The sequence below is a fragment of the Peromyscus leucopus genome, chromosome 14 (genome assembly GCF_004664715.2).
Source record: "Peromyscus leucopus breed LL Stock chromosome 14, UCI_PerLeu_2.1, whole genome shotgun sequence".
Lineage (NCBI taxonomy): Eukaryota > Metazoa > Chordata > Mammalia > Rodentia > Cricetidae > Peromyscus > Peromyscus leucopus.
The window spans coordinates 21522391-21666569 of record NC_051075.1 but is presented as its reverse complement, the minus strand read 5'-3'; the positions used below and the strand labels follow the sequence as shown (position 1 = coordinate 21666569).

Sequence of the window (144179 nt, the reverse complement as noted above, 5' to 3'; positions counted from 1 at the left end):
CCAGAACCCCCATACCTATCAGGATCTCAGAATTACGTACCAGACAACACACAGCCACCAGAAGGGGCAACAGAAACCAAGGAACAAGACACACACAGAACAAAGACAAGACCAGAGATCATCATCTAAAATTACTAACCCAGATGCCTACATACCAGCATAAAAACACAATCAATAACAGCCAGGACAATATTTCTACCACAGTAGACCCTGTGTGTCGTAACATAGCTGAAATACAAGACAAGGACTTAAATGGCCTTTATGAATAGGATAGAAGTCCTTAAAGAGGACATTAATAAATCCCTTAAAGAAATCTATGAAAACTCAAACAGTGGGAAGAAATGAATAAAATAGTGCAAGACCTGAAAGTGGAAATAAAATCAATAAAGAAGACCCAACCTGAGGCAAATCTGGAAATGAAAACTTTAGGAACTTGAACAGAAACCTCAGAGGCAAGCCTCAACAATAGAATGCAAGAGATGGAAGAGAGACTCTCAGTCAGTGAAGACACATTAGAAGAAATGAATACTTCGAACAAAGAAAATGTTACAACTAAAAAACTCCTGGCATCAAACATCCAGGAAATCTGGGACACTATGAAAAGACCAAATCTAAGAATAATAGGAATAGAAGAATGTAGTCAGACTTTCCTTTGGGCCGTCAGCTCAAAAAAATGACACAGAGACTTATTATTAATTATGAATGCAAAGTCTTAGATTAGGCTCGTTCCTAACTAGTTCTTATAACTTAAATTAACCCATATCTTTTAATCTATGTTCTTTTACGTGGCTTGGTTACTTTTACTCTGCACTGCCCATCCTGCTTCCTCTGCACCCTGCTGGCCACTCTGCTCTCTTCTTCCCAGAGCTCTCTGTCCAGAAGTCCCTGCTACATATACCTCCTGCCGAGCTATTGGCCATTTAGCTTCTTATTAAACCAATCAGAGTGACATAACTTTGCACAGTGTAACCCAATACCTTGCAACAGAGGAAGGAGAAGAAAGTCAGGTCAAAGGCCCAGAAAATATTTTCAACAAAATCATAGAAGGAAATTTCACTAACCTAAAGGAGATACTTATCAAGGTACAAGAAGCACACAGAACACCAGTAAACTAGACCAGAAAAGGAATTCACATATGCATATAATAATCAAAACACTAAACATACAGAACAAAGAAAGAATATTAAAAAGCTACAAGGGAAAAAAATTAGAATAACATCTGATTTCTCAGTGGAGACTCTAAAAGCCAAAAAAGACTGGAATAAAGTTCTACAGACTCTAAGAGACCACAGATACCAGTCCAGACTATTATAACCAGCAAAACTTTTAATCACAATAGACAGAGAAAAGCAGACATTCCATGAAAAAAAATGAATTTAAGCAATATCTATCAACAAATCTAGCCCTATAGAAGGCAAACTCCATCTTAAAGAGGTTAATGACATCCAAGAAAAAAAATAACCCAGAGCAGCAAATCATAAGAGGGAAAATACACACACGCACGCACGCACACACGCACGCACACACGCACACACACACACCACAAAAGCAAAAAAAAAAAAAAAATAGGAATTAACAAACATTCTCATTGATACTCTCAGAATCAGTGGTCTCAATTCCTGCCCCCCCACACACACCCAATAGACACTGATTAACAGAATGGATGCAAAAACAGGATTCATCCTTCTACTGCATAGAAACACACCTTAATATCAAGGGTAGACATCACTTCAAGAAAAAGAATGGAAAAAGATTTTCCAAGCAGATGGACCTAAGAAGTAAGCTGATGTAGCCATTTTAGTATCTGACAAAATAGACTTCAAACCAAAACTAATCAGAAGAGATGGAGGACACTACATACTCAAAGGAAAAATCCACCAAGATGACATTTTAATTCTTAACATCTGTGCATCAAACACAAGGACACCCAACTTTGTAGAAGAGACATTACTACAGCTTAAATCACATGTTGACCCTTATACATCGATAGTGGAAAACTTCAGTACCCCACTCTCAGCAATGGACAGGTCATCCAGACAAAAACTAAACAAGAGAAATGCTGGAGCTAACTGATGTTATAAACCTAATTCACCTAACAGATATTTACAGAATATTTCACCCAAACACAAAAAAATATACCTTTTTCTCAGTACCTCGTGGAACTTTCTCCAAAATTAACCATGTACTGTACTCTGACAAAAAGCATGTCTCAACAGATAAATTGAAATTTTCTGATGAGCAGAAAATGGAAATAATACCCTGTATCCTATCTGACCACTATGGATTAAAGCTGGATGTCAACATCAGAAAGCTTACAAACTCATAGAAATCAAACAACTCTTCACTGAGTGAAAAATAGGTCAAGATAGAAATTAAGAAAGAAATCAAAGACTTTCTAGAGCAGAATGAAAATGAATACACAACATACTCGAACAAAGCCCTCTAAATCAATGCGATTGATGCACATATGAACTCCTGGAGACTGAGGTAGCATGCACAGGGCATACACAGATCTGCACCAGCTAGGGTTCTATAAAGGGAGGAGTCGACACAAGCCCATCCTTAACCCAGAGGCAATCTCCACTTGCTAACCACTTGCAAATGAAAATTTCATTTTCTCCAAGGGAGCCTCACTGGGGAAGCAAACTACTCCTAAGGATAGGCTGCTTGCCCAGCAGTAGATGGCCGAGAGAACACACACTTAACAGTATCTTTGGAGGGTCTCAGTCTCATAATGTTGCATCAGGGCTCTTGCTTTTCTTTTAAATTTATCTTTTTTTATTTTATTTTACTTATTTATTTTTTATCCTCTCTCTCTCTCTTCTTTATATATATATATATTATATATATATATATATATATATATCATTATTATATATCTTCTTTACAGGTCCTTCCCATATATAATATGGCTTCTAGCTTAGTGTTTTCATGGGATTCCTGAGTGTGCGAATGAGTGCATCTCTGCTTCTTGTGTATTTTCTTGGGCTCTTTTCCTGCTGTGTGGGAGCCCACAAAAGCTTCCTAATGAGATCTGAGCTTGCTTTACACAGCAGAGCTGCATTAGGGGATGGCTGGACCACATGCATAGTCACCAGGTACCTGGGATGGTCTGCACTTGGCTGTGCTGTGGCAGGTCTTTTGCTCCACCCCTTGGCATGCCTTTTAAAGCCCTTTAGTAGAGACAGAAGGGGCTGGTGGGTTTTGATCCAGGGCCTCTCGGGGCTATCCTGGGTTTCTATCTGTCTCTCTCCTCTATATTTCTATCTACATATTCCTCATTTCTCCCTGCTCATGAGTACCCTGGGGGGAAAAGAGGGAGCAGGTTTCCCTCACTTCTGTTTGTTTTATCCAATTCCAATGTGTTAGTTTTTGTTTTATTATATTATATTATACTATATTATATTTATTATTGTCTCTTAGAATCCTATTTTCTAATAAGAGACAGAAATTGAGTTGATCTTTGTGGAAGGGGAGGTGGGGAAGAGCTGGGAGAGTAGAGGGAGGAGAAACCATAATCAAGATACATTATATATGAGGAAAACAATCTATTTTTCAATAAAAGGGGTGGGGAGAATACTTTCAAAACTAGAACAACTTCTGAAAATTTTCTAGATCCTTATTTTCAAGGATGTGCTGGCCAGTTTTGTCACCTTGACACAAGCTAGAGTCATCAGAGAGGAGGGAGCCTCAATTGAGAAAGTGTCCCCATAAGGTCAGGCTGTAGGCAACCCTGAAGGGCTTTTTCTTAATTAGCGATTGACAGCAGAGGGCCTGGCCCAGCCCATTGTGGGTAGGGGCCCCCCTGGGCTGGTGGTCCTTGTGAAAGAACCCCCAGAGGAGATCTTCCTTCAGGAGAGACCCCAAACCCAAGGAACACACCGAAACCACCGATCAGATGCAAAAGCAAGAGGGTTTATTAGATACACGGGTACCCGGGGCGAAGTCTCTCGGAGGACTTGCGCCCCTTCCTAGGGCAAAGGGGACTTTTTATGGGATTCCAGGGCAGAGGCGCGGTTACAGAAGCAAGAAGCATAGTTACAGGGTCCCTATTGGTTGTTTCAAAGAAGGCCAGGGTGAACTTGGGGTCGTATGTGTGTGGCTGATCTGGCCTTGCCCAGGCCAGCTGCTTATTCCTCAAGGCCAGGGGCCCGCCATAAAATATCCTAATTTAACTCAACTGTCTTTCTCCCAAGGCCGCTGACCACAGTTATCTCTCTCAAGGCCGGATGGCTGGCCATAGTTATCTCTCTCAAGGCCGGGTGGCTGGCTACGGCTGTGAACTCCTGTTTTTCTGATTCCTTCAGAATGGCGTTTCTTAGGCTAAGTTATTGGGGGGGACATTTCATCGGCCCAACGCCCCATGTCCTCATAATGGAGCGGGGGTCTTTCACTTGGTTCTATAAGAAAGCAGGCTGAGCAGGCCATGGGGAGCAAACCAGTAAGCAGCATTCCTCCATGGCCTCTGTATCAGTTCCTTCCTCTAGGTCCCTGCCCTGCTTGAGTTCCTGTCCTCACTGCGTTTAAAGATGTTGATATGGAACTGTGAGTGAAATAAACCCTTTCCTCCCAAGTTGCCTTTGGTCATGATGTTTCATCACAGCCATAGTAACCCTAACTAAGATAAAAGAATTATAGGAGTATTTACTTATATATCTCATAAACTGAGAATAGATCATAATTCAGGAGATTTAGAATCTAAATAATTTAAATCAACGAGAATGGGGTTCCTTTAGGATATTTCACAGCCTAAGTTAGTAGCATGACCTGGTTTTAGGAAAGTATTACATGTTCACCAAGAGGCAAATACCTTTCTGAATGATAAAAATGCACACATAAAGTCCCAAAATTGCAGTCAAAGGTGAAGAATTAGGGCTGGAGAGATGGCTCAGCAGTTAAGAGCACTGACTGCTCATGTGTGGGGGCCCACAGAGGCCCCCTAGTAAGGCCTTACTCAAGGTCAGAGAATCTGAGCTTGCTTTACCTAGCTGGGCTGCATAATAGGATGATTTGGCCAGGGGTGTGGTTACCAGGTGTTTTGAAGGGTCTACACTTGGCTGTATATTGTGGGTTGATCTTTGTGGAAGTCCCTTTGCCTCCCCCTTGGCAGCGTATAAAAAGCCCATTAGAATAAATCTCTAGGCGGCTGGTTGGTTTTTGACCCAGGGCCCTCCTGAAGCTATCCTGTATCTGTCTTTTCTCTCTATCTCCACCTGTATTTCTATCTAATACTTCCTCATTCCTCTCTTCCCACACAGAACCCTTTGACAGGTCAGAGCTGGACTCCCACACTTTCACAGGACCTGGGTTCAATTCCCAGCACCTTCATGGCAGGTCACAACTGTCTGTAACTCCAGTTCCAGGGGACCCGACATTCTTACACAGACATATACACAAACAAACCACCAATGCACATGAAATAAAAGTAAATTTAAAAAATTTTTTTTTTAAAAAAAGGTGAAGAGTAAACAGAAGCCCCTAAACTTAGCAACTCTGGTATCTTAGAGGTCCTTGCTAGTGAGCATAACATCCCTACCTGATTGAGTCTGAAGCAGATGAAAGTCATAGAAAGGTAAGTTTTCCTCAAGGATTTTACACAACAGGGACTATATCTCTAAAAATCATTAGTCATAGAGTTTACTCAATAAATCGTAACAACAAATTCCCAGTTATTACTATCAACAGTGAAGACTGATTCAACAGTCACAAAACAAACTGTAAATTAACAGAGAATACGTAAATGATAAAGTCATCAAATTTCTATTGTCATTTAGAAACGAAGAAAAATATGTCTGAGCTTTAATTAGAACAGAAACTGTACTTTCTCTGATTAAAAATATACTCTGTTTTGTTAGCTGAATCCACTGGGAAACTCAGTGGAAGAACTCTGAATTTATATAAAACTATTTCTTAATTAAAAACATGCCTCTTGTGTGGATCAATAAAATGCATCAGAGATTTTATGTTATATATTAATCAAAAGAGACACATGGTAGGTGTTACAGCCGATTCAAAGGAGACCATTTTAGAATTATGTAGACTAAAGGAACGTTGAGATGGAGGTGCGAGGAGGTGACGGCGAAACCAGCTTCTTTCAGGGAGGTCAGCTGAAGGTCAGGCCGGCATCTAGAGGTCCATAAAGAATACGACTTCGTATTGCTGTAATTTACCTTCAACTTACATAGTTGTAAAACAGCTCCCGTGGAGTTGGAATTAGATATCACATTCCAGACAAGGAAGCTTCCCACCCACGCATTTTCCACACACAAGGGTCACCTCTCCTCTGAAACAAGAAAGAGGGGGAACGGTGAGTTTATGCACAAGATAGTCTAGCGTAACTCCAAGAAATTAAAGGTGTTCGTCTCTGGCGGCTTCCCCCAATCCTCCGGCACCTTCAGTGAAACATTTGCTACGAATTAAGGGAACTGCTTACTATGAGAAAACTCTACACACAAAAAATATCTCACACTAGTGTCAAAGGAAAAACACAGCTCTCAGCTCAAGGGATTGAAGACGGAGTCAAGAGCCAAACATGAGTGGCCATGGCCCAGGAGTACAAATTCAGGTTCCGAAAATTATGTTCCAAAATGGCCATTGTTTTATCAAGTTTTTACACTAACAGAATAAAGACAGCCATAAATCAAGGCATTTAAAAACCTTCTTATTTTTTTACTCTTGTGTATGTTCACAGTGTGTGTGGCCACCACGCCGGTACTGAGAGCTGAACTTGGGTCCTCTGAAAGGGCAGCAAGTGCTCTTAACTACTCAGCCATCCCTCTCTAGACCCTAAAAGTAGCTTTTAAAAACACAGATCATCTGGGAGATATACTGGATCATTCTTTGAATGACTACAATAGATCAAACCTCTAGAAGCTGTCAGAAATTGAGTCAAGGACTCTATTACTAGGCAAGTTTGGGAAGTGGTCCTCCAGCATGTTTTAGTTTATGGAATTAGACACCAGAAATTAAATAAATTGGTATACCTTAAAAAAAAAAAAAAAAAAAAAAAAAACCTTATAGTTCTTTCCAGGAGTCCTTCATGACCACTGGAGTCTTCTCAAATATGGCCATAAAGAGGGAGGGGAGGAGGAAAGGAAAGGCAGAGGAATGGGCTTGGTGGAGAATTCAAGACAAGCCAGACCTGCTACACAGTGCATCTGAAAGAAGAGAGGAGAGAAAGAAAGATCATTGCCAGATGCAAGCAAACCTTACAGAGGCTGAGAGTTCCAGGAGAACCCACGACTACGCAAAAAGACCTCACAGAAACTCGCGACCCACGCGGGACAAGGAAATCAGAACCTCCACAGGCTGCCTCCTGCACTGGTGTGTCCAAAGTTCCCACGGCTACAACCCGGAACCCAGGTTGAGCACCTGTCTCCCAGCTTGAGCTCCTCCATTTCACCCCGAGTTGTCAGAGGCGCGGCGATTTCAAGGGACTCAACTCTCCCTGCTAAAGAGGACGTGAGAATTGGGGTTGAATTCCTTCTCTCTTAAACGAGAACAAAATTCCTGGGCAGGAAATACCTTGTGCTGGATGTTAGGTTTTCGTGGTCGTTGTTTATAAAGAGTGTCAACTCACAGAACGTCCTTTTCCGTTTAAGAAAAACAGCAAAATGGACTTTCTAGATCAGTGGGTACTCTGCTGCTGTGGCTGGAGGAAGGCTCAGAAGTCCGGCTGTAAAATGATAGGTGTACAGTCTTTCCCCTCCTGGGTAACCTACTGGAGAAAGTATTGACTTACTGACGCTCAGTGGTGCGGAGGAAGAGAAGCGGAGCTGGCCTCAAACATTGACAGGATCAGTATCAATATTGTTCAGGGAACGTAGAATACATCTCATTAGATCCAAAAGGTCATTGATTCCAAGATGTACCACAGTTTGGTTAAATTACCCACTAAGCTAAATAGTTTCAAGTAGCTGTTTTTTGGTTTGGTTTGGTTTTTCGAGACAGGGTTTCTCTGTGTAGCTTTGGTGCCTGTCCTGATCTCACTCTGTAGCCCAGGCTGGCTTGAACTCACAGAGATCCACCTGCCTCTGCCTCCCAAGTGCTGGGATTAAAGGCGTGAGCTGCCGCCGCCGCCACCACCACCACTGCCGCTCAGCTTAAGTAGCTATTTTTCAGTAAAACAACAGAATTACTGTTTATGTGAACAATTAAGATTATTACAACAATAATATTTACTAACAATAGAGTCCAAATGTTCCAGAATACAAAAATAAAATGTTTCCTTATTTTAAAAAAAAAATCTGATCTGAGAAAATCCTTCAAATAAATGTCTGCTAAAGCTAAATTGTTAATCACACCTATTAAACTTACCATTCTCACAAAAGCAAATCTTAACTCAAGATTACAGTCACTTTAAAAGACGCCTACCGCATCGCTTTCCTAAATGTGATTAAAAGATTTGATTAAAAAACAAAACAGCTGTGGTGTGCCTGCCTTTAATCCCAGCACTCGGGAGGCAGAGCCAGGAGGATCTCTATGAGTTGGAGGCCAGCCTGGTCTACAGGCTGAGTTCCAGGACCAGCGTCAAAACTACATGGAGAAACTGTCTTGAAGAAAAACAAAAACAGTATTTCCCTCCCAAAAGATTGGAGATTCACATATACTTAATCAAGGGTGAAAGAACAAGATTTTTAAAATTAAAACCTTAATGTGGGAACTTAAATGTCTTGAGTTTAGCAGGAGTTAAGTGTCTGAGTGTTGCAAATGTGCAGTGTAAGAGATGAGCATAATATATAATAACAAAAGCCCGAGATGAACTAAGTAAACATGTTGAGTTAGTCATGTGTGCGGTGTAGACAGGAGTGCGGGATGGGGAAGAGAAATCGAAAAAGACCATAGGGAAAGTCAAGAGCCTTGGAAAACAACCACAAAGGCAGCCGTGTAACGGGACAGAAGGGAAGGAAATCCCAGACGTGGAGTTTGACCCCGGCAGATTCGCTCACTGGGTGAGTCTTTCAGTAAACGTATAGACTGACCGGAAACAACGTGTGGAAAATATCCAGGCAAGAATCACTCCAGCGGAGGGTAGGGAGGGGAAGACAGGCTGTTTCTGCTTGTCCACTGGAGCCTACAAAAGTCTACACTGCTGGCTGTAGGGCGGCAGCCCTGGAGACCAGGACTCAGAACCAGCACTGCAGGGCTCCAGAAGAACCGTTCGGCGAGGAAACACAACTTCAACCTTGCCTGAGGAAGATGATTTGTTAGCTCAGGGAACTGCACTTTGGAAAACACCTGGATAAGGAATCCAGTGATCCAGAGACTCCGAATCAACGCTCCTTTTGTCCTTTTCTTTGCCTTTCTTCCTCTTAATTCTCTCGCAGGAAGCACAGAGGTTGACCATCAGAGAGCATCCTTACTAACTCATGAACCAAGGGTTAAATACAACCATACCCCCAGGCCGTCTACCTGGGAAATGTTCTTTAGTGCCTAAAACCATTAGGTGGAAGGTTTGGAAAGGCTTGAGACTGGAGGTGTCAGGATGCTGCCGATGTCACACTTCCTTATTCACATGTCAGCATCACATGCTCCTGTCGAGATGCACGACCAAGTACACGCCCGACCATCACTACTGCATACAAAATTTAAACATAAAAGTCATCAGAATCTCCGCCTCTATGCCTCACTATACATTTTCAAGAAACAGGGCGAATAAAGCAAATAAGCAGCATACACTATGGACCAAATCCGTAACACCACCATGGGCCGCGTCTGGGGCATACCCACAACAAGGCATTTCCTCAGTAAGTCCACAGCCTAAAAAGAAACGAATAATGACCACTGGAAAACAGAAATCCCAGCGCATCGTCATCAGACACTATGCGAGCCTAGGTTAGCCCTTGATGGCAGTAGGCGACATAAAGGACTGCTAGTAACATTTCCATATTTCCTAATGGTCGGGTAGTTGGGCATGGTTTTGTTCCCTGGTGTCTGTTTTCGAAGTTCTCATCACCGGAACTTTCAAGCGGCGAAACCACCACGCACTGGTGAGAGAGCTGTGCGGTCCGAGGCTAGCCCCTCCGCGGCTCAGTGCTCGGGAGGCTAAACTGCGCGCGATCCCGGCATGCCCCGCGGGCAGAGAGCGGAGAACTCACTGCGCTACTTAAGCGAAGAGGGCTCGCCGGCCTCTTACCCGACGTGCACCGGGCGCTCATTTGCATGTCACCAGAGGTAACCCACAAGGGTCCACGCTGCCACGACCTGCGTTCAATAGAGGTCACGAACCTGAACACGCGATTCTGGTGAAAAAACTTCCTTTTCACTCTCTCAGAGCCCGCGAACACGCGCGGATAAAGTCACCCTAACTGAAAAATTTATAAGTCGTTAGCCTTTATATAGCCCGCGGAGAGACCACATAGTCGTGCTCGCTTCGGCAGCACATATACTAAAATTGGAACGATACAGAGAAGATTAGCATGGCCCCTGCGCAAGGATGACACGCAAATTCGTGAAGCGTTCCATATTTTGCACTCTGGACTTCAATTACTAGTCTGTGGTCTTAAAGTACTTTGTTTTTGCGCTCAAGGTTGAAATTGTCTACGGCCGTTATAAAATGGGCATGAATTTCACCCGAACTGGGAACACTGCAAGTGAAAAGAATGCAACAATGTACCTTTCCTTAAATTCGGAAACCGACTTCGAATTTTCCTTCCTTAACCCAAACCCGGAGGCCCCGGGAAGTTTAACATTTTCACTTAGAAGACTTCCTGGCTTATGAATCTTTTCTGGATTTCCACTGATGCCTGGGTGAGGCCCCACAGGGAAGCATCCCGACACTCCCTCCTGGTTTTGCAGCCCAGAGTGTGCAGCAGCTACCAAGCAGCCAGCCAGCCAGCCGTTGGGATCTGTTTTCCCAAGGCCTCCCTCCGTCTCGGCATGCAGCCTGGAGGGAACTCGAGCCAGGGCTGCTCAGCGGACGGCAGCAAGCACTCGGGTCCAAATCCACGAATAAATCCGGGCATTTCAGAGTGGCGTGCTTGTGTTGCCCTGGGGATGCGGGAGGCTGTGACGGGAGGAGACGCTGCAAAAGGAAGAGGTCAAGGGTTGTGCAGTTCTTACTTCGGTCAATCTCCCTGTTTGTAAAATAGTGTAGCAGCTGCTGCAAAATATGGAACGCTTCACGAATTTGCGTGTCATCCTTGCGCAGGGGCCATGCTAATCTTCTCTGTATCGTTCCAATTTTAGTATATGTGCTGCCGAAGCGAGCACGACTTCCAGTTCTCTCTGCGGGCTATATAAGGGCCAAGGACTTAAGAATTTTACAGTTAGGGTGACTTTACCCTCCCCCCCCCCCCCCGTGTGTTCCCGGGCTCTGAGAAAGCGGAAAGGAAGTTTTTCACCAGAATCATATGTATTTTAGGCTCGTGACCTGGGCTACCGAACAGAAGTCGCGCTGGCAGCGTGGATCCGTGGGATATTAACCTCTAGGGATATGCAAATGACGCCCGGTGCACGTCGGGTAAGAGGCCTCCTCCGGAGTCCTAGGTTGGGCGGTGGGTTCTCCGCTCTCCGGGCCCGCTGGGAGGGAGGCTCGCTCTCCTCTGACTCCCGTGGGGAGCTTGGGGAACGCGTGGCGGCTGAGTCTCTAATGATCGCCTCTCCCTCCCCGCAAAAAATACGGAACGTGTGACCAACATCCCACTGTGACGTGGGAGCCCCGGGCCGGCCAGGGGATGCCTCCTCCCGAGCGCAGCCCAGCGCCCTCGGCGCGGTCCTGGAGGGAGGGACGGAGCCCGGGCTCCACGGCACCGCGACCGTGGGATGCCGTCTAGTCCCAGCAGCCCGGCTGGGCGACCACGCCCTCCCACTCTCTCCCGGCGGCCGGTCGGCCCGGTCTGCGCAGGCGCCGCTTAGGGCCAGCACCCAGGCTCTGGGACCCAGGGCCGCACCCCTTCGCAGGTGTCTGGCCGGCGCTTGCCTGTTGCCTGGCAACCAAACATCCGGAACGCAGATGGAGGGGCGGAAGCCCACCTCCTCGGCCTGAGAGGGGAATTGGGAGCATGTACAACTGTGCACTTCGAACAGCCCAATCGCTCTTGTACTTCCTTCCTTCTCTCTTCCCGCACATTAAATGACATGTGCTCTCAATATGTTAGGCCTGTGACGACGCCAATGGGTAAAACATACCTACTGGCCGGAAATAGTTACTGTAATTTTAAGCAGCAGCAAAGCCTGTGCAAGTCGTAACTGTGCGAGCTGTAAAACGAGGAAACAAAGGTCGGAGCCTCTGATAGTTGGTGGTTTCGGGATTTCTCAGAATGAAGTCGGGGCAAAGGTTCTCCTGCGCGCTTCGAAGGAGCGCCGTTCGTCGGCTGTGGCGTGGCACATACCTGTCATCCCAGGACTTGGGAGGTAACCACAGAAGAATCAAGGCCAGAGTGCCCTGCACAGCGAATGCAAGCCCAGCCCGGGCTAGGGCAGCTAAAATTCCTTCCAAGCGGAAGAATGATTCCTCCAGGGTTCACTCTGGGGAACCGGGGAGTTGGGCTGCCTTACTAAGACCCCGATGAGTTGCTCACAGGGTCACAGGTGCACATGCCCCAGAAGGCTGCAGCTGGAAAGCCTTTAGCCAGCAGGGAGGAAGACTTCCTTCCCCACAGCCGGACCGACGGAACCCCACTCTCTTGGTCTTCCCAGCCTGCAGATTCCAGCCCCTCCCCACCGCGAGGCCGCTCGTAGTTATGGATAGAGAGAGCTGCACACAACAGTGTAGGGTAGGGTGGATACTCAGGGAAGGGTCTTGCGACCTCCTCACCCCTTTAGGAGCAGGTGCAAACAGCCAAGGAGCGCAGCTGAGGTGACCTTTTGGAAGTAGGCACAACTGAATGTAGCACGATGGATTTTGTTTGGTTCACAGGATAGTCCTGCACAAAACCTCTGCAAGCTGTCTCCAAGATATAATTAATTAATTAAATGCACTATTAATGAGGAAGGAGGCATGTTATTTAATGTGACTGGAGTTTCACACCTCCCTCCTCATCATCCCACCTTTCCTCTAACTTGACACGTGAAGTAATTTTGAGAATTGTTTCATGGGCAGCCAGTTTTCCGATGCACAAAAAGGAAATCGCGTGAAGTCATATAGACATTCTGCACTGCGGAGACAAAGGCAGAGCTCAGAAAGTCCGCATGGGCGACTGGTAAGCGCAGCTTGCTTTCTCTGTGTGTAGCGCTGAGATTGTGTTCTTTCACAACTTTTGAAAAGTAATAAAAAACACTGTTCTTTCACCAAAGGAAAAAAAAGAGTGAAAAATGACGTGTCTGTTGAGTTAAATCATCCATCAGAAGCTTTTAAAAAAGGTTTTGATATACTTCTACTGCCGGTCTTTCCAACAGGCTATTTCTGGTCTCAAAGCTGTTAAGAAGTAATAAATTGATGTTCAATTTTGTGATTTGAATAAATGTATCAAAACCCTTTCATGTTCTCACACGCCTAAAAACTTTACAACTAAATGGTCTCTCATACAGAAGCACAGAACAGTTAGAAGGATGGTCAGTTACGAGGTCATGACCTTCATGTTCCTCCATGTTGTTCATTCCTTCAGAGTCAAGCTACACTCCCCAAAGATCACTTATAAACCCTTCATATTCTGAAGAGACAAGAAATGTTTACTGTATACAGGAAGAAAAACATTTAGGTTAACATCAAATCTATTGAGCAGAGAATCTTTCCAAATGTGTACAGTTAGGGTGAGCGGAAGCCCTGAGTGAATGTGTATCGTTAACATGGGCACAGCCATGTCAGACCCAAAACCTCAGACCCGTGGGAATGGCGAAGGCTTCCTCGGGTGAGGCTCAGAGGAGTGCCAGCATTAATTTATTAATTAACTTATTGCAGTAGATGACGTTTGGGGCCCAGTTCCTACTGAAAAGACTTAGCACAAAATAATGTATGAAATAATTTAAGAAAATCAAACCTCTAACTTTAAAACTGCCAGTGAAGAATCCTGGCAGTAATACCAACATGCCGCTTGGTAAATCTTTAAAGCTATAGTGCTTAATTCAAATTGGAGTTAACAACACAATTGAAGTAAAACAGGCATCGTGGCTGGTGCCTCTAGTCCCGGCGCTGGGCAGGCAGAGCCAGCTTGGATCTACACAGTGAATTCAGAGCAGCCAAAGCTATGGTGTGAGACCCTATCTCAAAAAGCCAAAATAAAAACGAATAAGTAAATAAATAAATAGCACCTACTACTGAAGTCAATGTATAACTTCAGTATTTCTGTATTTCATCTTGTAACTCTTTGTTCACTCCAAGGTTGCAAAAATACTTTCCTATGTTTTCTTCCATAATCTCTATTTCAAGTTAATGGTTCACTAGACAGAAAAGATAACTAAATTGTACCCACATGCTGTGGAGTTCTCAGGAGTCTGAAACTGAGGAGATGGTTCAGTGGGTAGAGCTGCTTGCCACGAAGCCTAATGACCTGAGTTCGATCCCCGGAACCTGCTCCATGGAGGGCTGGCTCTAACTCTCGCAAACTCTCCTCTGACCACCACATACGCACATGCCACATCCGCCCACACACGTGCACACAAAATAAATAAATAAATAAATAATGCAATAAAAATATTAAACCAAAGTACCCAAGCTCCATGTTACCTCATGAGGAAGGTTGCAGGTTGCAGGTTGCAATGAAAAAGATTAGCTTGCCGGGCGGTGGTGGCGCACGCCTTTAATCCCAGCACTCGGGAGGCAGAGCCAGGCGGATCTCTGTGAGTTCGAGGCCAGCCTGGGCTACCAAGTGAGTTCCAGGAAAGGCGCAAAGCTACGCAGAGAAACCCTGTCTCGAAAAACCAAAAAAAAGAAAAGAAGAAAAGAAAAGAAAAAGATTAGCTTAAGACAAGTTCCTGCACCAAAACATAAAGCTGGCTTGATTAAGCATTCATTCAAACAACTGAACGCCGAGGCAAGTCTGAATCACTTGTGTTCATACACCATAACATGGGAATAAATGACCCGGTTTGGGTCATTTTATTATTTTATTTATAGCTTTGAGTTTTTCCTGTGTTCTTTCATAACAGTCATAATAATATGATTATGATCATATTATTACATTTTGTTTCATTCACAAACTTAAGTAGTCTAAGCAAGGTAGCCCAAAAAAAAACATTTGAAAAACTAAAATAATCTAGAGTGAGATGGAAAATTTTTTCTTTATAAGCTACAAATTAAACAAGCAACCTTGACTGGAGTTTTTATTCCTACAATGTTCCATATATTGACGATCCAAGAACTTCATAATAGTGCATAATGATTTTCATCTCAATATTAACTTGATAAACCATATTTCAGCGGGCAGTGTTTTTAACTGGGTGCACTTGTTAGGCTAGAGTGTCCTACTGTGTAGACAAAGCATGGTCAGTGTCTGCTACTGTACTTATACGGAATTTTTTGTCTATGGAGGCAAAACTTCTTCTTTCTATAGTATACATATGGATAACATTTTCAGTGACCCAGACCTTTATTTTCTTGTGTTTGTGATAAACCGCATCATGGAAATGATACGCCTCTGAGTAGTGTGGTGCTCCGCAGGTGTTAATGAGAAACACACAGGCAGATAAAACAATGCCAATAATGTGTTTGCACCGAGCAAAAGCCCAATGATTTCAGATCGGGCTGCACACATAAAAGTTTAACATTAATTTGAATAACCCAAACTGAAACAGAACGGAAGCAATAATCATAAGATTTAGTCTATGATTGCTTTTGAAACGTTGTAAAAGAGTAACTTTCAGTATCTACTAACTGCCTTCCTGAAATCCTACCTTCTCAAGCTTCATGCATAGCAGACCAGAAAACAGAACACAACACGGTCCCCTCCCCCAACAAAACCCCCAAATAACAAAAACCAGAACCACCGGAGAGATCCCGTCCTCAGGCGGCTTTCCCTTCACAAACCTGTCTGCCTTGTTTTGTGGAGAAAGAGAGCATTTCCGAGGACACAGCCCAGGAATTCGTTTCTCTCTTGAAACAGTTGCTGAAATAATGGGCAAACTGAGAAATGTGGCTTCTTCCTTGTTTTCAGCAGTCCAAGACTCTGAAAAACTTGTTAATCTGGTCTTTATCAACACAGAGCCAAACTGTAATACAAGACAAAAACTGAAGAAAATAATAAGAGTTCATTATCAGAAATGTATCACGAATAAGTCAAGATGGGGCTGGAAAGAAGGCTCAGCAGTGAAGAGCATTGGCTACTCTTCCAGAGGACCCAGGTTCATTCCCAGCATCCACGGATGGCTCACAATCATCTGTAACTCCAGTTCCAGGGGATCTACCTCCTCTTCTGACTTCTGAAGGCACCAAGCATGTGGTGCACAGACAGACAGACATGCAGACAAAACACACATACACATAGAATAAAACAAATCTAAAATATGTTAAATAATAAATCAAGAGATGTTTCTACATTCCAACATTAAAAATATGTCAAAATATGGGCAAAGGGTTTGAACAAACACTTCACAAAAATATACATAAATGAAAATCAAAATAAGACAAGAACAAAAAAATGAAAAAAAAAGACATACAAATGGCTAACAAGCAAATGAAAACAAATTAAACACCATTAATCATCAGAAAATTACTAATGTCTACTGAATACCATTGCACAGTCCTGAAATGGCAAAAACGAAGAATAACCAACACCGAACTCTGGCAACCACGCAGAGCAACTGCAGCTCTTAGGTGACATTCTTGGGGCCAAGTGGTACATTTTTGAAGAATTGTTTAGCTTTTCCTATGTTCGTGCTAATTGTCAACTTGGCAGAATCTAGAATCTTCCGGAAGGTGGGCCTCTGGGGGGACTCCTGTGGGGAATCATCCTGATGATATTAGTTGATGTGAGATCCATTTTCATTGTGGGTGCAACGGTTCCCTGGGCAGAGATTCGGACTGTGTAGGGGGGATTCCTGTGGGGAATCATCTTAGTGATATTAGTTGATGTGAGATCCATTTTCATTGTGGGTGCAATGGTTCCCTGGGCAGAGATTCGGACTGTGTAGGGGGGACTCCTGTGGGGAATCATCTTAGTGATATTAGTTGATATGAGATCCATTTTCATTGTGGGTACAACCATTCCCTGGGCAGAGATTCAGAGTGTGTAAAATGGAGAAAGCAGACTGAGCAATTCACTGCTGTTCCTCATTGTGGATGTGACGTGACCGGCTACTTCAGGCTCCAGCTCTCCGCACTTACCTTCGATGGGCCTTGAACTGCGAACTGAAATAAACCCTTTCTCCTTAAATTACTTTCACCAGAATATTTTATCAGAGCAATAAGAAACTGAGATATCTTTATCTTACAAAGAAAGGCATATTGTGACCCAGTAGTTTCCAAATATTTATACAGGAAAAATTAAGACTTAAGTCCACAAGGATTCATACAACAAGGGGAAAGACTGTGACATATTAACACAATGGAATGCTATTCAGCAGTAAGAAGAAACACACTGCTGATAGGAACAGAATGGACAGATTTCACAGGCCTGGTGCACAGAAGAAGGCGATTGAAAGAGGTTGTGGATCATGACTCCATTCACACACATCTATGAACAAGGCCAGTCAGCTGCCTCAGTGACTAAAGGCACTTACTTGCCACCCAGCCTGACAGCCTGAGCTCTGTCTCTGGGATCTACGTGACAGAAGGAGACAACCAGTTCTGACTCCACACGAGGCCATGCCGGGCATTCCCCTCTTCCCACCCACATGCATAAATAAACGCAAATCATGCTGAAATCTATAAATAAGCAAAGATAATCTAATAGCAATAGAAATTGAAATAGACTGGGTAGAGGGAGGAAGGGTGTCTGGACTACAAAGAGTTATAGGGAGGGGAACTTTCTAGAAGGATTTAAAATTATTCATCTCCAACAGCCTGTAGTTTGTCAGAGCATTTCAACTGTACACTTGGACTCTAAACATCGACGTGGTCACTTACACTGCCCAAATACTATGCTTAGGTAAAGAAAAAGATTCAAACTCAAAACTGCTGCTCCGGTCTATAACCCAGGCGTTCTCTGTTCCAAACAGTTAAACCATGGTTTCTGGGACTTTAGGTCTATCCTCTCACTACATACATATCGATTCCACACAGCTGGTAGACATCTTGACTGTGGACATTTCAGTCAAGTTGAGTTGAAAAATATCTCTGTTGGTGTTGTTAACTGAGTACTTTGTAACTAGTGTTAATTACTTTGTTTACCAAGTACCTATGTGTGGACAATGTTCTTGGCCCCAGGGTACAGCAATGATCAAGTCCCTATACCTCTCGCCTCACAGAGTGAGTAGAAGAAACAAAGAATGAAGAGATATGCAAATGAAAGAGTAGATAACTCCAGATGTCCAAGAACACAGTGAAGATGAAACATTTCAAGAATGAACGACGTGACTGGGTTTTACTCCTGGCTGAGGCAGGGTATGTGAGTCACATGTGTGTGCATGTCAGATTATCCTATGTTTAGCTCCCTCGTGAGCACAAAGCCCAACTCTTAGAGTCTTTTATTCTCACTGTGCTGTGAAAAACGCTGTTTCACAACTCGAAGCCATGTTTCGCTTGTGCAAGTTTATTTCCTCACAGTCTTTGAGAAAGGACAAATTGACGGTTCCTCAGATCATTAAACAAAAGCTTAAAGCACAGGAGTTTGTATTGAGAGAGAAAGCACAGGATATCATGCAGATCCACCGTGTCCATTTTACCGAAACTTCCAATTCTCCTCTGGGTTTAAAGATCTAAGGAGTGACTCTAGTCAAAAACGTAGGAATTTCTAAATCTGTTAGTTCGAAGTGCCCGTGGAGATGAGACCACACACCAACTTCGTGCACCACATCAGACATAGGACAGGGGGTAAACATTTCAGGCTCTAAAACTCCGATAGCCCTCCGACACTGGAGTGGTTTCAGTCTTTCCGGTGATCCACAGATCACCAATTTTTAAGCACCTGTTATATATGGCTATGATAGCATTGTTGCTTTTAATCTCTTTATTTATTTTGGTCTTCATCAAGAAAGGGACAGAGGATTCAGCCCCTTAGAGGTTTAGCTATGCTGGACACCAGGGAAAAGGCAAAAATTGTGGTAATCTCAGGTAAGATTGCAAAGCATGTACAGACCCAGTTTTGTTCTTATTCAAAGCCAACGACTGTACAAACTAAGACAGGTGAAATTATCTCCTGTGCTTGTGCTTTCTACAGTGGACTCAGGAATACAGAAAAATATCCAGAAAAATAGCACTGCTTTTCTTTCTAGAACTCTGGCAGTTTGGGAAGGACAGTGAGCATCTTTAGTCACTGTCTGCTCGGAAGCAGAGCCCTGCAGAGGACAAACACAATCTGTCTGGTGCTTTCCTCACTGTAAGAATGGAAACCAAAGCAGGAAACCTGGGTTGTCCTTTCTGGGCTCATCTTCTAGCATTTCCTCTGAACCAAACAATGCACGTGGGAGAGACGCCAGTGCTGATTGTCAGCTGATTCGTCCTAGACAAAAGACTACACTTGTGTTCGTTTGCCTTAGGAAATGGCCACAGAGGTGACAGTAACTCTTGAGAAACTGTGAGGCAGGGATGTAATGAATGCCAGGAATTGACTTGAGGCAGACAACTGTGCATTCTTGACACTTGAACAGAACAGAAACTGGGGGGTCTTTATGTAAAAGATTATTTACATCAATATTAATAGTTAAGAAAAAAGTAGACAGGGGTAAGTTACACAGACAGAAGAGGAGGGGGAGGAAGAGAAGGAAAAGGTCTCTTTCTCCTCCATACTCTGAGACAAGATTAATAAGTGTCTCCTGGGCTGGAGCTCCTTGATGGAGTGCCTGCCTCACATGTGGGAGGCCTGTATTCAATCCTCCGCACTCTAAAGGCCAAAAACTCTTCTCTGTCGATTACATGATTCTTAATCTGTAGGGTTGTTAGGAACACAGGCTTGCGGCTGGATGTGTCAGAATTTGAGGCTTGGCTCTGCCATTAGATGGTGGTATCCAGCAGTCTATGGTTCCTGGAGTTGAGAATAAACCAACTCATAATGCTGTTGTAAGGTTAAAGTGAGACCATGCACGCAGTGTGCCTGGCTCACAAAAGATACTCAAATAACTGTTGTTTCATTTGCTCTCTCCTTTCTGTATGGTTCTTATCACCCAGTGCTTTGTATAGCAAGGGACCTGGGTGTGTCTTATCTTTTCTCCTCATTGGACTTTAACCTCTGTAATGATAGAGACACCAGCTTACTCATTTCTGTTCCTCTGAACATCGTCCTTAGACAGAGAAGGCTCTTGACAAACTATATGTTAAATGTTACTTTTTATAACCCAGCAGCACTCAGCCTTTTAATGAATAAAATCATCCCCAAATTCCCAGTCAGCTCCCTCTTCATTAGGTGGGAAGCTTTTATTTATTTTTTTAAATGTATGTATGTATGTATGTATGATGGATGGATGGATGGATGGATGTTTTCTGAGACAGGGTTTCTCTGTGTAACAACCCTGGCTGTCCTGGAACTCGATCTGTAGACCAGGATGGCCTCAAACTCACAGAGATCTGCTTATCTCTGCCTCCCAAGTGCTGTGATCAAATGTTTGGCCACTACACCCAGCTAGGAAGCTTTTTGTCTTTCTGGACTGTTTGATTAAATCAGTAGCCTTTCTACTTCAGAGGATTTAGCAGTCCGTTTTCATGATTCAGCTGAGGCTTATTTCTGTCCTGATTAGCTTGTGATATGCACCTTTACCCTATCCTGAGAAATACAGAAGCAATCCTTTCTTCTTGTCACCAGAACACCCATGATCTGCAGTGACAGACTTTTAGCATGGTTGCCCACAGACGCTACCCGGTCACATGCTACACAACATTTGCCAGAGAGACCCATACACAGCAAGGGTCTCACAAGATTATAAAGTGCCTGGATCAGGGACATAGAGCTGGAGATGCGAAGAGAAAAGGAATGAGCAGGAGAATTAAAAGTAACCCCAGGAAAACTCACAGTTGACGGGGTTAGGAGAAGCTTTGCAGACCTCAATGAACCCTTTAAAAAGTGAAAATGGGACTGGCAAGATGGCTCAGTGGGTAAAGCAGCTTGCGGCCAATCCTGAATGCTGCCAATCCTGAACGCCTGAGTTTATCCCCACACTGGGAAAGGAAAGAACACCTACAAGCTGTCCTCTGACCTCCACACGTGCATGCGTGAACACACCACACACACAAATGAATGAAATTATAATTGTGTAAAAATGTAGAAAATATGGAGCCGACCGTGAAACATCTTCAATAGCGAGAACACTCAGCACCGCACTACCTACTTAGAAGCAAACCTGGAATGGAAAGAAACATGATCCCAAGAGAACCACAAAAGACAGATTTCTGAAATGGCACCTCCTCACAAAAAGCCCCAGGCACACCCTTCGGGGAATGTTACGGAAGATCTTGTCATCCAGGAAATGAAAACTCCATTTGTGTTGCTGCTTGAACCTTTCAGCAGGGCAACATGTGGGGGTGGAAGTCGGTGATACAGATCATCCCTGCTTTAAATAAGCCGAGGCTAATCTGTGTGTTTGTTTCTTCAAAAAAAAATGTTTTTAAATCATAACTTCTTTATTGGTTTTTGGGATTTTCACATCATGCACCCTAATTTTACTCACCTCCCAGTCCCTCCATGTCCGCCCCTCACCCCTGCAGCGCACCCCCCAAAGGAAAATAAAAAAATTAAACCAAAGCAAAACAAAGCAAGAAACAAACAAAAATAAGAATAAAACAAAACAAAATAAAAACCCCTCTTCGCTTCTTCATCTTTCCTGCCTCTCCAATTCCTCTTCATTCCTCCTGGTGGCATTGGGAGCCACGGTGTGTCACACAGTCTACCCTTTTGTCCAACCAGCTTTACTAGCAAGTGTTCATTGCGGTGAGTCACTGGTCTGGTTCAAGGCCTCTGGTTTCTGGTTCACTATCATCACTGGATCCCCACCATCAAACTCCTCTGGGAGTTTCCGAGGCTACCCCTAGTTGTCACGGAGATCCTGCAGGTATCTTCCACAGGACCCTTCGCGAGCTCCAGCAGGTCCTAGACGGGGTAGATGTTAGGGTGGGCCAACCCCAGGCTCGGGTTGTAACTAAGCTGTTCAGTCCAGGCCACTGGGACCACCGGCCTGGGGCGAGGGGCGGAGCCAGCTCCCCTATGCCCATGCCTTCTAGGTCAGTTCTCCCTCACCTGCGGTGGGGGGTGGGGCCATCTCTCTGGCTGCAGTGTCCATCAAGAAGCAGGACCAGCTTTCCCAGGGCCAGTGAAGGGCAGGGCCAGCTCAGCATGGCCCTCTGATTTCATCACACGTGGTTCCTATGGCCTCCTGGGGTGACATGGGCCACAGACTTCAACATAGACCCCAGCTACATCAGGACCATGGACCCAGACATAGCCTCGGCAGCAGCTCGGGCTCTGACAATATCGTGGCTCCCGGTGGAAGGGCAGGCCACTCAGATCAGGGTGCTCTGGCTGTGGCATGACCCCGGGACACCATCAGGACACAAGTTGCTGCCCCAACCCGGGCTTCCGTGAGACCTTTGGTGGCAGTACAGACCTCAGACCTCAATCCAGGCCACAGCAGCAGTAGGACCATGGACCAGACCTGGCAGCAGCCGAGGCTGGACGAAAAAAGTATTTTATTAATTATGATAGAAAAGGTCTATAGAGTCGTGATATATTGAAAGAAAGGATGTTTTATACAACATGAATATGTTTTAAGATTTCTTTTATTATTTATGTGTACTTGTATGCAGCTCTGCGTGTTTATGCACACACGTGTGTATGGATGCCCACAGAGGCCAGCCCAAACAATCCATATATTGGAAACTAAGCATTTTTCAAAGAGTCCAAAGTTTTTAAAATGCAAAAGTTTATAAAGTAAAAATAAAAATTATAAAAGTAGGCCTAGAGCAGTTAAGAGTGTACTACTCTTGCAGAGGATCTGAATTTGGTTCCCAACACTCACATCAGACAAGCCCATAATCACCTGTAACTTCAGCTACAGGGGATGCAACGCCCTCTTCTGGCCTCCTCAGCACCTGCACTCACCATACACACACACACACACACACACACACACACACACACACACACACACAAACACACGTAACAAATAATTTTCAAAAATCAAAACTTTTTTTTTTCTTTTTTGGTTTTTTGAGACGGGTTTCTTTGTGTAGTTTTGCGCCTTTCCTGGAACTCACTTGGTAGCCCAGGCTGGCCTGGAACTCACAGAGATCCGCCTGGCTCTGCCTCCCGAGTGCTGGGATTATTAAAGGTGTGTGCCACCAACGCCCGGCTTTCAAAACTTTTTTTTCAATTAAGAAGGCAAAAGTACTTTGCTATTAAAGAAAAATGTAAACAAATGTAGTGTGGTCGGAGTGAAAAGTCTACACAGGACACAGGAGTGACCTCAACCTTCACATCCACTCATGTGCTCAGTGACTCAGCTAGAGAAACTCTGACTCCTACAAGCTCCATTTATGGGAGCACCCTGCACAGGTAAGCCATGTTTGACCTTTTACACTCTGTACCTTTTCTGTGTGTGGATGCACACATGTACAGATACTAACCCTCATGTTTTACTTACCTATGGTATTCAGAAAAAGAGCATGCCGTATAGATTCTCAGAATAGATGCCGTCGCCTATACAATATAGCCTAGATGTATTGTTATCCAGGCTTATAGAAGTAAGTACACGCCACAAAGTCACAACTGTATTGTTTCTCAAAAAAAAAAAAATCCCTTTTTGTTGGAAAGGTGTATAGGAGTCTGTCTCATTAATTCTGCTGGAGTGTGTAGGTTTGTTCAATCCCTCTGAAAACTGTCACGATCTGTTAGAAAGGAACACACACACACTGGTCCAGCAATACCACACCTATGTCTTTACAACCAAATACTGCATTGTGTCAGAATCTTGAAAACAAAACACTGATCAAAAGAGGCCAAACAGAAATAGATATTTCTTTTGTTAAATAGCCTGTTCTGCTTTTGTGACTTCTCAAAAAGAGGGAAATTTTTACTCGGGATGGCCATTGTCTCTGAAGAAGAATGTCGGGGAAAGACAAGACACGGAGAGACTACGGAACTATTCGGTTCTGTTGCCCGGGTGCTGTATACAACGGCACATTCATTTTTCAATAAATAGACCACACACTTCTCATTTGTGTACTTTCATATGCTTTGTACTTCAGTAAAGTATTCATTGTTAAAAAAAAAAAAGACCAGCTAACTACTTGTAATAAATAGCATCTCATCCTTTTTCATGCACATACACGTTTCTATTTTTCTATTTACTTTATTCCGTTTTCAGGCACTTCTCCACTCTTTTCCTGGTTGGAAGTGTGAGGTTAGAAGCTGAGTGTTATTTGTTCTTTGGTTTCCTGATAATAAATACTGCATTGAAATGAAAAAGTAGTATATTAAAAAGCTTTACAAGAAATTGTAAGCAAAGCTATTACCAAACAATTACTTCTGACTCACCTTTGCCTACCAACAATACCCTCTTCATCATGTTTTTATTATATTCATGAGATAAATATTCAAAAGCTGTGAGGATCCCATCACTGTTGCTGTAGAAAACAACTCTTTTTACACGAGTTTCTCTGAATATTAGAATTTGTTTCTGGATTCCTCCAATTTAGCTGTGTGAAGATGTTAAAGGCAGCAAGGCAATGTTTTAATGATCAAGATATGAAATTTGCATCCGGCTACCCTACCGACGACGTCTGCTCCCTAGAATAAGCATCCTCTCTCCTTCGGTGATGTCTACGTTTCCGTCCACACAACTCATGGAGGGTCGGCCCTCGGCTGCTTTGTACAGTAAGGGCGGGAATGGATTCCATCCACCCATCTCTCTCTTGCCGAGGCCTGTGGCTGTCATCTGCTAACTTGGATTCCTGGGAGTCTGCTCAGAAGAGGAATAGCTTTTGTGACCACATGCCATGGATAAGATAAGCTTCTGTAGAAAGGAACACGTGAGCTTGCTCCTAACGCTTAGTCACGCCAGCCAACTGACCAAAGGTTTGGTTAATCATTTCACTGATGACAGCCCTTGTGTGCACACACACAAGGCTTCAGAGTGCTCCTCCTCTACAGGAATCTGGGCAGAGGCTCTTCCATGAGCTTTCTCGACTCCAGGCAAACCCTTTCCTGTAGAAACCACCTCTTCAAAGTACTGCCTCTGAAATTCTGAGGACCTTGAGGACCAAGTCTCTTCATTTTTTTTTTAAAAAAAGAAAATCCATTTTATAACATATTACCTAGAATAAAGTTAACACAGAAACAAAATTATGTACTTGAATAAGGAATTAATTATAGACTCAGCCTATCATATTCTTAATTAAACAAGGCTTTGTACCAGGATATGAATTATGAATACACAAATCTGAATTAGTGGTTAAAGTCAAACAGTACAATTAAATTGGGCATCTCAGAAGCATAACATGAAAGTATTGATAAGACTCAATTCCGTTTCTAGTAATATGAGAAGAAGATGCCTCAAGGAAGTCTATCAGTGCAAAGTACTAAGGAGGAGAGAGGGAGAGAGAGAGGAAGGGAGAGGGAGGGAGGAAAGGAGCTCAAGAAGGAAGGAAGGCGGGCGTTGGTGGCGCACGCCTTTAATCCAGCATCGGAGGCAGAGCAGGCGGATCTCTGTGAGTTCGAGGCAGCCTGGCTACAAGTGAGCTCAGGAAAGGCGCAAAGCTACACAGAGAAACCTGTCTCGAAAAAAAAAAAAAAAAAAAAAAAAAAAAAAAAAAGAAGGAAGGAAGGAAGGAAGGAAGGAAGGAAGGAAGGAAGGAAGGAAGGAAGGAAAGTGGGTAAAAAAAATCTGTAAACACACAGCTGGAAGACTGCCAAGACAATCACTTCCACAGAGATAATGAGAATTGGGGATGAGAAACAGTCTTTGGAAGACTCGGGCTGTTTGTTTGTTTGTTTGTTTTTCTGAGACAGGGTTTCTCTGTGTAGCTTTGGTGCCTGTCCTAGAACTCACTCTGTAGCCCAGGCTGGCCTTGAACTCCCAGAGATCTGCCTGCCTCTGCCTCCCGAGTGCTGAGATTAAAGGTGCGCGCCACCACCACCCGGCCAGACTTGATGGTTTTAACTGACAGTGCTTGAGTTAGGAGAGAGAACCTGGACCTGCTTACAATGAGAAGTCCAAGGAATATTAAAATGTTGGCATAAGTTGAGACACTGAAAGGTACCATTCTAACGGGAGGATGAACTTTGAAGAAACTCCTAACACACAGAGTGACATGCCTGTCTCAGCCATATTTAGAAGAGAGTTGGGAAATTTTTCTCACAAGACAATGTGTGCAGAAAATGCCCACCATAGCATTTTCCCCCTGGATATTTACAGCTTGAGGACTTCTCTTCTATAGAGACAGCCTGTTGTAGAATATTATTTTAACATGTGTTGCAGTTGTTTATACTGTGGAACATTTGTGTAATGATGCAAAGATGTGGTGCATTCTTTTATGTTACATTTGTTTAATTCTGTGAAACTTGTAGCCAGAAGTTTCTCGATCCGCCTGGCCCTGTGGTCCTGCAGCTGTTTATAAAATAATTACTCAGAGGCTTATATTAATTACAAACTGTATGGCCTATGGCTTCAGCTTTTTGCTAGCTAGCTCTTTCATCTTAAATTAACCCATTCCTATTAATCTATATATTGCCACGCGGCCGTGGCATTACCGGTCTGCTGGCATCTTGTTGCTCCTTTGGCAGCTGGTGTCTCTCTTGACTCTGCCCTTCTCTCTGTATCTCTGCTTGGATTTCCCACCTGACTGGAAGCTTTCTTGTCATAGGCCAAAACAGCTTTATTTATTATCCAACGGGAGCCGCACATATTCACAGCATACAGAAGGACATACCACTGCAAAGCTGTGTTACTTTGCCTGTCTAAAACACCTGATGGTCTAATAAAGAAGTGAATGGCCAATAGTGAAGCAGGAGAAAGGACAGGCAGGGCTGGCAGGCAGAGGGAATATATAGAAGGAGAAATCTGGGAGGAAAAAGGAAGTACCAGAGAAGGAGGAAGACCTAGGGGCCAGCCACCCAGCTACACAGCAAGTCACAGAGTAAGAAACAAAGAAAGGTATACAGGAATAGAAAAGGAAAAGCCCAGAGGCAAAAGGTAGACAGGGATAATTTAAAATTAAGAAAAACTGGCTAGAAATAAGCTAAGCTAAGGCCGGGCATTCTTAAGAAAGAATAAGTTTCTGTGTGTGGTTTATTTGGGAGCTGGATGGCGGGCCCCACAAAAGAGCAAAAACAACCAACAACAACTGCCTCTGTCAAGATTAGCTGGGCCCACCTCCTCCATCCACTGTATGCCATAAACTGTATGTCCAGCTGTGTGCAATAACCCCAACTTTCTGCTCAACCGTCTATCATAACAAAGACATTGAGCTTCCAGGGGGCTGCTGTTTCTCCATCAGAGAGCCTGGTCCCCCTGCCCTCCGCTCTTCTACCTCTTCTTCATCCCATTGCCTCTCCAGTCAGGCCCAGTCCCTGGAGCTGAGCAAGAACTCAACCTGACTGTTTAAAAAACAAGAAGATCTCAAGAATATACTCAAGGAACAAAGGAGACAATACGAAAAATAATGATCAGGAAACAGAATCAAAGCAAACATAGAAATAAAAAGTGTAACTGAGATTAAAAATTCAAAGATCAAGTCACGTATCAGATTAATCATAAAGAAGAATTGCTAAAATGGAAATAAAATAGAAAAGACACATAACATAGGATGAAGATATTAAAACCTAGACGGAGGGGCTAAGATAATGGGAAATAAGTGAAGGGATCTATAATGTACTCTTTTCCAAATAGAGAGAGACTACTCTGCTAAGATAAAACACCAAAGGTTTGTTTCTTTCTGGCAGAAATTTTTTCTCTTTGTTCTGCAAATTAGAGGTCAAGCTTAAGGTTCTGCCTAAGACAGGTTGCTGATGAAGCTCTTCTGTGTGGACAGCCACCTTCTATCTGTGTCTTCACACAACCATTTCTCTGTGTGTGTGAAGGGTGGTAGGTGAGGACACAGAACTCAGGTCTCTCTTGTGAAGACATCAGTTGTGTTGAATGATGCCCCTCCCGAATGTCCTCACTTGACCTTAATTAACTACCTAAAGTCCTTGTGACCAAATATAGGTACACTGTGGTTGGGGATTTTGGGGGGACACGATTCTGTTCACAATAGGCAAGACTAATAGAATAAGAGAGACAATATTTAAACACAGCAACAGAGAACTTAAAAACAGATTTCTAGTTAACTTTAAAATCCAAGGCAATATAAATGAAGAGAATTATGGCCCTGAAATAACAGTATATCAAAGACAAAAATGAGGTTTAGGTCAGATAAAGGGACAGGTTATCTACAAAAGAATCACTATTACACTGATGATGATGGCCAACTTCTCACACTGAAGCAAAAGACAATGGGATGGTATCTTAAATCAACTTAAATCTTAAATCAATAAAAGTATTGAGAACTGAAGCATCGTGATATATTAATCTTCGTGTAATGAGTATTATAGAACATTGCATCCAAGAATCACAGACGTGACATTCCTTCCAAATTTGGTTGGAAATACCAACTGGCTGAAAACTCTCTATGAACTCTATTACAATTAATTTTAAAGGAGCGATATCAGAAAGAATGTGATTTCTAAAAAAGGTAACTAAACTAGCAACCATACAAAAACAACTACTTTTCTGTACCAATAAAAATACATTAGAATATTTCTTACAAGACATAAAAACTAAGAAACACTTCAAAATGATTTAAAACACTGTCAAATTTTATGGAACACAGCCAATGTGTTACTCACGGAGAGGGTCTTTTTCCTCTGCTTTTTGTGTTAGACAGTTTCTCACTGTTACCCAGGCTATTCTTTAACTGGGCTTTGAAACAATGCTCCAGGTCTCAGTCGTCAGAGAAGCGGGAACTAACTCGGCCTCCTTAGCCACCAGGCAATCCACCACTTTAAATGTGTTTTAAAGAAACGAGAGACAGCTGAGTATGGTGACAAAGGTCGATAATCCCAGCACTCTGGATGCTGATACACAGGGGTTCGGGGTTTGGCTACATAGGAAAACTTTGTCTCAAAGGAGAGCAGGGAACAACATCAATAAAACTGGTCAAACTCCAGCAAAGCAAAAATCAAGACAAAAAGAGTAATGATATTTTAGAAGGATAAGGAGGGTATAACAGATAGGGCCACAAAGGGATAATAAAAGCACTGAACAACTTTGTCAATAAACATCAGAACTTACATGAAAGAAACAATTTCATAGGAAAATATTAGCAAACACAGTAGATAAATGTGTCACTAGTATGGGGTAAACTGGAAATTCATTGAGAATTTTCAGCCCACACCAAAGATGGTATCTCCTTCTTTGTCTCAGAAATGTGTTTGAATGGGTTCCTGATCAGTCTCAGGTTTCACACTGAGTGTAAGGGGAGCATCAAAACACCAGCAGAGGGGAGAAGTGAGAGGGTGGGACACCCTGCTGTGGCGGAAGGCTGTACACATCTTGTGAGAGCACCTCCACTGCTCATTTCATCTGTGGGACCCCAGAAACTCAGAATTCCAGCCTTAACTCTGGAGTTGGCCATGTTCCAGCTCGATCTCACCCAGAAGAATACCAGCTTTCAGGCTTACCCCCCCCACACCCTCACCCCCCTGGGCAGTAGGAATTTGTAACACTGTGGACATATTTTCATATGACTCAGTTCTTGCTACCTCTCCACAGTCAACAAGTCAAATAACAGACGTGGAAGAAATGGTGCAAGAACATGGGACTTAACGTCAGAGAAACAAGGACCGCATCTTACGCATCTTGTATTTGCTTAAGATGAGACCATTCACAGACACGCTAAGCTGTGTTCAGAAAGTGGCGGTCCTATATAATGAATACTGAATCCTGCCTTGCTCCTTTTTCCCTGTGACAGAGTCATGTGGTCCAGTGCATCCAACTCACACATGATGAAAATGATTCTCCCAGGATCTGATTTAGGAAATTCAAAGTATTGTATAATTGATAATCATACTTTTAAAACCAATATTGTTCATTTTAAGACATTTGGTGGTGGTTTGCTTGTCCGAGAAGACTTAGTAATACTGTAGTTAGCAATAATATAAAAGAGAATTTCCTGCTGTCTAACTGGCCTCAGAAGACGATAACAGAAGAGGACAGCCCGGGCATCAGCAGAGCAACTGACTGCCCAGCTCCCACGTAGCTTTCCTATGAGCAGTGTCCTCTTCCTGTACACACACACACATGGACAGATACTTTAATGAGCTGACTGGTTTTACCCCCACTTAGCGGGAAATGTAATTTTAGTTTAAGCAACTACCTATGTCTATGTTACTGTGTGCGTGGTATGTGAGGACTGGGTCACAATGTTAGAGGATTTCTTCATCTGGGTCTTGGCCAGGTAAGAATGAAAGCTGCAGCTTCATGTGTGAAGGTCCCGTCAGATGTCCTGCAGCTCGGAGGCCTGAACTACACACATCCTCTACACACTTCACCCCGCACGGTAAAGGCTTCAGTGTTACAGTGTGTACGTTACTTTTGAGGGGCTCAGCCTATGCTAGGTAAGAAAAACGACTTACCAAAGCAACCCATGAATGCCTCCATATCCTCCGACGTGCTTCACAACACTGCAGACCGCGTACAACAGTGCTCTCCACGGGGCCAGGGCGATCATTTTCAGCGTATGAACTGAGAGACTCGCTAATCTGGTGATGTCTTTGGTTAAAACGGTCAAACCTCTAGAACTGGATGCCGTGTCAGTGAAAGGAAGAGGACTTGGAAGATTTCTTCTCTCTCCTCAAAATGAGCCCCACACCTCTGCTCTGGGCAGTCTTCCTCCTCACAGTGGGATAACGGGACCGGGTGACGGGAAGAGCACAGATACTGGATGGATTATGAACCATTTCCCAGATCCACTATGGCTAGTTAGTTCTCCTCACTGCTTGCTACTCCAGAGAAACCCACAGTTTTCTTTCAACACAGATAAAATAAGTGTCTGCGTCAAAAGACGACTGCCTAATACAGGAGATGATCAATTTATACGTAATACCATAAAATACCATTGCATAATGATACTTACAAATATCCTTGTTTGGCTAGGAATATTCTAGACTGACAAAATGAAAACAAAAGTGTCAGGTGTAAAGATCTGAAGTGTTTTTGTGCAAGGAATTATGAAGGTTAAAAAATGATAAAAAGAATAAATAAATAAAGATGACAATCTGCCAAGCCTTCAGTCTGACTTGGGTTTCTTAGAAAGCATATGGTTTAGAGATAGCATGCCTTCTGGTTTCTTACAAGATGGAGAATTCATTCTGATTTCGAACCGCTTCGCCATGATTGATAGAATGGTTTTTTGAACTGTTCTCCTTATAAATGAGAGTGTTAGGATCCAGAATGTATTACTTAAGCTAAGGTCTCAGCCTCCACTCACAGAACAGGCACACTTAACTCTGGGCATATTCAGAAGGAACTATGTTAGCGGTTGCTATTGTGATCTAAACCTAAAGCTGGGTCATATAGCTTTTCCTGCAGGTTCAGTGTTTCCTGCAACTGAGGGATGCGTGAATTTAGAATCACATAATGAATATACAGCGGTTCTGAATAAGGCCAGTTTTAAAAGTCACTCTGACCCAAATGTTCTAGTTTCTGAAAGACACATGTGTAGTGATTGCAAACAGTCCCAGGATCTAAATAACCATGGTGTTTCATTGCCTTTAATTTTTTTTTTGAATTTTTTAAAATTTATTTAACTTTATTTTATGTGCATTGGTGTGAAGATGTCAGATCCCCTGGAACTGGAGTTACAGACAGTTGTGAGCCACCATGTGGGTGCTTGGAATTGAACCCAGGTCCTCCAGAGGAGCCAGTGCTCTTAACCATTGAGACATTCTCCAGCCCCTCATTGCCTTTATTTATTGCTCTGTTATTCATTCTAGGGTCCTGCTTTAGCCTCAGTAACACTCTGGGGTACTTCATGCATCCTCATGAATTTCAGGTCCCATGGTTGTGTCCTTTGTTGAGGTTTATACCCTGCTTGGTCAGCACACAACCCATAACACTTTCCAAGTATGTATCACAACAAGGGGTCTTCCTGTGTTTACTGTGGCTATTAGTAAGTGCTTGCCCAACTCAGCTCAAGTTCCTCACCTGCCGCCTAGCCTTCTCTCCTCTAGGTTAGATGTTTGCCTACTAGAATGCCCCACTGTACTGATTTTCCATGGACTCGGGCTTCTTGGGTTGCAAAACTTTCGATGCTAAAACCAAAAGCCCTGAACAAATCACAAAAACCTGTTTCCTCCTAAGTTTCTATATGAATTTGTACTATCGTTCCAGAACCTCTTCTTGTGCCTCATTTGGATATAAGAATAGGTAAATATTAATGACATGTTTTTATTACCTAAATACATGTATAAGAAGTCATATTTCCTGAGGGGGAAAAAAACAACTCAGGCACAGATATACAAAATTTGGTCATAATAGAAAATTGGAAATTCAGAGTAGGTACATATAAGCCTGACGCCATAGATTAGCCTTTTAAAGTGAAAGTCACGCTACCAACCTGTATGTAGCTTCCATCTCTGCCTCAGGAACCACCATGATCACAGATTCATCATGCCACTTGGTTGTTTGACAGGCTACACAATGATAACTAAATGATGCACCATGTCTATTTACCTTGTGTTGACGCTTTTGGAGATTACTAAATAATAATAAAAAATGATACTTCAGACTCATTTCCATATGTTTATCTCCATGCTTCCAACTAGACCTCCCGATTTTCTAGTCCATTTTCTTGAGGTCCCTGACTATCTAGCCAGGCTATTTACTACTGCACTTAGGTATGTGAATATTGTCACCTCCAGCTACAGACAGTGTTAACCAAGAGTTCTGGGACCATTCTCCCCTACCATTTAAATTTTTTAAAATTAATTATTTAAGAATTTCACACAATATAGTTTTATCATGTACCTCCCCCTCCCAAGCCCAACATCTTCACCTCCTCACCCACCCAACTTTGAGTTTTCTTCTTCCTCAGCCCCCATGAAGTCGTTTTTATTGCCCAACTAATCTTAGGAGGGGCTCTACCTTGGAGTGTGGAGAACCTAGCAGGGGACACATCATTAAAGAAAATTGACTCCTCCTCTCCTATGACCTATCTAACCACAGGTTCCTGGATCTTTTAACATTGCCAGGTATGGGCCATTGATTCAATGAGAAAATGGCTGGTTATTCCCATGACATTCATAGCATTATTGTACTACTTGTTACTGTATTTTTTTATTTTTATTTTTGAGAGTATGATACAATTATATTAAATCTTTCCCTTTCCTCCATCCAAACTCTACTATATACCCATTCTTGCTCTTTCAATTTTGTGGCCTGTTTTCTTTTATTGATTATTGTTGCATACATATATGTATGTATATATGATATTTAATATTCCTAAATATAATCTGTTCAACCCATGTAATATTACTTGTATGTTTTCAGGGCTGACCATTTGGTATTGGATAATCAATTGGGGTGCTCTCCCCTGGTGAAGAGTCTTTCTCCCACTCTCAGCTTTCCTCGGTTGCCCAGAGTTCTTTGTGTAAGGTTGAGGCCACACAGTTTTCCTCCTGTCCATTTTGGCATATCTATTGTTGCTGCCCTTGTTCAGCTTATGTTTAGGCTGTTGTGTTGGTAAGTGTGGTGGTTTGCATAGGTATGGCCTCCATAAACTCACGTCTGAATGCTTGGCCCATAGGTAGTGGCACTATTAAGAGGTATGGCCTTGTAGGAGGAAGTGTGTCACTGTGGAAGCAGGCTTTGAGGCCTCATATGCTCAGGCTACATCCAGTGTGGGACACAGTTCACTTCCTGTTGCATGCAGATCAAGATGTAGAACTCTTAGCTACCTCTCCAGCACCACGTCTGCCAGCACGCTGCCATACTTCCCACCATGATGATAACGGACTAAACCTCTGAAACTGTAAGCCAGCCCCAATTAAATGCTTTCCTGTATGAAAGTTGCCAAGGTCATAGTGTCTCTTCACAGCAATAGAAACCATAAGACAGTGAGACTTTATGGGTATAGCTTCTGACATTACTAGGAGACAATCTCACAGCAAACTTCCTGAATCTTTGACTCTTACAATCTTTCTGCTCCCTCTTCTGGAATGTTCCTGGAGTCTTAAGTATGATACCTGTTTTGTAGATGCATTCATTGAAACTGAGCTCCACAGCTCTCCATTTTTATTGGTTGTGATCTCCTGTAATGGTCTCCATGGGTTACAAAAAGGAGTTTCCTTAATGAGGGTGGGGACTACACTTATCTGTGGGTGTACATAATCCTCAGGCAGGTCAGTTTGAGCTCAGGGTCCTTTGGGCCCTACATCTGAAGGGCATAGTGTCTTCAGCACCTTCCACTTCTGGGGCAACCAAGGTTAGCAGCAGCAATAAGTTGCACGTTTTGGGAGTCTCTTGCACAGTCCTGGCCAACAACTCAAAAGAAGGCTTCTCATGCCTGGTGTTGGGCGCTTTGTTAGGTGGTCTTTGGCTCTTAGAAGCATTGTCAGCCCAGATAAGAAACTTTTATTTAAACTATATATGTATATTGATAGACTTATGTGTACTACAGGTTTTTAAGGTAAATAGTTAATAGTATGATTCCTTATGACTTTTTCAGACATCCTTACTGTTATTTTACGCTGTTCCCTCCCTCTTCAGTATTTATCTCCCTCTCCCCTCATTAATTAGATCCTCTTTTTCCCATTCCTCAATCAGATCACTTGTACACTACTATCCCCTTTCTATTTTTTTCCCATCCCCTATTCTGACATTGGTCGCTTTTTAGCTTCCTGGTTTCTGCAGTTACTCCAAGAGATATGCTCACATCTGAAGATTTGGAGCTAGGAGCCTCTCATGAGAGAGAACATGGGAACTTTGTCGTTCTTGGGCTGGTTAACCTCACTCAATATGATCTTTTCTAGTTCCATCTATACTTACCTGCTGAATTCAAGATTTTATTTTTCTTTACATTTGAAAGGTATTCCATAGTGTACAAGTATCACATTCTCATTATCCATTTGTCAATTAAAGGACATTTAGGATTTTTCCATTCTCTAGCTATTGTGAATAGAGCAGCAAAGAACATGGCTGTGGACTAGAATGTCAAATCCTTTGGGAAAATGCTGGTAGCCCATATACCCAGTGGTACAGTTGGGTATAGCTTTTGAAAATGATACTGATTTCCATGGTGGCGGTGCCAGTTTGCAGTCCTAACAATGGACAGGGGTTCCCTTTTTCTCACACCCCATATAGTTGTTTGCTGTCAGTTGTTCTGCTGAACTTGGCCATTCTGACGTGGGTCAGATGAAACCTCAAAGTCGTTTTCATTTGTGTTAACCTATTTGGTAGGAACAATGAACATTTCTGAGAGATCTACTAGCCATTTTTCTTTGCTTCTTTTGAGAACTCTGTTCAGGTCCCAGCTGCATTTTTCAAATGGGTCACTTTTTTAAAACTGTTTTTTGAGTTCTTTATATATTCTGGATATTAATCCTTTGTCAGATATATAGCTGGCCAAGATCCTCTCCCATTCTGTGGGGTTCCTTCTCGCTCAGTTGTTTCTTTAGCCATGCAGAAGCTTTTTCGTTTTATCAAGTCCCATTTGTCAATTGTTTCCTTAATTCCTGAGTAAACAGAGTCCTTTTCTGGAAGTCCTTTCCTACATCTGTATCATGTAGGGTACTGCCTATCTCTTCTTCTGGCAGTTTCAGGGTTCCAGGTTTCACATTTAAGCCTTTAATTCATTTGGAGTTAGTTTTTATACAAGGTGATAGATATAGGTCTAATTCCATTATTCATGTGGACATGCAGTTTTCCCAGCACAATTTGTTGAAGATGCTTTCTTTCCTCCAGCTTATGTTTTTGGCATCTTTGTCAATTTTGTTTTTGTTTTGTTTTGTTTTCCAAGACAGGGTTTCTCCGTGTAGTTTTGGTGCCTGTCCTGGATTGCACTCTGTAGACCAGGCTGGCCTCAAACTCACAGAGATCCGCCTGGCTCTGCCTCCCAAGTGCTGGGGTTAAAGGTGTGCGCCACCACCACCCGGCCTTTGTCAAATATTAAATGGCTGAAGTTATGTGTACTTACGTTTGAGTCTTTGATTTTATTATATTGGTCTATATGTCTTTTTCTGTGTCGATACCATATTGTTTTTTTTTTTTTTTTTTTTGGTTTTTTCGAGACAGGGTTTCTCTGTGTAGCTTTGCGCTTTCTGAGCTCACTTGGTAGCCAGCTGCCTCGACTCACAGATCCGCTGGCTCTGCTTCCCGAGTGCTGGGATTAAAGGCGTGCGCCACCAACGCCCGGCTACCATATTGTTTTTATTACTATGTCTCTGTAATATATCTTAAGAACTGGAATAGTAATCACTCTAACATTGTTCTTTTTGCCCAGGGCTGTTTGGGCTATCCAGGCTCTTCTGTGCCTCCTTATAAGTTTAGAATAGTTTTTCCTATTTCTATGAAAAATAAGATGGGGATTTTGATTGGGATTGCATTGAATCTGTAAATAGCTTTGGTAAAATAATTTTCACAATATTAATTCTATCAATCCATAAGCATGAGATATCTTTCCGTTTTCTAGTATCTTTGTATGGCTCTTTCTTGAGAGGTTTAAAGTTTTCATTGTAGAGGCCCTTCATTTCCTTGGTTAGGTTTGTTCTGAAATATTTTATTTTCTCTGAGACAGCTGTGAATGGAAATGTGTCCATGATCCTTCTTTGTATGTCTGCTGTTGATTTATAGACACGCTACTGATTTGTGCGAGTTCATTCTGTATCTTATCACATTGCTGAGTTTGTTTAGTTTCCGGTTTTCTGGTAGAACTTTTGGGATCTCGAACATGTGGCAGTACTGTGTCATCTGTAACAGGGATAATTAGACTTCTCTCCCTATCTGTGTCCCTTTGATCTCCTTCTCCTGTCTTATTGCTCCAGCTAGCACTCTGAGCACAGTGTTGAAAAGGAGTGGGGAGGTGGACATCCCTGTCTCATCCCTGACTTCAGAGGGGCTGCTTCCAGCTTTTCTCTACTTAGGATGATGTTAACTGTGGCTTTCATCATATTGAGGTATGTTCCCTCTATCCCTACATTCTCTAGAACTTCTATCGTGAAGGCATGTTAGATTTTGTCAAAGGCTTGTTCTGAATCTATTGAAATGATAATGTAATTTTTGCCTTTTAAGTCCATTTATGTGGTTTATTACATTTATTGACATGCATATGTGGAACCATCCCTGCAATTCAGGGATGAAGTCAATTTGGTCAGGGTATATAATATTTTTTATATGACTCTGTATTTGGTTTGAAAGTATTTTATTGAGCATTTTGGAGTCTGTGTTCATCAGGGATATTGGCTAATGGTTTTTTAGGGTTTTTTGTTTGTTTGTTTGTTTGTTTGTTTGTTTGTTTACTTGGTTTTGGTAATAGTGTGATTCTGGCTTTGTAGGACTTTGGGAATGCTCTTTCTGTTTCTCGTTTCTCTTTTTATTTCTTTAAAAATAGTTTAAGGTTTGGCTGTATATCTTCTTTGAAAGCCTGGTAAAATTTGGCTGTGAATCTCTCTGGTCCTGGAATTTTCTTGGTGTGAAGATTTTTTATTACTATTTTAATCTCATTTGTTACGGGTCCACTTAGGATTTTTACTTCTTGATTTAACTTAGGTAGTGTGGCTAAATCTAGAAAGTCATCCATTCCTTTTAGGTTTCCCAGCTTAATGAAGGACAGGTCTGAAAAATATTCCCTTGTGATATTCTGAATTTCTTTGGTGTGTGTTGATATTTATGGTTGATTGTGAACAGTGTTGTTGATTTTTGGTGTTTTTTGTGTTCAGTGATACATTTGGTTTTTTGTTTTTTGTTTTTTGTTTTTTTTTTGTATGTTTTTTTGAGACAGGGTTTCTCTGTGTAATAGCCCTGGCTGTCCTGGAACTCACTTTGTAGACCAGACTGGCCTTGAACCCACAGAGACCCACCAGCCTCTGCCTCCTAAACACTGGGATTAAAGGCATGCTCCACCACAGCCCAATTGATACTTTGTATTTTAATAATTATGGTTTCTTTCTTTCCAGTCTCTCTGCTATGCTCATTCCTCCCTGAAGTTTGAAATATTGCTTCCTGTATTTTCCTTAGGTTTAGTTTGTTTGATGCAAATATTTTTAGGTTGTTTATATCATAGAAAGTTTTTCTTTCTCCTTCGTTATGGGAGATAGTTTTTTTTTTTTTGGGGGGGGGGTATGTTACTCTAAGCTGGGCATCATAGCCTTTAGAATGCATTGTTCCAGGTTTTCAAAGTTTCCATCAAGAAATAAGTCATTATTTTGATGAGTTTTCCTTTGTATGTGACTTACATTTTTTTTTATCTTGCAGCTTTCAATATACTTTTTAAAAAATGTATAGTTGTGTTTTAATTATCTTTTGCTGGCACAGCCATATCTGAATGGAATGGCAAAAGTCATAAAGCCAGCCCAGCTGCTTGACAAAGGTCCAGCAAAGATGAGGTCACCTTTGGTTTTCATCCCCACCTGCTGCATACTTGGGGCACTTTTAATATTTGTACAGTTTGAGGATATTGGATTGATGGAAAACTCCTTAGGAATCATTCATGCCGTCTTTCAGGAGTACTGCTTCTAAGCTTCCCCAGGACAGTCCTGAACATACCATCCCTCCTGCTTTTAGGGAGATATCCTTCTCTACTTGAAGGTCTTCCTTATGCCCTGGAGGTTGTGACACACATAAAGAAGCCACAGGTCTCTTTATGAGGCTATGAGATATTCTAGAAATATCTGTCCTTGTACTTACTCAGAAATAAGATATTCAAAACAAAGTAAACTTAAAAAGGTCAATAAGATTCAGTGGGCCAGAGGAGTTGGCCACAGATCAGATTGCAAGCCTCTTCCCACTGTAACCTCAGGCAACTAAGTGGCATCTACAGCAACACAGTTAGATTGGCATGAGTTACCTCTGTCCTACACAGGGACTTATTGGTAAACAACGAATGATGTAAAAAGATATAAGAATGAGATGTCAGAACCTCCCTTCCTTAGAAAAGTTAGCTCATACAGAGCCACTGTGATGTCATATGACCAGAATGCCAGAATTAGACATATAAACACATTCTATAAATGTATAAAATGTAAACATTGTATTGTGCCAGAATGTAAATAATAACTGCAGCAGCTTTGGCCTGACCATTAAGAGTTCATACACTGCTTGGGACACGGCAATCTGCCTGGGCTGGCTTGGATATTTTGTTTTGGTCTAGCATTTTTGAAGCCACAAAAGATAGTAGCCTGAGAACAGGCCTCTAGATTCTTAAAAATTGGGTTATGGGGTTAATATGGTTATAAAAGACATCTGTTTATCAATGATGATTAAACTGAGGGAAAATGATTGTAAAAGATAACTCTGTTCTGTCATGGTTTATCAATGATGACTAGAAGATATGCAAAAGGAAGTGAAACATGTCCAAAACCAAAAATGATTTGATCTATGTTTTGGAACAACTTGAATGTATTCCTGCTTACTGAATTCTGTATAAATGAACACTGGCTGCTAGCCAGTCAGGCTGCAAGATTTTCCCGACCATCATGCCTGGCTCACTCCTTCCCTCACTGACCCCCTGCCTCCTTTCTAGGACCTATCTGCTGCTGGGGATGGTTCCTGGCAATTTGCTGTGGGGGATTTTCTTTTCTGGTTTTGTCTATTTGGTGTTTTGTGTACTTCTTATATCTGTATGCGTGTCTTTCCTTGTTTGGGGCGAGTTTTCTTCTATGAGCCTATTGAAAGACCTTGTCTATGCCACTGACTTGGGATTCTTATCCCTCATCCATGCCTATAATTCAAAGGTTTCATTTTTCCCGTGGTGTCCCACATTTCTTGCATGCTCCCCTTTCTGTGCACCTCAAGCCCATATTCCTTGCTTATTTGGTCTAGATCCTGATATTTATCTTCAAGTCCTGATATTCTATCTTCTGTTTGATTCACTGCACTTGTAAAGCTTCCCTTTGAGTTTCCTAGATGCGTTATTGGGTTTTTCAATTGTTCTTTTAAATTGTGTCCTGAGGCTCATCTAGAAAATTCTCGTTTCAATTCTACAGGACTGGTCGATGTTGGAGAGAAGACACTGACTTGATCTATCACACTGTTGGTATTTTTGTGATAAAATTGGACATGTGGACTTCTTTTGTTAGTTCTAAGTCTGATGTGGCAGACTTGGGCCTAGAGGTTGGAAATAGCTTGGGTGGAATGAAGTCAGATGGATAGAAGGGACTGGGCTGGTATACAAGATGTGTCTGCTGATCCAAGCCTGGAGTGTGGGGGGTAGATCTGGCTTGGTGGAAAGGTTGGATACAGTGTGGAAAGAGATTGGTGGGCTAGGAAATAAGTAACAAGGGTCCTGGCAGAGGCCTAGAAATTGGTTGTAGAGCAACTACAGAAGGCCAGACTAGGCAGGGATACTGGATATGGGACCAGGGCTAGAGCTGGCAGGTTGGGGAGACTCACAGGGCTACTCTGGAAGAAGTAGATCTGGTTGTGTAGAGAGGTTGGATGTGTTCTAGAAGGGACCTGTGGGGTGGTAAGTAGGGCTGATCCTGGCAGAAGCCTAGAGGTTGGCTTGGGATCAAGCAGGGATGACCAGCCTGGGCAGGGGCACCAAGTGTGGAACAGGAGCTAGACCTGGCAAGTTGAGATGCTCACCACTGTTTTTAAAGACCACCTGAGGGTTGTTGTTTTTCAGTTCTTTATATGGTCATTCAGATGCAACTAGAAGAGGAAAGACGAGAAACTCAGGAAGACAGTTATCATACTGACAGATCCATGGACAGGAAACACATGGTACACAGGGAAAACACTGGGATGGCCAGGAGGCAAAGACAGGAGCAAGGGGAAAGCATTAGGCTAATGCTTTTATTGGTGTTTAAGAAAACACAAGACAGCCGGGCCTTTAATCCCAGCACTTGGGAGGCAGAGGCAGGCGGATCTCTGTGAGTTCGAGGCCAGCCTGGGCTACCAAGTGAGTTCCAGGACAGGCGCAAAGCTACACAGAGAAACCCTGTCTCGAAAAACCAAAAAAAAAAAAAAAAAAAAAAAAAAAGAAAACACAAGACAAAGTACAGCTTAGGATTGGGTACTCTGTGCAATTTGGAGGCCTCTAAGCTATTGAAGTGGTCTCTTGTCTGATAACTGGGCCCTGGCTTGATTATGGCAGAAGTATATTGTCTCCTGGACTGATTTATCCAACCACAGGCAGTATGCCTCCGAATTAGTTTGGATATCAAAGATATGCTTCTAGTTTATAAATCAAACTTTAAAAAAATTTCTATCTGGTTATACAGGGCCTTTCACACAATCATAGGTGTTAAGTTGTGGGATGGAAAAGGTACAAATGGGATATATATATAGTTTAGTTCTGTTCAGGTGCAATCCCAGATGGACTATCTTCATTTCACAATGGATTACTGCTAGGCTTGCCTATCTGTTTGAGGTCTACAAAACTCATATTGGCAGTTCAAGATGCATGGTTGTCAGGCACTCCTTTGTGTCTAGAAACATTCCAGTAGCTGTCTTCCAGATTATATGGTCTTGTTTCAGAAACTTATTTGCATGTTTCCATGGAACTTTTCATACATTCTTCATTTATATTATCCCTGCCACTGATCTCTCAAAAATGGCCGGCTATATAGTATAGCTCAAGTAAGAGAGCTGTTTGAACACAAACTTGGGTTTTCTGAACAGTTCTCCTTGACTGCTGGGGATCTTTACTTGGGAGTATAGGTCATAGCAGAATTCCAAAGTAGAAATAGACTAGATCTAAACCATGGTTAATTTTGTCTTAGAAAGAACACTAGGAAAAATCTGGAGCCATTTTGGATTTTTACTCTTGTGGTAGATAGTGCTCATAGCATTAGTTCTATTAATGCTCTGGCCTCTGTTAAAGGCCAGAAATGTTGCTAAAGATCTTACAATGCACAAGATGGCTCTCTATACAAATAACCATCTGGTCCAAATGCCAACAGTGCCAAAGCTGAGAGACTCTTGTGTACAATGTTTTGCCTTCAAAGGATGTAAAAAGTCCACCAGATGCTGTACTGTGCTTGTCTGTAGTAAGAGACAAAAGATGCAACACATTTCAAAAGGCCCGTTCTGACTTAGGTCACAGTAATTTACAACTGCATTGTCCTGCTGAACTGAACCTCCTATTATGATCAAATGTCCTGCATATCCAGTGATGCTTTTTGCCTTACATTTGACTATGAGAACAGCATGGCAACAAGAACTGATGGTATTTATATACCCACACAAAATGAAATAAAATGCTTTTTACTTATCGATTGACATAATTGCAAAATTCTCCTTTATTCTGGTTAATTTTTCAAAATTAAGTCAACTCTTAATTGTAATTTTAATGAAATGTTTAAAATATTTGCATTTATGTTAATGAATGAGACTGCCTACAACTATATTCTTGGTGAATTTTGTTATCAAGTTTATGCAGTGCTGATCAAATCAGAATTTAAGTTCCAGTAAAAGACTATTTCTTCTTTGAAGATTTAATAAGACTCACTTGAAAGCCACATGGAGGTGCATCAACTTAGAATTATAAGTTCAATTTAATGTGGCTCAGACTGCTTCTATTTCCTCCTTTTCCCCCAGAGTGGCTGATTTTTTTTTTCTTATATGTACTTCAGACCATGTGAAGCAGCAGTATGCACCTCTTAAAAATATATTGATACAGACAACCCTTTAATCCACAAGGGGTATGAATTGTGCGTATGTGGGTGTGTGTTTGATGGCATTCGGGTAGTGGTCAGATGATAAGTGGTAGTTTTCTCCTTCCTTCCACCCAGTGGGTCCTAGGGTCCAACTTAAGTCATTAGATTTGGCAGCAAGCTCCTTTACTAGCAGAGCCATTTCACCGACCTGAAAGTGCTATATTCAAAGCACATTTTTGTTGGATATTGAATTCTAAATACAGATGTAACTTCACTGTTATGTGTTGGCCCTTGGATTTTGACTGAGAAGGCAAACATGTTTATCCAATTCTAGCTTAGTTTCCAGTCAACTGGTGCCTTATGTCCACAGAAGATGCCTGTAGTCATACAGAATAGCCTTAGACAACAAAGTAGGAGGCATACACAATGTGAATCCCAAGAACTGACATCACTGGAGATTGCTTTTGAAGCCTGGCTATAAGAAGTCTGATTTGTAGTTTAATGCCATTTTCATTCAGTTTGCAAGATTTTCTTCACCTTGGAATTCTGCTGTATGATTTCTGGGTGAAGGTTTTTCCATGGTCAATGCATTCATTTTCCAAGTGTGAATTCTCTGTTCTGCCATCAAGTTTATTTTGCTACGACCAGCAAAGACATAGTTGTGAAGATATATGACCTGGTGATTCCCTCTATATGCAACATAAATTTCTCTACTGATTAGAGATACTGAGGTACAACTCCAGTTTCCTATGATTACATGTATATTCTTCTCCATTTTTAACTGTTCAACGTCCAGTAAAACACACCTCCTGAATGTTCTACTCAATCATCTCTCCCATGATTTCCTACAGTACTGAGTACTGTCTGGTGAGTGAGGTATACATGCTGGAGCTGGAGACCACTCATTAATCATTGCATACCTTTGCAATCATTAGATATGATTTTGATGTTCCGCTATCCAAAAACCTATGCTATAATGGTTACTGTGTTGTCATTATTAATGAATATTATATGGATATGCAATTATCATGCTCAAAAATCTTTAAGTTAGCATTCAGAATATAAATAAAAACCTTTATACACAGCTCTCCTTACTTACTTCCTACAATTGAAAAGACGATTTCCTTTGGAAAAATGGTAAGAAGGTAGTATCATTGTCACCTGTAAAATTCTACTTCAATCTGTGTTAAGAATTAATCATCAATTATTACATAGAGATACAGATTGGAAGCTTTAATTTTACTTTCAATCTATGCCAGTGACCAGTCAACTAAATTCTACTGGACAAATAACTTTACAACACTTATACTCATTTCTATTTTGCTAATGGCTACTCATATACTGAAGTAGTAGAGATAAGTAGTGCTACAGTGATCAATTGGCCTGCAAAGTTTAATGTATTTACCATCTAATTTCCTACAGGGGGAAATTGTTAATTCCTAATCTACACCATGAAAATAGTAATTTTAAGGTAACCCAATAGTCATTCTGTAAGTGAAGTACTAGATAAACCAATTTGCATTTTAAAAGTACACTGGTAGAAAGTTTCCCTTAAAGTACTCCAATTAAAAAATACAAAAACATTCCACAGGCATACATGACTGCCAACAGATGCCAAGTATAGAAGCAAAATTTTTAAGAAGTAAACCTGGGAAGATAACGGTTAGCTTTCTGTTTGTTTTTAAATAATTTGGAGTCCTACAAAAGTAATAATAGTAATACATATTGTTTCTGAACCTAGTTATCATTTTTAAGGAACCAGTGTTCTATTTGCTTCTTGAACACCTACATTTATTTTGGACAAAATGAAATAACAAGAATCAGGAGAAAAAGTAAACTAAGAGCTCCAAATGTAAAACTGGTAAAATATTTTAAGACTTAGAACATACTGACCAAAGAATCCACAATTCAAGTGTACACACACACACACACACACACACACACACACACACACGATCTGATGAGGACATACAGATAATTAAAAAGATTTGGTGAATCAGTCGCTAAATCCGTTATCACTTATATTGAAATAAAATGAATTTTAAACTAAACACCAAACTGTTATGATAGGAAGACCATTACTAAATTACTTACAGCAACTTTACTATTTCAAGAAAACTGAACAGAACATCTGTACTATGGCGATTAACAAGTTTGGTTTTCAACCACACATTCTGACAGCTCCTTACAGATGTATATATACATATGATATATATATGCATATATACATACAAATATATTTGCAAGTTTTAACATTTCTAACAACTGGTAAACAAGGATTGTCAATGTTTTATTAACTTCAAGGACTATAATTCTGTTTAATACTTAAAATATAAAAACATTTTTTACTGCCATTCACTGGCTTTTTAAAATCATTCTGGCTACCACTAAAACTTTCATAAAAGTTAATTCTACATCATTCAACTAGGATGGGAATATGAAATTCTGTAGTTCTTCATATCTCAATCCTCCAGAAGACAGTAACAATAGCAGATTGTCTAAGGAATAACCATGTATATTGGATGAGTCAACTAAGTAGTGAAGATTTCTCTAAGTTCACTGAAGTTAGATTTGAATTGTATTATAAAAACTATTGGTACTTGTAACACAGCAAATCACTGGATATGAGAATATGCGGCAAAAACACACAGATGCTATCACTGTTTATTTTTAAATCCATGTGTATGAGTACGTGCATGTGAGTGCAGTTGCCTGTCAGGACCTGAAGAGGGTGCCAGATCCACTGGAGCCCGAGTCATGGTGGTAGAACAGCCTGACCCGAGTGTGGGGAACTGAACTGGGCTCCTCTGCAAAAGCAGTAATGTTCTTAACCATGGGGCCATCTCAGCAGCCCCAAGAACATGGTTTTGAAGAATGGAGTCTTCCTTAATTAAATATTATTTTTATCTTCAGGTATTTGGTGACTGGAAAAGGCTAAGAATTCAAATCCAAGATATGCACAAAGATTCGACTCAAAGAGAACTCACCAGGTCCACAGAATCTGACAGCATATGCCCATAAAGTTGGGCTTATGTTATTTTTAAGCCATGAGACAGCAAAAACATGTATTTTTCAATATTAATAGCTATGCTATAACTAGAACAGGTTTAAAAATATTTCCAGTGGTTCCAAAGAATGCCTCTCAAAATCTAGACTCATGTGTATGTTTAATCTGTACATTTTTACCTTGTTTTCCTATTTTTTGACCCTTTTTAAGGGCAGGGTCTAATGTGTTCCAGGCTGTATTCACACTCATTATGTAGTAAAGGATGATTCCAAACTTCTGATTCATCTGCCTCTATCTCCTTTGTGGTAGGATTGCAGATATGTACCAGCAGGCTTGGTTTATGTAGTGCTGGGGGCTGAAGCCAGGTCTTCATGCAAGCTAAGCAAGCACTCTCAACTGAGCTACATATCCTCAGTCCCTCCTGTTTTTAAAGACTTAAGTTCACAAATACCCAGAATGAGTTTTTGACTTCCTTTCATGGTATAAGGAAAGTCCAATAAAAAAATCATCCAGTAAAATTTTAATTATATTAATATAAAGTTTTAAATGTTCCTATTTTACCTAAAATTAGTTGATTTTTACCAATAAAATGGTAAAAATAGGCAACTTTAACTTAAAATTGCACAGCTTCTTAATGTTTTATTTAAAGCATTTGTTACATCGGAACTTTACTGATACTTAAATTATTGCAGCATCATCTAGATAAAGCATAAAATTATATTAACTATAAAAAGAAACAAACCACTTTTGATTTTTTAAAATTATATATACATATATTTATATCCAGTTGACAAATAGCATCACAATTATTACACTATTTTAAAAAAACATGAAAATAACAATGGAAGCTAAGGTCTAAGTTTTTTATTTCAAATGTCCCCTTTGTTTATATCTAAGAGATATTAGAAACTAGATTTCAGTACCTCAAAAAAACAAAACAAAACAAAACAAAAAAACAACTAGAAAGTCTTTAATATTTACATCTACTATGGAAAATAAGAGCTGCTTTTTTTGGCTAAGTTAGATTGCTATTACCTACAGTATTTACACTGTAAATGTTAAGGGTGGGGGGAAGTACTACTAAAAATACCACTTTAAACAAATACATTGTGCCTGGACTTTTGTTCTTAAGATATCTGTATACCCTGGACAAGCGCATATCAAACAGAATTTGACTTCTAAAAAAAAAAAATCTACTCAAAGTCTGAAACAGAGACCCCTTTATGCTTCTTTATGTTGTTTATCTAAATACTGTTGAGCCTGATTGTGGTGATATTTTAATTGTGCTGAAATGTGATTTTATTTGTATGTTAATAAATAAAATTTATCTGGAGATCAGAGGTCATAGCGAGCCAGGAACAGAAGTCAGGTGGTGGTAGCCCACGCCCTTAATGCGATCATATGGCAGGCAGGGTCTCTGTGTGGTCAAGGACACAGCCAAGCATGGTGACATGAGCCTTTAATCCCAGTACCAACCATAGAGACCTGAAGGTCTGTACAGACAGGCAGTGATGAGGAAGTCATGTGGCTGGGCTTAGAGCCAATGAGAAGGCAGAACAGGAAAGCAATAAAAGCACAGGTGAGGCAGGAAGCAGCTCTCTTGTGTGGGAAACCACGGCTTGGTGGCAAGCTAAAGGGTAGTCAGTGGTTCTTAACTAATTCTCTGATCTCTTCAGCTATTATCCCTGTATTTGGCTCTCTGTTTCTTATTTACTGTTTAGATATTTGTCTATACCTGATATTGGAATAATAAGCATGAAACTTTAAATGAAACAATGGCAACATGTATAGATGTAATTTTTTTAATATTGTAAAATGTCTTAATGTTGACCCATAATTGTAAGACTATCTACTATTCTTTTAACCCATTAAGTCTCATATACACATGCGTATATGTCTATCCCTAAACAGTGAAATGTTCCAGGGACTTAAAGGAAAAAATGATTCAATTATGTTATTCTCTTCTTAGAATTGCTTTTCTAGTACTTAAAACACATCTATATCCTTGGGCAAAAACAAACACAAGTCAGTGTCACAGACTGAGCTTTAAAGCGCATTTTAATTTCCAGTATCTGTAACCTACTAGTAATGAGCCAGATGTAGAATACTGAAGTGATTCACTATGTAGTAGTGTGTCAAATCAATGATAGAACACATAGAAAAGTAAGAGATCAGTTTTGGGAAAGGTGTTAAGGTGGTTAATGTGGAAACTTCTAAATGCTAACTTTAATAACAAAAATAGTTCTAAATGTAAATGAACGTTAAATTAACACATTATAAAAGAGAAAGGCTTAAATAAACTGGAACTTATATATTACAATAGTAAAGTTAGGACAGAATAAACCAAAGATATGAACAGTTCTGAAAATTCTCTTTTAAGCCTACTTCCAACAGAAATATTCAGGCTTTTTTCCTGTACATAGTTGATGCTTTATCTATACCATTTATAGTAGAAAAATAAATTCTTTAGCAACCTAGAAACAGTTTATAAAACTCTTAAAGTTTAATTTTCTTTGCCAGACATGCCAATGTTAAACTGACAGCTATAAATTAAAGCTATATAGACATAGGTATTAAGTAATATAGAACAAGTTAAGAATACTACATTTACCGGATATTCTTTTTTTTTTTAAAAATTACTGTACTCTTAATTCCTGTGTGCTTTGCAATAGGAATAATAGGGACTTTGTTCTCTTAGAAAAGATAATAACATGTAAGCATATGACACAAATAGGGTAATTTATAATATACATGTACTTCAACAGTAGCCTGGTTCATGTCGACATCTTGGTTGAAATTGGAAGTACAATACCTAAGATATAACAATTGGGAAAGAATATTTATTTTAAGACAAAATGGAGCAAATCAAACTCTTAGGAGCCTTGAATCTCAAAAATCATCGATTTACTATAATACAAATAAGGAAACCTTAACGTTGAAATATAAAGATTACAATATTGACCAAAGAATTCTTCCTTACTACACAAAATATGACCCAGCAGTAAAAAGCAAATCATTTTCCTTTTCCCAGTAAAACAAATGGTATGGTTTGATAATAAAATAATTTTGAATACAGCCCAACTAAATTTACCTATTATCCAGTCAGAAAGTTTTATCATAATTTAGTGTTCTGGTTTAATATTCACTAACAAAATATTTAACCCCTAAAGCAGCAGTCATTTATAGCAACTCTGGTACCAACATCAAAGGGGGAGGGGAACTGGTTTAAAAAATGGTGCAAAAGCCATTCTGGATTGTAGAACAACACATCACAGAAAGAATATGAATACAAGTTTGTGATTTTATATATACATACTCCAAGGAGTCTGTCAGTACCCAAAGTATTTTTATTGCTGTATTAGCAATGGATTTTTTTGGGATATATTCTCAAGGGCCACATAAAAATAGATTCAAGGAACAGATTAAATTGAAGTCCTAGATTAAATGTTTGGTTTAAAGAACTTTCTACAACAAATTTCATGTTTATGTATGAAAAGTTATATAACCTTATATGAAAATGTCATGAAGTATTTTTCTACACTATACTAAATGTATTCCCCAAGAGGGAAAAATTAAAATATCTAAAATATATTAGATTAAGATTACAAGACCATCATAGATCTTTTGAACATGCATCTGTTTACAGAATTAACCGTATACAAAATGTATTTTTCATTATAGATCATAAAGAAATGAGTTGGTGACAACTATCCTTTACACCACATTATCAACTCACTTTAACCACAAGTGTGTCCTTGGTATGTGAGTAAAAGAAACAAGTTCATTCACTCCTCATCAAATCATCCACAGATTTACTTAGAAGATGAAGGTGCAGAAATGTGAAATATGTTACATGTATTTTTTTCTTTCTTTCAAACAACATCCCAAGCACGGCACAGTAGCCTGAAATTATAAAATACTTAACTGGGCTTTAGTTACCTACACAGACTGCTTGAATGTAAATTAAGTTTCCAAATTAGCACATCAAATAACAAAACCAGCCATAAAGCAGGCTGAAAGCATTAAACGTTTCATATATGAGTTTTTAAATCATTTAATTTCTATAGAAAAATTTTATTCACAATATAATGTGACAGAAATCGCCACAGGAATGATATACTGATTGCAATAAGGTTGCATGCAGCAGCAGCTTTGCATTTTTATAACTATTTTTTGTTTATAAAAATTAAACCTCTCCAGTCATGCTTACCATGTTTTTAGAATTCGTAATGTATGTGAACAGGGAATACCATATAGTTCAAAGAGAGAATGTCTCATCATTTTGAATGTGGATTATCTGTATGAAACATGAAATATACTACTAAACCCTGAAACATGCATGTCTAGATTTGCTTTTGTCCAATTTCAGGCCATTTGCAATCACATTCTACTCATATAATACCAAGAGGGTCTGCCTGCAATTGCGGTTGAATTAGCTGAGGTTGCAAGGGTGGTGGTAACTGAAGGGGTACCAGGGATTCCACCAACTGTCCTGGATTTGAAGGTGGGGGAGGAGCCACAGCGTTCGCAGTTTCTACAATTTCTCCATTGTAAAAGAAAAACTGGCACTGTTGAATAAATGTTTCAACGACAGATTGATGGATTTTAGTGGTAGACAGAAACTCTCGATTTTCAAAATCAGGTCTCATCAAAGTCGGCCAAAAACAGATGGATAAGTTGTCTGCTGTCATTAGGTTGATTTTATTTTGCTGACTAACCCTGAAATTATAAAACGGAAGGGAAAAAAGAAATCAGAACTCATTGAAATTACAGAACCCCAAAGCTAGTTTATCATTTATGCTAATTTCAACTTTAAATTTTTTCTTAGCAGCATATATTCAACTATATTCTAAAACAAGAGAGCAATGAATACCTATTCTTTGTGAGAATGCCAGACAGTCTAAAAGATGCTGCACTCTGGGGCTTAAAGGTTTATACATGCAAGTCTTTTCAATTTGAAAAAAAAATCCTTTTCTTCTAGGTTAAGGCCAACTGACCAACATTAATGGCTTTCCAAACAGCAAATTCTAATGTGGATCCAAATTTTTAGACTACTGTGGGAGATTAAGAAATAAATCAAGGCCAGGCAGTGGTAGCACATGCCTTTAATCCCAGCACTTGGGAGGCAGAGGCAGGTGGATCTCTTGAGTTTGAGGCCAGTCTCGTCTACAGAGAGAGTTACAGGACAGCCAGGGTTACACAGAGAACCCAAAAATCAGGGTATGTCATCCCTTTTAAACCAGCTTAGGAAAATTTAGCATAATCTATCTAGCACCTAGCACACTATGAACATCTTTTAAAACAATATTTTGTATACTGTTAAAATTTTATCTTAAAGACAACATTCAATAAATTCTACTTTAAAATGTCTCACAATTTAACATCAATTTACAAATGATTATACAGTATTAAATGATTTTCATCCAGTCCTTTAAATACCTGAGCAAGCACTTCTATCACTATCTCTAGCAAGCAAGACATGTAAGAAGCAAACCTTAGACTATAAACTATAAATTATTACATTACGTTTATTCAACCCTCTTATTCTACACATAAACAAACACTTCGAACTGGGCATAGCAGTATCCACCTGTAATCCCAGTTCTCAGAAGCTGAAGCAGTAGGATAACAGATTACAGGTCAGCCTGAGCTACACAAGAAAAAAGAAAAACTGTCCACAAGTCAGTGGCATAGCAGCAAAATCTTTAAGTTTAAAAAAAATAAATAAAGCAAACAAAAAACACAAACCAAAGAAAACTTCCAGATACAGAAATCACTCACCTAAAGTAAAATATGTAGCCTAACATTGTGTTCTGTGATGAAAAAGTCACTATTTCTAGTAAAAGAGGCTCAACCGAACAGTGAGAATCAAGTCAACCATCTGTTGATACGTAGTAGGTGGCTAGTACGTACAGTGTGGTGTGTCATGTAGCAGTGACGTGCTAGGTTCAGAACTACCTACAAAGTTGGAAGACAGTATGGAGAGTCTGTATCTGTTAAAAATTAGGTTGATCAGGGAAAGCTTCATGGACAAGGTAAAGTTTAAGGTTAAGTCAAAGGTAGTGGATGTGGGAAGAACGGTAGGAAGAAAGGGAAACTGAGTTACAACAGTGGCTATAACATTTGTCAGAACCTTCTGGAGGGCTTGTTAAAACATCTGAAGTTTGTGATTTATTATGTCTGTGGTGAAGTCTAATAGCATAAACTGCTCAGAAATTCTCAGATAGCTGCTGTTTTGGGAACCATACTTTCAAACTATTGGCATGTTAAGATGTGCCACAAACATACTCCTGGATAGCTGCTAGTAAAAGTTTAACACAGCATAACTGCTGTTTATGGGGGAAAGAAAGGAAGTGTAACCACTCAGAACTACTAGTGTTAATCAGTTTAGAGTCTATCCTAAAGAGATAGAGCACTATTTTAATCTTGAAAAATCTTTGGGGCTGGAGTGATGGCCCAGCAGTTAAGAGCACATGTTGCTCTTGCAAAGAACTGGAGTTCAGATCCCAGCACCCACATTGTGGTTCACAACTATCTGGAACTCCGGTTCCAGGGCAACTGTTGCCCACTTAATGACCACCACAGGCATCAGGAACACATGTGGCACACAGACGTGCATTAAGTAAAATATACAAAATAAAAACATGTAAAACAAATCTTTAGCCAAGTTTTTTATTTTTTTATTTTTTAAAGACAGGGTTTCTCTGTGTAGCTTTGGAGCCTGTCCTGGAACTCGCTCTGTGGACTAGGCTGTTTTAGAAAGATCATCTTGACATTAGAATCAGTGGAGGGTAGAAATAAAAGTTGGCAAAGACAACTGTTAACATTAGTAGTTCCTGAATGAGAAATAGTAAATAAAGTTGTGGTAAAGGAAAGAAAATGGAATAATAATTAGAAATATGGACTTGATAATCATTGGATATACAGAGTGGAAGAATATGATCAAATAATCATTCCACGGGATAACTTTACTATCTTGTCAGTCTGTCAAAGAGATGTATGACATGTATTTGTCTTTCTCCTAGAATTCCAGGCCCATCTGTTCACTGCTATATGCCTAGTACTGTGAGAATATGCAATGGTGGGGGATGGGGAGGGGGGTTAGGAGTAGCTTCTAGTTAGCTTCAGTTATCAACCTGACATAGTCTAGAGTTACCTAAGGGAAACTCAATTGGGGTACTGCCTCAAACAGACTGGCCTGTGGGTATGCCTGTAGGCTATTTTCTTGCCTGAAGATTCATGTAGTAGGGCCTAGCCCACTGTGGGTGGTACTGTTGCTAGGCAAGGAATGCTGGGCTGTACAAAAACTTAGCTGAGCAGGAGTTGGGGAACAAAGCCAGCAGGCAGCATTCCTCCACATGGTTTCTGCTTCAGCTCCTGTCCTGCCATCACCTTCAATGATAGACCTGAGAAGCATAAGCCACATAAACCCTTTCTTTGTCTAAGTTGCTTTTGGCCATGGCACTTATCAGAGCAACACAAGAAAAAACTAAAAACTGTGCAGTAGATTGTTCCTTTTCAAACTCAAGTCTGAATAGCTTCTGCTCTATCTCTAGTATTTCTCAGAACCACAAAGAATGCAAATCATATAATGCTTTGTCAATAAAGTAATGTGGTTCTCCTAGCAAAAAAGAGTAATACATATAATAAAAAAGATTTATATATTCTGAAACAAACTTATCATTATAAAGACTAAAAAGCTATAAAACTAGTCCATGAGTCATAATGTGAACAACACTTTTGATATAACCTGGCATTGTTCCTCTGTCTCTTGACTTTCTCCATCCTTATTTTGGTCAGTTCAAACAAGCCCCCTCTGTGTTCTTCAAACATCAAACAAGCTTTTGCCTGTGCTCTTTACTAATATACACAGCCAAAAACACTTCCAGAATATAGCACTTAGGATAACTTTGAAGGTGAGATAGTACTATGATTCTTTGAGTATGCTCTGCCCTGTCCTTTTTTCATAATCTTTTAAATCAAGTCCAATTGTTAATTCAACCTGTTATGTTCACAAGATATTGCTATTCTCTATATTCAATAAGGTTTACAGCTTCCACGTACTCTGTTAATAATATATCAACCATTAATTATTTTTCAAAAGGGAAAATTCTACCATCTTACTGTATTTATCAAGTTGACAGTTTTGTTTTTTAAGAAGGGGACTTGGAAGAAAGGTTTATTTCTTTATGTAGCCAGTTTAATTTTATATTGCACACTGACAGCAATAATAAAACTTCAAACGTTAGTGAATAGTCTCTTTTAAGAAGAACAGATAAGAATACACTTCATTTGGGCCCCATTATGATTACTGAAGTTTATTTTTTGGTGGAAGGATCAAACTCAGGGCTTCCCAGATACTAGGCAAATGTTCAACCACAACCCTACAGAATTGTTTAAATTGCCACTAAAAATGTTTTGAATAAACTTTTGATAGGAGTTTATTTGTATATGTGCAAATAAAATTTTGCAGAAATTCAAAACAAAAAACAACCCCCCGAAGCACTCATTTATTCTTCAGAACAACTTCAATGAAGTGTTATTTTCTCTCATTTGATAACTGAGAAATGGGTAGTTTCTCTAAGGTTACAACTGTAACATTGCAAACTGACACCTGTTTGACTACAGTGTCTGAGCAAGTCTTAATACTCAATACTACAGTGCCTGTTACTGAATGTAAATTCCAACTGGAACATATGTAGAGTTATGAATATAAGAATTAGTGTCTCATATTTTGAGTAACAGGACAGATAGTTTGCGGTAAAATTTCCATGTATGGAATACACAAACTACACAACACAGTCTAGAACACCAGGTGAAGTGAAACATACAACAGCTGCACTCTACTTATTATCCCCTCTTCAAACCCCAACATCTCCAACTCCAAATGTTGATTTGGTTATTTTGGTTACTGTCATTTTTTTTTTCAACTACAATTCTAAGATTCCACACAAGAGAACTACTAAAAAAAAAAAAAAACTGAGAAAAAATATATTGTTGGGCTGGGTATATAGTTCAGTGATAGTGCTTGCTCAGCATATAGAAGGCCCTGGGTTTAATTCCTAGTGTAATAACTCAGCAAACACTGATTATACGTGCAAAATATTATCACAAAGCTTTACAGATATGAATTAGATAATATAGACAACCATTACAAAGGATCCAAACAGAACCTGGTCAGTCGGTATTCCCCTTAGTAGAAGTTATAATTATCTAGCATATAAAGGTTACAGGTTTGAAACACAATGTGCATTTTATTTGCAAGTACCTGTTTAGATGCGTTATCACATATCTGAATACATCATAGTTTACGGGATGAAATTTCTTAACAATTTCTTTCAAGGCGTGAAGGCGTTCTGTTTTATCTGGGATTTCTGTAAGAGAAATTTTTGTATAAAATGAATAAACTTTCAAATATCTAATACAAACTTCCAGTTAATATTTACTACGAAAATTAAGACTGTGTTTGAGGTATATTGTACTTTCTATATATATACAACTACAAATTTATTTAGAATTACCTAATTACTTGTAAGTACGTTAGTCTCTTTAATATTTGCACAACGGATTGTAAGAATTTCAGGCTTTATGTGTACAACTACTCAGTCCTACAGCTGAACAACAAAAGCAATAACACACAACACTGATAAATGAGCCTTGTGTATCTTTCAATGATATTTCTGAAACATGAACTTTTTAATTTTAATGTGTCATCAAGTTTTTCTTTTGATAAAAATATGTCCCTCAGGTTCAAAGACTTCCAAAAGCAGTGATAGGCACAATGTAGCCCTGAATCCATAGTTATCCACATTGCACTGACTTGCAATTTCCTTTACCAGTATCATAAACATTTAATGTAGTTATTTTCCAAGTTAATGCAACTATAAAACAGGATAACTAAAACACAGTACAGCAATAAATGGGAGGTAAGAGATTTATTTTTTCTCTCTCACTTTACATCATGGTAGAATTATCAAATACTAAAAATTCTCATTTGTCACATTTTACTTCTAAACTAGGCCTTTAAAGTGAACTTTCTAAGTAGGAAGTTCTAAGGCTAGTGTTTTTAACCAAGAGATAACACCTGGGAATATGTATAAGGCAACTATACCTTGTGACAATATATTGAAAGATTTTTTGAATCTTTACTTTTTAAAAGGAGATGTTATTTTCTATAATTTGTGTGTGTGTGTCTTTGTAGGGAGGGGTGTGCTGCACAAGTGCAGGTGCCCACTAGTAAAGGAGAGGGTGGTGAATCACCCGGAGCTGGACTTACAGTTGGCTGTGAGCTACCTGGCATGGGTGCTGGAAACTGAACTCAGGTCCCCTACAAGAGTAGGAAGTGCTCTTTACTGTGAGTCATCTCTCTAGCCCTCTTTTAAAACTTACTTTAAAACTGATTCACTTATTTATGTGTGTAGAGATGAGAGGGGGAGGCACATGCCACAGGGCATGGAATAAAGGTCAGAGGACAACTTGTTCAAGTTATTTCTCTCCTTTCACCATGTGTGTTTGGGGATCAAACTCAGATTGTCAGGTTTGGTGGCAAGCAACTTTCCCTAAGGAGACATCTTGCTGGTTCAGAACTGTATTTTAACTAAAAACAAATAACTGAGAACTTTTAAAATAAAACTAAAGAAGTAATCCCATTTAAAAGACCTTGAATACTTACACTAAAAGAAAAACCTAGAAATTTCATTAATTTTAGCCATTAGTGCAAATTAAGCATTAGGTTTCTTGATGCTCAAACAGACTTTAGGTTCCATTTTCAGGATAAATGATATGTGCATACTAGAAACACCTGAGTGACTGATGTCAAAGTAGGAATACACTTTGAATCAAGTACTCTGTCTGACTCACTCACTGCCTTACTCCAAAGTCCTTAATAAGTAAAAACATCCTTATCTTCTAGGAGCATTTATCTTCTCTAGGAGGTACTGTGCAGGCAAGCATGAGGACCAAAGTGCAGAGTCTACCACCCATGTAAAAAGCAGCAGCATGGGTAGCTTCATGTGACCCCAGGACTGTGGAAAAGAGGAGACCAGAGGATCCTAGGACTTATTGACTGCCAACCTAGCAACATGTTCAGAACAAGAGAGAGAACTTATCTTGGAATAAGGTGGACAGTAATAAAACAGGACACCCAATATTCTCTTCTGGCCTCAAAGTGCACTTTCTCCCTGCCCCTCATTATCTGTGGAAGTAGCTAAAAACAAATATCCCTAAAGTCATTCATGAGCATCCTGACTTTATTTAAATTTGGTGGAAATCTTTAAGACATATTTTGAATAGAGTGAGTTTTTAATTAAAAATTCTAGTGCATAGTTGATTCTGGCAACCAATATTCAAAACCACGATCCCCATCCGCCCAAAAGGAAGTTTCTGCTTACTCGCTGCTTCCAATAGCTCTGGATGGAGTGAATACGGAATCAAAGGATCTGGCAAGTCAGCAAAGAAAGCTTTGAGAGCTCCAGCTACAGCATTTACTGTCACTTCCATGGATACTAGATTGATATTATGATCTGTAAGACAGAATCAAAATTTAATTTATATAATGACATTTTAACTTACCGCAGAGATACAGTGAACAGGCATCTTTCTGCCAAAAGACATTTTTCATTAATTGTTTTTCCTCACAGGCCAGCAAACTATACAGATCAGGAAGACAACTTCATGCAAAAAGCATTTTATTCATAAACACTGTATGGTATATATCAGCATAGAGTTCATTAAAGAATTTTAATTACACTGTTACTTTAATTACTTGTTTATACACAGACTATTTAAAAGACTATAAGAAAACAGAAAGACAAACAATATGAATGATGTATAATAATTCTAATTTGGATCTTTAAACTTTACTTTGTAATGTTTTGAGTAAACAGGTTAAATAATTACATCATCAGTAATGGGCTGATTTAAAGAACAAGAATGGAACATGCTAAAAGTGTATCAAGTCATTTACATGTGAAAATACAGATGAGGAAAAATCATCCCATGACTTAGAGACAGTTGTTATTATTTTATAGCATTCTTCCTTTGAGCCCTTTCATGATCACTTAGAGAAAACACGACCCATTTACACACCTTACTGGACAAGCATTATCTCATTAGCCTTATATTTATTCTTTCATCTCCACTGTGTGATGAAAAAATTAGATCTAGAAAGATTAACTTGCTTGAGGCATAGTCAGTGGCAAGACTAAAAATAAAACCACTAAATTGAATCCAAGAGCCCCAACTATTACTCTGCCCTCCTCACTGAAAGTGGAATTGTGCCAATTTGACATAAAATACAGTTTCTCTAATATTTCTTAAAAAATATGGTAGAATACTTTTGGCAACATGGCATACTTCTACACAGGAATATACAAACCAACAAGTAATGTTTTGCCATTTTAACAAATATAAATAATTATTCTACCTCACTACAATATACAACATTCGTAGACACATAGGTATTTCTTCCTCCTCTCTTTAAATTATAAATACTCCAACAAATGCCTTTAACAAGATCATGCAAAGGCTTTTGGAATACAAATTCCTTGAAGTAGAATTTCTAAAACAAAGGAATCTGAATTTTAATATTCACAAACTGCCTCTCAAAAATGTACCTACAACAGATATAGAAAATATGTTTGCCTACATTACCAACAATCTTTTTCACTGATAATAAACATAATCTTAAAATAAAAACTTGTAATTGAAAGAGGCTGAGTATATTTTCAAATATATACTAACGGTTTGTCTGTATAAGTCACTCTATACTCTCAAGATTTTGTTCTTATATTCTCACACAGAATTTTTACATTTCTAGGTAGCCTAGATTGTTATTCATTTATGCTTTCTAGGTTTCTTACTAAATTTAGGCCCTTTCCAGTCAAAGACTATAAAAATATTCACTTACTTCTAGTAAATTGATTTTCATTTTTTAGTTTGATCTTTGATCACACATGGAATTCCTTACTAGTAGAGGCTCACTTTTGAATTTACTCCTAAATATTAGTTATCTGTTACATTACATAGTGCCATTTCTGATATAACTGTTGCTAGTTCATCATAAATAAATTTACTGCCTTTTTAATTCTGGCACTGGCTTTATAGATTCTACTAATTTTTTATTTGTAGATAGCTTATTGGGTCAGAAATATAAAATAGGGCAAAAACGTACCATTGTCCATAATCTATCACAGCTTACCTCAAAGTGTTTGCTTTACATTAATCACCACAGTCTCAGCACATAAAGAAATTCTCACTTCTAAAACAGACCTATAAATTTTATTGCCTATAACACTTGGTTTCAATTCTGAGTATCCTTCTTTTCAATAAGTTCTTTCTTGTCTTCTAGCCTTCACACTCCAAAATATAGATGCAATACTGTATTCTCTGAGCCCATCTGTTTCAACTCTGTCAAATCTTTCTTTTATTCTAAATGTATTTTAAAAGTTTAATATTTCCAACTTCCTCTTCCTGTTTCCTAATATCCACCTTCCTAAGAAGACTCTAAAAGAATCAACGTTTTCTTTCTCTTTCCTTCCTTCCTTCCGTCCTGTTTGTTTTTGATACAAAATTTCACTATTCAGCCTTGGCTGTTCTTGAACTCCTGCCTCCGCCTTCTGAGTGCTGGGAATAAAGGTATGTACCATCATGCCAGGCTCCAGATTTTCTTGTTAGTACGAAGACAGACCTCTCTCAGTTCTTCTATTCCTTTACTGTGGCAACTACCATATATTTAATATTTCTAATCACACTTTTAAATGCTCTCCTCTCCACATCCACTTCTATAGGAAGTTTCAAATAAAATTTCTTACCATAAAATTCTAGTAAGGAAAACAGTAAGATAACTTTATTTTGTAATTACCTTGATCAAACTGCTTTTGAATGTTGTCTTGATCAGTTTTATTTCCACTAACACGGTACAATCCTTCAGTACATAATCCTAAGAAATTAAAAAAATGTTTTTACAAACACAAATATCTGTAACAAAGAATATGCTTAACTCTAAATCCTTAGCAACCAGTCACAGTTTACAGAAATATTAGAAAATTGATTCCTGTCTAGTATCATTCCAGGAGCAGTATGTCAGGGCCTTTGCATAAGGAAACATTATTTCTCTCTGTCTGGTTACAAGTATTTCATGCTTTACAAAGTGTTATACTGGGAAAAATTTTCAACTCTCAGAAATCTATGAAGATAAAAATGATCAAAAATTTACTGTCATAAAATTTATGAGGACATGATCCTATCCATAAAAACTATGAGTTAACACTGACACAACCAACATGAATTAGTCTCGTAAGAACTCAGCTATGTGAAAGAAACCAGATTATGTCTGATGCAGTGGCACATGCCTATAATCATAGCCCTTAAGAAACTGAGGCAGGAAGATCATGAGGTTCAACAGCAAAAGTCTGTCTCAATGAATGAATGCATGAATGAAAGGAAGGAAGCCAGAAACAAAAGAATATATTTAACTTATATAACATCCTACAACAAGGAATTCTTACCTATATTCTGAGCAAAAATTTCTAAAAAGCAATTGTTTCTAATGGCTAGAAAATCAGTTATGACAGGACAAAAATGTGATGAAGATGGTTTTATTCTTGACAGGTATATGTATTTGTTAAAAATGCATACATCTGTACTTGTAAGATCAGTATACTATGTTCTATGTAACTCATGTCCTTAAAAAACAAAACAAGCAAATACTGAACACTCTACAGTCAAAAGCTGTGAAAATGGCTCAGTGGATAAAGTGTTTGCCATGCCATTCTGAGGACCAGATTTCCAATCTCCAGGACTAGGTAGGTGTGGCAGCCGCCCATCATCCTAGCATTCTGGAGGTAGAACTGGGATTTCTAGGGCAAGGTGGCTAGATAGATTAGCTAGATGAGGCAGTTGGCAAGGTCTGGGTTTAGTGAGATATCCTACTTCAATAAATAATGCAGAGAGTAACTGAGGAAGACACTTGACATTAACTTTGAGTCTCTGCATCCACACACGTGAGCTGGAGCACATACCAGTGAAAACACACACACACACACACACACACACACACACACACACACACACATACACACATCAAATAAACTCATTCACAACCAGATGATATTAGAATCAATCATTTGGGTAGACCCTAGTTATCAGTTAGAAATAATCAAGGAAACTGAAGTTTCCCCAATGAAGAAATATCACATGTGGATGTAGTGTTAATGCTTGCTACCAGCAATTCTTCTTACCTTCTGATACTGATATTAATCAGTCTCAAACAGCAGTTAAATTAATGCAAATTATACACACACACATATATATACACATATATATACATATATAAAAATAAAATCACTTATATTATCTCCTACTGGTTATTTTTCTGGAAGAAATCTGAAACAGGTAAAAGTTATAAAAGATGGGGAGAAAAACAGGGCTATTATCTTTCCTTTATGATTCAAGCATGCTAATATCACAAAAGGAGAAATACTATCTCTCAAGAACACATCACTACTTACTACTAATGATTTAATGTCCAACTCTTCTCTAAGATCTAGTGCCAGTGGGTTTTTTCTACTTCTTTCATTTGCATTACAAACAAACACCTACCAAATGAATTGTATCACAACATTCTCTAGATCATTACACCAATTAAAACACCTCTTCCTTATTGACACCTTCCTTGCTATTTCCACTTAGAACCACCTTCTTTAGAATTCCCACAGCACTGTGAAACTGTAAACTATCACCACTAAGTACTTTTTATACACTAGAGTAGAACACACTCTGTATGCCAGCTGTAATGTTAACAGTATTAGCAACGCCCTGTCATCTTCAAGGTCCTTCACACCTTGTAGTGGTTCTCAGGGGAGACAGTGCACTTCAGGGACCACTTGGCATGCCTAGAAACATTTTTGGATGTGATAACTGGAGGAAGGAGTAAATTAGTTCTTTTGTCGTTGCTGTGACAAAACATACACCAGAAGCAACTTAAGGAAAACTGGGTTTTATTTGTGGGTCACTGTTTGAGAGTAAGGTCCATCAAGACAAGGAAATCACAAGAGCAGGAATAGAAAGCAGCTGACTGCATTATGTCTAAAGTCAGGAAGCATGGCTGTGGAGGGGGGGATGCAAAGCTTGCCTTTCCCTTTTTACTCAGTCTGGAACTCTCCCTAGCCTATGGAATGGCTTCCACCCAAGTTGACCTCATCTAGAAATTTCCACAAATATGTTCAGATATTTATCTCCTAGGTGATTACAGATGAAATCAAGTTGGCAATATTAACCATCAAGGGGACCTAGTGAAGTTTTGACAGTAACAAAGCACAGAACAACAACAACAAAAGAAATACAGCTAAGTGCATAAGCCAAATAACTGTTTGACTTATAACTTCTCTTTTTGTTGTGATACATTTATACCACAAATGCATAAATTTAACAAATTTATATTAACATACACCTAATTTGCAAAGATGTAATTTCTGGCAATACCAGAAAGGGATGGAAAATATCTGTATAGGAGTTTTTATTTACTTTGAAACAAAGTTAAATTGAAATAAAACATGACTGTTTAAAGGTTTCAGATGTGCTCGGTGTAATGGTACAAGCTTTTAATCTTAGCACTTGGGAGGCAGTGGCAGGAGGATCTCTGTGATTCAAGGCCAGCCTGGCCCTACATAGTAAGTTCTAGGACAGCCAGAGCTACATAGAGAGACCCCATTTTGAAAAACACCAAAAAAGTTATGGTGTTATTTATAACCCCTGGTAACAATTAAAAAGCTAATTTAAACTCACCCTTTCTCTCTTAACAGATTGATTAAAAAAGAAAACCAAGATACAGTCTATAAGATACCATCACAGGCCCAATGACACAAATATTTGAATGTAAAGAGACGGAGGACTTATCAAAACACTAGTGCCTGTGCCTGGGTCTGTGGTATCAACTATTTAAAAGTCTGAGAAAGGAAGAACAGTGGAACCCAGAAGTTCTAGGTAATACTGAGAAGACACTGTTTCAAAAACCAAGTAAAACAACAAAACAAACCTAAAAGGATTGAAAATTCTATCAATGCAAAGAGAAACAAAAAGATAGCTGGAGTGGCTATCTTAATTATCAGAAAATAATATGACTGTAAGACAAAAACTTCAGAGGGTATCTTTCAAGATGATCTAGATGATCTAATGCCCAATGAGCACTCCAAAATGTAAGAAGCAAATTACACAAAACTAAGCTCAAGTATAAAAGAGACAGTACAAAGGTACAGGAACAACAATAATGAAAGCAAATAAAGATTACCAAAAAACCCACAAGACTTGAATAACATCATAAGCCAACTAGACCAAACAAGAACAGAACATCCAAAAACAGCACAATATACATACATTCTCTTAAAATCCACAAGGAATGTTTCTAGGACAAACCATATCATGTATTAGGTCACTTAACAAGCCGAAACTAATTTGAAAGGTCTGAATATAGAGCTTGTTCTCTGACCACAAAAGACTGAAAGTATAAATCAACAAGAAAGGGAAATTTGTAAATAAGTAGAAAGTAAACTGCATCCTCATATGGATCAAAGAAATTACAAATGAAATTAGAAACTACTTTGAGATGAATGAATGGAATCCTACATGCGCAGCAAAAGCAGTCTGCAGACAGAACTGTGCAGCTATGTACCTACAAACAGGTCCTTGGGCTAGAATTGGAGCTCAATAGCAGAGAACATGCATGTGTGTCTCTAAGTCCAATCACCAGCAACACAGAACAAAGAAAGAAAGAAACAAGCACTCCATTTCAAGGTTAACTTTATGAATGCTAGAAAAAAAAATAACAAGTCTATACTCAAAGCAAGAAAAATAGAGAATTATAAAATAGAAAATTAAAAAATAGAAAAACAACACCAACACTCAAAAAGCTGGTTCTTTGAAGAGATCAATGATCTGGGCAAGCTTTTAAATAGACGGACCAAGAGGGATCAGGGGAAGGAGAAGACTTGAATCACCAAAATCAGAAATGAAAATAGTGGTATTACTAAAAACATAGAAACAAGAAAATACAAGACAGTATACTATGAGAAATTTATGCCAACAAACACGTAAGTGAAGTTACATAGGTACATTTTTTTTGCAATACACACTAACAAAATTCACTAAAGAAGAATCAGAAAAACTGATCATAAAAACCTGGCAGTAAGAAAAATCCAGAACCACATGACTTCATTGATTAACTGTAATATTCATCCCTTAAAAAATTATCAACAGGAATTAATCTCGAATTATTAAAAAAATTGTTCAAGAATATTCTGTAATTATTTGTGAGAGAAAGTGATTATCCTAAATATCAAAGATAAAGAAATCACCAGAAATGAAAACCATGGACCAATATCCCTATAAATACAAATACAAAAATCTTCAACAAAATACTAGTAAACCAATCTAATCAGCATATTACATTTATACATTAAGACCAAGATTTATTCAAGGATAACAACCCACAGAAATCAATTGATATAATAGACCACAGGAAGATAAATCTACCTGAATATCTGAATTCATACAGAAAAAGCATTTGACAGAATTCAACACCTTTCATGATAAATTATCAGTAAGAGGAAAAATAAGACTAACATCTAAGAAATCTAGAATATAATCAACAGACCAAGCCCAAGACTCCGCAGCACAAAAATTTAAACACTACAGACATAGACAATCTACTTAATGAAATTATAACAAATTCCCCAAATCTAGAGGAAGAAATTAATATCCAAACAGAAGAAGCACTTGGAATCTTAAACAATCAGAGAATGCTGCCCTAACTACATTCAGTGTCACAAATACTAAGCAAAGAAATGATAAAGCCAAGATATCAATTCACAGAGGCAAACACATCAGAAATCAGCAGCCCTGAAAGCCAAGAAAGCCTGCAATGATTTATTTCTAGCCCTGAAAGTAACAGCCAACCAAGATTACCATATTCAGCAAAGCTATCTTTTAAAGTTGATGGATAAATAAGGACATTTGAAAAAAAAAGCACAAATTAAGGCATATCAGTAACACCAAGGCAGCACTACACAATACTTAATGGAATACTATAGACTGAGAAGAAAGTCTCAATAATAAGCACATGAGAAAAAAATTTGAGAGAAATAAGTGGTAGGAATTCATCATATTCAATGTCAAACAAGAAAACCTTTATATTGATGAGGAGAAATCAATGATCAATCAATAATCCAATCATATAGAAAAGCAATCCCACCCTCTAACACCACAGAAATGAGTCAACACCTCTCAAAATAAGACTCAAATGTAAATAGCTTCAAATTACTGTCTCCATGAAACAGGATTCACTGGTAAAGACACCCACAAGCCAAGAATCTCTAAGATAGACCACAATCTAGGCTACAAATCAATGGAATCTAAATAATATCTTAGTATCTTATCCAAACATATGGCAAGAGAATTAGTAATCAATAGTGAGAAAAACTTCAGAAACTACACGAATACGTATACTGAACAGTAACATCTAAATGACCCGTGGGTCACTGAGGGGAAAAAAATTTTGAAAACTAAAAACTTTCCTTGAATCCGATTATAACGCAAGGTAACTTAACCAGAACACTGGGAATATAGCTATGGAAGTTGGGAGAGGAACCTTTATAGCTATGAGTACTTCTATTAAATACTCAGAAAGATCTTGTGGTGGTCTGAATGAAAGCTGTTCCTTAGTCTCAGGCATCTGGACAGTTGGTCCTTGGCTGATGGCACTGTTGAGAGGTTGAGGAGGTACAGCCCAGCTGAGTCCATCACTGGAAGCTTTTAGATTACAAGCCTCGTGCCACTTTCAGTTCACCCTCCCCCTCTGTGCTTGTGACTGACAAGGTCAACTTTTGGGTTCCTAAACCTGCTACTTGCTGACATGCCTCCCATATGACAGAACCTCTGGAACATAAAGCCAAAAGAAACTGTTCCATACGTCATTTTTGGTCTGTGTTTGTGTTGAGTATTTTCTTCAACTTGATAAAAGCTAGAGAGTTGTTTGAGAAGGGAACCTAAGTGAGAAAATGCCCCATAGACTGGCCTGTGGCCAAGCCTGGGTGCACTTTCTTAATTAGTGATTGATGGGGAGGTCCCAGGGCACTGTGGGTAGTGCCATCCCTGAGCAAGTAATCCTGGGGTGTGTAAGAAAACAGGCTGAGGAAGCCTTGGGAGATTAGTAATAGGCACTCCTCCATAACCTGTTTCGGTTCCTGCCTACAAGTTCCTGCTTTAAGGTCCTGCCTTGGCTTCCCTTGGTGATGGAGTGACCTGAAAACTGTAAGATGAAATAACCTTCTTCCTTCCAAAGTTGCTTTTTGGTAGTGGTGCTTTAATACAGCAACAGAAATTCTAAGAGTTTGATCACAGATGCAGCAAAGTAATACTGACCTCAAATAGATAACCTAATAATGAATCACAAGATCTAAAAAACAAAAACAAAACAAAACAAAACTCAGACAATTCAAACTCAGAGCCAGCAGATGACAAAGAAATCATAATGATCAGGGCTCACGGTATCCGATTTCAAACTATGCTACATACTCATAGTACTGAAAACAGCACAGTACTGGCACAAAAAGAGATGTTGATCAGGAGAAGAGAATAGAGGATCCAGAAATAAACCCCCAGAGTTGCAAACACCTAATTTTTCATAAAGTTCTCAAACACACTCCCTCTCCCTCTCTTAAAAACCCAAACCATATACAGGGGTGGGAAGGCAGTCTCTGTACCAAAAGGTGGAAAAGAAATTAGATCCCTATTTCTTACTCTATTTAGAAAAAAATCAATTCAAAATTAGTCTAAGACATGAAGCTCTGAAAGTGCTACAGGAAAAAGACACTTCAAGATACAGGCACAGGCAAAGAATTTTCAGAAACAGACAGCACCAACACAGTAATAACCTGAAGAATTAGAAAATGGGATCATACAAATTTATAACGCTTCTGCACAGCAAAGAAAAAAATTAGCAGAAAAGACACATGCTACAGAAGAAAACTTTTGCCAACTACACACACACACACACACACACACACACACACACACACACACACGAGAAAGGGACAAATACCACTGTATACCATAAAGTTTTACTATCAGGCTGGGGAGACGGCACAGTTCTCAGAGTGCTTGCCATGCAAACGTGAGGCCCCGACTTCAATTTCTCAGACGCCATGCTAAAACAAGTAAATTAATAAATAAATGGTAATCCGAAGGGGGAGCTCAGTGGTTAAGAGCATGTACTCCTCTTGTAGAGGACTCAAGTTCAGTTCCCAGCACCCATATGGGGCATCCTACAACCACCCGTAACTCTAGCTTCAAGGAATCAAACACTTTCTTATGGATTCCATGGGTACTTGGACTCATACATTCACAAGACCACAAAGATATACAAAATTTAAAAAAATAAATCTCAAAATAAAATAAAACAAAGCCTGGCATAACAGGACATGCCTCTAATCTCAGTTTTTGGGAGTGGAGACATGGAGGAAAATAACACAAAATAAACACAAAAGTAAATTATCCAATCAACTAATGGGATAATCAACAAATTTCAAAAGAACACAGATGTCCAAAAGGTGTGCAGTATCTTTTGATACCAGAGAAAAACAAATTAAACTTTTCAGAATCCATCTTTACCCTAGCCAGAATGGCTTTTATCAGAAAATAAATTCCAGGCTGAATACGTTGCTCAGTTTGTAGACTGCTTACTTATCATGCATGCACAAAACCCTGGATTTGATTCCCTGGCACTGCATAATGGGACAGGGTGGCACACATCTATAATACCAGTATTCGGAGGTAGAGGCAAGATGCTCAGAAGTTAAATGTCATCTTTATATATGTCACTTCACTATAGAGTGAGTCTGAAACCAGCCTTGGTCCAGACTCTCCTCCATTCTCCAAGAAGTAGGGAAAGTCTAGAAAAATGCTTAGCTGTTAAAAAAAAAAAAAAATTCTGTACTGCTCTTGCAAAGGCCCTGAGTTCAGGTTTCAGCACCCACACTGAGCGGCTGACATGTGAGTGAAGAGAATATATACTGCTGGGGAGAATGTCAACTTGTGTAGTCACTATGGAAATCAGTGTGGATGTTTCTCAGAAAACTAGTTACCACAAGACAGCTATACTATACTCTTGCTTATACACCTAAAAGGCTCCTAACACTCCAAAGAAATACCACAATCCGTGTTTATTGCTGCACTACTTATAAGAGCCAAGAAATGGAACCAGCTTAGATGTCTATCATCAGATGAACAAATACAGAAACTGTGATACATACATATATACAAGGGTATTCAGAGGCAAAGAAAAATGAAATCATTTGCAGAGAACTGAAAAGACATTAAACAAAATATTCTGACTCAGAAAATACATTTTCTCTGTATGCTCAACATTAAGATTGAAAATGATACATGAGTATATAAATATACACATATAATAAAAGAAAAGCTTAAAGTACTAGGCTATGAAATTTCAGCCCCAGTTGGCCTGAACTCACTATGTAGATCAGGCTGGCCTCAAACTCAGAGAAATCACCTGCTTCTGCCTCCCCAAGGACTGGAATTCAAGTGCAATTGCACTTGGCCCTATACACGATACATTTTTTAAATTAATTAATTAATTTATTTATTTATTATGTATACAGTGTTCTGCCTGCATGCCAGAAGAGGGCGCCATATCTCATTACAGATGGTTGTGAGCCACCATGTGGGTGCTGGGATTAAACTCAGGTCCTCTGGAAGAACAGCCAGTGCTCTTAACCTCTGAGCCATCTCTCCAGCCCCCATACACGGTATTTTTAAAGTAAGAGTGAAGAGACGACTAGATAAGGAATAATACAAATGTGATTTAAAATAGACCTTAATACAATGTATTAAAAACTGATATAAGACAAAAGCTGCTAAAAAACAGGCAAGGCTTATCTATTAATAGTATAGGCACAATGGAGAAGAAATCAGATCAAGAAGGGGCAAGGGAAGTGGGGAATGAGGGGGAATTGTTCAAGTATGCTATGTACATGTATGCAAATGGCCTAATGTAACCCAGTATTTTTTAAGTCAGATTTAAAAGATAACTCAACTTGAACTAGGAAAACACAACTGTAACTATTATAAATAAACAAAACAAAAGGGAGGTAGTTTGGGGGAAGATGAATTACATCTTAATTTTATCAAGTACAAGCTATCTCATTTTAACTAGAGATGTTCAATAGGCAGTTCAAAATATATTAATACATTTGCAGTACAAAAAACAAAGGTCCGGAGGGTAATTCTTATAAATGTGATGGCCCCAGCCAAAAAGCAAGTATCAATCAGATATGAATAAATGGCATCATAAAGGTGATGGCTATAAATTACTGAAGCTGTAAGAAGGTATTTTAGTAAAAGCAAAAAATAAAGAAATGTCATATGCAGAAATATGTTTTTATTTAAAACAGGATTTAATGTTTCTTAATCAAATGCCCACTGTGTGTCACGTAAATGGATATTCATGTGATACAAGATATGTAATGTATTGTCCTGGGTATTACATAGCATATAGTTCAAGAGGCCAGCTTTTCTGAGCGTCAGAACACTGACTGAAATAAATATGTTCATGCTGTTTTTAATTATATTAGCAATGAAACTCACTTAAACTAAGTGAGGTTTCTCATCTACTAAAAGCCGGCAGTTGATGAAGTTCATATTAATGGAAGAATTCCTAGAAGTACTATGTGACATTTCTGGCAGAAAGCTGTTACATGAATAAGACTAAAGGCAGTGCTTTCCCAGTTTATCAAGTACACGTTTCTTTCTTTTTTTTAATGCCACAAGGCCAGGAGTCCATGTCAATTATTTTTACTTTACTGAACTAAAATGTCTCCCTACTTTTTAAAGCTATTTAACTGATAATCATTAAAAATAACAGTGGTTATCAACATTTGTTATTTCCATTACATGTAATTAAAATTTCACAAGGCATATATTATGTACATCATTTTCATTCAATCTTAAAAAAAAAAAAAAAAAGACCGTGGCCAGGAGTTCCACAACTTGGGGTGGTGCAAGTCTTGAAGCCAAGAAAGAAATCTATACCCCTCTCAACTTGGTGAGAGAAGCTTCTTCATGCAGCCCATACTTGTTAATACAGAGATTCGTAGCTAGTCAAATGCTGAGTGCCTAGTGTAAGTAACTGAGTGCTCTCTATATCCGCTCCCCAACCCTCAAGGCTCAGGGAACATCACAACAGAAGAGGCAGAAAGAATTTAAGAGTCAGTACATGGGGGTGGGGGTGACTTCTAGATATGTCATGTCAACTCACAGGGCAAGCTAATCAAAATTCCAGCATGCGCCAGGCAGTGGTGGCGCACGCCTTTAATCCCAGCACTTGGGAGGCAGAGGCAGGCGGATCTCTGTGAGTTCGAGGCCAGCCTGGTCTACAGAGTGAGATCCAGGAAAGGCGCAAAGCTACACAGAGAAACCCTGTCTCAAAAAACCAAAAATTCCAGCATGCACAAAAGGGGGCAGGGGACTCCAAAGTTCCACCCTCAGCCACATAGCTACTAGCAAGTAATGGCTGCTAAGTAGGAGGAAGTCACTCGATTTTGGGGATTTTCTCTGGTTGGCTGGCCACACTCCAGTAGATGGCTCCAAAACCCACCTGAATATGGAAAGCACTAATTGATCTTAGGGGGTTATTAACAACAATTAAACACAGAAAGTTGGGAGATGGGGCAGGATTCACTAATGGGAGTTTGGAGGGAGGTAGTGGTGTATAGATATGATCAAAAAATACTGTAAAAAATATGTGGAAATTTCAAATACACAAAAAAATTATTAAAATAAGAGCACACAATTAACACAGTAAAATAAATTGCTTAGTCACATGATAACCAAGCTAAACTCATTAGTTGGTCCTATTCAATGCATAAGAGATATCCTCCTGAAATGCCTCCCAATGATATGGGTGAATGGTTTCTTCTCTCTACAAGGTCTCGATCTTTGGGAGCGAGATAGCAATTTTATAACTATCAAAAAATACTGAGCATTTGAAGATTTACGTGACAGGTTACTAAAATTATCAACATATCAGAATGTGATAGAATAAGTCATAAAAAGAAATTCCAAAGATCAATGCCATATATCATTAAAAACTGCTTTTGTATAACAAATATTTTAAAAAAGTAAGTTTAGTTTTCCATTTTGAAAAAAGTATGAATGTTTAAATGTGTATCATGTATTAGATAATCACACAGAAAACTTATCTGTATAGAATCTTAGGTGATTTTTAGACTACTCTTTATGGATTAATTGGTATTTTCTATTCTGTTACTTTCCTAGAAACTTCTGGTTATCAAAATCACACGTGGGGCTGGAGAGATGGTGCAGGGGTTAAGAGCAATGATTATTCTTCCAGAGGCCCTGAGTTTAATTCCCAGCAACCACATGGTGGCTCACAACCATCTGTAATGAGCTCTGGTGCCCCTCTTCTTCAGGCATTCATGCACATAGAAACTGTATACATAATAAATAAACAAACCTTAAAAAAAAATCACCTGTAAACAGTTAACAGCTGTGAGTTTAGACTAGAGTCGATTACAAGTCAGTTAAGTTCTTGGGTTTTTCTTCCTCTACTAATTCAATGTAACTGTACATACATTTGTTTCATTTCATATCACAATGAAGGTTTATGCAAAGAGTAAACATTAAGCAAAATTGATTCTATTATCAGTATTTTCATTTGGGGCATTTAAAAGGGTAAAGGATACCAAAAAAAAAAAAAAAAAAAAAAAAAAAAAAAAAAAAAAAAGCCGGGCGTTGGTGGCGCACGCCTTTAATCCCAGCACTCGGGAGGCGGAGGCAGGCGGATCTCTGTGAGTTCGAGGCCAGCCTGGGCTACCAAGTGAGCTCCAGGAAAGGCGCAAAGCTACACAGAGAAACCCTGTCTCGAAAAAAAAAAACCAAAAAAAAAAAAAAAAAAAAAAAAAGGGTAAAGGATTAAGTGTTTCATCAGAACTGGGCAACATTCCTTTTCCTGTAGAAATTCTGTCATTAAAAACAAAATTACTGCCAGACTCAGGGGCACATTCCTTTAATCCCACCCACACTCAGGAGGTAAAGAAAGCACTCTGAGCTTGAGGTAGGCCTACAGAGTTAAGTTCCAGGATAGCCAGGGCTACCTAGTGAGATCCTGCCGCAAAACATAATTGATTGACTGACTGATTTAAAAAGTATTGAGTGCAGCAGGGAAGGAGAATGAGAACAAAGTACAATGACATGAATGCAAGAAGCTGCCATGAAGCCCATTACTCTGTACGCTAACTCAAATGTTTAACAAAAGAAAACAAGGTGTTACAAAATACACACAATCTGATTATCAAGTATAAAACAGCAATTCTGTACAGATATATCAATTTATAAAGCCATCCCAAAGAAAAAACACAAATTTTTGTTTTTATAATATTGTAACAAGGCCAGCATAATGCAAATTACTCAAGTTTATATAACTTAAAATTATGAAAACTCTAGCACAAATATGTTAGCCTTTTGTTCCTATAGTAAAATAGACAAGGACATTTAAATTTCTAACAAACATGATTTTAGTACCAGCATCAGCTCTTGGCTGCATCACTACAGTAGAAATAAAATATTAACAGAAAGGAAGTCAGAGAGCTGGAGGGGCCAAGCTCAGGCTTTTATAATCTTCTCTCAAAAACTATCCTGATCACCTTAGGAAATGATCTAAGGACTTCGAAACAGCATTCAGCTCTTGAAGGTCCATTCTACTTCTCAACACCTCCATATTAAGGATCAAGCTTCTAACATATACAAGGCAGTTATGTCCAACCCTATTACCACCAACGCCTGCAAAACTTCTACTACAAGGTTCTTTGGCAAAAACAGACTTCAACCATAACAAATGATCCTACTCTCTGAACTTTCACAAAGATTGTCTCCTCTTTTTAATCTACCTGTCTGTCTCAGTTAGGGTTTCTATTGCTGTGAAGAGACATCATGCCACGGCAACTCTTATAAAGGAAAACATTTAATTGAGATGGCTTCTTAAAGTTCAGAGGTTCAGTCCATTATTATCATGGCAGGAAGCATGGCTGTGTGGCAGGCAGACATGGTACTGGCTACATCTTGATCAGAAGGCAACAGCAAATGGTCTCTGTCACACTGAGTCAAGCTTGAACAAGAGATCTCAAAGCCCGCCTCCACAATGACACACTTCCTCCAACAAGACCACACCTACTCTAACAGTGCCACTCCCTGTGAGATTATGAGGGCCAATTACATTCAAACTACCACGCTACCTATCTACCTACCTACCTACCTATCTACTTATCTAATTTTGTTTTTTGAGACAAGAGTTTTACAACACAGCCCTTGGCTGGTCTCAAACTTATAGAGGTCCACCAGGCTCTGTCTCCCAGGTACTGGGATTAAAGGTATATGCCACCATACCTGGCTCTCTTTTTAATGGGGGGAGGGGGGAGATAATTCCGATTTTAGTTTGGAAAATATTCTTTAAAACAAGGTTTTTAACTTTAATTATACAGTATGTATGTGCGTTTGCGTAGGGCGTGTGCACATAGGTGAAGGTGCCTGCAAAGGCAAGCAAAGGGCACTGGGTCTCCGGGAGCTGACACGGGTGCTGGGAACTGAACCTGAATCCTCCGCAAGAGCAGCATATGCTCTTAAGGAGCCGTCCCTCCAGCTCCCCAGGCAGAAATGTAAAAGAAAGATCTGTGTGTAGTGTCACAAGGGCAATCATTTGGTTATAAAACATAAAGGATTAATTATGCACAGACCAGGTACCACTACTTTCATGAGAATATATGCTAATGGACGGTGGGTAAAACAAAAAACACAGAAAGTTTAGCTTTTTAACCAGTTAAATGATCAGATATTTCAGTAAGACAGTGTTGTTAGTAACAAAATAAGATAGCCCAAAGCTAGAAAACCAAAAAAGGTAAAATATACCAGGAGGCCTAAAGGAATTTGTTGCTGGACATAAGCATTTAAAAACAATCTGTAGAAATGTTTCAAGGGCTAATTTACAACCTCTGTGCTAGGAAAGAAATACCCAGATTGTTTGTAGTGGCTCACTCCTTTTAAAAAATATATATAATTAATTTATTTTTATGGATGAGTGTTTTGCTTACATGTATTTCTGTGTATCACATGTATGCCTAGTACCCACAGAGACTAGAAGATAGCACTGGCTCTCCAGGGACTAGAATTAAAGACAGTTGTGAACTGCCATGTGGGTGTTGGGACTTGAACCCAGTCTTCTGGAAGAGCAGCCAGTGCTCTTAAGTGCTGAACCATCCTTTTAGGCCCAGCACCTGCATTGTTAAATTCAAGTGTCAATAACAGCAACTTCTGACAATTACCGGACAGTGAGTTGGGGTTATTTAAAGATTAGAATTCTAAAACCAATTGAAATAGTTCTTTAACAATTGTCACCTACTGTGTGATATGTTAAGGATACTTCAGCCCTACCAAAAACAAACAAACAAACAAACAAACAAAAAAAAAAAACAAAACCCAAAGCCAATCAACCAAACAAACAAAAAAACCAAAACCAAAAACAACAAAAACCAGAAGCATACATGACATGAAAACAGACATAAGAACTATTTAAAAAGTGTAAAAGCATACCAAAAACTATAATAGAAGGTCCCTGAATGGATCCTGGAGTAATTCTTGTAATGTTTTCCAGAGCTCAAAAGTGTAAGAAAAGACATATAAAGCTGCCATGCTGTGCCATCTCTGCCATGAGGAATCTATCCCTTTGTTACCATAAACTAATATAATACCTTTGTTCTTTGTTTTGTGTTTTTTAGTTCATGGCAATAGAAAAGTAACATAATAAACCTTAACCAATAAACCTGCAAAAGATGACTTTGATTATTGCATATATAATTCTACAAGATAAAAACATACTGGATGCAGCTGGGTGACTGTTTCATAACCCAATGTGAATAATACCAACAAGAAAAGAGAAAATGGACCAGTGAGATGGTTCAGTGGCTAAAGATGCTTTAGGATCCACATAAGGGATGAAGAACCAGCTCCCCAAGTCGTCCTCTGAGTTCCACATGCACGTGCGTGCGCACACACAAACACAAATGAATAAATAAAACACAATTATTGTAAAAATAAGTTAAAAGAGAAAACCCCCAATGAGAACACCAAAGGTAAAGACTGAAGTGACCCACCTGTAAACCAAGGTATCGTAACTGAAGTCAAGAACAAAAAGGAATTCTGCCTAGACTTTCAGACAGCAAACCCTGCTGACATCACTTATGATTTCAGAATTCTAGCCTTCAGATACGACACGTAACTTTGTAATTTTATTCTAGCCACTTTCTAAAGGTCTTATATAGCAGCCTCAGGAAACTAACAGAGAAGAAGCTTCCTCAAAAGTAAGTAATAGTTATGAAATCCCAAAGACGACAAAAAACTATCCCCTAGATAAGGAATATGACAAAGGCCCCGCTTTCACACTGGAACTCACCAATGTGTCAAAAATCCAGTACAAAGAAACAAAGCCATACAAAATACAAAGTAAAGCTATACCTACTTAGAAAACATTTTATATATGTGTGTGTATATATATATGTGTATATACATATATGGATATGTATATATATATGTATATACATATACACACACACACAGAGACACACAAGAAATTCCAAAGAATACATACAAACCAAAATCTAATAGAGCTAATAAAAATAATTCAGCCAAATTACAGGGTTAGTATACAAAACACTGTATATGCCAGGATTTCACTAAAAAAAAAAATTAAAAATTACAACTGAATAGTACCCAATAAAATGCTCAGGAATATTTGTACAAAGGATTTGGAGGAAAAAAAATCAAGGAATAGTTAAACAAGTGAAAAAATACCAAGCATCCATGAATTGAAAGACAATATTGCTTATGGCAATACTATCAAATAATCTAGAAATTATTTTTATTTAATTATTACATATTAAAAGGGAAGTAACAGTGAGAATGAAGACATACAAGCATACAGAACACAAGTGTTAGTGATGTTGTAACCGGTGATGACCTTTTATGCACTGCTGGTCAAATGTAAAACAGTATCCATTGTGGAAAACTCGATAGTTCTTAAAAAAGCGAAACAGTTACTGAATGACACAGCAATTCCATTCCTCTAAAAACACTGAAATAGAAAACACTTGGACAAACCCTTGTATATGAATGTTTACAGTACACTACTCACAACAGTCAATAGGTAGAAGCCATCTGAATGTGTCTACCAAATAATAAAGGAGATAAAATATGATATATGCTGCAACATAGGTGAATTGCAAAAACATGTTAACACTAAGAAGTAAAAAAAATATTCATATACTATATACTTATATGATATATGCAGAATGAATAACCCACTGGGACAGAAAGCAGATTAGTAAGCTGGACAAAGTGGAGAATAAGGAACTCATAAGGATAAGAGTTTCTTCGGGGTTTTAAAAATGTTCTGGGTGGCTTTACAATACTAAATGCAATATGGATCACTGGGTTGGTACACTTTAATAAGGTTACCTTTAAGTTTGTGAATTTTACCTTAATAAACAGTAAGAAAATTAAGTTATTTAATACTTATAACCATGATTCTTTATTTTCTTCTCTGGTTTTAGGACCTCTGTTTTGCATAGTCTGCTAACATTTTGAACTTTTCTTCTCTAAATGTTGATCCTGAATTTCATTAACATAAAGCTTACATTAGTATTTATAAACTGACAATTATTAAATTAGCATCTGAAACTCAAAACACTTTCCTGAGCTCTGTGGCCACATATGCAACAGAGTCTTGGCCTTTTACTAGGATATTCCACAGGCACATTAGATGCAACATGTCCAAACTATTTTGAAAAGTATTATTTTACTATGATTCTATGTACATTAATATGGACATTGCTTCTACCATGAGGAATTAACTGCATGAAAATTACCCTCCCATAGTAAATAACTAAAAATAGGAGAACAAAATTAACATTTTTTTAAAAAGTACTAAATACTCAGCTCAAAACTGTTAACCAGCCGGGTAATGGTGTAGGCCTTTAATCCCAGCACTCAGGAGGCAGTGCCAGGTGGATCTCTGTGAGTTCAAGGCCAGCATGGTCTACAGAGTGAGATCTAAGACGACACCAAAACTTCACAGGGAAACTCTGTCTTGGAAAACCAAAAATTAAATAAATAAATAAATAAACAAACAAACAAATAAACAATGAAATAAAATAAAATAAAATAAAAATTTAAAAAGCCCAACTGTTAACCATAGGGAAAAGCAAATGAGATCAGCCATGTGACTGCCTAGAGAATCTTCAGATAGTGAATGGAGACGGAAACCTAATAGGCCAAGACAATTTAGCAGCTACAGAGAAGAGGTCAGAAAGACTGAAGTCTGATTTGTGGGCTACAACATCAAAAATGGAGACACACAGTTAAGAGCCCCATACATGTATGGACAAAAATCTCTACAACTGGTTGAAAACTGTACATGTAATGAAAAGAAAGTTCCCGTAGCCAGGAATTAAAAATTATTCTGAAAATACCTTTTAATAAATAGGAAGTTAAGTAAAATCTTGTTGCTACAATAAGTAATTCTAACTATGTATCAGACTAAACAGTACTCTGGATCCTTAACATTTTAACAAATTTAATCTAGCAACATATAAAAAGTATAAAACATTATGACCCAGTGGTCTTTGTCTCAGGAATTCAAGGTTAGTTTACTTGAAAAATCAACTAATGTAATTCACTATATGAAACCAAATAAAAAACATTATAATCATCTCTGAATATGCAAAGAAACTATGTCACAAAATTAACACCCAGACAGACTAAAGGGTTTTCATCAAAACTGGACTCAATGGAGATGAAACAAGATGCCTAAGAATGCGATCTCCTTCATATAGAACATCCTCATTTACATGGCCCTGATGCAAGTCCTCCATGTATCTTAAAGAAATCAGACAATGTATGAAAACTGGGAGTCACCTGAAGACATGAAGAATCTAGTTACAGTTTCTTCTACCTGATAGTGGACTGGCCCAAAGGGCCAAGACTCTGAACAGACATAAAATCCTTCTTGGTAAGAACAAGCTGTGTTGTAGTAACTGATCTTCACAGTTAAACTATAACACGATTTGGGAAGTACAAAGAAATGTCTTGTGATCATAAGTGATGGCCCACAATATCCAGCCACTATGAATGTTGATGTAATTGTAAATAATGTTAAGCCCCACTTTTAAAAAGTGCTAATTATAGGGAGTCGATGACTAAAATGACACTGTCTCAGTAGCCACTTTATTTACTCTTGTTTTTACTTCTATCCAGAGTGTCATTTGTGAAGGGTTTTATGGATATAGGCATATAACTGCAAGGACATTTAAGCACAGGACAATTAATATCTGTTTTATTAAAATACTGGTGTACAGCTGGGCAGCGGTGGTGCACGCCTTTAATCCCAGCACTCGGGAGGCAGAGCCAGGAGGATCTCTGTGAGTTCAAGGTCAGCCTGGTCTATAGAGTGAGTGGACAGGCACCAAACCACATAGAGAAACCCTGTCTCGAAAAACCAAAAATAATGGTGTACAAAAAAACCAACAACATCCATTGGGGAAAATTCTAGGAACATTAGAATATTTTCTCAACATAACAGAGCATTAAAAAAAGATTTAAAAATGGCAACAGGATTTGGATGTAGCTCATTGGTAGATAGCTGGCCTAGCACACATAGGACCCCACCAGGTCTGACCTTCAGCATCACAGATAAAAATACAACAGCTAACATTATACGTAATTAAAGAACACTAGATGCTAGATGCTGTTTGAGGCAAATGGACATTGTCTATATAATACATAATATTTTTTATGTAAATTCTGACAATAAAGTTGATTCATCGACTCTTAAACCCATCATGTTTTTATCAAGATTATTCAACATTTAATCTTCTAAACAAGAGAGCTGATTATAATGAATGCTCATGACTTCTAACAGAGCTTAGAATCTGTAAATGGCTAAAATACAATTTTAAAATAATGACTACCATTTCTATATCTTCATTTATTATAAACTATAAGCTGAAGTTTATGGTGGTTACTATGCTGGAGGTCACATGAGAGCTGTAAACTGAACTCTATTTTTGAGACAATGTCTCACCACTTAGCCCAGGCTGACTTGATACAGCTTCATGAGTTGAGGAGTAATAGGGAGGGGTACCACCACCGCATAAATTGAATTCTTAAGCAACTGACAACCGGTACCAAACTGATAATCAGTTTAAAAATCAGTAATTAAAAACAAGCAATATACAAGAAGATTCTAGTTTCATTCTTCTATAGGTATTGTATTTCCATATATTTAAGTATATTTCTATCAAAGCACATTACTTTTTATAATAATAATAATAATGTGCACATTACTTATTATTTGATCTAGACTAATTCAAGTTAAAACTGAATTAGAATCGCAGTCACTTCCCTCAAGACAGGTCACTTGATTACTATGAAAATACTCAAGAAACTGGTATTTTAAAAATAATAATTTTTCACTCTATTGGTAAACGCTAAACTCACTGTTATTTTAATATTTTTCAATCACTGAAGAAAATCATTTTCTAAATCCTCAGTCATTTCCACAGGCCTACAGGTGGAATGCAGTTCAGTTGGTAGAGATGCTTTCCTAGTATTCAGGAAGCTCTGGGTTTGATCCTCAAAACGGCATAAAACAGAATCTAGTTGTGCATGCCTTATATCCTAGCACTTGGGAAGTATAAGTAAGAGTAACACCAGTCAAGGTCAGCCTAGAATACATAAGATCCCTTCCCTAAACAACAACAAACATGTTGTATTCACAAGGCCTAAATATATTACTACAGAAAATGAGAAGTCAGTAACTCCAAAGCAGAGAGCTAGTATTAGAAAAATCTTTGCATTTGTATTTCCTGTCTTAACTTCGAACAAGAAATTTGTCTACCACTCATTTTTTAAGTGTTTGTTGAAGGAAAGAAAATGTAAGTTAGTTCACATCAAATGTAGACTCTAAAAATTAACATGTACCAACTAAATGGAGATATATATTATGTCAATCATGATACTAGTGAGTAACAGTACTTTACTATATTCTATCCCTTACTAAAACCAGAAGTCACCATTCCTCATCAAATAGACAAACTGGCCATGTACAGAAATAAGTTGATAACTGGAATAAAAGGTAGGGCATCCATGAGCAAAACTAAGCATGATTATTTAGATAAGACATGGCTATACTAGTTTAAACAAACAAAGAAACAATAAAACCCAAAAGCCTATATACCTCAAAAAGAGCATTACAAGCAAATAAAGCTAAAACTGATGTAGCTTATGTTTTTAAACTTTTTTATAATTGAAATTCATTCAATCACTCAGGTCTATGGTTAACTTCGAGCTCATTTAAAATATGCTCAATAGTCAGATATGTTGGGAAATGCCTTTAATCCCAGCATTCAGGAGGTAGAGGCAGCAGGATTTGAGTTTGAGGATAAACTGGTCTACACAGTTCCACAGATACAAAGTGAGGTCTTGTCTCAAAAACAATAAATAAAATACACTCAAGCACATTCTTTTTTTCAAATCTATTCCCAAACACTTACTATCCCAACTCTGATTTTTTTTTCAGTTTTAATGATCTATATTACAGCAAAGCAAACATAAATGCAAACCTGTTTTTAGAACTGTGAAGATATCTATACATTCCTTATAAACATAATTCAAACCATATAAAACAACATCAAGCTAGAACTGCTGAATAAATAGTAAATCACACACAGAATGAACTGCCATTTGTAATATAAAATTATGGCTTTAACTTTTAAAAGAAATTACCCATGTGTAAAATAAGTAACATAAATAGTATTAGGTTGAAAATATTTTTTAAAAAAATTATAAAAAGTAACCTAATATTATAGTAACGAAGCTATTATAAATTTCAGAATTAGGTAAGTTTAATATTTTAACTTTCAACATATTTATTATGTTCAAGAAGATCTTCAAAATTACTACTGATACAATAAATAAAAATAAATAAAACAATAAGTAAAATACAATAAATAAAAATAAATAAAAAATACTACTGATACAATAAAGTTTCAGATAACTACCTTCAAGGTGACTAAGATGACGCTAACGGGAACTATAAGGCTCAAATACAGCTTTAACATATCACAAACATCTGACAAACTGTTATTGTACCAAAAATGCAAATATAAATCAAATCTCATGTATTGGTTCTTCTAGCCTACCTGTGTCTTCAATAAATTCCACACATTTTTCAACAAACAGTGGTATAGGCTTCTCAGCTGTAACCAGATCCTGGAGGGGCATCCCAAAGTAATTACTTTCCCAATTTCTACGTGTTGGTGGATTGAAGGTCTTAGTTTTCTTTTTCTGCTACAAGAAAACATATTCAAATTAAAACTATTAATGTTTATCTTCTCCAGAATATTTCCAAGCAATGTAAATAAATACTTTGGACCAAAAGAAGTATTTAAAAGTCACATCCAATCCAAGTGCCCAGTAATATTTGCCCTGATAAATTTTGCTGGATGTAAACTAACAACAGAGACAGAAATGAACAGGGGAAAAAAAAATAAAAGGCTGACTAGAAGAAAATGGTCTCTTTGGAAAATAAATGGACTGGATAAATAAGAGATTGGAAAAAAACAATTTCTCAATGTTAACACCAAGGACTAACATCTGCTTGTTTTATATGTGGTCGTCTGTCAGCTTTGTTTAGCCTTTGAGGTAAATTGTGACTTTGTATGAACTTTTCTTTGTCAGAACAAGTTAGGCTCGGCTGATTACAAACTTTCCAGGCCACCACCACCCTTCTCTCACCCCCTTTCCGTCCTATCTACTCCCTGAACAGTTAACATCATTTTCTGAAGGAACACACACATCTTCAGAAAAGTAAAGAAATGAAACAAAATCTAACATTAGAGAGAAAATGGATTCTTTACTAGGAAGTGGACATATTAAAAACACAATGAACACTGTCTGAAATCCATCTGTTCAGGAGATAGATACTAACTCAACTTTTCTGGACTAGATGTTATCTCCAAAGAGGATGCTGTTGTAAACACCCAGTTGGGGATTTCTGAAGTATAGGAAGATAAAGTCTTCAAACACAAAAAGAAACGTTAGAGCACTTTTATTCACAACCTTAGGTTCTTTCAGTCTAACTTCATATACAAATTTTTTATTTTCCCTGGTATAAACCAAACCAACCAAACAAACAAAAATAAATAACAGCATGCACACCCCGACACAAATCTATTCATATAGTAAGTATTGTTGCAGACTTACAAATAGAACAAAACCACACTTTGTAGTCAAAAAAGTGGAGCAAGAAGATACCATCACCTTATCTAATGCCCAAAAACATCTCTCATTTTCCCCATTCTTTCTACAGGAAACTTGTTCTAGTCTCTACACTGGATATCTTGAATATTTTAGTCCTTTCACTCAGCAAACTGCCAGAGCTCATGAAATCTAACTTTCAAATCCTCAGTCACTAACACTTCCTAGTAAGAAAGAGAATACACAACTCTTAGTAAGCAAAGACTATTACAATAGGTCATTAGTATTCTGGCTCAAAACCTAACTTACCTAGTTAAACAGTCTGTAATCTTATTCTCCAACTGACCATCACCAAATGTCCAAGAAGTAGCAGAAACTGTACTTAAAAGCCGGGTAGAGGTAAGTGGCTAAGTTCCTTTTTCTTGGAAGTAAGGTCCTTTTCAAGTCACAAACTAGTAGCTGCATTACAATTTTAATGGAAAAGGACAACCTGAAGCAAACCTTTTTTTTTGTCTGTTTATTGCTAAAGAAACTGCACCTCTACTCAACAGCAATGCCTAGGAAATAACAGTGTAACAGAAATGAAGAGGTAAAGAACTTTTGGTCTGCAACATTAAAGAGTTACTTTTTTTTTTTTAAGTGTACTGCTCCTGAAGACAACTTGAGTTTGGTCCCTAGCACCCATCCACAAGGATCTGATGTCTCTGGCCTTCACGGGCACCTGTACTCATATGCACATACCTATATATGCATGGACACACAAACACACACACACATAAAATTAAAAATAATTTTTTAAAGTAAGCTGTCTAGTTAGTCTTAAATGTTGTAATTCGCTGGGCAGTGGTGGCGCACGCCTTTAATCCCAGCACTTGGGAGGCAGAGGCAGGCAGATCTCTGTGAGTTCAAGGCCAGCCTGGTCTACAAAGCAAGTTCCAGGAAAGGCACAAAGCTACACAGAGAAACCCTGTCTTGAAAAACCATAAAAAAAAAAAAAGTTGCAATTCAGTGTTAAGAGATTACATTTTTATTATTGGCCATTCAAAACCAATTTAAACTCTGAGATGACTGAAGTAATTATATCCCCACTTGAGGCTGGGGAGAGGAAAAAGTAAAGTCTTAACTTTGTTTTAGAACACCTGAATACTTCACTAAATTTGGTGGGTTAATAAAAGGAATCAAAATAAGGTAGATTATCTGGCATAAGCTCAAAAGTGTACTTCTGAGCCCTAAGTTAACAAGGCAGGGGATTTAATTCTGAAACCACCAGATGTGGTGCTAGTAATCTACTACAATAAAAAGGCAAGATCTTAGAGCAAGGACTTTTCAGCAGCTCTAAGGGACACTTTAATACAGGTCTGCTCTGATAATCATTATAGGGGAGGAGACCAACCTATATGACCAGTCTGTTTCCTAAGGATACTGCCACAAAGAGGTTTACAAGCTAAAAAGTAATCTGGGGCAGGGCATATGGTGTACACCTATAGCCTTAGCACTGTGAGGCTGAGCTAGCCAGAATGCTGCTAGTTCAAAGTCAGTCTGGATCACAAAGTGAACTCAAACTAGGGTATGTAGATAAACTTTTTAAAAAAAGAAAGAAAAGGAGTTTTGGATCAGATACACCTTTCAAAATGAGTTACAATGCATACAATTCTTTTTGGTGTATAATTCATAGTTCTTAGCCAGCAGAATCACTCCAGGGAGTTCTTCAAGAATTCAGGGATTTGTTGTTGAGATAAGGTTCCATTCTGTAGTCCAAGGCTGTCTCCATGTTGTGGGCTATTTGTACACTGTGTGAGATATATTACTATGATTGGTTTAATAAAGAGCTAGATGGCCAATAGCTAGACAAGAGGTATAGGCAGGACTTCCAGGAAAAGAGAGGACTCAGGAAAGAAGGTGGAGTCACCAGCCAGACATGGAGGAAACAGCATGGACAGTATGGAGAGATGAGGTAATGAGCCACATGACAGAATGTAGATTAAAATAATACGTAGGGCCAGGTGGTGGTGGTAGTGGTGGCGCATGCCTTTAATCACAGTACTTGGGAGGCAGAACCAGGCAGATCTCTGTGATTTTGAGGTCAGCCTGGGCTACAAAGTGAGTTCCAGGAAAGGCTCCAAAGCTACAGAGAAACCTGTCTCGAAAAAATAAAAAATAAAATAAATAAATAAATAAAATGTAGATTAAAATAAATGGGTTACTTTAAATTATAAGTGCTAGTGGGACAAGACTAAGCTAAGGCCAAGCGTTCATAATAAGTCTCCATGTCATTATTTGGGAGCTGGCTGGTGGGACAGAAACTCATTACAAATGGCTTACAACTTGGGGGCATGTACACAGAGCCCACTGTTCACAGCATACAGAGGTGAGGCTCTTTTAAGAGGCCCTGCTGTGTGGCAGAGCACTTGAGCAACTGGCATGCTAGGTAAAAATGCCTGCCACTGGGACTCAGCAAATCTCCAGAGCTGGGGCAGTACCATGTAGTACTGCCCAGTACTGCTGAAGCTGACATGAGACTAGGTCCTCAGGGAAGCGGGAGGGGGCGGGGGAGTGGCAGCCAACAGCCAGAGCTGCTCAGCAGCCACTTAGCAGTTTAAGGTTTGGCACACATCAGAGTACACTACAAGTGAGCAGCTACTGGCACTTAATAAAGTCAGGTCCAGAATGAGAAAATCTCTGAACAGATATAGATGCTAATGAAAATGGTTACAGACAGTCATAGGAAAAATACAGTTTAAAGATAATAAAGTCTTTTAAAAAAGAAATAAAGTAATATAAAAAGAATAAGCCACAAAAAGATTGGATATACACAGGGTGTCTGGATCCTGTACTGTAATTTGTTAACTCTGAAATTTTTAAATGCTCATGTACAAAAACACAATAGCTGCTGAGACACTGGGTTATGTATGGAAACTGCTAAATTGAATCCTATTTATTTTAAGAATGTCTTAACTTCAAAATGGAAGTCAGAAAATATGTTGCATTGAGGAGAGGTTATGCTTTTGTTTCCATAGGAAATGAAAAGTTACGGTTCTCTTCAAAATTAGTAAGGATCTTGACTACAGAAATGAGGGGGAAAAAAAACCAAGACAGACAACAGGACAGATGATGTATAAGCTGATCCCCTGACATAGGAACAGCTCTGAGATTGGATGAAACATGATAAATCTTGTTGGCTAGAGTCCTCATGACTTATTATAAACCATCCTTTCACATGACATGGATAGAGATTTATATTAGTTTGGTTATACAGTCCAAATGGACTTATAAAGTTGATAGGTGCCTTTTACCTGCTCAAACATGGAATAAAAAAACATCTTTAGCTGACTTGTGCATACTGCACATTCCACACTTGTGTTAATGCAGATATATGTTACCTTTAAAAGCTTGTGTGTTTTCAGAAAGAATAAAAGGACCATACACCAATGAAAACAAGTAGCCTAGATAATCCAGCCTCTCAGAATGCCTCTGTTGCAGTTTTTTCAAAAATCTGCATCCAGAACAACTTCAAAGCTGCTAGCTGAGAAGGTCCAGCTTCAAGCGATATTCCAATTAGGACTTCAGATAAGATATGCACTGTACTTCACCATTACACAGAGACAGTACAACAAATTATACAGCTAGCTCTCCCAGGACCTGAGCAGTATCCCAGTTTTCTCAGGGTCCCCTAAAGACGCCACTGCCCCCAAACAACAGGAAGCAGTCTAGAGAACACGATGTCCACATTCTCAAGAGGTGAGGTTTTTGGTCATTCGGTGGGTTATAGATGTTTGTCATTGTTTAGGGGGTTGGTAACAAGTTGTTATTGGCCACAATTAGGAAAAAAGCTGAAAGATTATATTCAGGGATCTCTTTCTGAAGGGAAAAAGGGGGCATATAATATAGAAATGATGGGATAAAAGGGTGGATTGTTGAGTTTACTTTTGAACAACCACTAGTCTCAAATACTTTACATTGGTATGGATTTTGGTATATTGATACAAATTTAAGGTTATTTTTCTTATACTGTAAATATGTTTCTATTGTATCTATTCTGCTCATTTAAAAATGTAATATATAATTAAGAAAGACAAGTTAGTAGTTAGCCATCTATAATAATCAAACTTATACTCATGTTAGGTATGTTTTCAAGGTTAAACAGAGATATATTTTAAATAGACAGATGGTCTTCAAGCACTTCAAAGACCTATAGACTATGACATTTAAAATGTTTCAATAACCTAAGGCTTTTCATGACAGTGAGACACGTCTGCTCCTGGCAGTACCAATTTACTTTAAAAAAGAATGATGGTCATTGAAGAGCCTCCATATGGGATTTACTTTCCTTTTTTTTTTAATACAATTTATTTTTATTTTTTGTGCATTGGGTGTTCTGCCTATTTGTTTATCTGTGTGAAGGTGTCAGATCTTGTAGTTATAGACAGTTGCTAGCTGTCATGTGGGTGCTAGGAATTGAACTCATGACCTCTGGAAGAGCAGTCAATGCTCTTAACCACTGAGCCATCTCTCCAGTCCCGGGAGTTTACTTCTTTTGTGGCAAAAGTTAGTCACTGGGCAAGAAATTGCCCTTGCCTCAACTGCTGACAGTATGTTGCCCAAATGAGATAAGCAAGAAACAAAAGAAAGCAACTGATACACTTTGCCAAGACAAGGTAGAACAGTCCTTCAAAATTCCTGCTTCACAGAAAAGTCTGTCAGATTATCCTAGGCCTGAAGGGTGAAGATAGATGCCTCAAAGTTGCAGAGAAACCTTGGGGTAAGGAGTAACTGTCCAGATGGCTATTTCTGTCATTTCTATAGTTTTGGAAGTTATCTGCTCTCCACTTCCTGTTTACTCAGATAATATTATATCCTTCTTGGGTCTCTGATGAACTTGAAGACTAGATACTTATAATTAGTTCTCCTTGTTACCAAACTCAAAAAAAAAAACTTATATAAAAGATATAAAGTTTGTAAGATTGAGAAACATAAAAGCTTAAGTTGTTTATCTAAGAAAATGTTTTGAGATCTAAAAAGATAAATTTGCCAAATACAGATAGACTGAACATTGTAAATATATTTCTTACTTGACTGTCCTTATTGTATATGATTTTACTATATTAGAGTTAAAAATTCCCCCCAACTCCTCTTTTTTTCTTTTCTTTTTTTTCAGACAGGGTTTCTCTGTGACACAGTCCTAGAACCTTTCCATTTTATTTAGACAAAAAGGGGGGAGGGATGTTGTGGGCTATTTGTACACCGTGTGAAGATATATTGTTGTGATTGGTCTAATAAAGAGCCGAACATCCAGTAGCCAGGCAAGAGGAATAGGCAGAACTTACAAGCACAGAGAGGACTCTGGGAAGAAGAAGGCAGAGTCACCAGCCAGACATGGAGAAAGCAGCATGGGCAGTATGAAGAGATGAGATAACCAGCTACTCGACAGAACATACATTAAAATAAATGGGTTAGTTTAAATTTTAAAAGCTAGTGGAACAAGCCTAAGAAAGGCCAAGCTTTTATAATTAATAATAAATCTGTGTCATTATTTGATAGCTGCTGGCAGGACAGAGACAGACTTGTTACATATATCTCCCTCCACTTCCCAAGTACGAGGATTTACATATCTGACAAATGTAGGATTTTAAGCTCTCCACATTGAGATTCATCCCTTGGCTAGAGTTACTGATCTATAAAGCCATTAATTCACACTAACTCAAAATAACATATAATTTAAAACCAATAAACTAAGACTAGATAATTATAACTTTTATAAAATTCTACCTGGTTCTCTGAAATAAGAGAAAAACAAGTATATATGTTGTTTATATAAATAGCTTGGGTTTTTTTTTACATTTAGTGAGAAATGAAGTCTCCAATCAAAAAATGTCAATGAAAAACAAGATCTGATTTACAATGACACAATTTTAATTGTTACTGCCTTCATAAGCAAGAATTTATGCAGCCGGGCGTTGGTGGCGCACGCCTTTAATCCCAGCACTCGGGAGGCAGAGGCAGGCGGATCTCTGTGAGTTCGAGGCCAGCCTGGGCTACCAAGAGAGCTCCAGGAAAGGCGCAAAGATACACAGAGAAACCCTGTCTCAAAAAACCAAAAAAAAAAAAAAAAAAAAAAGAATTTATGCTATTTATACTGCTATTTTTAAAACAAATCTTATGTCTGCAAAAACATGCTTATATTTGCAAATAATTTAAACTATGTTATTAATTAAATGTATAGCAGGTACTTTAAATTCTCAGTAAAAATGAACAGACAAGGAAGACAAATAGTTTTCTCCCCTCCCCCTTAGTGCAGAAATATCAGCAACATACTCATATAAACATTATAATGAATAATACTAAAACCTTAGAAATATAAACTCTGAACAAACTCAAGCACAGCTAGGCTTTCAAAGAACTTAAGAAAGCAAGAAAATTTGGAACTCTCTTAGAGATTGTTTTTGAGATAAAAATTAAATGCAAAACAAGATAAATGAAGAAATGTAAAGAAAATCTTTTGGCAGCAGCAACAGAAAAGACTATGACTGAAAACACCAGAATAAAATATTAAGGATCATTAATTAGCATGCTACCTTTTTACCAGATCACTCCTATTACATATAGCCAACCAAATACATGGAGTTTGCTCTCAATTACTTTTTTAAAAATTTCATGTATATGTACTTTATTTACAACATCCCTTCCCCCTCCTCCATCTTCTCCCTCCAGTTTCCTCTTAGAAATACACCCACTACTCTCTCTCAAATTCATGGCCTCTTTTAAACTTTTGTCATACAAACACATGCATATATACACAGAAAAATATATATACAACTTTCTGAGTCTACTTAGCTTTACTCATGTGTATAATTTTAGGGCTGACCATTTGATATAAGATAACCAATTATGGGGTTCATCCCTGGGAAGATGGATTTTCCATCTCAAGTCATTAATTGTCTATAGCTCTTCATCTAGGAGTAGGGTTTGTTCATGTTTTAAAAAAAAGTCTCTCTCCTTGTTAGCTGCTCATCTAAGATACTGGGTACACTTCTGATAGACAAACCATGCAGACATCATTTGTACTAGCTGGCTCCAATTTTCCTTCCTTCACTCTTAAACATGCACTCAAATTAGTCCCCACGACACTCAGCATGCTTCTAAATCCATCTGATAAAGTACAGATGATTGTTTTCCAACAGTTCTCAGTTCTCATTTTCCTTAACTTCTCAGCAGTCTTTTTAGTGGACTTCAAGGAGATCACCCTATTACTACTTCATGGCATATTTTTCAGCATACTCTGTAATAATGGTATGAATGACTTATACCTCACCCTTGATTATCTTCTCCATATACACTCACCTACTTGGTTATGCTATCTACATACTGATAATGCAAATGAATAATCAAATACATCCTTTCTCCTGAACTGTAAGTAATGTAAAATAACTTTACTCCAATGTCTAAGAGAGACTTTTTAACATGTCCAAAATTCCTGATGTTTTCCATAAAATAAACTGTATGTTGCAAGATATTTGGTTACACTGTGTAAAGTTATGTCACTCTGAATGGTTTATTAAAGAGCTGAATGGCCAATAGCTACATAGGATTTCCAGGCACAGAGGATACTGGGAAGAAGGGCAGAGTCTACAAGGAAGACAAGGAAGACATGTAAGAGATGAGATAATAAGCCATGTAAGAGATGAGATAATAAGCCATGTGCCACAAGACAGAAAGTAAATTAATAGAAATGGGTTAAGTTTTAAGAGCTAGTTAGAAACAAGCCTAAGCTATCGACTAAGCTTTCATAATTAATAATAAGTCTCTGTGTTGTGATGTGGGAGCTGGCTGGCAGATGAAGACTAACTACTTCTATACATGTCAATGGTTGGCAATTCCATTTCAAGTTGCTCAAACTAAAAATACTTAAGACATCTGTTGTGCAATCCTGTCCTCTGGGTATGATATGGCCACTGCCATCTGTAAGTCATTATAACTGTGATTACCCACAGAAGACGTTTGTAACATTAGGCCTATGTGGAATATACCTTTACACTGTGTGAACATTATGTTGCTGTGATTGGCTTAATAAAAAAGCTGACCGGCCAATAGCTGGACATGATAAGGTTAGGGCAAGAGCTAAACAGAGAATGCTGGGAAGAAAGATATAGTCAGAGGAATTACCAGCCAGACAGAGAGAAGAAAGATGGACATGCCATACTGAGAAAAGGTACCAAGCCACATGGCAAAGTGTAGATAAAAATATGGGTTAATTAAAAATATAAGAGTTAGTTAGTAACAAGCCTGAGCTATTGGCCGAGCATTTATAATTAATATTAATCCTCTGTGTTAGTTACTTGGGATCTGGCAGGTGGTAAAGAAAACTCCACCTACTGGCCTACTAACATTCTCTTGTAGATGAGGTGGCACATGAGGTGGGTCACAAGGCAGCCCTACAAAGTGTTTTCTAATCATACAAGGTAGCTCATCTAACCCTGAGAATATATAAGTGGTTAACATTTCTGGGATTAAGGGAAATTCCGGTGGTATAGTTGCCTGTGCTTCCACAAGTAACCTCCCATCTGTGCTCCTGAAAATAAACCCAATTAAGCGCATTAGCTCACCAAACTAGATTAGTTTAGTTAGTTAGTTAGATTAATTAGTTCCAAAGAGCGGAACCATTTCTTTGTGCTACTCTCTATGACATATCAGGGGTTTGTTCCATGTCTCCCCAAGAAAACTTATTCAACATAATCTTTTATCTCTCTTTTCCTCTCATACCTTACTTCCAGTTGCTAAGCAGATGTATAGATTAGTAATCCAGATATGATGATAGCTTTGTGAACTCAAGGAAGAACAGTAAAGATGATAAGGAAAAAACAAACAAACATGTATTTCTATACAAGTGCTTTTACTGGTATTCCCTATAAAGCTAGGCTATTCTCAAGAGAGCGACCAGAACTCCCCAATAGATGGCCTGCAAGCCTTGCAATGCCACTTTATATTGACCCCATTCTCCACTATTTTCATTATTTATTCCCTCCAGCTACATGGCTTCTTTGACAATTTAACATGTCAACAATGTTGCTGCATTAGTACTTTTACATTGGCTGTTCTCTTTGTATCCTCAAAGGAAGCTCACAGTAAAAACCATTAAATATTGAAATTCTGCTGCAGTCTTCCCCAGCCCTCTTCCACTACTAATCCCCACAACACTATATAACTTACTCATATCTCAATACTATGTAACAGTCATATCTTATTTGTCTTTCTTTTTGAGGGAGGGGTAAGGATGTGGGAGGAGAAAACTTACCCTGACACAATATACAGGCTCTACCTAAGGCAAGGGATTTTCACCTATTTTGTTTGTCGATATACACCCAAAGATCAGAAACACTGCTTGTGAAATAAACTAGTACAAATGATCAAAAAAAAAATTAGTTTTAATTTTTAAACTTTATCAATCTAATTAAATCTAAAATTTAATCTTCTAAACTAACAAACTTAATTTTTATACAATAAATCCAGGTGAATCACTGAGATAGAGTCATGTTGAACTCAACAAATGTCAAAGTATATTAAAGGCACCCAGACAGAATAAATAAACCACCAATAGTGGAGATGGGGAGGAATATACAGCTAGCTTCAAAGTTCTCAAGACAACTCTAAGAAGATTCTCTGACAAGAGTATACACAGGAAAAGTGAGTATAAAAGAATTCTATAGTCATCTTAGCTTGGTGGCTCATGCTTGTAAAACTCCAGCATTTGGCAGCTAGGGTGAGTGAGGAGAATGCTCCAAGTTCAAGGACAGTTTGGGCTAAAAAGTGAGAACTTGACCCAATAAATCAATCTCTTTAAAAGTTATAAACATATAATGAAATATCAATAAAAGAACTTAGCATAGTAGATTTTCTATATTAATCCTAGCACTCGGGAGGCAGAGGCAGGCGGATCTCTGTGAGTTCGAGGCCAGCCTGGACTACCAAGTGAGTCCCAGGAAAGGCGCAAAGCTACACAGAGAAACCCTGTCTCGGAAAAACCAAAAAAAAAAAAAAAAAAAGAAAAAAAAGAAAAGATTTTCTATATTAAAACCTAAGAATGAACACTGTGTACAGTTAAACATTTTAAAAAAGCAACCAAAATCATGTTATTAAATAAAACCCAGATCTGGGGAAATGTCTCAAAGGGTCAAAGTACACAAGCCTTGTACCAGTGTTTGCTCCCTGGAACCCAGGTAGAAAGCTGGATGCAGTGGCATGCACCTGTAATCCTAGCACTTCTACTACGAGATGGGTAGTAGAGACAGAACTGGCAGGAATCTCATCGCCAGCTAGCCTGGAATATGCGGAGTAGCAGAAACAAGACCCTGCTTCAACAAGGTTGGCAGGAACTGACTATGGAAAGTTTTCCCCTGACCTCCTCACACTCATATACAAAAAAAAATAAACACTAAAGACAAAATATAATTTCTACTTTTTCAGGTAAAGCTATAAAAATTTTTGTTAAAAAGACTAAAAAGCCTCAACCTACTCTATAAGAAATGATCACAGGGCCTAAGAAATGGCTCAGTGGGTAATAGTTTTTGCCACCCAACTTGATGTGAGTTCACTCTCTGGGATCTTCATGGTAGGAGAGAACTAGTCCTGGCAGGTTGTCCTCTGATTTCTGTGTGTTCATGCCATGTACATGCCCATATGCATACATACAAAAAAATTTAAGTGCTATTTAAAATTTCTTAAAAAGGAGATAACCCTAATACATGTGGTATAAATATAGATAGGAATATATTAGGTATACCATATTTATGAATATAACACACATATGGTCGAGTATTAGAATATACTGGTGGCTGAGTTAAAAATAAACTGAAATGGGGTATAATTAAAGATAACTTAAAGATAAAATAAGAAGCAAGCATGTGGCTAGTTTGATTTTTTGGTAGGGTTTTGTGTGTGTGCATGTTTTTGTTTATTCTGTTTTGTTTTTGCTAAAGATGCATACAAAACAGAAAACAAGAAAAAAGGCAAAGTGAAACATAAAAATAGAGTAAAAACAGCTATTTTAAGTCATGCAGACTAAGCACAAAAATAAACCTAATTAACCATTTAAAGAGAATCCAAAGCCTTAAAATGGAGAACTCAACAAATAATGCAGAAAAGGATCCTATCTCAATGTAATAAAGGCTGCACTCAACCAACCCACAGCTAGTATCATACTGAACAGACTTCCTCTAAGATCAGGAAGAAAAGAAAGGTGTTCACCACTCCTTATTCAATACACAAGGAGAAACTATGTGGGGCCAAGCAGGCAAGAGAAGAAATAAAGACAAAGAGGAGCAAAAGTAAGATCATCCTTGTTTGAGATGATAGGACACACCGAAAACCTGAGATGCCATCAAAAGACTATTACAACTGATGAGCTGTATAAAGTAGCAGCATTTAAAAAAAAAATGGCTTCTCTATGCACTGATAAATTTTTGAGGACAAATCATGAAAATAATCCTGCCACAATACCTAAAATAAAAAAAAATATCTAAGAGTAAACATCACCAAGAAAATGAAAAGCATCTAAAAGGAAAACTACTAAACACAAAAGAAAAAGAAATTGGAGATACAAAAAGAAGCAAAGATTTTACAGGTTTCTGGGTTGAAAAATTATTAAAATATCTACACTACACAAAGGTATCTACATAGTCAATGTAGCCTCCATCAAAATACCAATGATCTTCACAGAACTAAAAAAATACCCTAAAATTTGCATGGAAGCACAAAAGATTTCAAATAGTCAAAGCAATCCTGGTCCAAGAGAACAAAGATGGAAGCATAATAATAATATATGATTTCAAGAGACACTGCAGAACCCACACATTCCACTATAATATGTATAAGGTCATGCTTTATGAAACAAATGGATCAATGGAAAAGAACAGATATCCCAGAAGTAAACACACATTCCTATAGCCAACTACTATTTTCCAATCAAAGTGGAACAAATATACACTGGAGAAAGGACAAGCTCTTCTGATTTCTTAAGATTGAAATTTAACCGCCATCTCTCAACCTGTACACATACAATTCAAGGGAGATTAAAGACATAAATGTAGTAAGTCTAGAAACCATAATCAGTGTAAAAAAAATTTACAGAAAACACATCAAGACATCACTGTAGGCAATGGTTTCCTAGAAAGAACCCCAGAAGCACAGAACTTTATAAAAAGTGAAAGCCGACAAACAGGATTATATGAAATTTTAAAGCCTTTACACAGAAAAAGAAAAGAATACAGGGCAGAGACAACCAAAAAATGGGAGAATGTATCTGCCAACTACTCATCTCATAGAGGGTTAATATCCAGTATGTATGAGGAACTCAAACTTAAAAAAAAAAAACAAAGACAAACCAACTAAAATGGGCAAATGATCTGAACAGGTATTTCTTAAAAGAAGCCATACAAAGCCCAACCAATTTTAAGAAAAAGTGTATTAGTACCACTGCCTATCAGAGAAATGCAATCAAAGACAGTAAAATACCGTCTCACAGGGCTGGGGAGGTGGCTCAGGAGGTAAAGTGCCCACCACATAAACATGAGGAACAGAGCACTGATCCCTAGACCTAAGTAAAAAGCTGATCATGGTGGTACATGCCTATAATGCTAGCTAGCTCTAGCCACTGAGTTTGTCCCTGGCACCCCTGTCTTCTTAGCTCCATAAATATGCCCATACCCACATTTTTAAGTTTAAGAAAATGAAGACCTTTATTAACAGGCACCTGTAGTTTTGCTTTTTAAAAGCAACTGTTTGTGAGCACCCACATATGTGCGCTGGGTGGGTGCATTCATGCCAAAGCATATGTGTGGGAATCAAAAGACAACTTGCAGAAGTTGGTTTTCTCCACCATACCGGTTCCAAATATCAAACTAAAGTCATCTAGGGTTGGCAGCAAGTACCATTACCTGCTAAGCCATCTTACTGGCTGCTGTTTTGATTTTGTTTTTTGGTTTTTTTTTTTTTTTTTTTTTGGTGGTAGTGGGAGTTGCCAACACGGTTTACAAATGAAATTTAAAAATAAAAATCTTAGATATGACCAGATATGAAGCAATTTGAAAATCATTAAAGGTGTAATGGGTAAAAATTTTGTTCTACTCAAGACATTTAAAGTTAAAATAATAAAAAGCCTTATCATGCAAAGACAATGAATACAAATTTAATTAATAAGACAAGCAACAACAGTGTGTTCACCTCCAATCTTTTCTTTATTTCTAACTGTTGGAATTTCACTAGAGGACAACTGTTAAGAGACGGTAAACTGCAATTGCCCAGCCTTATCCTGGTCAGCCTCTGGGACAGATGAATTCTCAGGTGGAAGGTGTGTGGAGCAGCTGTTTCTTTGTCTTGTGGGATAGGAAACTGTGTCAGCTATGAAGTAGTTGAGTACCAACACTGAAATGTTTGCGGACCTTGGGTTTTAATTTGGTAACTCTTACCTTCTTCAGGCAGTCTTTGGCAAACACCAAAGAACTATGGCCATGACTCCAATACATCTTTCTGCTCTGCGGCTACCTTTCTGTTTTATGATGTCAGAACCCTGCATCATCCCTCCCTGAACAGAACTGAGATAGTATTGTCTATATTCATAGTTATTTCCACATGTAATGTTAAGAACTTTTCCCTAATTAAGATTGCTGTTGCGCCAGGCGGTGGTGGCGCACACCTTTAATCCCAGCACTTGGGAGGCAGAAGCAGGCGGATCTCTGTGAGTTTGAGGCCAGCCTGGGCTACCAAGTGAGTTCCAGGAAAGGTACAAAGCTACACAGAGAAACCCTGCCTTGAAAAAAAAAAAAAAAAAAAAAAAAAAAAAAAAGATTGCTGTTTGCTAGATCTGGACTTCTGGGGCATTGTGCCTCCACTGTCCATTCTAATAATTCTGCTGGTAATTGTATGGAGGACTGTTAGGATATGGATAGCATTTATAATGGTTACATTTTTGATACATCTTTGAAGTCCTGGACCAGTACTTCACCAGGCTCTATAACATGTACTGTCTCCACATTTCTTCCTCTTTTAACATCAAATCCCAGTTTATCTATTTCTTACACTGTAAATGTGGGCTAGTCAGATGTCACAGCTTTTGGTATCAGTTTGGTAGAATACCATTTTAGTTTCTTACACCGAACCATTTTGCTGTTTTCCAAACCTTCCTGATGATAACCTTCTAGTCTTGGTCACTGCACTTATCCTTCCCTTCCGTCTACTGACGACTGTGGGGTTGGGCTTGGTGCTGGAAGCAATGGAAGGAGTGGATCGGTTGCAGCCATTAGACACGCTGTACTTCTTCCATGGTAATAATCATAGCCTGGGAAGCAAATAGCTCTCAGGACTTTCTGGAGTTTGTTCTCTGTTCCTTATTAGCTCTACAAGTTTTAACTCCTCTAAAACTTAACTACTAGCAGCTTGCTGTTAACAGAAGGAAGCCTCATAGATCACAGTCAACACATACTTTCTATGTTGTACATATTATACATGCTAAAAAAATAAGCGAGAATTGGGCACCACTTTTGATTTTGATGTACAATGAACTAGAGAGACAAGTGCTTACTCAGGTGGACAAAGGATCTCCCTCAAATCAACAGGAAGTGGCTATGCAATTATTAGACTACTGCATGAACTATAGTTAATTTATGAAGCAATGACTGAATAGCTTTGTATTTGCCTATATTCTCTTGACTGTAAATGGTGCCATAATCTGTTTGTGTGCACTGTTAGTAAATTTTAGTTTTTCATATAGATGGTATATTTAATAGTATTAAATAATGAAACTATTATATATATATATATATATATATAATATATATATATATATATATAATTATTTGGTAAGAGTCAATTGAAATGGGTGCAATTAGCTCACAGTCAGTTAATTGGACTGTTGAAGCAGGAAGGCACCAAAGTTAAGAAAGGGCATTCGACATCCAATCGTACGAATGACCCACTGTCTCTTGTCTCTATTTTTTAATCTGTTTGTGTTTGCTTTTGTGTTCATTGTTATGACAATTGTTGTTCTTCTTTGCTGTTTTTTACATGCATGTCTTAAGGAAGGACGTAATGTGGAAATCATTAGAGAGGAACGCAAGGCATTAATTAAGCACCAGGATAGTCTATCAGAATCAGACTTTAAAGGGGAGAACTTAAGTAGGCCTAAAAAGAAGAAAGAAAAGAATAAAGAAAAGGAAAATAAAGAAAATAAGCCAGAAAAGGAAGGAAATTCAGAAAAGAAAGGGAACCCTTTATTTTCAGTATTAGACGATGAGTTAGATTCAGATGAGGAGGAAAATTTAGAGAAAGCCACCGCTGAATATGAGGAAGAGAAATATGGGTGGCGGTGGCGACCCCCTCCTTATAATGTTTATATAATGTGTGTGTGTATATATATATATATATATATATATATATATATATATAAAATGCATTCAACACATACCACTTGAACTGTGCTCAAATGCAATTCCCCCCAAAAAACTGTCACAAATCTCCAAGAATACATCCCAATCTCTCAACTCCTTATATATGGCTTCTCTTACCACTCTACTAACATGCTATTAAAGACTTTTCATCCTTCTTAAGCTCTCATCGACATTCTTTCTTAGACTTCTGCCCTAAGTATTTGCTCTTTTGACTTACATGTAGGAAGAGGGCACTCCTCTTTGCTTTCTATTTCTGCTCCACTGCTCACAACTACTCTTCCACATAAACTCAATCTGAGCTCTTCTGTCCTCTAGCTGTTCCACACCCTTCAGTGAATAATCTAATGCCAGTTTTAAATCCTTCTCTTAGTACCAGAACTCATAAATCTAACTTGAGACTGATTGTGTCCCCTGGGATGTTAACAGATACTTTAAACACAACATAAAAGGTAAGAAGGAATAAGTGCCTTCCGAGGCAAACCATCCAGTCGCTCAAAGCCCAAACCCCTTCCCCTCGGCTCTTCCTGGTGAACAAACCAGAAGCACGGTAGTAACACTTTCAGAACACTATTTAGAATCTGGTAACCTTTCTCTCTTTTTTTAGTACATGTATCGGACAATAACACATAATGGATATTCGGTTAATCACTAACAGAAAAAACGTAAAACTATAGGCAGTAATCCAAGGGCTCTCTACTACATAAGGTTTTTGTTAGTAAATGCATAAAGTATTGTCAGTTTATTCACCAGCTAATTGGAACTTTAAGATTTATTTTTGTTTTATGTGCATCAGTGTTTTCCATGCATATATGTCCATCATGTCTGTGCATTGTATGTGGAGACCAGAAAAGGGTGTTGATCCCCTGGAATTAGTTATAGTCACTTGTTACCTGTTATGCTGGGAACCAAACCCAGTCCTCTCCAACAGCAGCAAGTACTTTTAACTGCTGAGCCATCTCGCCAACACCATCCCCCGTCAACCATTTTATTTACCTAATTACAGATTCTTTTGATTGCCACTAAATGTTTGTTCCTAGTTTTAAAGATCCCATCTGAATCATACCTGTTGTGGATATTGCTCTGTATAAATAAAATGCTGATTGGCCAGTAGCCAGGCAGGAAGTATAGGTGGGACAAAGAGAGAGAAAAATTCTGAAAAGTGGAAGGCTAAGGCTGAGGCAGAGACGCTGCCAGCCGCCACCATGACAAACAACATATAAAGATGCTGGTAAGCCACGAGCCACATGGCAAGGTATAGATTTATAAAAATGGGTTAATTTAAGATAAAAAAAATTAAAAAAAAAAAACAAAACTAGATAACAAGAAGCCTGCTGCGGCCATACAGTTTGTAAGCAATATAAGTCTCTGTGTTTTTACTCGGTTGGGGACTAGCAGGTGAGAGAGATTTGTCCTGACTGTGGGCCTGACAGGAGCTAAAGAAAAAAACTCTAGCTACACATACCAAAGAATTATTACTTGTAAAGATACAGGTCAACCTTAAATGAATTCATTTGGACACAACAGCGTATAAAAACTGAAGAATTTTCCTGTGTATCATACCTGGTTACTGTGAAGGACAGAAAAATGAAGGACTTTAATGCCCTCAAGAAACATCAAATCTACATGAAGAAAAAGAAGGAAACTTACCCACACTTCACTACCAGTTATTTACAGTACATACAAAATAGTTGACTAAATGGGAAAACAACTGGATGCAAGGCTTAACTCCAGACTCCAGAAGGCAGGGTTTTACATGCACAGTAAGACGTCAGGGAGTCCAGAAATTAAGTATCTAGTCTCTTAAGTCATTTGGCCCCCAAATATCTGACTGTTACATTTAGGTTAAGGACTGAGAAATCAGAAACTGTCATTTACTGCTTATTGTACATTAGACATTTGTTCAAAGGATGTGCACAACCCTAATCTTCACGACAGGAGCACTGACACAATTATATGTTGTACCTATCTGATGTTCTCAGAATTTCCCACTGTACAGGATCGAATGACAAGGGCAGAAAAGCAGACAAGAGTCACACTGCAAATAACTTTCGGGGCCTCACTGAGGAGTCTGAATTCTACAGATACCACAAACAAGCTGTAGGAAGGGAGACGAGGCATTTCCATCATAAAGTAATAGAGAGTCTGAACTAATGCTGACTGGAACAGAGAAACTCAATTAAAGAATAATTACACTGTAAATGCTGGTGATGTGGAGAAACTGGATAGACCATCCATTGCCAGTGGGAATCTAAAACGGTACACCCACTCAGAAAGATAGTAAGGCAGTTTCCTTACAAGACCAAATATGAAGTGATCCTATGAGCGAGCAATTATAGTCCTATTCTAGAAACACAAGGACTCATTATTTATTTTTTTTTAAAAAAATCTAAGACACAACCCAGTGTTCTTCAATTTAAAAACATGGATATACTCATTCTGTAGAATATTATTCAGCAATAAGAGGGAACAAATCATTGAAAAATGCAACAATTTGAATAAATCTGAAGGGAATTATGCTAAATGAAAGTCAGTCCTAGAAAGTTACCTACTGTTTGATTTCATTCTTTTTTTTTTTTTTTTTTTTTCTTTTTTGGTTTTTCGAGACAGGGTTTCTCTGTGCAGCTTTGCGCCTTTCCTGGAACTCACTTGGTAGCCCAGGCTGGCCTCGAACTCACAGAGATCCACCTGCCTCTGCCTCCCGAGTGCTGGGATTAAAGGCGTGCGCCACCACCGCTCGGCTTTTGATTTCATTCTTGTTGTTGTTGTTGTTATTATTATTATTATTATTATTAATATTATTATTATTATCATCTTCTTTCAAGACAGGGTTTCTCTGTGTAGCCCTGACTGTCCTGAAACTCACTCTGTAGACCAGGCTGGCCTTGAACTCAGAGATCCGCCTGCCTCTGCCTCCTGAGTGCTGGGGTTCAAGGCGAGTGCCACCACTACCCAGCCTCATGTAATATTCTTGAGTCACAAAACTACCCAAACAGAAAGCAGGCTAGAATCTGTAGGCAGTTAAGACTGGGGGAAGGGTGAGGAGGAGGAGACTATGATTAGAAAAGAACAATAGAAGGACTGGCTGGGGTGAAACTGGTTTTGAATCTTTACTCTAGTGACAGATATACAAACTCATGCATGTGAAAATTTTCAGAACTAAATACACACATAAACAATTCAGAAACTGGGGAATTAAAAAAGCAGACATCTAATACCAATGCAATGGTTGTGATATTGTACTATAGTCTAACAAGATGTTATACTATTGTAGCAAACCTGAGATCTCTGTATGTCTTACAATGACATAAAAATCTACAAATTATCACAAAATAAAATATTTAGTTAAAAAAAATGGCAATAGTCCAAGTAAGAAGTAATAAAAACTGAACTAGGATTGCAACAATGGAGTAGAAGCAACACATTTGATAGCAGAATAAAGAGCAGCTGAGTATGATGAATAGCAATAGCATGTAGCTCTGATGCGTAGCAGCATGCTCCTAAAAACACATTCTTGCTCAATCATGATGAGGACAGAGAAGCAAAAGCTATGACCTATGAGGAAAAACCTGCCTTTCTTACCAAACAGGTACAAACATGCCACATATAGCTGCCTTCTTAGAATCACAGAGATCTCCTTAAAGACTACATTCAGCTGTACCAATATTTCTCAAACTTCAGCACTGGAGACATTTTGGGCTACCTGATCCATAGCTGTGAGAAATAGCCTATGAATTTTAGAATATTAGCAGCATCCTTGACTTATATACTAGAAGCAACACTCAAATTCAGTGGTGACAGGCAGACACTGTCATATGGTCCCTGAAAAGCAGTTAATTACACTGAGAACCACTAGTCTAAGTTGGTGAAAATAAGGAGGAAGACCTCAAGTCTGGTAAATGGCTACAGATAACATTCCTGAAAAGTCTGAGAATTTTAACTTAAAAAAAAAAAAAGAAAGAAAGAAAAAGAAAAAGGTCCCAAGGCCAGGCACACGGTAATCCCAGCACCCAGGAGGCAAAGGCAGGAAGAACGTGTGAACTCAGTTTGGGCAACACAGGAAGTCAAAAAGAAGAGAACAAATAAAGTCTGTTCATGAATCAAGATGAGGAATTCTAGTGTGGTGCATACAAAGATACATGATAATCTTAACTGCTTACAGTGGAAGGAAAAAATATCTAACCATAATATTTAAAAAACAACATGGGAAGGGAGATGTCCAACGACACGTCAGTGTAAGAACTCTTTTGTGGACTTCGGACTCTATGAAAGTTTATTTAACTCCATTTAAAAGTAAACACACAAAAGTTCTGGGTATTGGCTGGGAGTCCAAATAGGCAATGAAAAACAAAGATGTGTGCCTTCTAAGAGAACTGGTCACTTTTCAAGCTAACCAAGTAAAATGAAAGAAGAAGAAATAACTGTAGTGAGGGTTCTTATTGACACAAGTTAGACAAACAACTTCTGACTTTAATTCAGAAAACTTTCTTCTGTAAGATAGTATCTTCCTAAAAAATGGTTTCAACGTCTCTAAGCCACCTAGTAGACTGGTTTAGTAATGCCATCAACAACAAATAATAAAATATAAACCAAGAGTGACCTGGACAAGGCACTGTCACCACATCTAGTTCTACAAGTGAACAGGTATTTTTTTTTTAATCAAATATCTACATTCTAAAGAAACTAAGTTTTATAGTATACATACAATTTCATTCCTACACCACTGATATTCCCTTTGACTTTCATCAAACCTATCAAACACCTTTCAGTGCTTGAATTAACTCCAATGTTTGCCAGTCAATGTATTAGTGAAGAATGAGAAAAACAAAAACTGAATAAAGAAAAATGTGAGTATATTCTACCTCTCTCACATTTTATAACAAGACCTCTTAAGCTAGGGTCCACAGGTCTTTAGAAAATAAGTGAAAACATTAAAACTCCAGTAAAATTTTATGTATGTACTTTTCCAGGAGGAACATTCAAATCTTTCTTCAGATTTTTAATGACTAAAAACAATTTCCAAAAATTCAAAACAACTATTTTATACAAAATATAAAAACTGTTCCTCATATTTGGATAACACTAAACAGAATCACAACATCACTTTTTCATACCCATGTATTCTGTGTTAAGTATTGGAAACATGAACACTACTTTTAATTAAAAAGCCTTTCTTTCTACTGAAGTCTGTCTTGTTTTGTTTTGAAACAAGGCCTCCCTATACAGACAAAGCTGGCTCAAGGTGGTCCTGCTTCAGCCTCTGAAGTGTGGAGATCTCATAGGTAGGCATGTGTCACTCCATCCAGCTTTGGTTTTTAAGTCATAAACTAATTTCTGTTTACTTGAGGATCCCTTCATCCTTTCAGCTGAGCCATCAAGAAAACATTAGAGCTAGAAATCATAAAAATGTATCTACTGTTTTTCGAGGATTGAATATGATCATTTATAATACACTAAAGTTAGTAGTATGTAAACCAGAAATGCTATAAATTCACCTGTCTTCCAATAGTAATAGCTATCCATCTATATATTAGAGCATAGTATCCTGCACTAAAAAGTACCTCCTTGACACATACTATATTCTTAACAATTATAATTAATTTGATGCAGAAATAAGCAACTAAGTTATAGGTCTCAGTAAAATATGAATTAGAAGTACTTTAAAAATTAATTAAGCATATTTCAATCTATATCTGAAAAAGAAATCAGTCAAATGTATAGTATAGGACATACACAAGAAATGAGAAAGGGCAAAATATAAGTGAAAATATATATTATATAAGTGAACGTATATAATACCATAAATTGGTGTGACCAGCACTGAAATGCTATTAAAGAAACAAATCTTAAGACTGCTTGTCATTCATGTTGCCCAAGATGTTCTTAAACTCCTAGGCTCAGGAGATCCTCCTGTCTCAGCCTCACATAGCTAGGCTACATAGGCACATGCATGCCATCATATATGGCAATAAACCACACTTAACTTTATACAAATTATAAACCCTGCACACCTAGCTAATGATTCAAAAGATCATTTTAGCTTACCAGTATAAAATAGAAATAATAACAAAAGCCAATGTTTTCCAGGTAAGACAATGATAGAGGAGAATTTACAAGTTCTGATACAGATACACCTTGCTGAAAATAATTTAAAATCAATTTTACTAGACTTAATTTCTTGAGAAAGAGCCAAGGGATAAATTGTATCTGTATGAGCTTCTAGTATTGTCAGTCATATAAAGTATTCATTAAAAACCTTTTTTGAAATAAATTATAATTACTAAACAGATTGTTTTGTTAATGTGTGTGTGTGTGTGTGTGTGTGTGTGTGTGTGTGTGTGTGTGTATTTTACTGTGACACAAAGTATAAGAACTTGCACTTATACTGAATTCAGCTGATCATAGTGCAATATATTGTTAGGTCAGGGACATGAATTGTAAATATGGTATCAATTTTTCCCATAGTAGGCATTATAGTTTATCCTTTAGAAATTACTCAGTGTTCTTGGGATAAAAGCTCAGACACAAACTCAGTATTCCTCTGACTCAATTCAAGACAAAAGGACAAAAATCAATGTTAGCTGAAGGGTTGATGGGGAAAAAAAAAAAAACTTTCTCATTTTCCTAAACATATGTTCTTCATAAAGGTGACTCTGGATCCTTAAAAGCAGAACTTCAAAGTAATAATGGTTAAGTAATTGATACCTTCCTCAACTGCTAATTTAGCAATAAATATTTCCCCAAAATAGGCTAAAAATTAAGAGAAAAATAAACTTTAAACAGTTTCAAAGTTTTGTTAAATGAAGACCTGCAGTAAATTCAATCCCAGCCCCACCAAAACAAAAACAAAAACAAAAAACAAGGAGAGATACATCCTTCAAGGTCCTAATTTCTTCAGATGTCATGAAGTTAGATGATACAGACTAAAAGCTGAAAGTACACTGTGCCTAAATTTATACTGGCTATAAAATTTAAAAAATTTTATATAGTTTATTATCTTTATACCGAAAAAGGAAGATTTACATGTCAAGTGAAAATGGTGGCTGCCCTGGTGGGAGGTTCTAGAAATTAGCATAAAAAGCAGGTGGCACAGCATTTCTTTCTTAGACTGGCAGCTCAGTCTATCCGATGTTCACTCAAACATGGGAGCATGCTCTGCAAAGTCCACATTACAGGAATGTGGGAGGGGCGGGTACTACATGAATGACCCATAAAACAGGTCACCTTGGCCTTTCCTGCTTTGTCCTCTGGGTGCCAGGCAGGTGGAATATGGCGTACTTCCCAGCTCCTTTGTTATCTTCCCTGAATAAAGTAATGCTTTCCTTTAACTATCTATGTGTCTCTGTTAAAGTCATTGTAAAGAGGCACAAGAATTTGGAAACTCCAGCTTCTGCCCTCTAGACTGAGATTCACTCCCGTAACAAAGTACTTTATTAAAATTGTTTTTCATACAGTATAGTCTGATCATGTTTTCTCCTCTCCTATCTCTTCCCATATCCTCCCCGACCTCCTTACCTACTCTATTTTCTGTGTGCTCTGTCCCCCCTCCCAGAGTGGAGAAGATCTCAAACAAAACAAACAGCCAACAAAACAAAAAGCAAAAAAACAAAAATCATAGAGTCTGTTTTGTGTTAGCTAACTACTCCTGGGCATGGGGCCTGCCCTCTGGTGTGGCTAACATACAGCGTGACACTCCATTACAGAAAACTGACTTTTTTCTTTGCAAGTAGGTATCAATTGCAAACAGCTTCTTGGTTAGGGGTGAGACCCCCTTGTCTACTTCCCACTCAGTGCTGGGACCCCATCTGACTTGAACATATTCAGGTCCAACAGTATTTATTTTAAAAGGGCAGTTTATTTAATAAAGACTATTGAGGTTCTAAAGGCATATGTTTCTAAACCTATGACTTACTATACTCCAAAGCATGTACTTTGCCAAGTTCTCATCTATTCCTAAATTAGTAGTCTTTTCATGATGAAATTTTATCGAGCATTTTTTCCCTCCATGTACCACTATCATGATACTTTTCCTCCCTTGTTTTTAGAGGAACTACATAAATCGAATTCTTAATATTAAGCTATCTTCTGTATATGCAGTATAAATCCAAATTGACTTAAGATTTTCCTTTTCTATATTGTTAAATGTTTTTTGGTCACTAACAGGTCCCTAATCCCTCATCTGAAAGCCAGCCATGCATTGTGAGGCATATCTTTAATCCTAACACTTGGGAGATAGAGGTTGGAGGATCAGAGTTCAGGACTAGCCTTTGCTATTAAGACCCTGTCTCAAAACAAAAGTCAAATTTACAGTAAAGGGGTGTGTGGATCTGTTAACTTTAAGAATTTTGTATAAATACTCATATGTATCATTTCTTTCTTATACCTTCGCTTTCTGGTTATAAAATTAAGGACAAATATAAGAATGAAGAATATATTCCTTTGCCTTCTATTCTCTGAAATAACTTGTATAAACACCAGAATTACCTGTCCCATAAAATTATCTGGACCAGGTATTTCTTTGGTGGGAAAATTTAACTGCTACTTCACAATTAAATCAAAGCTTTCTTATTTAGGCAAATTATCACACTGTAGCTTCTAGATGTTTATTTCAAACTTTCAAAGTAGTATGCACAAACTACTGACAGCACTCTCTGGCTATCTTTTATTTTCATACACTTCTAATTGTGTATTTTTTTTTATATGTGTGGGTTTATTTTAAATTTTTTTAAATATACTTTTATTAGTTCATTGAGCATTTGGTACTTGTCTTGTTAATACCCACCTATACGTCCTTTTTATTCTAAAGTGTTATTTATGGCTTCTGTATTTTCCCAATCTTGCCAACTTTATCTATTTTCTAGTCTTTCTGAAGAATCAACTTTTTAGCTGTTGATTTCCCATGTGGTCTCTGAATCTGAATCACTTTATAATGAAATGTTTTACATATTTCTCTTACCTAGTCTATCTACATGTGTGATCTAAATCTCTTCCTAGAACATTCTTTATTTGAAATGCTTGGAACCAAGAGTGTTTCACATCTCAATTTTTTTCTAATTTTGTAGCATCTGCATAGATGAGTTATCTTGAGGATGAGATTCAAGGCTAAACATCAAAGTCATTTGTTTCACATATACCTTATAAACAGTCCAAAGGTAATTTTGCAATCCTATCACACATAGGCCTTGCTTAGATCCAAACTAGTGCTACAGGTTCAATAAAAGCCCTTAAAATGCAATATTAATATTTCAGTACCCAAAAATTAAGACAATTTCTGTATCATCTTTCACTTTATCCAGACAATTTGATGCTTCTGCATAATTGAACATTTTTCTCCATCTAAAACTGTTTCTTAAAACACATCAAAAAGAAAACCACTGATTTACTTTCCTTCATCAAGTTTTGTGAATGGCACTCTATGGTGATCCTTTTCTACTCTGTACACATTAAAAAAAAATGTTTATTTAGACTACAGTATCACAAAATAACAATTCTTTGTTTTCCTCTCCAACAAATGTAATGTATCCTAGCTACTGTTCTAAATAAATGTTCCTCTTTTTATCACAGCAATGCTAAGTATGATGTCTCTGTTTTTCCAGATGGCAACACAGAGGTTGAACAGTAAGCAGTTGAGTCTGAATTCAAAACCAGAGAAGTCTGGGTCTATAGAATACCACACTGATTGCACCTGTTCTTGTCTAAAGTTGCATAACCTATATTTATCTTTTGAAAACTATGGACTAGAACCACTTACATAACTAAAAACTTTACAAACCTAAAACCTTATAAAACAATTTCTTCACTTTTTAAAATTTCAAATATACAAACTATGGATCTAATAATTAAAGCAATGTTACATCAAAGTCTAACACATTTCTGAAAAGAAGTCTGAAAGATGGCTGAGAAGGTGACTTTAATCAAACAGAAGGAGAGTAAAAGTGTAACTTAAAGCCAATTCAACACTAGAGCAAGTGTAGAAAAGACTGACGTCAAACGGAGGTAATTAGCAAATAACAAAAATTAAAGGCAAAGTATCCTATTTGCTAAGATGCTAGTGATTATTAACAGAGCGATTATCTTACATACTCTTAAAAAATGAAAACCCTACACCATTTCAGTTATGATATACTTTCAAACTCTTGAAGACCATCAGATTTGAGAAGTGAAGGGGAAAAAAAGGACTTACAATCAAATAATTAGACAGCAAGGCACTACATAGGTGAATGAAACTTAAGAAGTAACATTCAATCCAAGGAGTTGTATAATTATTCAGTTGGCATGACAGACCATGTTAAAATTTCCAGAATATATTTGGTATATTCTTACCCTGCACTCATGAGAATGTAACTAAAAGAACTGAATAATACTGAATCACTAAAATATAGGTCTTTTGAGTCTGGTGATTACAAATGTATTCTGAAAAATAAGCCTAGAACAAACTTTCATGAAAAATGACTTACTCATTGTAGGAACAAAAAGACAGCAAAATTAAAACCTTGGAAAACTAACTCGCCAGTTTTAATCAATTTGCTACATGGAAAACATTGAAACACTGCTGCTAGTAGAGAAATTTTTGCATAGGGAATACACAATGAAGTACTTAATAGCAAAGATCCCAGTACCTTCAACTTAACCCCCAAATGCTTAAACAAGCAAACAAACATACCCGCACTTCATGCTCAAGCAAGAAGGGATAAATGTAAACAACCAGGAAAGCCGATGAAGGGCATACAGGAACTTCTGGCCATTCCTGCAACTACTGTTTAAGCTGAAATTATACTGGAGGATGAAGAGTTGGACCAGTTGGTAAAGTGCCTGTTGCATAAGCACAGAGACTTGAATTCTGATCAACAGCCACATAAAAACTGGCCTCATGACTAGACAGCCTAGCTAACTGGTGAGCTCCAGGTGCAGTGAGAGACCTGTCTTAAAGGACAGAGAACAGGCCAGAAAGACACCAAACATCAACCTCTGGCCTCCACAAGCATGCATGTATACACACACACAGTCTGTTTCTCTCTTAAAAGACAGCAAAACAATTAGGATTTGTGAATCAAAACAGAAAACACACATAAAGACACTACTGGAGTGGAAAGATTATAAACCAGTGGTTCTCAACCTGCAGTGGGGATAGCCTGCATGTCAGATATTTATATTACATTCATAACAGTAGCAAAATTACAGTTATGAAGTAGCAACAAAATAATTTTATGGTTGGGGGGGGTCATCACAACATGAGGAACTGTATTAAAGGGTCACAGCATTAGGAAGGTTAAGAACCAATGCTAGAGATTCTTGGTGTTTATGAAAGTCTGAATAACCAAGTTGAGTATTTCTTATTTAAATTGCTTGGAACCAGGGGGGTTTCATATCTCAATTTTTTTTCTTGTTTTGTGATGCCTGCATATAGAAAATGAGTCATCTTGAGGATGAATTTCAAAGCTAACATCAAATTCATTCATGTTTCACATATAATTTATAAACAGTCTAAAGGTAATTTTGTAAGTATTTCTAGTTTTCATTGTAACCTATTAGATATGGTAAGATATAAAATTTTTCCATGGGTAGTTTAATGTTGAGACCCAAAGGTTTCAGGTTCTGGTGCATTTTAGATTCTGATTTTCAGATTAAAGATGCTCAATCTATGCAAATTAGCAGAAAATATAGTTTGGTAATAATAAAAGATATTAAGACATCGCTGGGGCCGGCGGTGGTGGCGCACGCCTTTAATCCCAGCACTTGGGAGGCAGAGGCAGGCGGATCTCTGTGAGTTCGAGAGCTACCAAGTGAGTTCCAGGAAAGGTGCAAAGCTGTAGAGAAACCCTGTCTCGAAAAACCAAAAAAAAAAAAAAAAAAAAAAAAAAAAGGCCGGGCGGTGGTGGCGGCGCACGCCTTTAATCCCAGCACTCGGGAGGCAGAGCCAGGCGATCTCTGTGAGTTCGAGGCCAGCCTGGACTACCAAGTGAGTTCCAGGAAAGGCGCAAAGCTTCACAGAGAAACCCTGTCTCGAAAAACCAAAAAAAAAAAAAAAAAAAAAAAAAAAAAGACACGGCTGGGTGTGTGTGTGTGTGTGTGTGTGTGTGGAATACTCCTATAATTTCAGGAGGCTGAGACAGGAACACCACAAGTACAAAGTCAGTGAGGAGTACATAGTTCAAGGCTAACCTGAGGAATATAAGTCCCTATTTCAAAAACAAAACCCAAACAAAAAAAAAAATCACCTCAGAATTGTAGACAGGACTAACGATAAAAGGTGTTATGTGTAAGATGCCAGAGATTTTTACAGTCAGCATCATATGTCATGAGGTCATAAGAATATTTGTTACATGTCTAGGCTACATGAAAAGACGATTTAAATGTTTATTCTACCAAAACAAAGAAAATAAATACTATAAGCTTAAACTTTTAAAATGTCTATCCAAGTCATTTTTTTTGGGGTGGGGGGTTGAGACAGGGTTTCTCTGTGTGACTTTGGCACCTTTCCTGGAACTCACTTTGTAGCCCAGGCTGGCCTCAAACTCACAGAGATCTGCCTGCCTCGTCTATCCAAATCATAATGAGCAGTTTACTATATGCTGATAAAACAGAGTATTATAATTATTAGAAATATCCTTTTCCCTAATTGGGTCTGATAAATAGCAATCAGATGTAGGTAAGACCATAAATCAATCTGATGAAATGCTCAATGTAGAATAAAAATATATTGAATACTACCTTTATAACCATAAAATCCTTGAATGAAGGCTTATATGAAATCAAATCATAGTAATAGAAAGTCCTGAAATACTACTGTGAAAAAAAGTAGAATGCATTAAATATAACTTTAATACAAATCTGATACACATAAGGGGTCTAATGTTTAATACTATTAGATGAATTAAGTTATTGAAAATATAAGAGAAAAATAACATCCACAAGCTTCACACTTAAGAATATAAACTCATAAAGTATAAAGAAATAAAATGTACTAAAACTATAAAAACAAATCTGTTCCTACAAAATATTTTAAATTTTTAAAAATTCAAGAGATACTATATTTACTTACTGGTCTTAAGTTCTTATTAATGGCAAACTCACTATCTTAAATATATATATGTATATATGTATATATGTGTATATATATATATATATATATATATATATTCCTTTTAAGGCAAAAAACGAGCACTTTTATAAAGATAAACTAAACTTACCTTTTTATCTTCCTTTACTTTGTGGGTTTTCTTCTTTATCTTCTTATCATCTACCTCCTGGTCAGATGTGATTGCAGGATTATCGATACCACCTTTCCAGGTTTCAACAGGCGAAAGCAGTGGGTCTTCTTCACTTCCACGATGTCTTCCTTTTCTTTTTGTTTTAGAAGTAGTGAAGGCCTCATCATCACTTGCATCTGAATGTGTTCTTCTATAGTATGACTTGGCTTTACTAAACAACGTCTTAGATTTATATTTGTATTTTGAAGGCCTACGCTCCCCGTGACCTTTGGAGGTTCTATCAGAAAACCCATTTTCTTCATCTCCTTGAGTGTTTACAAATGAGTTTCGAATTTTAATAATTCGATTCTGACTATCATCTGGGACAACATAAATCTCATCAGAATAGCCCTTCTGTTTGAAAATTGTGTCAAGGGGTTCCGCATAGTTATCTGAAGAATCCATATCTTCAGGATGTGGCAAAGGCATCCGGGAAGTCTGTTTTCTTGGATTTTTACCAATACCAGCTTCAATTGTTTTTAAAAGGTTTGGATCCAGTTTTTTCACATTTGTTTTAGGTACAACTGGTTTAGGTTTAATAGGCGGAGGCACTTTATGGTTACGTTCATGATCGTGACAGTTTGGGGTGCTATGAACAGGATACTCATTTCCTTCTAAATCTAACCTGTATCTGGAGCGGTCACTGGGTGTTGGAAGCAACTGTACATCATCCCCAATAGGACTATAAGGAGGTGGTGCTTCTGTGTCATCATCTGAATCAGGGTAGTTGTTATAGGGAAAACAGTCTCTTGGAGATGGGAGAAAAACATCTTCACTTTGATGGGTGGATTCCCTTGTGTTGTCAGACAAATAGGAATTTTCTATCATATTTTTTTTCTCTAGAACGTCACTGAAAAACAGAGTAAAGACCTCAGTTTGCCGATGATACTGAGATAAAGAATACAATGCTGTAAATTTAGCAGTTATCTCAGTTGCAATGTGTTCTCCTTCAGTCATTAACTCCTTGATGGCCTCATTTTCAAAAAAATCTGCTTGACTGTCAGTAACTGCCACCAGTTGTACAGGAATGGTATCTTGAACTTCTGACAGAAATGCGCGAAGCATTCCCATTGATGCTTTCCGTTTTGCAGAATAAACTAATATATAGCCATGAACCAGTTCATCTTTTCTTACTCCAATTGAGGAGTGGTATGACAATATTGTGATCTGTATGCGCCTCCTTTTCTCACCAATAATTTTGTCAAGCATTAAGGAATTACTCTGTCCAGCTTGAGCAGCACTGCAGGAGTGAGACTCAAGGAAGGGTGAGAGAATGAGATCCACACTAAATGGGTCACCACACATGGCACACATGACAATCCTCAAGTCAGCTTCCGACACATCCTTATTGATAGGAACTGGGCTCACCACATCTAAATTGTGTTTAACTGATTCCAATACTCCTCTTAGAGCTTGCTTTATTTGTGATTCATTAAATTTACGAGGATATGTACCAGTAGGTACATCTACAAAGGGACACTGCAATTTGTTGGCCAACTGCTGTCCTTGGTGCCTGAGAATTGGTAGATTTTTACTAATGGAGTCCCTCTGATTAGCAAGAATTAATGTAAATGGAAGATTAGCCATATATTTATCTTTTCTGATCTGAGAAGCTTCAGTTCTTATTTTTCCAATAAATTCCCCAATAAAACTCAGTGACTCAATGGAATTAAATACACAGAAGCACCCATGTGGTTTAAAGGCTGCAGTCCATAACTGACTCAAAAGGTAAGGCGATTTGGCATCAACAGGCCGAAGATCAAGTTCATAAATTTTTCCATCTAAGGCATACTCATCATCAGTGGATTGAGTCCTTATCTCATTTGCTAGTTCCTGGGCAAGGCCATCTTTCCCTAAAATGAAAAGATTAACTTTATCTATATTGGTACTATCATGATACAAGCGTAAGCGGCCATGATCCAACTGTAAAAGACTACTGGCAAGTAAGTGTTCCACTTTAATGTCTGTACAATATTGGCCACTGAGGCAGGTTTCTTTAGTGGGATGATAAACAAATCCTATATGCTTAAGTAGAAGAGATTCCCTATCAGGTGCAAGTTTCTGTAAAGCTTTATATCTAGGTTCTTCACTTAGAACGGTATGAATTTCACTCATTTTATCTGAACTTGGTGTTGCATTAAGATCTAAATCATAAAAAAGTTCCGAATGCTCAAAAAGCATTTCCTGAAACTCTTCTTTGGCTCTTTCAACTATCTCTCGCTGATGCCGACCATATACTTCTTTGCTATCAGCCTCAGTGATGTATTTGAATGCTTCATCCTCCATAACAAAACACATCACTTCCTCCCATGGTTGCCCAGGTGAAATGAACTGAATTTTTTCTAAAGTCTTCTTGAATTTCTCCTTCATTTCCAGTCTTCTTTTCTCTGATATCAGATGTTGAACATGGTTCTGATAGACCTTTTCTGCTTCTAAAGTGCTCAGGAGGTCGAATGGGATCCGTCTATCATTGATTTTGTCGATGTGGTCAGTTTCATCCCAAGGGGTTTTTTCTAGCACCACAAAACATAACTGGAAATCTGCTCTCTTTTCCATTAACTTCAAAGCTTCCAACCAATTCAAATGTTCAATCTCTTCTAGATCAGGCAAGAGAGTATTGAAAGCCCGTGGTAAGGAACTTATATATTCTTCTCTCCTTTTTCTTATATGTTCCTGCTTGAGTTGTTCTATATGCTTTGAGAACGTATTTCTGGCCTTTCTTGTACCCTCTAAGTTGATGTATTCTTCATAATCAGGATGATTTTTTAATTTATTACTAACAGTTTTCCAAGTTGCATGATAATCTCTCACAGTCTGTACAAGTTTTTCGAACTTATCTGTTGCTGTGACAACAAGTTGTCTCTGTGTTTTATAAGCATCCAGATAGGGAATAATTTTAGGTTTGCCACGAGTTTTATCCAACATTTGTACCAATGCAGTAAAACATGTCTCAATGTTGACATTAAATCGTGCTGATGTTTCCACTACAAGAAGGTTCTTTTTGTTTGAAGCAAATGCTTGAACTTCTCTAAGATAATGATCCACACATTCATCACATTTAGTTGCTGCTATTATCACAGGCTTTTTGGATTTTGATAGCTGGACAAAAAGGTTATTCACAAATTTAAGTTGATCATCAAATTTTCTATTACATCCTTGACTTACATCAATACACAATAAAAATCCATCTACATTGAGCTTCCCTTCAGGCATTTGCTTCTGTTCAAAGTCTTGCTCCAAGCCTAGCTGATCAGTGCAAATGTACATTAGTTTTTCTGCTGACTGCAATTTAGAGGCAGCTGCACGTTTTATATATGGTTGTAAATTTGTACTTCGATGAGGCAAGAAAGTCTGGTCATCAATGAACTCTGTTTGTTCAATGACATGAATTTTGCATTCTACTCCATCTTCACCATTTTGAGTTATGTCACCCCAGTATAAAAAGTGATCATTGTTTACTACTCGGCCTCCAAAGTCAATGGTGCTAAGCACAGAAGTATGCTCTGGATAATACTCATCTGCCTTTGAGCGTACAAATCTATTGCACAAACAAGATTTTCCAACTCCACAGTTCCCTTTGTCTTTTTCAGTCCCAGAGAGTCCAACTACACTGACAGTATAGGCTGGAGGGCGAGGCTCTTTGTTTTTTGCCATCATAACTCTTTTCTCATGTCTCTACATTCATAAAGGTAACCATATATACTTTTCATTCTGAAAATAAAACCATCTCAAAATACAGATCCTGAATTTCAGAATTATATTTGGTTCTTTGTAATTCCTTCATCACCAAAGAAAGGTCTTCAAGATCATATGGATCATCTTCCTACAAAGAGAAAAAAAGATAAAAAATCTTATGTGAGTTACTGAGTACACAAGTAAAAATATCCATAACAAGGTATTATGTAAACCAATAGTTGTAATACTGTTGCATATATGTAAAGAAACCACATAAACAATTTATAATTTACTTTATAAATGCACAGTGGCCTCAAATGTTAAGATAAAGCTAACAATAAAATATGTAAATCTGATAGCTCACTAACTTTAAAATGAACTCTCTACAGCCTCTATTAACCAAACATGAATCCTGCTTCTAATTACTCCATCCTATAGATATGAGGAAATAAATTTTCCTTCTTTCTCTACTAACATGTTAGTAGTTAACCACACTGTGCTGCCTTTTTCAACTGCCTTACAACCCTTACTCAGTTTTGTTTTGACTGTGTCAGCAACAGAACCAAGGCCCTAACTCCAGCATGCTCTAAGCAAGTCTTCTTACAGCTGTCTCTCCAGCCTCATGACTTCAAAGTGAAATAACCAGCTTCAGGTAACAGAATTTCTCAAAATCTACTTTCCCAAAATTTTTGAATTTTAGGGTTTTTCCCCCCCCAGTAACTTTCAACGCTCCTGTGAAACCTATTAGATTTCATGTTCCTCCCAAAATTGAGAGAACATAGCAAAGAGGAGAGGAAAAGGGAACAAGTTAAAAATGTAGAAAACTTTTAACTAAAACCTATTGCTGTGGGATGTTCTCTATGCTGTGAATTTGTTGCTCTGATTGGTTAATAAACAAAGTGCCAATTGGCCAGTAGCCAGACAGAAGTATAGGCGGGACAAAGAGAGAAGAAAATTCTCCAAGGAGGAAGGCTGAGACAGGAGACGCTGCCAGCTGCCGCCATGAGTACCAACATGTAAGATACTGGTAAGCCACGAGCCATGTGGCAAGGTATAGATTTAAAGAAATGGGTTAAGATATAAGAACAGATAGCAAAAATCCTGCCACGGCCATACAGTTTGTAAGTAATATAAGTCTCTGTGTGTTTGCTTGGTTGGGTCTGAACGGCTGCGGGACAGGTGGGTGAAAAAGATTTGTCCTGTGGGCCAGGCAGGACCAGAAAAACTCCAGCTACAACCTATTCTCTTATCAAAATGCTTATACTTTACACATGCTTATCCAAATACAGTGTAACTCTGGATCTCATGGCTTACTGAGCGTTCAGACTTGGGGCTGGGAGACATAGCTTAGTGGTAGACAACTTGCCTAATATTTACCGACCCCTGGTTTTGATGCCCCAAACAGCAAATTCACTTCTGTTCTCCTATAGCAACCCCAAAACAATGAATACACACACACACACACACACACACACACACACACACACACACACACACAGGAGGGTAAGGGATCTAAGCAAGGACTCTGGCTTCCTAAGCTCTAGTCAACTCAAGTAATTCCACTTTTATCTATTTCTATCTTTTGACATTTCAAATTACTGTTTGGGGTACAGGGGGGGAGGGGGCAGGAGAGAGGTTTCATCGACGAAAGCAACTGCAAGCCAGCTAAACTATTCCCAAACAAACTAACTGCAGACCTTACTACTTAATCTACATCTTTCTCTGATAACATGTTTTTCTATGCCTTTACAAGAAAGTTTATTCCAAATTTGTACTAATCTGTTTCCTTATTCTAGAGTGGAAATTAAAGCATACAAGGCCATCTCATTTCTGTTAGCCTAAGAGAACAAGCTGTATTGCCTATGTTTAGCCACTATCTGCTTAAGCTTACGGCAGAGACTCAAAAGGTCCAAAGGCTCTAGAAATCCACTAAAGCCAGTACTATGAATATGCTCACCTCTCCTGGAAACACCAAAAAGTGGAAGAAGGGAATACTTTTACTCTCTGTATTTGTAATGCAACACAGAAGAGGACCCATCATTTCCATTATGTAAATAGATTGTAAGCAAGGTTCCACAATGTTTTAAATTTACATTCATTTTGTATGTGTGTGGGCATGTATGCCATTGGTGTGTGTATAGATCTGAGAAAAATTTGCAGAAGTCAGTTCTCTCCTTCCATCATATGGGCCCTAGGGATCAAACTCAGGTTAGGCTTGACAGCAAGCACCTTTATAAACATTGAACCATCAAAGTGGTCCTCGGTGTCAATTTTTTTTGATGGGAAACTTGATGATGGGAATAGTAGCAAGCCAAATCACAGGGATATATTGGATATTTTTTAAAAGGTGTCAAGAGGTTAAAAAACATTTTCCACGCTATATATAGACACTTGCTGGTCAAGGTGACCCAATGTCTGTAATTCCATCATATGGGAAACTGAGGCAGATGGCACATCCAGTCTTGTATACATAACAAGTTTTGGAATAGCCTGGACTAAAAGAGGACTCAGTAACTCTAAAAAATAAACAAACACAGTGATATGTACCTGTAATCATAACACAATCACAGAATGCAAAGACAGGAGGATCAGAAATTCAAAGTTATCCTTGGCTAAAGGACAACTTGGAGGCCAGTCTGGGATACATGAGACTTTGTCTTAAAAATAAACAAACAAAAAAATCCCATGCCACTAACAACACCGCACCCCTCAACAAACACACACACATACACCTTTATAGTACTATAGCTAAGGAGATAAAACCATTAACTTAGATCAGGGAGTTGAAAAATGCAGTGTAAATTCAAATAATGAAAGGTAAGTTACAAGCTATAATAGGCCAATGTTTGGAAAATGTTTTTCCATGAGTTAGGCACTAAGTAGGTTTTGCGTACTGTCTAATGTCTGTCCTACTTCTTGAGAAGTAATCTTGATATATTATAATAAAACTTTATTTAGACACACAGATATTTGAAGTCTATATAATTTTCATGCACTCCAAAATATTATTCTTACAATTTTGACAGCTATTCCACAATGTAAAAGGGTACTGCATTACAGAGAAATAAATAGGCCAGATCTGACCCAAAGGCCAAAGTTTATAAGCCTTAGATAAATTTTTTTATTTGTATTTTATGTGTTTAAGCATTTTGCATGTATGTATGTATGTGCACCACATGTGTACCGGTGCCTGTGGTAGCCAAAAGAGGGTGCCATGTGTGTGTTAGGAATCAAACCCAGGTCGTCTACAAGAGTTGCCAGTACTCTCAGTCCCTGAGCTACTTCTCTAGCCCTGTGAGGAAGAATTTTTTGTGAGCAAAAAAGATCTGAATAAAAGATTTGATGGGGTTTGGTTTTCAAAGAGAAGACATTCCAGATGTGTGATTCATGTGGAATAAACTGAGCACAGCAACCATATAGGAAAGCAGACAAATACAGTTAGATACAAAACATGCTTAAAACATCCTTTAAAAGGGCAAACAGGAGGTAGACCTTGTAAAAGGAAACAGAAGAGTCTAAAAGTAGAATACAAGATGGAATCTGATGGGCTTACAAAGTCCACAAAATGGATAAATGTTGTATGTTTAAGCACCTGAACCGTCCGTCTCAGCAGAAGTGAGAAGAACAATGCTAGACAGAGAACTGCGTGACTGGCACTAGACACATGAAATAAATGAGTCAATGTTTCTCAATGAAAAGCTAATCAGTTTTAGCAACAGATGGTGATAACACCTGAGTTTCAGGTGTTATCTCCAAAGATAGGGAACTTAGTAATGAAACGAGGTAAGGGCAAGATGACTAACGAGACCATAAATTCAGAAAATTTTAAGACCTCCTTGGTATTCTTAGAAATATCTGAAGAATCCCATACACCAGCCCTTCTTTAAATAGTCAACAGCCGAAAAGTGTCACCTTGCCTTTGAGAAGGTAAACATAGAAATAGTAAACACAGAATATTTAATCAGTAAAAGGGCATAATCAACAAGAAAATGGACAAACTATACCAAACCAGAAGTCAAGAATGTGGTCCATCTCCCCAGGGCAATTTGATGTCAAATAGAGTGAGAATAGACAGTTTATTTCTCCACAATCTCTTTATTACTCTTGTCTTTTCTCCTAATACTTCAATTTACTCATGAGGTACAAACGGATGTTCTTACACTTTTACCTTGCATTTTCTTCTCACTTGCCAATCTGGCCTACACCTTCCCTACACTTTTAAGGTCCACAGTCATTACTACTTCAATGTCTTTTTTTTCCTCCTCACTATCCTTATTATAGACTACTTTCAAATAGTACCTCTTTTATAGCAATTTCTTTATACCATATTTTATGGGTTTTTTTTTTAAGATTTATTTAATGTGTATGGGTAATTTGCCTGCATGTACGTCTGTGTACTGAGTGGATGAAATGCCCAGGGAGGCCATAAAAGGTCATTAGATTCCCCTGGAACTGGAGTTACAGATGTTGTTAGATACCATATGGGTGCTGGGACTAGAATCCAGATCCTCCAGAAGAGCAGCTAGTGCTCTTACTGCTGAGCCCAATTTCCAACCCTTTATAGCAAATTTTAAATCAGCAATGTACTATCCTATAGCCAAATTCACCTGATTTGTGTTTGACTCACATTTAAGTATTTTTATATTGCTCCATGTCTCAAATTCCTTCTCTCTCTCAAAACTATAAGCTCTAGGGGTGGAGACATGGCTCAGCAGTTAAGAGCAGGTACTGCTCTTGCAGAGGCTGGGAGTTTGGCTCCCAGAAGCTCACCACCACTCTAGCTCCAGGAGAGCTGATGCCCTCTTCTGGCCTCCAAGGACATCTGCATGCACATGTGCATAGACACACACGTGGGAGAGGGGGGCTTCAAAATAAAGAATAAACAAACTCCAAGCAGGAGTTAAGGCTATAGTTCAAACACACTTTCTAAGTATTACTGACAGTGCCCAGATGCTCAATAAATTTGCTAAAGTTAGTAAGACTAATCTGAAGTTAAGGGGTAAAATTAAAACTAATGTTTGACAATAACTCTGTATGACAAAAGAGCTTGAGAAAAAATGTAAGTGACAAATTTTAGTCATGTTTTAACCATGAAATCCAAGTTACATATAACTTTTCCTAACTTCTAATTCTGAGGGTAAGATGAAAAGTTAGTGTTTTACTGCACAGCCTTGTGGAGAGTCAGCTTCCAGAACACAGAGGGGGTAAAAAGAACTCCCAAGGTTTTCTTCTGTGAAGGATTCCCAGAGACAATGACAGAAAGAGTTGTTCTGTTCTCTGTCCCTCAAGCTCTTCATCTGGTTAGTCCTTTACAGTTACTACCTCTAATTCATCATTTGATCCCCACGGCATGTTATTAAGTGCTAAATGAAAATAATCAGATTAATAAATAATATATCAGAGGTTTTTAACACTTCTTAATACAAACTACTTTCATGGGTTAAAGACAGAAACTGCCTTAGTTTGGGAGGGAGTCAGAGAAGTCTCAAGGCATGCAGGGGAAGGTCTGAAATTCAAAGAACGTATTTTAAATTCATGTTGATTTTTTAAAAGTCTAGCCTTTCATTCTAGTTTGTTTGCAGTACTAGGGAATGTACAAGGGCCCTGTACATACTTGCTAGATAAGTATTCTACACCAACCCAACACACTCTAACATTTTTCCCTAGTTTGATAAAATCAACAAAGCCTTGCACTTAAAGGGCTCATTATACAAATTACCAAATGGATGACATATGACTTTATTAAAATGTCTTCACTATTCTTTTAGACACATTTCTTTCTTGTACTTAGTATACAAACACGAAACAACACTGCAGAATGCTTCTTGAGTCAATTCACCACAGTGCCTTCTTGATTTGCAAAGAAAAAACTAGTAATCCAAATAAACAATTGGAGAAGTTTAGTACAGTATTTATGAAACACACTTTTGTTCAATTAAAAAAGTTAAGGCCTAAGGATGTTGGCAGTGACAGCCTAGTATGCTCAAGGACCTGGGTTCAATTCCAAGCAGTGTGTGTGTGTGTGTGGGGGGGGGGGTTACATAACTATCATTCAAAGCTGAACCATAACTTTCAATAACCCCCGAAAAGCAAATACAGCATTTTATTTCATAAAAAACCTTAATGTTCAAGGTGAAAATTATTGTCTCCAACAAAAGTGTGCTACTTCTGCCATTCTAATGGGTCTCCAAAATAGTCAAGGTAAATACCATGTAAGAGAATCAAGATATTCAGATATTGGGATGATTTTGAAAGGAGCTGGAGATGTAGCCCTGTGGTAGAGCATTGTGCAAGGTCCTGGTTTCAATGTCCAGCACCACAGGAAGAAAAAAATCTAATTGCCAAAACAGTTTAAATGGAAAAAGGTACTTTAGAAAACTAATAAGCACAATTTTGTGACAGTTTTTTTTTCTATCCACATGTAACCAAGCCCACTCTCAAATGCTCTTAATAATGAATATGTAAAGAATGGTATAGGCATGCTGACCTGGGTTAAAGAATGTAGCCTAAAGAAGACAACCAAATCAATAGTTATCTAATTACCTATACTGTTGGATTCTGCTTTAAATCAATCAGATCAATTTCGTGACATTAAAAAGCCCATACATCCCTAGCCTTTCAATCCACAGTTTATATAAACTTCTCTAATGCCTTAGCAGGTTTTTGTGACCCACACTTATAACTTTCTTCCTCTGTTCTACCTTCTATAGGTAGGAGAAATGTGGGACAATTACAAAGGACAAAAGAGCATAAAATGAGAAATTTAAAATTAAAGCGAAATTCCTCTGGAAGCTGCAGTTTACCTATAATATTAATCTCAATATGTAAAAATACTGAAAAGGAGTACCATGCAGTATAAACTGGAATTGACAGCAAAAACATCTCCAAACACATTTTACCTAAGTCCATACTGAAACCAAAATATTTTTCGGGAATGGTTGCTGAAAGAATCGTTTTAAGTGGAGATTGAGATAGTTAGTCCATGAAGTGAGTGGTCTCCTCGATGCAGGTAAACATCTCCTAACATCCTGTTCAAATTGGATATTGGATTTGGATTTAAGTAGAGTGGGCAATTCCCACCTCAAACACCTGCCGAAGACAACATGCACGAACACTAGTAAACAGAGAGGCACGTCACTGCTTCACACTGGAACATTCTGAAAAATGCCCTTGCTTCCTACCTGCACAAAAGAAAAAGTAGACTGATAAAATTTAAGTTTAGAAATGCTTGCAAAAAATCTTCTCGTCTCACTCTTTTGGTTCAGATTTAGTACAGTTTACTTGTCATTTGCTAAGCGCCGGCCCAAACTGGATTTCCATCCTATGGTAAAAGTATGAACGTCTCCCCTGCAACTTCCTCGGAATTTTATCAGCCGCCCCAAGAGTTTGTCCTTACTTTCTAGCCTCAGCTACACACACACACACACACACACACACACACACACACACACACACACACACACACAGCTTGCACCTCACTTGCATTTCCAATAACGCCGGAGAGGGAGGGTGTGAGCGAGTGTATTTCTGTGTGGATAAGTGCACGCGCGCTCCCGAGCCGCTCCCCACCCCCACCCCGATACTTTTTTTTTTTTTTTTCTTTGCTGGGAACCGAGGGAAATTTTAGAGGTTATTCCAGCGAAAGAAAACTCGGGATCAAAGCCCACAGCCCCGGGGGAGCAGCAGTCCAACGCCGCCACCAGGAAAGGAGTCTCGGGGTTTGGGTGGCGCAGTGCAACTTCTCACTCCCTAACCCCGAGCTTGGAGCAGATGGGAATGCGGCCGTGGAGCTAGGGAGGAGTCGAGGAGATAAGGAGGAAAAAAAAAAGTGAAAGGGCCGATCCCCGGCGAGGCGGTTAAGTTTGCAGCCCGGCTCGGGTTTCCGCGGCTCTCGGCGCCCCCCGCGCTCGCCCTTCCAGGTGGAACTCGTTAGCAGCCTTAGCCTCAGCCTCCAGCAGCCGCCGCCGCCGACCCCGCCACCTTCCTCTCCCCGCCACCTTCCTCTCCCCGCGCACCCTCCGAGCCCCGGACAAGTGAAGGTGGCGCGGGGGGGAGCGGACGCCTGGCGGGGCCGGCGCGAGCTCGGCGCCCCGCAGCAGCGGCGGCAGCAGCAGCAGGCCTCCGCCGACCCCGGCCCGGTCACCTGTGGAGAAAGCGGCCCCCCGTCTCCGGCCTCCCTGCCCTTCAGCCGCCCGGCTCCCGCGGCCCGGCCCCAGCCCCTTGAACTGGTTACAACCGGCGGCGGCGGGCGGGCGAGCGGGGGTCCCCGGCGGGCGGGGAAGGAGGGGAGGGGAGCGGCAGGCCCGCGCCGCCGGCTCTCGGTGGCTCTCCTACCTAACAACGCCGGTCTCCTCGGTCGCCTCCTCGGCAGCGGCCCCGGCGGTGGCGGCGGCAGCGACATTCCTGGGGAGCGCTCCCGCCTCCTCCGCCGCCGCCGCCGCCGCCTCCTCCACTCTCGGCTCGCCTCTCGCGCCCGGCGCGCTGCCCCCGCCCTCGCCGCCACACACGCCCGAAAGCCCGAGCCCCGCGGCGGCAGCAGCGGCAGCAGCGCGGCGGCGGCTCGCGCTGCCTGGTAACCCGCCCGCCCGCCGGCAGCGGCCGCCCCGAGCCTCCCCCCGGCCCTCCGCGCCCGCCGTCGCGCTCGGCTCAGTAATGGCGGCCACTCGGGCTCCTCGCGCTGACGGGTCTCCCTCCCTCCCTCCCTCCTTCTCTCGCTCTCTCTCCCGAACTTTACCTCAGCATCTCTCCCGGCGCGCACCGCCGGAACGCGCGCCCTCGCGCCCCCGCGCGCGCGCGCGCCCGCCCCGCCCGCCCCACACACTCTCACACACTCACACTCACACACACACACACACCCGGCCGGCCGGGGGCGGCGCGGGCAGCAGCACGGGGCGCGCGCGCGTGCCCGCCCCAGAATCTCCTCCCTCCCCACCCACCCCACCCACCCCCCGCCCGCGGCGCTCACCTCCACGACGCCTCCCGACCCGCGCTCCCGGCTCGGCCCCGCCCCACGCCCAGGTCTCCCGGGAGCCGGGGAGGCGCGAGCGGCCGCGCCGGAGGGAGGGAGGGTGGGAGGGACGGAGAGGGAGGAGGAGGGAGAGGGGAGGGGCGCGCGAGCGCGCGGGCCGCGTCCCCGCTCGGGCCCCGCTCCCCATTGGCTTCCGCCCCTCCCCGGCCCGCGCCGTCCCCGCCTCTCCCGGCATTGGTTCCCGCTCCTCCTCCCTTCCTTCTCACCTTTTCCCGGTTTACCCATTGGCGTGAGCGCCCTGCCTCCGCGCGCGCCCCTTTCTCCGCGGCTCTGCCCCGCCTCCGGCCCATCCTCCACGCGCCGGGCGCCCGCACGCCCGCCGCCGTGCAGGGTCGCCGCCGCCGTGCGAGCCTCCCCCCCGGCCCTCTCCCTGGCCTGCGAGCCGCCGTCGGGCGCTTTTAACTCCGAGTCCTGCGGAGGAACTTGCGCCGGTGTGAGCCGCGGCGAGGCATGGCCCGGGAGCCCAGCGCTCCCCGATTTAAAGTCCCTCTAAAGCCTTGCAGGCTGAGGTCCCAATCTCTCTGAGCACTGAGGAATGCAAAGGAGGAAAGAATGCACCGGAGCTCCGTGGCAGGACTTGCCTCGTGTGTGTGTGTGTGTGTGTGTGTGTGTGTGTGTGTGTGTGTGTGTGTGTGTGTGTAATGCAAAGGAGGAAAGAATGCACCGGAGCTCCGTGGCAGGACTCGCCGCGTGTGTGTGTGTGTGTGTGTGTGTGTGTGTGTGTGTGTTGTGTGTGTTGTGTGTGTGTATGGTGTGCCAGAAGCCAGAGCTAGACAAGGGCAAGAAGAGGAGTCCTTCCTCCGAAGGCACGACTCAGAGACCCAGGCCCTCCATCCTGGCCATTCTTAGGGAAGTTGAGTGAGATCCGAGATTTGGGTGGTTTAAGTGATCCCAAGGGCCCCAGCTCACAATCGGCTCAACTTCAGAAACTATCTGCCTCCAGACTTTCATGATAACTGCTTTAAAATGTATTCAGTCTTTTTTTTTTTTTTTTTTTTTTTTTTGAGACTTCTAGAAATATCACAAGTTTGGGAGTACGTTGAGCTTTCCATGTATTTTTTTCTTCTGTGCATAGAAAGAGAGAATGAACGATAGAAATCACGGCCTTTAATCTCTAAAAAACTATGTGTGACTTTCCCAAGGTCACCCCAATTTTATACAGAGATGTTACAGGAGCTGCCAGAAGATAGAAGAATAAGGAAAAGCATAAATCTGCTCCAATTCATTGGTTCATGTAAAGTAATTTGGGGAAGAATTTCTCTTTGGGGAAAGATTTATCTCCTGCACTGAAAATAGTTTATCGGCAGTAAACATAAAGATGCTTTAAAATTCAAGTTATTCTTACGCTACATAAGGTACTGAAGCTAGCCAAGGTCGCTCTAGTCTGCTACCGCCCAGAAGGATATTTACAGTTTTCTGTCAGGAAAGAAAACAAAAAGTGTCTGTTGGTACACGTTTGTTAGAAAATATTTGTCAGTATATCTGTCAGAATATTCCAGCAGAAAGATCTGTTCATTTGTTCCTTCCCCGTGCCCCTCCACTGTCTGAATTCCTCAAAGGTTAAAGTTAAAATAGTTTACAAGCAGAGAGGACATTTAATTTCTCTGTGTATAATTCACTCCTTCCTTTTAAAGGTAAGGGTGGTCTGTGGTCCGCTGATGCTTACAGACACTGCCAGGGGAGAGGGCTGAGGAGCATTTGCCATGGAGGGAACACAGAAGTTAGGGAAGGAGAGAACTCCGAGATTTGGAAGATGAGGCACCAACCCCTTCTGTAGGCTTGAGCTGAATGTGTTTTGTGTATTTTTTATCTTTGTAGTAAAAGCCCTTAATGAATGGAGCACGTTAAAAAACATAACCTGAATAAAATATCAAGTACTTTAGGGTACCCATACTGAGAACATATTGGAATTACTTTTAAACAACCAGAAAAATCTTTAACCGTGGGTATTTATCAGCATATCTGAAGTCAGATAAATCAGGACTCATAAAGGAAAATATTAGCATAAGAAGGTGTAATTTTCAGCTGTAGGACATGATACTAGGTGCAAAAAGGACTTGAAATCTAATTTATTAATAAAGGAACCCCCACCCACCCATTTTGCCATGGTTTTTCAAGCAATAATTTTCATAGCTGACATTATTTTTAGTCCTGCATCATCCATCTTGACTTAGAAGATCTGGAAATGTAAAACTCTGCCTATTGTTAATAGTAAACTATTTACTAATTACAAAGTTACCACTGCTATTGTCTGTCTGCTACTTATTTCTCTCTAAAAAAAAATGAGGCATGATCTTCTGTTGCCATAGAAATCTGAAAGTGGGGGTTAGAGGCCCAAGTTCTGTGATTGATAATGTCTATTTATGTATACGTGAGAGGCATTTAATAGTGTATGAGGGGTGCCATCCCATAAACCAGAGCCCTGAAACACCCTCCCCACCCAAAAGTGACTATTTTCAGAAACATAAGGAAATTGTCTTTAAACTCATTTGTGGTACTGTGGGGGAGCTGGAATAAATATTACCCAGCTTTCTCACATCTATTACTCTTCTTATCTAGAATTAAAAATTTAAACACTTCTGCTGTACTGGATAATTAAAATCACCCAGAGCTTTGTTCTTTTTTTAACTTTGAGGGGGGAAAAAGGCAGAATTACATTCCAGTCGGGCATTTAGGGTTTTAATTTAAATATCGGTCTGTACAAATGTCTAGTTCTTCAACATATCCTAACAGAGTATTAATTTGCATTGTTGTTTTGGGACCAAAAGATAAGACAGTCATAAAAATGTTGCCAGAATCCCACTCTGTTGGGAATGCATGAACTATGACGTCCTCACTGGAACTTACCCTATAGATGCAGTTACACCCCCTGCTGGAATCTTTGCTCGTTAACAGCATTATCTTTGGTAGCCTCCACCAAGAACACACAAAAAGTCAAACATAGGACTTTTCCACTGGTGACGCAAGTCACCAGTATTTTTGCCTAGCTCGCACAAGACGGGTTTTCCGAGAAGAGCCTATCTCGGCATATTGTCTTGATTACAGGCAAAATATACGAAGAAGATGGAGGCTAATGATACAAATGGCTACTCAAAAGCACATGCAATATTGTCAAGCTTCCTGTTGCATTTCTCAACTTGTTTCCAACCCTCCTAACCTAATCCCATCTGCCCACGAGAATCCTCTGTCTCTGACAGTTAAGACGGGTGACGCGGGAAGACATGGCAGGATCGGGCTTCACTCCTGCAGGTGGGAAACGATGGCGTTATAAACAGCCCCGCAGCCCTCTGCTGAGTTAAGATGCATGGGGCTTTCCTCATGTTTGGTTTACTGCTCCCAATGACAGGTGAAGAAAGAGTGCTAAGTACGTCTTGGCCCTTATGGTAGGAAATATTTTGACAATAGTTAAGGTAATCATGAGTGTGGGGATAGGACAGAGGAGGAGAAATACATTGACCTTCCTGGCTTTGTGTTGCACTGAGCCTTGTCCTGTTGACTCTCCAGAGCCATAATTTCAGACTGAAATCCCAAAGATGACATCAGAGTCTAGCTTCAAAATGTCATGTTCCTGACACTCTAGTCCAAGGACTGACTGAAACTGTCAAAGTAGCACTCTACTATAAAACAATCACTATTTTCTAACAAGTATTTGTAATGCAGACTTATTCTTAAGGTAATAGTAATTCACTCATTTCCCACCAGCACAAATACTTTAGACAAAAAGGTCTTCAAGTTATTTCCCATCACAAAAGGGGGTATTGCTAGGCCATCTGGACCCTTCATTGCGGTTTTTTTTTTTTTTTTTTTTTTTTTTTTTTATGAAAGATCGCAGCTTGAATTTAATCAACCCCAATCAGGTTAACTCTATAAAGCTGAAAAATAATTGAAAAGGTGTCTAAAGGAAGGATTCTTGACTGTCCGGTCACGGGCACATTATTTTAATTTTTGTGAATTCTCTCATCCTTAGTGTAGACCAAATTCAGATTGCGAGCTCTTCCAGATGGAAATTATGAATGTGTGTTTGGCTCCATACAATGATAAAATACATGATTATTGGTCCAAAGCTTTGTAAATATTTGCTAATATGAAACACTCTAGGTTTTATGGATTTCTAGGATTTATTGCTAACAGAAGGATTTAGATTATGTTTTGAAGTACCAGCTGAGATAATCACTTTAAGGGGGGGGGGGGAGCCTATGAAAGTTGATTTAGCTGTCCTTCCCAGTGTACAGCCCACACTTCTCCATATACCATCTCTCCGCTAGGTAAGTGTGAGTCACTGGCAACAGATAACTGAATCTGAAACATCAGGGGCCATCCTAAAGACCTAGCGCAGCATACGAGCTTGCTTTCTGTAATCAACAATAAGGTAGCTAATCACTCTGCAATTAAGGCGCTGTCAGTTTCCTTATTATAAACCACAGTAGATGGTAAATATTTGCTTCGCCTGCCCATGCTTATGCATTTTCTTGAGGAAAAAAAGAAACCAAAAGTAGTATGGTTCTTTGATTATTATATATTTCTAAATGCTTTTTTGAGACAGGATTTCATGTCTTATCCTACATTTAGCCCTGAATACTTCCTCCTCCTCCTCAGTACTGTTAGACAGTAAGGAATATTAATCAAAGTCTTTCCATAATCAGGCTTTCCATCCCTCCTTAGCAGAGCCCAGAACAGGCCTATGTCATGTACTTTGTTTCTAACTCTTGTTCATATGGGGATGGCTATTAAATAATTGCTTTTTGTTTTTTTCCCATAAAAGTATTTACACTACTAATTCTGAGATTTTTAACATGACAAAATAAAAGTGATAATGTAAAAAGAATTTATGAAGCATTTCATGTGCCCCTTACGTCAAATAAGTCAAATTCTTACAAGATTAAGTTCATCGTTGTCACCATCATTATCATCATCATCATCATCATCATCATCATCATCTTTTCTGCAGGGCTGAGGATGGAACCCAAGTACTCACAATGTTAGGTAAGCACTCTGTCACGGATCTATGCACCTAGCCCTGCAAGCAAATGTTTAAAATTATACTTTAGAAGCATATATTTACTGAGAAAAACAACCACAGTCTTTTATGAAGAGCGAAGTCTCACTAAAACGCAATAATGCCAATAATGGTTCGTGTCAAAAGGAAAGGTTCACAAACAAGATGACAACAGTATTGACCAATATGTTACTATTTAACCCACCCTGGGGAAGTGTGGCTAGTGTTGTTGACTTTCCTCTTTTCCTCATTGGTCTTCTCTTTTCTTTTTATCCATTTACTCAGCTTCTAGGTGTTCCTTCCACTTTTCTGTCTTCTGGCTTTTAGCTTTTCCATCTTTCTCTTTGTCTCTTAAAGGCTGGCCACTTCAGGCATTTTCCGATTCTATTTATGGTAACTCCTAGCAAAATGAAACAGCCTTGGTAAGCACATTATTGCCACATGTTGATTCTAGATAATATTGCTTTGATGGCTTTTTAAAGTTTCTACAGAACACATTATGCCAACCAAAGGACTTCCCTATATTTGAGGATTCAACTCTATTTTTAAATGCTGACGTCAATAATATTACCTGAGGCAGAAGATATGGTTCAGTTGGTAGAGTGCTAGTCCAGTATGTATGTGGTTCAAGCCCTAGCCCCACATAAGCCATGTGTGGCAGTCAGTGTCTGCGATCCTAGCGCCAGGGAGGCACAGACAAGAGGATCAAGAGTTCAAAGTTATCCTCAGCTACAAGCAAGTTTAAAGCCAGTCTGGGCTACATGAGACCCTGTTTCAAAAATTGCATTCTCCAGACTGAAGATGGTCTCATGGAACATCTACTAGATAGTTTTCACAAATGCTGCTAAAAAAAAAAAAAGATCCTTCCAGGAATTCCCATCTTTCTCTTTGGAACGAAGGGTTTATGATAGAACATATTTCATTCAGATGGCCTCCCATTTAGATTTCTTACACGTAGTTTATTTTTGCATTCCACTATCCCACATCAACGAGGGCTGCTCTTCTAAGCTGAGGCTATTCTTCTGCAGCTCTCTGTACTACTGCATGCTCCTGAACACAGCGCCAGTTTAAGAAAAGAAAAAATGATCTTAACTACAGTGCAAAAGAATTATACAAATCTGTCGTGAAAGAGCATTGAACAGAGGACTTCAGATAAAAAGCCAAATTGTAGCTCAGGTTCTGCTTGCTGTTGGGCTCTTCAGAGGTCCTTAGCTGTATCTGTGCTTCTCCAGGCAACAGTCCTCTATCCACTCTGGTGTTATTTGGTGACGTTATCTTGAACAGTGAACCCACAGACCAGGCTTCAGCTCTTCCTGGTTTACTATGAATGTAACTCACCCACACCCACCGCCACACCCAGGACAAAGCTGTGGCTCCTGGCATTGGCTTCCTTTTTAGTTTTGTTCTTCCTGCATCCCTCTCCACAAGGATTAAAAGTGAACCAAATGAAACAAATTATAATAACAACAACAAACCCGACCTTCCACTTCCTCACCTTCACTCCAAGTAAATGGATTCTCATTCAACCTCAATTCTAAAAGAGGCACGGTGCCTCTTTCCTGTAATCACAGCACTTAGGAGGGTAAGAGGTCAGTCATTACTACACATTCAAAGCTAGTCTGGGCTACATAGTAAATTTCAGGCCACCCTGGACTCCAAGATGAAACTCTATCTCGAAAAACAAACAAACAAACAAAAAAACAACCAAGCAAACCATAACCTAACCCCTATTCCATGTCTTTAGGTTTGGATTTCTAGACCTTTCTGAACAAACTTTTCCTGTAGCCAGAAGTTTTTCTCCAGTCCTGCCAAGCTCCTGCAGTCCCGTGGCCCACTTATAAAGTAATCACTCAGAAGCTTATATTAATTATAACTGCTTGGCCATTTAGCTCAGACTTATTACTAACTAGCTCTTACACTTAAACTCAGTTCATTTCTGTTAATCAATATGTCACCACGTGTTCCATGGCTTTATCTATGTGCCATTACATGTTGCTCCCTGGACAGTGGGCTGGTGTCTCCTGACTCAGCCTTCCTCTTCCCAGAATTCTCCTTGTCTGTTTATCCCACCTATACTTCCTGCCTGGCTACTGGTCAATCAGCATTTTATTAAATCCCACAGCATTTCACCTTTTCTGTCTAATCAGAAAGGAAGGTTTTAACTTTGACATAGTAAAATTACATATCATAACAGTTATCAAGCAAGAATCACAGTTACAATATCTAGTCTATTTGTATTTTGTAAAATTAAAGGAAATATTCTATGTATTCTATATTTGTGAGTCTAAGGTTTCATATCTAATTTATCTTTTATCATAACCAAGGAAAATTATAATTATAACTATCTAGTCTTTACTACGTCAAAGGCCTCAGAAGGATATAATATTACTTAAGTAAACAGGAAGAGCATTGTAAGCAACTTCCAAAATTCTGGAAAAGACAGAGACTGCTGCCTGCCTGGACAGTTACCCAAAGTTCCTCTGCAACATTTGGGGCATCCATCTTCAGCCCATGGGCTTAGTCTCTCAGTCATTTTTTTCTGTGTCCTATAGAATGTCTGGCAGTGTCTTCTGTGAAGCAGGAACCTGGAGTACCATTTTGCCTTGCAAAGTTCAGTGGTCACCTTCCTGTGGGTCCTGCATTTTCCTATTTATGTTGTAAATCTACTGATTCATACCTTCCCCCCCCCACACCCCATATTACCTTGTATTTTCTAAGACTATAGGTCTTTATACTTCCGAAATTCATTCACTACTCTGCCTCCAAGCGGGATAGCTGAAGTAACCCATTCTGAGTCCCAATAACTATGTTTAGTAATCTATTTAGGTTACATGTTTTCTATTTTTGCCATTTATGATAAATTTTGTTTCCATCCTTACCTCCAGATAGCCACTAATGTACTTTTCCCCAGATACCTGCTTATTCTGGACATGTCATGTAATGTCATAATACAGTATGTGATCTTAAGGACTTGTCTCCTACTTAGCTTGATACTTTTGAGGTTCATACATGTTTTTAGCATGCTTCAGTAGTTCCTTTTCATTACTGAGTAGCATTCCATTTAATGACCAAACTCTAATTTGTCTGTTCACTCACCAGCTAACCGACATTTAAATAGTTCCCATCATTTGCCCTCTGTGGGTAATACTACTATAAATAACAACATAGAAATATTTGTATGGATGTAAGTTTTAATTTCTCTTGAATGGGCAGTTAGTTGACAGGTTTTTATGGTATGCCTTTATGTTTAACCTTACAAGAAAATCCCAAACATTTTCCAAAGCATTATTTTATATTTCTACCAACAATGTATGAATGTTATAATTGTTCTACACCCTGGTCAACACTCGTTATTACAGACATACAGGCTTGTATTATAGACATTCTAATAAGTATATAATGATATTTCACTATTGTTTGAGCCTGAATGTCTCTGTATGGTAAATGATGCTGAGTACCTTTTAATGTGCTTATTAGTCACTGGTATCTCTTTAATGTATCTCTTCAGTATTTTGCCCACTTTAAACCAGATGGTTGTTTTATCATTGAGACGAACCTCTTTAGAGCTTACCTTGTTAACTGAGTTTTCGTAACAAATCCTTAAAATGTTTCTTAACACAGTGATAACGTTGGGTTTCCGTTTTCCCCATAGTGCTTCCTATAGTTCATTCCCAAGTCTATATTTGCAGTGCTTGTGTTCTTCCCAACATCAAAACTCGTCAAAGGTGTAACACCACCGACTGAAACCTCTGTCCGCAGCGTACTCCTATAGTCAGTCTTCTTCGATAGTACTTGGTTAGCTAGACTTGCTTCTGCTGCTCTTCCTTGCACGTTACGCATTCTGTTTGGCTTTTTATTTATCTGCTTACAGAAATATTATAATCATTCTATCAGAAAATCTAGGTGAAGGACTAACTAACATATGTGAAATATGCATCTGGGTCCACTTACTCTCAGGATCCTCATCTCAATATCCCAAGCCTTGAGGGGACTTCTGAGGCACAGTGATCAAAAGCCAGGGACAACCAGTCTCCTTGACACCCAATTCACTGCCAGTGCCTTCAAAAGGTGCTTAACTCCTTTAAGCCAAGTACAATTTTCAGAGTGGTTCAAAGGGATCTTTTCGGTTCCTACAGCCATACCTTTGACTATTTTACAGGGCAAGGCAACGTCTTGGCTCCAAAGAAATCCCATGCCACAGTGAGTTAGAGATGAGAAAGAAAATAGGTTACTGCAGTTTGGCTATTCACTTCTGATTTCCTCTGTGTACATCTTCAGTATGGCCTGCGGGCTCGTGTTATTTTGGTATACATCCCCAGTGTCATCCCGATTCTAATAAAAGAGTGCCAGTTTTGACAGTGTTCTGTGTGTCTGCCTTGCCACAGGATGGGCAGCTGACAGTTCAGGTAACTTACATAAGGGTAAAACTCCCAACTCTCCCCATCATCTTATCAGTCAACTCATGATGCAGCTCTGGATGTTGCCACAACTGCCCTTTAGTTAAACATTTTAAGCTAAATCATCTGAACAAAAGGCATTTGCAGACGTGTTCTCACCAGATGCCTTAGCATAGAACCCAGCTTCTTAAACCATAGGTCCCAACCCCAAAAGGAGTCATGAAACTTAATGTTAGGATCGTGAAATGCTGGCAGCCATATCCAGGTCTCTGAATATGCAATGGCTGAGACAGTAATTCAAGATCAAACATCTACGGAAGCCGTTTGTGGCAGTGCTCTCCCGTGCTGCATCACACGACTTCACCTCAGTCTAGGTTCTAAGCCACAACGTGTGCGCTCCACTCAAACTCAAGACTCCAGCATGTCATGAATTGCCATGGTCTCCCTGTCTGCAACCGAGTTTTTTGCTCTTATAGAAACATAATGATTTCATTACAGGGAATGACTTTTAATGTTTTCCCACTGTCATTCTCCAGCAGGTGAGTATCAAATTAGTGTATCTTTGGAGTATATTGTTATGCTTAATTTAAAAATTGCTGTTTGAGCTCCATGAAAAGGCCATTAAATTAATTTTTGGCTTGAGTGTGGGACAGAAGCTCCAACAATTTCTGAAGTGACCCTAAACATTTTAATGGTTGCTGTTTGTTTCTTTGCCATGCGACAGTTATTGTTCTGTCGCCGAGGGTGACCTGAAACACAAGTTCCTTCTGCTTGGACTCCTGAGTGTTGGGACTGCAAGCTGCATCAATGCGCGGTGGGAACTCGTACTATTGAAAAGTGAAATGCATCACTTATAAGCTGGCTATAGGCTGACCATTTCTAGTTTACCTTTAATTACTTTAATTACTCCACTTAGGGTTGGTATATTCTGAAAATTCAATTAGGATTTTAAATTTGTATAAAAATATGTGTTGCTGGAGGGCTTTTCTCTAGGTTCCACCAAGCCCTGCAGTCCCACAATCCACGTATTAAAATAAGCACTCAGACATTTACATTACTTATAAACTGCATGGCCGTGGCAGGCTTCTTGCTAACTGTTCTTATATCTTAAATTAACCCATTTCTATAAATCTATACCTTGCCATGTGGCTCGTGGCTTACCGGCATCTTTTCATGCTGCTTGTCCTGACGGTGGCTGGCAATGTCTCCCTTTTGCCTTCCTGTTCTTTCTTTTCTCCTCTCTGTTAGTCCCGTCTATACTTCCTGTCTAGCCACTGGCCAATCAGTGTTTTATTTATTGACCAATCAGAGCAACTTGCCATACAGACCACCCCCAGCACAGCCAAGTGCAGACCATCTCAGACACCTGCACTCAGGCCCATGTCCTAATCATCCTCTATGTGGACCTGCTGGGTAAAGCCATGAGGAACCCAAGAATGGGCTCCCACAGGACATACAGAACATCCCACAGCAAATATGAATAATTAAATAACCCAGAAGAAAATAAATAAAAACATTAATAGTAGCAATATCTGAGTCTAAAGTGATGTACTCCTCTTACGTGTCTTACAAATTCACATTACATATCTCTAAGCTCCCTTAGACTTGAGAAAAGAGCAGATCCTTTATAACATTGCACATGCCAATCACATCTTCCTGCTTAAAACATCCTTTATTTTATTTATTGAGACAGTATCATCAACATGAGTTTTGAGTCCTGAGTAAACTTTTTCTTTGGAGCACTAGTCTATGTCACCCTCTCCTGGAACAACTATCAGTTCATACCCACTGTCTGCCGGTCTGTGATGCCTCCAGTAGAGAAAAGGAAAGGCATGATCCCGCCTGCAAGTTCCTCTTCTTGTTTTAGGACTAGTAAGATGTAGAGCTACAGACTATGGCTTTGGGTGAGAAACAAACAGACCTTTCCATGTCTGTCACACTATAATGGCTTCCTCGTTTATGATTTCTCATTCTAAACACAACAGGCCCAGTATGATCTTTCAGAGAATGAAGATGTAAAGGATGGTAATTTCTCTTCTATTAAACTGACCACTGATTTACTCAGATAACTTCTGTGCTGAGGGTGCTTGCAGAGCTCGTGGCTTGAAGGAGCCCTGTTGTTTCCTCTTCTATGGTCAGATTTGTAGTCTTGCGGTTTGAGTTTTGACAGTGTTCAAGTTAGGGCCATGCCACCGAGAGGTGTAGAGGCCGCTCCGAGACTGAGTGAAGTCTTGTTTTAACTGGCATATGACTGTTTTTATTTGGGTTTCTGTGGAATTTGGAAGCCTGCAACTCATCCAGAATAAGGGCATTCCACAAATTCCATTTCATGAAAGCCGCACCTCTTTCATATACTGTTTCAATTTCCTTCAGTGTAACTCAGCTTTTAGCAGACATTCCAGGGAAAGTGACGAAGAGAGGCATTTCAAGATAAGCAGAACGGAGACCTCTCGCCCTGCCAGTCCTCCCGGGTGTGTGTGCAGAGTACCAGACACGGAATTCTAGCAGCCAGGACAAGAAGAATCACAATACATTTAAACAGTTAAAATGTCAGGTCTGTTAAAGGGAATTCACCAAATCCCAGAATTAAAAAATGGCATTTATACACATACTAGATGATCTAATACAAATAAGATTCACACTTCTTCAGCGACGTGTACTGTCTCACATAGTTTAAATAAAAACCAGGTTTTGTGCATGGTCAATTTTTTTTTTCTTTTAAGGCAAAAATTTATTTGGAACTCAAACACTGTTGTTGTTGTTGTAGCTTTAATTTCTTGGAATGGTCTCAGGCAGTCCAGGCTGTGCTCCAACTTGCTGGTAATTTTGGATTATCCTGAGCTCTAATCCTCTGCCTGGATTTGGTGACTGCTGGGATTCCAGGCTCGTGCCACCAGGCCCAGTGAGAAAGAAACAGCTGCAAAGTGAAATAGAGGGGCACATTTCCACATGTGGGTCTCTCTCCTTCTCTCTCTCTCTCTCTCTCTGAGCTAAGATAGTGTCTCTCCATATAATCTTGGCTGAGAACTCTCTATGCCACTGGTTCTCAACATCTGGGTTGCGACCCCTTTTCACAGGGGTCACCTAGGACCATTGGAAAACACAGACATTTACATTATGATTCATAGCAGTAACAAAATTAGTTATGTGGTAGCAATAAAAATATTTTTATTGTGGTGGTGGTGGGGTCACCATGACATGAGGAACTATTAAAGGGTCGCAGCATTAGGAAGGTTGAGAACCACTGATCTATGATCTGGTGATCAGCTCAAACTCACAGTTTTAGTTTAGTTTTTAGCTGCCTCAGCCTCCCATGCACTGTGATTAAAGGCCTGTTCCACCACACACAGCCCCAGGGCCAGTCTCTTCTAAGTAGAGATAAGGGACACACTCCTAGGTGAACATCAAACCCACAGAGGGAACTCAGGACTTTCTGATGTCCAGTTGGTTTGTTAAAGAGCAATGAGGTTGCATTCTGTTCCCTGTCACACCTTTACTTTAAGGGATTTATGGCACGATGCTTTGTGCTGCTAGCTCTTCTCTGGGTGTGATTGAACGGGACCGGCTGTGAGTGCACCAATCTGGGGGCATAAGCCCCATAAGAGCTGAAGTAACTTGGATGCTTTTGCTTGGGAAGGAAAGTGTTCTTCAAGCCTATGAAGGATGCAGTGAAGAATGAACACAAGAAAATGAGTTTGCACTGTCATAACGGGGAAGGGAAGGGGGGTGTCCTGACTATACTGAATCTTAGGATTCTGCTGGGTTCTGTGAGCTTTCGCTGGGGGTGTTCAAAAGCCAGGGGGACTAGTGACATTAAGCTTCTTCGTAGTTGTTGACAAGGTGCACATCTTTTGAAAACAGTCTGTTTAGGTCACATGCTCATTTGCCAAATAGATTATGTGCAGTTGTGGTGTTGGCATTTCTTACTCATTCTGGAGTTGGCCAATATTTTCTCTCATCCTTCACTCCACTGACTATTTTCTTTTCTCTGCAAAATATTTTTAGTCTGATATAATTCAAATGAGTTTCCGATCTTTTGGTTAAGTTTCTAATACATTTTGAGTTTTTTGTTTTGTTTTATTTTAACTATGGTGAGAGATATGTCCACCTTTATTCTTCTGCTCATGGACACCCAATTTAGTCAGTACTATTTATGTAGGAAACTATCCTTTCTTCGATACATGACTGTAGCATCTTTGCTGCAGGCCAGATCATTACAGACCTGTAGGTTCCCTTCCTGGCCATTCTGTTTTGTTCCTTTGATCTATGGGTATCTGTTCTTATGTAATGCCATGCTACTTCGATCACTATAGCTTTGTAATGTGTTTGCAGTTAGGTAGGATCACGACTTCTGCTTTGCTCTTTTTGCTCAAAATGACTTTGGTCACTTGGAATTTGTGTTTGTTGTTACATATGAACTTTAGAGCATGCGTATCAATGAGACACTACCTTATGCCTGTTAAAAAAGACTCTCTTCCAAAAGGCAAAAGTCACAAGTGCTTCAAGGATGTAGAAAAAGAGGGCCCTTACACACTGCTGGTGGAAATGAAATTAGTGCACCCATATGGAAAACAGTATGAAGGTTCTTTAAAAAATTAAAAATAAAACTATCATATAATACACAACACCACTGCTAGTTGTAAATCCAAAAGAAATGAAATAAACCTGTTGAGGAGACAGCCTTATATTTATGTTTATTGCAGCATCATTCACAATGGCCAAGAAATAGAAACAACCTAGCCATCAACTGAAGGAGAGAATAGGAAGCAAATGGGCAGTTGAATACTATTTAGCCATTACAAGGATGAAATTCATTTCATTTCAGTAACATGAATAGAATGGGAGATTGTTATTTGAAAGTTTGGGCACAGAAAGACAAATACTGTGGGAACTCAGTCATTCATAGGATCGAAAAGTGGATCACAGAGAATCTGACAACAGAATAGTGGTCACCAGAGGCTGTGGATGGAATGATAGGGAGACATTGGTCAACAAATGTTGAGTTATATTCATATAGGAGAAAAGGAATCTGGCATTCTGTTGCATAGTGGCTGCAGATATGATAATGTGATATATATATATATATATATATATATATACACACACACATATATATATGTATATATATAACATATATATATGTATATAAATATATAAATGTTAAAAAGATGGATTTGACCACAGTTCTCATCACAAAGGAACAACAAGCATTTCAGGAGATAAATTACCTTGATTAGAGGGCTGCACGTCTATCAAAACCTCATGTGTCACACCACTGATGCGTAGATGTTTTTTATATGTTAACTAAAATAAAAATGTCAGGTGTGCTGCTGACTGGATCAAGATGAAAGCCTAAGTGTATGTCCCTATGACACTCTGTCAAGGGAAAGCTCTCCACTGAAGTCAATGTGTCTTCATGTGCCTCTAGCCCAAGCTGGCTGCTGCTTAGAAAATCTGCATGGCGGCCAGGCTGTTCTGCCAGTGCACTGTAAACACAGCAACAGAACAAGATGCGTGCTTCCTGGGGGGGGGACTCGTCTCCAACAAGTCCTGTTTGCATCCACACGACCAGTCTCTCCTCCTATAATTAATTATGTGAATACATAATGTGAATAACAATAATACTGTGAATTTATGAGGTGAAATCATTATCCCTTTCCAATATTTGTAACATTTTGAATTATCCAATATTTTAATCAACAGTGCCATAGTTCCCTACATTTTCATATTCACTTCAAAAACGCAACTGGTTTCCATAGAATACTTTAAGAATTTTTGACAAGTACAAATAACGGCAGTGACAAAGCCTGGGTTTCTTATCCTGTGAAAATAAATGAGTGCCCACGAGCAGTGGCACATCTGAGAGGTGGGGGATGGTGGAGAGAAGGTGCCAAGTTAGCCTGACTAACCCGTGCAAGCTGTTCTGCATAGCGAGACCCCTGCTCATCAAACGTTAATAAAAAGGTGGATCTTTACAAATACATTTATCTGCACTGAAGAAACAGTACTTGTGTTACTCTCTGTATTTAATGTCCAGATAGTGGCCGGCAGACATATATGTAGGGCCTATATTTCTTTAGTGAAATCAGTCCTCAAAGGGCTCGGACCCCTTTGGCTATGTTAGAAGAAACATGTGGGGATGACCTTTCTGATGCTGCAGTAACTCCCCTTCCGTAGCCTGTGTTTTCATGGGCAAATGGAGGAGACGGGGCTTGCCGTCCACACTTGGTGCTGTCCTCAACCACTCTCCACTTTATTTTTGGACACAGCGTCTCTCGCCGAACCTGGAGTTCACTAATTCAGCCAGGCTGGCTTACCAGAGCATCCCAGAGCTCCTCGAGTCTCTGCTTTCACAGCAGTGAGACTGCTGTCCTGTAGCATCTCATCCGACTTTAAGTGGTTGCTGAGGATCAAACTCGGGTCCTCATGCTCTGGTGATAAGCTCTCTATCAGCTGAGCGTTCTCTCCAGCCCCAGCATGCCTGCTCTTAATGCTTTATATTGAACTTAGTCAGTCAGCGTCTTCGTGTCATTGGGCTGAAATAACAGAAATACTCACAACTGAGATACTTTAGAAACATTGGGGTCTGTTGAAAAGATCACATATTAAGTTAGAAATGGAGTTCAGAACCATGCTGTCATTAGCAATGATTTCTGAGAACACAGGCTGGATGACCCAGAGACCTAGGATAGAACCAAACACAACCGGAGTGGGGGAAAATGTCAATGTAATAATGGCTAACGATATTCTGCTATACTCATAGATCAGTGCCTAGCCCAATTGTCATCAGAGAGGCTTCCTCCATCAACTGATGGAGACAGATGCAGACCCACAGCCAAACATTAGGCGGAATTCTGGGAATCCTGCAGAAGAAAGGGAGACAGGATTGTAGGAACCAGAGGGGTCAAGGACACCACAAGAAAACCCACAGAATCAACTAACTTGGGTTCACAGAGACTGAACTGACAACCAGGGAGCCTGCATGGGACTGACCTAGGCCCTCTGCATATATGAGACAGTTGTGTAGCTTGGTCCTCTGGTGAGACTTTGACTCTTTTATAGGCCTTTGGGACCCTATTCCTCATACTGGGTCACCTTGCCCAGTCTTAACACAAGAAGAGGTGCTTAGTCTGACTGCAACTTGATATGTTTTGTTGATACCCATGGGAGACCTGCCCTTTCCTAAACAGAAACAGAGGAGGAGTGGATTTGGGGGTGGAGGGGGGGGACGAAGAGGAATGGGGCATGGGACTGAGAGGAGAGGAGAGAGGGGAAACTGCAGCTGGGATGTAAAATAAATAAATTTTTAAAAAAACATGCAAAGAGAATCTGCTTACACTCCCATCATAATAATGAGTAAGTTATTGAAATAACAACTGGAGGTAATTTTCTCCTCCAAAATAATTACTTCTTTAATGACTGATGACTATTGACACTCAGACTGTGTCTATTTTACGTTACTTGATTAGAAAAGGTTAAGATAATAATGCTATAGTATCAGGCTTGTCTATGTTTTAAAATGTTACCTTAAAATGCTTAGCCAATACTGCTTATGTAAGGAGGATTTGCAGGAAACTTTTGAGATTAAAACAATCTAGTAAAATACTAAAAGGTGTTGTTTCCAAATATTAATTCTCAATAAAAATATACAATTACATTTTAGTCAGTATCTCTAGACCTACTTGATATGTTCTCTTCTAGAATTATGATAGCATCTACTTTACCTTTCTGGCCATGTTTTATCTCTAAAGTACAAAACTGTGATGACTTTATACTCAAATACATATTGAAATGCCATACAACCATCTCTCTCTCTTCTTGGTTATTTTGAATGCCCAGTGGGTATTTTAGGTGGCTGTGGGAATATATTTTATTCCTAACTATACCATTATTGCAAATCTTAACTGTAGAAACACATTTTGTTTTAAAGCAGGAATTTAGAAAAGTAAAGATTTCTTCTCTAAGAATTCAGCCAGCCGATGCTTTGATAGCAAATGAGTACCCAATGTGCCAGGGAAAGTAGCTTTTGATGTGGAGCCAGAGAATGACTGTCCAGGATAGCTCACTCAGGTTTAAAACGCAATCATATGTTTTGTTTTCACCCAGATTTAAAAAAAAAATCACACTGAAGAAGCATGGTGGCAGATACCTGAACTGCTAGAAAGGGCTGAGACAGTACAATCAGATATGAGGCTAGCCTCAGCTATCTAGTGAGATGCTATCACATATACATTCAAAAAAATGTCACTTAGAACAAGGAGGTAAGAAGTCATAGCAGATAAGCAGGAGGAAGTTCCAGGGGTTAACCGGCAGTGGGAAAGAGAAAAACAGCCAGGGACCTAACCCTAGAAAGCCTCCAGCGTGGTACTGAGATGTCTGTCACCCGGCCTGTCTTCCCCTTCATCCGCGTCATCCCTGAATGAAGGATGAGGACTGAACCATATTGTCAGCCCCTGTGAGGGGTCAGCCTCTCACAGTCCAGCTGCCAGGAAGAGATTGATGTATTGGCAGAAGGTGAGTCCGCAGATCAGATCGGCAGATGAAGCTCCATGTCCTGAGCAAGCCTTGCAGATTCAAGGCTTCCGAGCAGCCTCTTCAAGATGCTTTCCCGGGATTGCTCGGCCAAGTCAGCAGAGGAGGATCTTCCTAAAATATACCGAGTAGGAAATGGCTGAGATATAAACTGCAAAGTGCTGCATGAGATAATTAGGGTCAGAAGTAACTAGTCAGGAACTCAAAAGGGTATAAATAGGCCCTTGATTAGAAGTGCATGATGAAGAGGACACCAAATGGGACTCTAGACACAGACACAAACCAGGCCCTGAGAAGCGCTACTAGTTTTTAAAGCGAAAAGGAAAAAGTTCAGCCATTAATTTCAACTTTACATAATCACATAGGAAACAATTAAATGAAACAAGATGACCTGCTTGCTTAGAAATTAATTTCTATGCTAATCTTGAACCCTAAATTTGTTGCTAATCCTGTTTGAGTTTAATCATCAGACACACTTAACTATGTTTTCTAAGTGCCACTGTTTCAGAGTTTTCATAGCATATTTAGTCTTGACACAGGCATTATTATTCTTATGCTCATCCTAACAAACAAAAAGAGGCACCCAAACCTAAACACAATCTTCCTCCCCTGCTCCTCTCTCTCTCTCTCTCTCTCTCTCTCTCTCTCTCTCTCTCTCTCTCTCTTCTCTCTCTCTCTCTCTCTCTCTCTCTCACACACACACACACACACACACACACACACACACACACATTTTGGGAAGCTAGTACATGCCCTAAAATAAACAAAATTGTATGCATTAGTTTGTCCCAGACCAATTGATCAGAGAATCCCGTAACAAACTTCTGGAACATCTCCTGTGACCTAAGTGAGAATCCAGCACATTATTAAGTGAAAGATGACAGGTGCTGTCATGATTCTGTGACGTCACCCAGAGCCACAGAATCATGCAGTAGTCATTTCCAAAAGAATCGTTTCCCCCTTGTAAGGGCCCTTTTGGCTGCTGTAACAAAATAGCTGAGCTATTAAAGTTGCAAGGAAGAGAGATTCATTTAGCTCATTTCTCAGAGGTTTCAGTCTATAGTTGTTTGGGGTCTGTAATGGCACAGGAGTACATCATGGCAGAGCACACAGGAGAGGAGAACTGTCCGCCTTTATGGTGGTCAGGCTGTGGAAAAAGGAGGACAGGAAGGAGTGACTTTTGGTATTTTCTTCAAGGCCATGTCCCCTGAAATCTAATTTCCTTCCACTGGGCCCCTAGAAGTTCTAGCACCTCTCAGGAGGGCCAATGGCTGGCAGCCAAGCCTTCACCGGTGGGCCTGCATGAGACATGTAAGCAGTCATCTCAGGATGTGGAAAAAAAATGACCACAATTTTAATGGAGACTCGAGCAGGCAAGGACTGCTAAGCAAGTTTTCTTCTTTAGATAAAAACATACTTAATATTATATTTAATAAATACTTAGTATTTTCATATATAACACGTACATGTTCAAGTATAATTAATAAATAGTATGTCATAAAGATAACCAATTCATTAAGCTGGCTTTGCGATCAAGACAGAGCCAGTCAGCCATTGTTGAGTGTGAGCAATAAACACAGCATATCACAGTGCTACCAAAGCAGACCGCAGTCCAGTGAGAGAGGGGCGGGGTGGGAGGAGATCTGGTGTGGAAAAGAGTCCTAGGTCTGCGGAACAGACATGTGTCAGAGGGTGTGCACAGAGGGCAGTTTCATTTGTTTTGGCTTTATTAAATTTTGTTCTGTTTTTATTATCCATACTTTTCTTCAAAAGTTGTATAGACTTACTTTTTATGGTGTGTGTGCGGTGTCTGTGCCTGTGTGGGGGCACTTGCGTGTGGATGCAGGCTCCCACAGAGATCAGAAGCAGCGGCTTACCCTGGAGCTAGAGCTGCAGACAGCTATGAGCCTCCCAACATGAGCACTGGGAACCAAACTTGGGTTCTCCAGAAAAGCACTAAATGTTCCTCACGGTCGAGCCATCTCCACAGCCCTCAAGTTCTCTAAAGGTGAAAGGAAGAAAACAAAACCTCACTGGGAATCATTTGGAAAGACAGATGACCTATGACGACATGTGTTATCAACAGTTTCATTGCTCCAGGCCAGAGGAGAGTCTATGATCTCCAAGGACCTGAAGCCACAGCACAGTCTTTAATGATAGATGCTATAAAAAAGGTCAGCGCCTGGAGTAGGTACAGGAAGGCAGGCAGAGAGAGCGACTACAGGAAGAGACCCAAGAGACCACTCCACATGACCCATTATCCAACAGTTTCCCAAAACTATACCACTACCTTGGATCCTCAACCCCTCTGAACATTACCTGCAACTTCCTCTTCGAGAAGTTGGGATGTTTTCCCATTCTCCAAATCCTCCATGACCTTTTAAATTCAGAACATGATCTGTACAGTTGCATACCAAAACTTTCATTCTCAACACTTAAAAATGCAGTTTTTTTTGATCTCTCCCCTTCTCAAATACAGAGGAAATAATGTTTGTTCTCTGACTGCCCTTCCCACCAAAAAAAGAAAAGAAAAGAAAAAAAAACAATTAGAAAGTGTGTATTAAATTTAACCTGTCATTTTGTGGGGCTTCACTAGACAGGGATTAATTGCTACTGTCTCATCCATGTGGCCTTATTCTGACTTGCCCCTTAAAATCTATG

General features: G+C 39.1%; 1 protein-coding gene and 2 non-coding genes across 6 annotated transcripts; 1 reads left to right on the top strand and 2 right to left on the bottom strand.

Moving 5' to 3' along the window:
* Positions 1-10363: 10363 nt before the first annotated feature.
* On the top strand, positions 10364-10470 carry LOC114693421. The gene has a single exon (XR_003734543.1). It is a non-coding gene; the product is annotated as a U6 spliceosomal RNA (small nuclear RNA).
* Positions 10471-11104: 634 nt separating this feature from the next.
* On the bottom strand, positions 11105-11211 carry LOC114693420. The gene has a single exon (XR_003734542.1). It is a non-coding gene; the product is annotated as a U6 spliceosomal RNA (small nuclear RNA).
* Positions 11212-47859: 36648 nt separating this feature from the next.
* Positions 47860-123551, bottom strand: Arhgap5 (Rho GTPase activating protein 5). 4 transcript variants are annotated; one of them, XM_028869695.2, is made up of 7 exons: positions 123531-123551; positions 110831-114713; positions 81153-81300; positions 59681-59758; positions 57210-57341; positions 55088-55193; positions 47860-50538 (listed from the first exon to the last, which is right to left on the bottom strand). In XM_028869695.2, exons 2-7 carry the CDS (start codon positions 114545-114547, stop codon positions 50211-50213), a joined length of 4509 nt encoding a protein of 1502 aa, XP_028725528.1. In that variant the 5' UTR covers positions 114548-114713; positions 123531-123551; the 3' UTR covers positions 47860-50210. The 4 variants fall into 4 exon arrangements, with proteins under 4 accessions (XP_028725528.1, XP_028725526.1, XP_028725525.1 ...); XM_028869693.2 differs by lacking the exon at positions 123531-123551 and adding an exon at positions 123300-123375; XM_028869692.1 differs by lacking the exon at positions 123531-123551 and adding an exon at positions 122900-123006.
* Between the last annotated feature and the right edge of the window lie 20628 nt (positions 123552-144179).

Coding starts and splice junctions, on each gene's coding strand:
- Arhgap5 (XM_028869695.2), bottom strand. CDS start 114,547: ATGATGGCAAAAAACAAAGAGCCTCGCCCTCCAGCCTATACTGTCAGT. Junction 81,301..110,830: donor AAGTAAAGGAAGATAAAAAG/GTAAGTTTAGTT, acceptor GTTTTCTTGTAG/CAGAAAAAGAAAACTAAGAC. Junction 59,759..81,152: donor GGAATTTATTGAAGACACAG/GTAGGCTAGAAG, acceptor TTAATTTCTTAG/GATTATGTACTGAAGGATTG.